This window comes from Chaetodon auriga, chromosome 21, assembly GCF_051107435.1.
Source record: "Chaetodon auriga isolate fChaAug3 chromosome 21, fChaAug3.hap1, whole genome shotgun sequence".
NCBI classification, from domain to species: Eukaryota; Metazoa; Chordata; class Actinopteri; order Chaetodontiformes; family Chaetodontidae; genus Chaetodon; species Chaetodon auriga.
In genome coordinates, this window is record NC_135094.1 from 12,621,490 (window position 1) to 12,765,668 (window position 144,179).

The 144,179-nt window shown below is 43.8% G+C and overlaps 1 protein-coding gene across 1 annotated transcript; it reads right to left on the bottom strand.

Moving 5' to 3' along the window:
* Window positions 1-497: 497 nt before the first annotated feature.
* On the bottom strand, window positions 498-82,322 carry zfhx4 (zinc finger homeobox 4). Its single transcript, XM_076761082.1, has 12 exons — window positions 82,188-82,322; window positions 58,935-61,476; window positions 58,193-58,405; window positions 57,485-57,779; window positions 55,263-55,804; window positions 39,473-39,707; window positions 19,443-19,541; window positions 12,992-13,125; window positions 11,538-11,738; window positions 10,923-11,043; window positions 5,332-10,713; window positions 498-4,823 (listed from the first exon to the last, which is right to left on the bottom strand). The coding sequence occupies exons 2-12, from the start codon at window positions 61,428-61,430 to the stop codon at window positions 3,280-3,282; spliced, it is 11,262 nt and encodes a 3,753-aa protein (XP_076617197.1). The 5' UTR covers window positions 61,431-61,476; window positions 82,188-82,322; the 3' UTR covers window positions 498-3,279.
* Between the last annotated feature and the right edge of the window lie 61,857 nt (window positions 82,323-144,179).

Here is a 144,179-nt window from a genome sequence, read left to right on the forward strand (position 1 = left end):
GAAAGTGTACTATGGAAACTACATAGAAAAACAAACAAAAATAAAAAACTGCTAAATGTATGCATGGGATATTACCCACTTCAGTCTAAAATGCTCATTTAAAGCTGCACTGGCAATTTCAGTGACACCACTAAAGCTGTCACAGTGTTACAGTAAAATGATTAAAACACCCATACATTCTACATTACTGTCAAAATATTTAAACATTTGCCAATCAAACCACAAGATGACTCTGAAATATAATATGGCAATATATAAACACTATGATGATCACATTGTAATATAATGACATAAAGAGAACATCTATGGGCATAAAGACTGTGAGCATTACATTAAAAATGCTTGATCACAACATGAGATTATATTTTGTGCATGGCTTAAATGCAAAAAGCTATGAATCAGATGTGTGAAAGACAAACCAATGAAACTTCATGATGCGATAATTAGCAGAACATGACAGAATGAACATGAAATAAAAAATATTTGATGAGACCAAACTGGTTTGCAGATACAGTTTTTAATGTATCACAACAATGAGCAACAAACATACTTGATGAACTATTTCCAGAAGTTGTTCAAATACCATCTACAATAAACGTCATTTCAACTATGACAACAGGTCTGTGACAAAATAAAAAAAAGGTTTCAAAACCATGTTATTACCGTGATACGGTACAGTTGAGACCTCAAACAGTACAGTAACAAAAACTAATGCGACTACTCTCTATATATAAAACATCAATAACATTTTTGGTTTAGTTTATTTAAAGTTTTAGCCATAGGGGCTTCTTCTTATTAAAACCTCAGGGTGCATTTCCTATGTAACCCAGATGTTGAAGAGTACATATTGTGTAGGATATGATTGCGCCATGAAAATCCCTTTGACATCCAGAAGAACAATTCCAATTTCAACCTTTTGAAGGCTGTCCCCATAAACATGACACAATCCATCCATTTTTTTTAAAAAGTTCTTTTTTTTTCTTTTTGGCTGCTGTGCAGTTGCAATATCTATGTACAGTTATATTGTTGGACCATCCTTTTTGTTGGTTTGTTAGCTTTTACCAGTCCTTGGTGTGGAAAGCGTCCTGTCTGATGCTAACATCTTAGCACATGATGCTAGCTGACAGTTCAGTCTTATAATGCTGAGCCACAGAGTGGGGAAAGGCAAAAAGCCAGAGTTGTGAAAGCCTTTGGAATCAGGACAGTCGCTCATGTTTGTACAATGGCAGAATTGCACCTTGGGAGGCCAGGATGTCTCTTATGAAACACAATCGAAAAGTGTCTTCAGGATTAAAGTAAATGTTAAAATACTAAAAATCCAAATAATGACATTTAAAAAGCTCACGCAGAAAATTAAAAACTGACATTTTGCTTTAAAACTTTGAAAAAAAAAAAACACCTTTACAAGAATAAAACATAAGAGGAAATGTTACTTGATTTCATTGTTTGAAACAATAACTAAGCATGATTTGATTTAACCTGTCAAACAGTTGCATTACATGCTACTTGCTCATCTCAGAATAGGAAATACCAAAAGCAATACATTTTTGCATTTCTTCATATTAATAAATTTGTACCATGCACAGCCAACTACGAATATGTACAACAGCTTAGCTTTCTTTGTTCACAAGCCTTTTTCTTTCATACAAATAGCCTTCTGTTACTTTGGAATGAATCACACTGGTTTCAATTACCAAACTAGAAAGTGATTCGTAAAAAATTGAACACCCTTTGACAGCTTTCACATTCTTAGTTCCACAGCAAAATAACAAAATAATATAAAATAAAAAATAGCAAAGCAAAGCAATTAATGGATCAGTATTATGTCTGGTAGAAAGATGAGAGAATTTATGGCAAGCAAAATAACATTACACAGTAGCAGCAAAACTTTGTAAGGTAATACTTTGCAATGTTGAAATCACTAAATGTGGAAAAATTAAAATGTTGACTTTAACTGTAGATCATCAGAAGTGCCCAGAGAATTGATGGGAGGACGTCAACCTATGCACTAAATGGCTGCGTATAGGTGTAACACTGTTTTAAGTCCTACAAGTACATGAAAATGTTTTTAATATACAACAAAAATGCTGTTGTCCCCCTTTTAAAGCAGCATATTTGCAAATGTATAGCAAATGATCATACCTTTTTTAACATTGTGACCAACTTGTACCTTAACAGTTTCAAGTATACAGTACTGCTTTCATGGATGCACCAATTGTTAAATAGGTCTCTAGATTGTTAGGCATCAATCCTGTAACAAATATGGACCAATATGCTGCTGCAATAGACACAAATAATAATTAAAACACAAACATACATACATACAAACAGAAAAATTCTATTAAATTAACAAATGGCCTAATCAAATAATAAAAAGACAAATAAAAACAAAATAAGTGCACTATAGTCCAGACACAAGCAGGTACCGTAACAGTACAGCAATTCACAAATGAAAAATGTTATATTCACATAATCCGAGAGAGTCTATCAAAACTAGAGTTATTACCTCTTCAGAAAAGGGTGTGAGCAGAGGTAAAAGTGAGAGGGTAAGAGTTGGCACAGATTAGTATATACTACAAGAAAAAAGGGGGTGGGAAATAGATACAGCTTGTTGTAATACAAACTGGCAAACACAGGGGCATCATACACATTTACTTCACCATTCTAAATTCCCTCAGTGGCAAAACCATACTGTCTTTGTAGGGCAAAACTAAAAGGATATGCACATCGTCCACTGTAACAGTAATATTGTCTCTTGGTACTCTATACACATCAAGGAAATGCGTCCGATAAAGCTTGACATGTTTTGGTTATAAGCCAAGTGTACCCAGGCTTGTTGCTGCTTTAACAAATGAGAAATGTTATGTTCTGACCTGAGAATTTAAAGCTACTGAATTACACCTATCTAAACTAAGAGAGATTCTCTTTGAGGGTTCTGGATCGTCATCCCATACAGTACATGCTAGCATTTGGAAAACAATCCAGCTGAGGTGCAATTTGCTATCGTGAGAGTTTTTGGCTTGAAACAAGCCCCCCCAAGGGAGCCTGTGGGATTTTTTCCTACTCCATGTTTTTGTATACAATATAAGCTCAGTCAAGCATCTGCAACAGTTCTGTCCATAACAAAAATCAATCAATATCTTGCCAGCATATCAATATGGGAAAAACAATCCTGAGTCAATCATTTGGTACTGTAATTTTTTGGGTTAAGAGAAACTTTGGAACTGCAGTTTAAAAAGTCTTATTTTTTTCTTTAAGCAAGGGATCCTTTTGTCACTCCTACACACTGAACATATCCATTCTGATACTACTGAAGCTCGCGTCTAGGCCAGAGGCCGACTTAGCCTTGACTTCCAACGCATTATCTAAGTCATCCAGCTTCTGGCTTAGCTCATTGTCAGACTCATCTGAACAACTCTCGGTGGGTAGTGAGGTTGGAACCCCTGAGGTGCTGCAGGAAGTTGAGGTAACCGTTGAAGGTGAGGACAGGGGGGGAGGAGGAGAGGCAGACGGGGAGGAGGAAGCAGCTTTCCGGGCTGTGGTGGCCTGGAACAGGACATTTGGCCAGGACTTCATGGACAAGTGAGAGAGATGAGGAAAGGTGTTATTAGAAGAAGCTGCAGACTGCGAGGTAGATGTGGTGTTAGGAGTAGGGGAGCAGACAGAGTGAGGTAATAATCTAGTATGCTCTTTGGCATTTCTCATTGCTTGTTTGATTGTTTTCTCTTTGTGCAAGCTCGACTGAAGGTGTTGGCCAAGTGCTTCATTCCCATTAACAACCACATTGCAGGCAACACAAGTGTAGTTGCTCACTGCCTTTCGAAGCACTGTCTCTTGCGGGTCAGTAAAAGGATGTCCGAAGTAACAGAAGGACTTCTGATGACGCACCACTGAATCTTCGTCAGTAAAAATCATCTGGCACTTCCTGCATATAAACTCATGCTTGACGGACGGTACAATAAAAGCATCTGGAAAATCCATGGTACTTTTGGTATCTGTTTTCGGTTCTTCTTTTGTGCTTTCTGTTGAAGAGCCTTTGTTGGTGTCATCCTTAGCATCTATAGCTTCTTTTGGTTTGAAGGAGTTGGTGGTGGTGCTCTGTACGCTCTGGGGTGTCTTCATAGGGGTTGGTTTCTGCTGCTGCTGTTTCTGCTGTTGCTCAAGTTGTTTCTGCTGCTGCTGTTGCTTCTGCAGTGAATCCTGGAGGGACTGCTGGTACTGCTGCAGGAGAGCGGTCGAGGAGAGACCAGCGGCCATGGCAGCTTGTGGGACTGCTGCTGGGCCATATGGAAACAGGCTCTCCATTCCACACAGTGGTGGGAAGTAGCCCCCTGTTTGGACCCCTCTAGGAAGCTGGGGAGAGAAGCAGTTGGGAAATCCAGGTAGAAAGTAGGGCAGGAACTGCCCCCCCAAGAAAGAAGTGGGATCACCTCCGGCAAGAGCATTCTGAAGTGCCTGAAGCTGTGCCGCGTCAAGTGCAGTCTCACTTCCTGTTTTCCCTGGAACTGGTTTCTCCCTTTTCTTGGCCATGCTGGGGGTCTCAGGGCGTGAGCTGCTCTCATTCTCTCTGTCCTTCAACTTCATCTGTGGTGGCTTGTCTCCTGGTTTCTTGCTGCTGTCTCTCTCTCTCTCTTTACCTTGCTGCTCTGTATGATTTACTGCTGCCAAAGGTGTGGAGGGAACAGGAGGAGGAGGAGGAGGTGGAGGAGGAGGAGGAGGAGTCTGCAGAAGAGTCTTGGTTGGGGTAGTGCTGAGAGACATGGCAGGAGAGGGGGTGGCTGGTGTAGGGAACCCAAGCATGCCAGCACCGGGAGACGCTAAAGCTGAAATACAGTGGTATATAAATATGGAAATATTCAATATTTAGATATTCAATCCCAAATCACTATGGAAATTAGTTTGTATGACAGGATACAGATGCTTAATTTGTCACTGGCTGAGTCATTATCTCTCTTGTTAAGATTTTGTTATGGATCAAAACTGTCACATGCGCTTTATGATAATTTCAATCTGCCAATATATTATAAATATACCAAACCTACAATAAGGGGAAAAACAAACACAAAGAAAAGTCATGATATAGACACATTTGTTGTAAAAAATCTCTGAATTATAAATTAGCAGTTCAACTCTGATGACAACATTGTGCATGCACTAACTCCCATCATTTTTCGTTTTAAAATAGTTTTAAAAAATAAGACTTTTTGACAAACACCACTGTGATACAGAATAAACAGTAGTATAGTAGAATAAAATAGTGCATGATAAAGCTCAGTTCATAAAGCTTCTAGTCTATTTAACTTTTTTTCACTGTTTGTCATACTAACTCACCAGGTGTGTTGGGTGGGAAAACAGGAAGTGATGATGGCCCATTGACCCCAGGAAGTAGCACTGGCGGAAGGCCAGATAACCCTGGGTAGCCTGAGGGTAGGCTGAGGCCATGAAGTGCATTATTGTTGTCCACTGCAGCTTGTTGCTGCTGGCTAGGCAGGCTGAGTCCTTCACCAGCTTTCTTCATGCGGTCCAGCTCTTGCTGGGCCATGAGCTGACGGACAGTGGTTGGTGCTAGGTAGTCCTTTTCTCTATCTACCTGGTTTCCCAGGGTTTCTTGCACTTTGGTGATGTGCTGTTTGGAGAAGATGTGGTCCCGGACGGACATCCGGGCAGTGTACTTTACACCACACAAAGTACACTCTGGCCTGGGCCCCTCTGGTGAGCCTTGACTTATCATGAATGGCTTTCCAATGTTAATCTTGAATTTCTTTTCTTTAGCACGGGCATTCTGAAACCACACCTGGACAACACGCTTGGGTAGTCCAATCTCATTGCCCAGCATCTCACACTCTTGCATTGTAGGAGTGCGGTAGTCACTAAAACAGGCTTTGAGAACTTTAAGTTGCAGGTTACTCATCTGTGTCCTGAATCGTTTGTGGCCTGGCCTATCCCCAGAATTGCTGCCTTTCCCGGACTTGAAAGGGTTTCCTGTTCCAAAGGGACTAGGGGAACTGGGATCAGCTAGGCTTGATGATTCACTCCTGTCATTGTTGTCATCCATTTCATCGTCTCTGGAGTTAAAGTAAGAGTCATGGTCTTTTCCAGAGAAGCTGAGGGCAGGGCTCACCATGCTGAATTGGACCCTTTCGTTGCCACCATCAGAATTTGACATCAGGCCACTCTTATCACTCAGCTTGTCCCCTCCATTGGTTGTGAAGCTCTCAACCTCATTGTTATTACCCTCATCTCCAGTTGTAGCATCGCTAATAGCTGTATTAATTGATGATGTCTCATCAAAGTCCATCTTACTGAGATCATAAGATGAGGCTTCTGCTGAATTAATATTAGGCCCTTCAGTTTCATCACAGTTTTCAGCTTTTAAGGATGAAGGGCTTAAGAAGTTTTTTACTTGTGCCTCAGATGGTCTGACTGGAGTTGAGGATGCAGCAGGCAGCTCATACTCATTTGGCTCAGTCTTAGTAGGCAGCTGTGGGTAGTCAAAGAAATTATACTTATTTGGGCTTTCACCTCTTTCATTGTCTTGATTCATCATTGGGCTTGGTGGTAAGCTAAACCCTGCCTGCTTAGCCTCATGCCAGTGTCTAGATCGTATGTGGCTATCTAGAGCAGATTTAGCCTTGAACAGTGCTCTGCAAAAGGGGCATTTCTTGTGGGACTGGGAGGGCCCTATAGCCCTAAACTGCCCCTTTCTCTCTCTTGCACGAGTGTTTTGGAACCAAACTTGCACAACTCTCTTTTTCAAGCCAACCTCTCGTGCAATGTGGTCCAACATCTTCCTTGTAGGGTTAGAGTCCAGTAGGTATTTGTCATAGAGAATCTCCAGTTGTTCTGGTGTTATGGTGGTTCTCAAACGTTTATCTCTGTGTTGCTCTTCACTACTGTTTCCGCCATCTTTATCATTAACATTTTCATCCTTGTCATCCAGTTTTCTCTTCATTGCTCCAGAGCCTGCAGCAGAAGACAAACCAGAGCTACCCTGAGAGGGGATTTGGGAGAGGCCTCCAGATAATAACTGGCTAGCCATTAGGGGGTTGTTGGGGTCAAATATCATATATGGCATATCAATGGGTCTTTCAAGGAATTGAGAGTGAAGGAATTGGTTTTGGGCAGCCAAGAAATGCATGTGCTGGTGCTCCTGCCATAGCTCCACAGTGGGGAATGCAATCTTACACTGGTCACATTGGTACTGAAGCATCTGGTGGGGCAGGCTGTTAGTGAGAGAGGAAAGGGCCAGGGAGAGTGGACTTGATGGCACTGTGGCTGCCTGTGGCTGGGAATGGGGTCTTGATATTTGCGGCTGGGGAGCTTTCTGAGGAGGTGGCTGAGGTGTGCAAGCCTTAGATGGTCTGGGTTCTGGTAGTGACTTGATCACTGGTGAGGAGGCAGTCTCAGGTTTAGGTTCAGCGTCAGGGGCAATATCTGGCTTTGGGGAAGACTTCCCCATGCTTGCTCGAGGAGAGGCCATCACAGGGGAGCTTGAGCCAGAACTGGTGGCAGTTCCGTGGGACTGCTTGAGTATCTCTGAAGGTATTGGGAAATTCTTTGCTGTACCAGGCTCAATATAATCTGTGTATTCCTCATTGCTGTCCTCAATACCTTCCTCATCTTCATCCTTATAACACAGCTTTTTCTGGTGAGTGATAAGGTCAAAGATACGTGGGAACACAATGTTGCACTTTTTACACTGGTACTGCATGTTGCTGGTTCTGACATATCGCTCATTGGTCAGCTCTTTTTTCTCATTGTCTTTGGAATCTGCCTGGTTTTCATAGCTCTTGCGAGCTTTCTGGCGGGCATTCTGGAACCACACCACAATGACTCGGGTTGGTAGGGTGAGCACAGTGGAGAGCTGCTCAATCTCATCATCCTTTGGATAGGCATTAGTGTCAAAGAAATCTTGAAGTATCCTCAGCTGGTAATCAGTGAATCTGGTCCTAGAAGACCTCTTGTTCATGGATGAGTCAGTTCTGTAGTATTCATGTGCGTTGAGCTGAGGCTCAACTCGAATATCTTCCAATGTAGTGATGGGGGGAATATTAAAATTATAGGGAGAGTCTTTACTCCGCTGCCTCTCTTTGAAGAGAGTGTTACGGAACCAGTGCTTTATGACTTTTTGGGGCAACCCAGACTTCTCTGACATCTCCTGAATTTGCTCTTCATTGGGGGAGTTGTTGATGTCAAAGTTGGCACGGAGGATCTTAAGCTGGTCATCTGTGATACGGGTGCGTGGTCGCTTAAACTGGGACTGGCGGAGGAAGTTTGGATCAAGACCTAATTGTTGCTGGCAGAGCTGTGTAAGGTCTGTGGAAAGTGAGTCCATAGTGGGCAGCTGGAGGGCAAGCTGAGGGGGCAGGCCTGGGTGCTGTACAGACTGCATCATTAGAGGTGGAAAAAGGGGCAAATCCAAAGGAACAGGGAGCTGCACTTGGGGAGGTGCAGGAGGGGCACTCGGTGGTGGAGGAGGGGGTGGTGGCTGGGTTGGTGGTGCCTGATGAGAGGGTTGATGTGTGGTCTGATGGGAAACAGGAACTGGTGAAGGTACTGGGGTTTGGGGCTTGGCCATTGATGTCGAAGAAGGTTGAGCAGCTGTAACTGGGGCTGGAGCAGGAGGTGGTGGTGGAGGAGGAGGAGGAGGTGGTGGTGGTGGTGGTGGAGTCTCAGGTGAAGCAGGGTTTATTGGGTAGAGTTTGTCATAGGCCTCTCTGTACTGCTGGGCAAACTTTTCCAGCTCCACATATGGGAAAAAGTGGCTGTGTACATGTTCCTGGTGGCTTTTGAGAATAAGCATATTGGAGAAAAGTTTTCCACACATCCCACACTCAAGCTTGTCAGTGTTCATTTCTGCTTGTTCAACTCCATCTTTGCTTTTCTTTTGGTTTTTTTGTCTGTTTTCATTGTATTGGATGACCAGTTCAAATCCAAAGTTTTCTAGCAGTGCTTTGGCTGCATTGCCCCTTGCTCCTGACACAATACGTGGAGGAGGAATCAATGGCTCTGGGAACTTTGACTTTTTAGGGTCTTTGTTGTCTTTTCCTCCATCACTTAATGCATCACCTGCACTTTCCATCTTTGCTTTGTTTTCTTGCTTTTCTAGGTGGTCCTCAGCCTCTCGTGACATCTGAATTTCTGAAACTGACACAGTGCTGCACTCCATTTTGTTTTTTTGGTTCTGCAGTTGCTGGTTTTTCTGTTGCTGAATTTGTGACTGTGTCTGGGAGGCTTGTTGCTGTTGCTGAGCCTGTTGCTGGGCCTGAGCCTGCTGCAGCTGATGCTGTTGTTGCATCTGCTGCTTCAGGTCCTCTAGGAATGATCCAGTAAGGCCAGGCATTCCAAAAGCTGCTGCTGAGTGTAGCGCAAGTTCTGGGCTAAGGTTGAACTCTGCTCCTGGGATGTAGAAGGGGAAGAGGAACTGTGGCTGTTGAAATTGCAGCAGTGTTTCTGGGGTCATTGGAAAATGGGGGAAGAAAGCTGGATTAAGGAACTGAGGCTGGAAGAAGGCAGCCTGTTGTTGGAGTTCATGTTGAAGCTGCAGTTGCAGTTGGGCTGAGGACTGCGCTGACTGGTGGCTGCTTGCCTGTGCTGAAGCATGGTCAGTAGTTGTTGTCTGTTTTGTGTTGTTGCTGCTGATAGCTTCTTTGGGTTCCACAGTATTTTCTTTGTTAGCAGAGGGTGTTCCACTTCTAGTAGTGTCTGAGTTGCTGTTGTTCCCTTGTGTGCTTGGGGCTGGACTTTTTGCAGGCACTGGACCACTAGAGCCAGTGCTACTGCTGCTCATTTCAGTTTTGGCTGTCCTGGCTTTGGTCTGGTGGAGTACCGACCTCATGTGAATTTCAAGTGTTGAGCTTTGGCTGTATGCAACATTGCAAATATTGCATTTAAATGGTTTGTTGTCAATGCTGTTGCTTGTCTCTTGTGGAACTGGGCTTGACGCCTCTTGAAGAACTTTCTTCAACTTATGCAGGTGGGAAACTGAATTATAGTGGACTAGTAGGATGTTCTTCTGGGTGAAGGACTCCTTACATACTGTGCACTTGTAAGGCCGAGAAGGGTCCAAAAATTTCTCCATTGTAAAGTTGGGCCCTTTTCTAAATGGTAGGGTCCGTTTTGGTTCTGCCCCCATTTCATCAAGCAGAGAGCTACTGTCACTTCCTGTAGGACTGGGCTTCTCTTCCTGGTCCATTTCATCATCTTTGTCCAAGTCATGTTCAAAGGCCTGAGCTTCCTCCAAGGCCCTGGCCTCACTCTCAGTGATATCTCCATTCAAAGGCAGATTTCCGATGAGTTGTTGTACCTCAGCTTCACTAAGTTCAGGGTGTCCATTCTCCAAATGCTTCCTGAGGGCCAGGAATGTCCTGAAGCTGCGCTGGCAAAGGCTGCACATTGTGGCTGCTCTGATGGCATGGTACTGGGAATGTATCTGAAGCTTCTGCATTGTCTTGAAGGCCAGGCTGCAGTGGTTGCAACGATATTTGTAGACATGACGATCAGATACTGAGAGCTGCTGTTGTTGCTGCTGGAGTCTTTGGAGCTCACTGAGATGGTCTTGTAGGTTATCAGGGGACTTGCTATCATGTCCTAACCCACTGGCTCTCTTCCAGCCTGGGGCCTCTGAGGCCTCCTTTGGGGGCTTGAGTTCCTCACTCTGCAGGTCCAATTCATGTTTGTCTTGAGTGGTCATCTCATCCTTTGAGATGTTTCCTAAAAGTAGAAAATACAATTTGAAGTCCAATACATTATTAACTTGTCATTCTTATTTTTCTGTCAAATGACAACCAACTAAATAAACAAACAACTAAAGGATTATACATGCACAGTATACATTCATATATTAAAATTTGACTTCATCATCACATGGACAACAAATTAAAGACAGAAAGAAAATAATCTAAGTACTAAATTCCGCTTACCTTGAGACTTTCCAGACCCATCAGTGAGAGAGGTAGAGGAATCCATTAAAGACAGACCTTTGTCTTGTCCAGTTTGGGGATGCAGTATATTATTTGGTGTTGCTGTGTCAGGTCCAACAACCTATCAAGACGAAATAAATTTATACGTTAGCATATCAATTTAAATAATGATATGAGATAGTAGATTGTATGCACAATATTTGTAAATGTTGAGGAACTGTTAATTTGCTCATGTCCGTGGACAACAACAAAGTTATAGCAGTACCGCAGGGGAGTACAATAAATAAATGGAAGATGTTTTGATTTCCTTTTTTTTTTTTTCAAAATGAGTGTTTAAACACAAAAAATTTTCCAGGTATCTAAAAACACTTCACAATCATTCAAGTCAGTCAGTCAAATCACTCAATTAAGTTTGTATGTATCAAGCAACACTAACTGCGGGTTATCATATTCAGCAATCACAATTAACCTTCCTTTATTGATTGAAACTGCCAAGTGTCACTATTTACTTTAACATTTGGAAACTTTTTTCTTTTTAAAAGAATTTGCAAAAAACACATTTTTGCTGATACAAACACACACAGACACAGACACAAAAATCTTAGTCATACATACAGTCAGAATCAACTTTTCCACGCAGTCTGGAGCCACACTGTGAAGGTGGGTGAGATGCAGCTGCAGGTGAATCTTGTTGCTCAGGACATCCTGGCACAGTGGGCAGCGGATCACTGGCTGCATGGAATGCTGGGACATCACATGGAGCTGCATACGGTTGGCATCTTTGCTGCTGTAGTTGCAATATGGACACTGCTGAACCTAAAGAAAAAAAAGGTGGGATATTAAGTATCTGGTTGGGAGTGGAGAAATCATGAAATGATATCCAAGAATAAGGATTGTCCTGAGCAATGTAAATGAATCCAAAAGCAGGAATTACTTTTTACATGTACTCTTTAGTGGGTGTCATTCTAGCAAAACAAACCATTAGCATAGTCTGCTTGGCCTGACATCACTTTCTAAAAACAAACAAGGGTTTGATCAAGACATGCAATACCCATGTCCCCTCCATCGTTATGGTTGAAAATAACTGTACATCTGAAAAATCAAATTTAATTTTCATAGGGCTTTCCCATTCTTTACTGCCCACTCTCCTCATCCCACCACATTCACATCTCCCCACCAACCCCCACGCCCACCTTAACACAGAAAATGTAGATCAGCCATGTTTCATGTAATTCACTTAACTCTCTCAACTCATGCAATTTTATTAGCAGAAAACACGATTGGCCAGAATTTCTAATCAGGGTATTACAGATGACAAAGGTGTGTACTCTCCCAAGCTACGCCTTGCCCTCATTACAGGGAGTACTCTGAACATAGCTGCCTCCCCACCACCTGTCTTAATAGAATCCATTTCTGAAATGACTAAGTCCTCCCTCCTTGCAGGGCCCAGAACCAGACGAGCTAATACTTCATAATCTAATTTAAAAACACATATAATTTAAAGAGATGCAAAAAGGGGGGAAGAAGCAGGGTGGGGGCCTAAGGCTAGTGCAGGTATTCCACTTAAGAACACAAAGACTGGCCTACTGTGCTTGATGCTAAAAAGCTCTGTCAGGGAGGGAATGGTGGGCTGCGTTTAACCCTTTGATAGAAAGCTGGCGCCAGCAATTGCTAAATGCTTAGCTTAGCATTTCTGCTTCTTACAGTTCATAAGTATCTTACCATTAACTCATCCCACAGTGACAGGGAAGGTTAGATTTCATTAGTGCTTATGAAGGAGAACCTGCCTCATTAGCTATTAGCTTTCTGCACATAACATGTAACAATTTATTTGGAATATGAATTTTCAGTCTAAGCAGATGCACACAACGTTCCATAACCTACAGATGCAGTTTCTTTGGAAAGGTGAAAACAGTTAAAGGGCACTGCACTGGTTGCCCTCAGTGCATCTCAAACACTTTGCTGATCAGCTACAGCACATCCCTTTTGAGTTGCTAGGAACTACAGCAGAAACACTTTCAAAATTGCACAGTTGGCAGTTTCCTTTTTGATATCCTACAAACCTTTACCTGCTCATTGGCAGAGGTCTTCCCCTCAGCAGACTTTGGCCTTTTAGGTGGACTTTCAATTTGTCGATCTGGCAGGAGGGAATGTTTAACCATAGCATTCGGTCCGGTAACCTCTTTGGATGTGGCAGTCACTCCTGGCCGGTGATAGAGAGAGAGAGGGAGACAGAGACAGGATGTAAAGCATTAAAAATGGATGTTTTTCATTGACTAATCGGTTATTATTTATGTTTACAGCTTGAATGTCTGCATTTGTGTCAAGCTTAGATGTATTTAGAATACATCTAAGCTTAGAACAAAAGGCTTCAAATTTAACTGAATTTAAAAATTCAACAAAGCTACAAAATCACAAAATGATTAATGGCTAAATAATAGATTTATTTTTCAAATGGAGGTTCATGGAATGAGCACTGGAGCAGATTGACATATTAAACAGCTGAAAGAGAGTAAAAGGGCCCCCTTGTCACATTGATATATAGTATCCCATACATCACACATACATACTGCATGTGAAATGGGAATAGTAATCTAGAACATATCAGGTATATAAACTTGACACAATTGAGGAATAAATTGAAATGTCTGACGTTTTGCGGCAGTGTTAGATCACAACATGGTCAAATGACTATTGATACATATATAGTGGAGTGAATAACACACACAAGTCAACCAAACTAATATTCATGGGAAAAAAAAAGGTGCTGATTTAAAAAATGATTTGACACCAAGACAACATAAGCATGGATACAGGAATGGACTGTTATTCACATTCATATACAGTGACGTGTTCCTGCCCCGAGGACATGTGAAATGGAGAAAACTCAGGCAGGCTCATTATCACAGCACGACATGCATTAAATGTTATGGTAATATTATACACTTCATTAGTTCATATAGGTTTCTCTAGCTGCCTCAACAACTTCTCTGTCTGTACAAGATGCTAAATTTTCGGGGCTTGGTCACGGCTGGTGGTACAGTAGCTGCACTGCTTGTGTGTGTCTATTTGTATGTGTGCATGTAAGCGTGTGTGACGTTAACAGCGGGGCTCAATGTGGAGAGATCAGCCTCTGGTTGTATTTAGTAAATGCTGCAGCCGCTGATAAATCTTTCATTAGCCTCATCCTGAGATACAGGCCATGCAGGCCCTGCTATACTCTGCCACTGCAATTTACCCACTCTGCACAACACAAAGACACAGCAACTCTCCCTCCCTCCTTCACTCCCTCTCTCCCTAAGCCATCAGCCCCCCTCCAACCCCCGTCTTGCCTCCCCTCCCGCGTCTGGTCACTCAAGGCAATATGTGAGCCTCACTCTTGCGAATCAACGCTTCACGCTAGATGCACAAATGGAAAAAAAAGGGAAATCAAAGCACTGATACATGGAGAGGGGGTTGAAAAAAAACATTTTGTATTTCATATTATTCTGTGGCTCGTGTTTGTATTGGGCGCATATCAATTCCTCCGGCCCGTTCATGCATTTTAATTCTGTTGCATTAAGTAGGCGTTCCACTTATTTTATTTGTAATCCCCTATATCTCGAGCCTGAAATATTGGCCTGTCAAGGAAAGTGACAAGAGAGAGAGGGAGGGAGGAAGAAAGGAAGAAAGAGAGAGAGAGGAGAAAAAAAAACAAAAAACACAAGGGCACAATGTGAATTTCCAAGAACATCCGAGAATTGCTCTGCAGCTCAGAATAGCGAGGTAATCTCGTCTTCCACTGCTTGTGATGGCCCCTGCAGGGCTTGTGTGTGTGTCTATGTGCATGCATGTGTGTGTATTATGTGCTTCATGACAGGCTTTCTTGGTCAGACCGGTCCAGCCTGAAGAACCCGTCATATCACCTGACCTTTCCGCAGCCTCTGTCCCGCCTCCCATATTTATTATGACCATTTCTAATTTCAACTTTCAATTTTTGCCTCCGTCTTCCAGTCAATTTGCAACTAAATTACATCCCCGCGAACGGAGATGAGGCGATTGTCGGACAAGGGGCTGCAAAAACATTTACAATCCAGTGGGGGGAAAGAACCCACAGATCACCATTGATTACTGTCATATTGAATGTAAATGCAGGTTTGTGTGGGGTGTCCACGTTTTTGTGTGTGAGTGTGCGAGCGCGTGCGACGTGAAGATCTGTCCTTCTGGTTTAGATTCATCTTCAACCTAGCGCTTTCATCAACACTTATGACACTCGTGCAAAGAAAAACAGTTGGTTAACCTTGAATGTTGAGAGAGCAGTTCTCTTTATGGCCACTTAGGAGCTTTAAATGGCAAGCCCTGCCAGTGAATAATAAAGTTGTTTTGAAGCATAGATTGCATTCAAAATTGTAGAGTGTCCTCCAAGGATATAATCACCTGTAATACAAATAAGTACAATGGCTAGCACAAGCCACACTGTCTATAAATTCATGAGAGAAAATCAAAATATCCCTCTGCCTGTAGATTTTAGCTCCACAGTCTTGCCCTCAGTGTGCATGGACAGCTAAAATAATTAGAGAGAAATAATGGAAGAAAGCAGGATTGAGAACAAGACAGGAGCAGGAGACTCTCCTCTCATTTTCCTTTGTCTCGCAGTCTGCACCCCACACTTAATGACTGTGTCTTTTTTCCTCCTCCTCCTCCTCCTCCCAGTTCTTTCCCCTCCCTTCCCACCTTCCCTCCATCCCTTCATCCTTAGGTGGGCTCCACCAGCTGCAGCTCAGTGAAGCGGAGGGGCAGAATAAACCAGACCCCCCCAACCCCCTCCACCACCACCAATGACAAATGTCTGCATGCAGCAGGACCTTGCTTGATTAGATAAATCAAAAGGTGATTTATGACACTCAACCCCTTTTGCATTGCAGGGGGAGAGAGCGGCACACTCACCACCCATCTTTATTTGCAACTGTCAATGGTGTTTAGGGAGCTGCGTATACACACACTTATATACACGCAAGTGGGCGCTCAAATGGAGAGAAGTAGAGAGCAATGGTGGGGGAGACAGAGAAATGTAGAAAAACAGAGGGAAGAACAAGAAAAATGATGGAGGGGGAGAGAGGAGCCCATAGCCCTAAATACCTCAGGATATTTCTGTCCCAAATTGTTCCTCAAAAGGCAGGAGGCCCGACTATACCATCATAGCTAATGCTTTTCCTGTTGATCTATTTTAAAATCTGTCCTTTTGTGTCAGAAAGGGTGAGACATTTTGTGCAAACTGAACAAAGCAAATGAGATTTTCACACAAACAAGCATATCATTGAATCCTTATATCAGTCCAACTATGACTTTATATGAAATCAAGTACATCTTGGAGCGGGCTTTCAAAACAATCGCACCGTACCTTTTGCAATCTTTTTTCTTTCTTTTACAAGCTGCAAAACAATTAGATTCCATTCCTGACATTTCATTTCAAGAAAAAAAAAAAGCCCACAAACATAGAGCAGAGTGTGCAGTGGTGGGGGGGTTGTCAATTAAGAGGGAGCAGGCTGGGTGGCGGCAGCTTGGATTTAGTATTCAATTTAGCTGTCCTGAACCCTGGCAGACTGGCTAAGGTTACGGAGCAGTAAATCTAGGAGGGAGAGCTGGCCAAAACGGGCCAGGGAGGGCCGGCCAGCATGATTTACTGGCCTACTGCTCTGAGGTTACGCATTAGGCTGACCCCCGGTCACCTGATAACATTACAGCAACACACTCTGAACCCCAAACTCCCACTGAAGCACTCAGCAGGCCCAGATCTAGCCGGAGGGATGAAAAGAGAGAGAGAGAGAGAGAGAGAGACTGGGAAGGAGTGAGATGGCGAGAGGCATAGTCAGATGGAGAGGGAGAGTGGAGGAGAAAGGCTGTTAAGCAGCAGCTGTCTTGTAGTTTGTGTTTTTTAATGACTAGCCCTCCTTTCTCTCCCATCTCCAGCTTGTGTTCTAATGAGAGATAAATATGAGCATGGCCCCTGTCACATTTGACAAATCGTCTGAGACATTCAACAAGCTGTCATTACACAGAAAACACACATACATGCACAAAGGAATTGCTGCAGGCTTGTAATTAAACATGCTAATGTCTTTGATATATTTTAATCTCATTTTAGAGACAGAAAACAAGCACAGCTCCCAACACAAGTTGGACATATTTGCAGGATGTATGCAAATAAAAAAAAAGAAAGAAAAAAATACTCTGGATGTGAGGAAACTAATATGGAATATTTAGTATCTGATCCTTATCTGCAGAATTCAAAATTGTACACGAAATTAATACATAACATTTGACTGTAGGAACAATGGGTAATTTCTTTGCTAATTTGAAGCAGGTAGAGATCTGTAATTTCCTTAGGCTGCCTGACAGACTCATTTCCATGCTGGGGCCTTTGTTTAGTTGGTTATTTATAAGAAGTGGGCCCCTGAGCCATGGTGGCGACATGCACCATCTACACACACGGCACAAAGCTATCTGGAAGTAATCCACATTGGGGACATTTGCATGGAAAATGTAACATGGATTATAATTAATCTAAAGTGACATGGGATTATAAAAGACAATGTAAATGAAGCAAGGGAAAAAGCTTTCTGTCTTTCCTTGCCCCTCCCCCCTCTATCTCTCTCTTCCCCTCTCTATCTATCTGCCCCTCTTTGTTTAAAGGATCTTGGTCTTGGAGATGAAGTGCGCAAACACACTGCTCACTTGGTCACACTGTAATCCCTTCCCTGGAGATCTCCATACGGTCACACACACACACACACATACACACACGTGCATGCACACATGCACAGATCTGAACATTTCAAGCTTGCCAGAGATTTGGGGCTGAGGATGGAGATGCTAAATCTTACTACTTTAAGCTGGAAAAAGAGAAAAACAAGGCCCTGTCTCTGATGATAACCCTAGCATAACAACACGCTGACACATGAGGCTCCCTTTTGCATTTTCTGGCATTTGACTTTCTGAAACCCCCTTTAATCCAAATGCAAAGTAAAACACCAAAACCCTACTAGCAATATTATATCTGGCTTCCTGGGCCATCCAAGGCGATTCCTAGAACAAATTATTCCCCCAAAATAAAAAAGGAATACATTTCTGCTCTATTAAATAGATTTCTGACATCTGATACACCACACTCGGGAGCACACACATACGTAAGCACGCTTTAAAGTAGGAGGGACCTGGACACTTTTTTTTTTTTTTTGCATGTGTGCGGTGGTGTTAAATGACGCTGGCGGTAATATGCGGCGGTAAATGCATGGATGGTGGTTCCCCGCCAGTCCGTCAGACAGGCCTGTCAGAGAGATAGAGCTGAAAGATAGATGACTAGCTAAACTAATAGGCCCCAGCCTCACTCAGCTCTCCTTCTGCCTCATTGAGCCTCACATTATGGAGCTAGGTATGGCATGTTAGGAAGAGGAGGTGGGGAGGGAGCTTGAGATGGATAGAGGTTGGGAGTTGGGAAGGTGTGTTCGTGTGTGAGTTGGGGGGGGGGGGGGGGGAAGAGAAGGAGGGACATTAGTAGAGGGAGAAAGAATGAGAGAGAGAACCCCGTGCAATGACAGAGGAAAAAAAAGGAGAGAGAGAGACCCCATGCAATATTCATCCCCAGCCATGGATTTCCATCTCATACATAAAAAGACCATATGAATTCTTATTTGGGTAAATCAAATCTAACAAAGCCAGGGCTATCCCGACCACAGCCTTGCAGCAGAGGCATTATGTGCTCCCTACCTCGCCCCAAAATAACAAAAACACCAAGCCGTCTTGTACAGACTGTCGCCCCTCCCTGCTTACAGCATTGCCATTCTTACAACCGAATAAACAGCTCTTTCTGTCTTGTGCTCTTTTTCTATCTGAGGTAATGCCGGGTGATAGGGTCACAGATTGGACAACAATTAAGGGATGGATTGAGCCAGGGAAAAAAAATTGGAGAGAAAGAAAAATGAAGGGAGGGAGCAGGGGGAAAAAAAACTAATTTAAGGGTTGCAGGGATGCGATGCAATATTAGAAAAACATATACACAGGCCCCCCCATCTAATCCTGCGCTTATGAAAAATTAATATGTCATCGGAGAGGGCACAAGAACGAGAAAAGATTAATGCAAGGCGCTTATAAATTACAAGCACGCAAACTGATTTGATTAAAAAATAATCTGGGGCCTGGACATTGCCTGGTAATATCCACAACACTCAACTTATCCCTCTCCCTTTCTCTCCTTTTTTTCTCTCTCCTTCTTTCCCACTCCCTCTCTCTCTCCCCCCGTCTCTCTCTTTCTCTTTTTCTCTTTCTGTCAGATGGAAACGATTAAAGCAGGTCACATGGAGGCTAGTCAGCAGCATTCACATGTTACACACACATGTTAGAACCTTATCTGAGGCAGGGAGAGAGATGAGCGATAACTTAGAAAAGAAGGGAAGCTTACAGTTCATATGTGTTTTGAGTGTGTGTGTGTGTGTGTGTGTGTGTGTGTGTGTGTGTGTGTGCGGTATATGTGTGTGGACTTACGGTCAGTTCTCCTGCTGTCAGTCAAGTCTCGGTCAGTAAGGTTGTGTCCGGGCCTGGAGGAAGAGCGAGGAGGTCTCTCACCGTCCTCAGCAGCCTCTTCTGAAAATGCACAGAGAAAAGGACTACATTACCCATGATGCTCTCCCTCTCAAAAAAAAAACAACCTCTTTCTGCTGTCTGGGGCACAAGCACAGAAAGAGAAACCTCCCGCGGTTTATCAGATATCAGATATTGCTAGATCATATTAGAGTCAATTTGAAAATATTCCTGCTTGTACATGTTCAGTTAATCCTCATAAAACCCTTTTGCCCTACTGTATAGTATATCTCACAGTATATCTCATCTCCAGTGACTTGAACATATGTCCTGTTCAAAATAGCCCTGCCATGCCACTTCTAGTAGGTGAAACAAAATACATAGCCTGAGGGCAGGGAAGTTGTGTGACAATAAAATACGTCCTACAGGGAAACTATTAAAGTCATTTTTTGTTCCCTGACTACCAAAGGCACCTTTCAAAATAACGTATTTAAAGACAAAGCATAAAAATGTTTAGTTGTCCATATATTTCCTTTTAAGTGAAAGTTAAATCTTTTTTTCTGTCTTCAGTGTATTTTATTTACATGTTTTATCATTGCAGGTTAGACAGATGATATTTTATAGCAGAGATGAAAACACACATTATATGTTGTTAATGTAAAAAGCTATCATCATATAGCCTCCAACACACATTCTACTCTACAAGGTCAAAGTGAAAAAGAAAAACTAAACGTAGAAGATGTGTCGATTTTCACTACCGTACTGTATATAGATATTATGTCTATGTATTTCTGTATACCTCTGTAAAAAATGTGTGTGCGTGCACACACACACACGCACGGACACACACACCAACACACACATGCAGCTCTGTACTATTAGCAGATTAGCCTGCCCATCTCTGAGAGTTCAGCCCCTTGTTTGATAATTCTGTGTATCTGCAGTGTTCTGCCAGTGGATTAAAGTGTGTGTATGTGCGCGTGTGTGCTTTGTGTGTGTGTGTGTGTGTACGAGTGTGTATGTGTGTATATGTGTCGCCAGCACAAGCTAACACTAATCCTAGCCAAGCCCCAGCGCTCCCTTTCATCCAGCCATCATTTGTCTCCGGCTGGGCTGATGTCACTTTGTAATGAATTTTGAGCAGTCTGAGAGAGGCCAGATAACCAGGCATGCACATGCACACACAGCACACACACACACACACACATAAAATATATATATACACACACACACACACACACACACACACACACACACATATATATACACACACAGAGCACCCTCCTCCATCTCAGGGTAGCACACACAAATGCAAAATCAAACAGAAACACTTGCACACAGGCGTCAAATCATACACACACACAGTATCATATTCACACACACATGGAGCAAAACCGTTAAAAATTTCATGTCTTCTAAATGGGGGGGGGGGGGTCTCTTTCACCACAAACCCCTCACTCTGCTATGGAATGAAACTGGTGTATGTGTCTGCGTGCATCTGTGTTTGTGCGAGTGTGTGTAAAAGAGCTGCGCTCATCAATCCTGCACTGCCTTAATAACCATATTTTACAACACACACACACACACACACACACACACACACTCACAGAGAGAGAGATATTCATAGAAATCAGGCAAAGGGTGCATTGAGGTCAGCTTGCATTTGCATACAATCACTTTGGCCATTGTATGACGAGCATAAGGGGTCTGCAAAACCCCCCTCGGAAACATGATATGATTAACCCTTTCACATACAGCGGGGTGGCGCACATGCACACACACACACACACACACAAAGACACACACATACAAAAAGACACAGACAGACACATAGACTAAGTGCTGGCGCCGTTGCTTTAAGCGCCAACACATTAAGTGGACATTATATACAGCATGAAATTTTCATGGCAGATGCTGGCATGTGATTGAGGAAGAAAATTCTGGTTGTGTGCATGTGTGTGCATGTGTGTGCGTGTGTGTGTGTGTGTGTGTGTGTGTGTGTGTGTATTCAACACTGTTGTATTTTTGAATTTGCACATGCGTATGAGAGCTGTACACAATTTGCACATGTGTATACACAGTCTATTTTAAGGTTGATGTGTACATCCTTGTACGTGTGTGTGAGTGTGTGTGTGTGTGTGTGTGTGAAGGAGAGAGAGAAGACTGGGACTGCACTCTGCTCCTGATGTTTTATTAATACGCTGGTGACAACGGGGATGAAATATCTCCTGTCAGCCACGAGAGCCCGGGCTGCAGAAATTGCAATTTTCACTGCTGGTGCTGCAGCGTCCATCTTTGTATTTTAATTCACCCCACCTTCATATAGAGGGAAACAGGAAGGATAGCCTGTGTATGTGTGTGTGTGTGTGTGTGTGTGTGTGTGTGTGTGTGTATGTGTTGGTGTAAATGTTGCGTGTGCAGTGGGTTTGAAAGTCCTTCTTCACTGGTTTATCTTTTCTCTATACTTGACTTTTGTTCGATGCCAAGGAAAAGCAAATGGCACAAATCGAACAGCATGTTTCACAGAAGAGTGGGAAAAAGAGGGGGAGGGAGGAGGGTCAAAACAGAAATACAGACAGAAAAAAAAACAAGCTCTCGAAGAACTCACATACTGCAAGGTCAGGACAATGTCTTAGAAGAAGGAATAAAAAAAAGGAGGAGGATAAAAATCCCTTCTCATCTCCTTTGTCATTGTCTGCCTTCATTCCTTCACTGCTCCCCACTGTATATATAAACATATGTATGGAAAAAATGATATATACCTTCACTTTGATTGAACAACCTTTTTACATGACTGCTTACAACGGGTTAATTGTACATGAGTATTACTACTATATATTTTCACTATAATAATGTCGCTTTTAATTTACATTACAAATACATTCAACTCCATATTAAACAAACCTGTAAACTTCACAAAGCTATATTTCATTGTCATGCACAATGTCTGACAGCATACCCACAGACTAATCAGTGCTAGCTTATGTACTTTTGTATAACTTAGCTTTGAGTTTCACGTTAATTCATTTGTTACTCCTTGATATGATGTTTGCACGTTTTACATGTTAGCCAACTAAGGCAAATTCAATCCTACCGTTTTGTTAAAGAAAAGACAACAAGTTAAGGAGGATATGGGTCTGGTGAAAGCGATCATAGCTGGAGCCTGTGCTTGATCATGACGCTACTAAACCACCATTTTAACTAACCTCTAGGGGGCAGTCTACCTGTAGCAAGATAGGACACAAGAGACATGAGAGACAATGAACAGAGGGGAGGAAAGAGAGGAAGGAATGAGGGTGAAGAGTGGGTGAAGAAAGAGAAAAAGAGAGAGGAAAGGAGGGGGTGATCATCTGGGCCTCATCAGTGTTCTTTTTTTTTTTTTCTTTTCACTCCTTTCCCCTTCTAGTCGGTTAGATCTGTGGCGAGTGTGTGTGTGTGTGTGTGCGTGCGTGCATACGGGGAATGTGTTTCCACACTGAGGACATTCCCAGACGAGCTCTCTCAATACATCAGCACAGCGTCTGCCCTCTGACTGACCCTGACAGTTACACACCACATGAGTGTGTACGTGAGCGCGCGTGCGATCGCGTGTGTGCGCACATGTTTGAGTGTGTTTGTGTGGATGTGCGCCATTGATCAAGTGAGTGAGACAGTGACTGCATGTGTTTGCATGTGAGTTGTCATGTGCAAGTGTGTGTGAGTGTGTGTGTGTGTGTGTGTGTGTGTGTGTGTGTGTGTGTGAAATAAAGAGAAAGAGACAGAGGGTTCTGTGGCAGGGACTCTTAACCATCAACTTAATCGCTACCAGAGGACGCACAGAGCAAAACTTTCGCAGTCACCTTCCACTGCCTGTGTGCATGCTCTCTCTCTCTCTCACACACACACACACACACACACACACACACACACACACACACACACACACTGGGAGTAGGTCAGGCTGTGGAGGCTGTGTGATTTTGGCAGCCTGGTGGGACTCTCTTTGATGTGGGTCGGTCGGAACATTAAAGCCGGCCGGTGAGCTTGAGCTAACCACAGACCCTGGGTCCGATTACCCTGCAACCAACACCAGCCTATATTTAACCGTTACACAGGAAGAATAATTAAGTGACTCCTGATCAGGGATACAGCCAAATCAGCCTGGTTTTAGATTTAACTATTAATTGGAAGCCAGTGTAACCAATTCAATCCCTGGATGAATAACTCTCTCGTTTGTCCAATAAATAACTCCTGAAATCCCTTAACACAACATATTTGGTGCATATAATCTCAGAATGAAAGAAGACTTTTAGTACTTTTTTGTAATGATTGCTCCTGTTACTTTGAGACAAATAAAGAAAAAACAAATTTTGGACAGATACATGCAGGAGGACAGAGAGAAAGACAAATAGAAAGAGATGTTTGCGAAGAAAAAATGGAGGGATAGACATATGGGAGATGGAGGCAATGGAGGATGTATTGAAAGTGTCAGCGCAATGGGTTTGTGTGTGTGTGTGTGTGTGTGTGTGTGTGTGTGTGTGTGTGTGTGTGTGTGTGTGTGTGTGTGCCCTCTAGCTGTATAATGACCTGCTCTGAGACCACTCGCTCCCCTTCCCGTCTCCCCCTAAGGGCCCATAACCGCCATGCCGGGTCATTATGTGCCCGGTGGAGGACTTAGCCGTACAGCACACAACCGTAGAGCGCTGCCACGCAGAGAAACTGGACACGGAGGCTCCAAAATGGCTGAATTCATTAGCCGGGCTGAGTTGCCTCTAATTTGCTTCCTTAGGGCTAGGATGGTGCTCATTAAAGGGGTAAAGGAGTAAAAAAAAAAAAAAAAAAAGCTGTTTTTTACATTATTGTTTATCTTAAATCATAAGACACTGTGAACGCGGAGCATCAAGTGAAACGGTAATTGCTGCCAAAGAAAATATCATGAGGAATATACAAGAAATGCTATAACAACTAGACTGAGGAACGAATACTGTATAGCTTTTCGGCCTCTATATGCTACAATATTATCAGCGCTGATGTGTTATATGTCTAAAAATGATCATAAAGGCTAGATATGGTGTGTGTCCGCTGTATCTGTGGTAGTAATGCAGCCTTAATGTTTTGCGTAACACCCATGACTGCCATGTCTCCCCCACTTATCCATGATGTTGACGCTGATTTCTTCTTACAACTCTGGTCATGTCCCCTGTGAGACACACGTGTGCATGTGCGTGTGTGTGTGCAGGAGCAATAGGGGCCCTGTGATGTCACATTCCTGCGCCGCGCGCGTGGCTCTAGTTTGGCCCCTAGGTTTTAAAGGGGAAAGCTTTGAAACATTACACCATCCCACACAGTCACAGCCGTGCGTACACGCACACACACACACACACAGTCAAGGGCCAGTGGTAATACTGCCAGGGTAATAACCTTACAGACTTACTGATCTCCCTCCCTCCCGTTCTCTCACCCTCAAATCTTTATTTACCCTACTCTCCCTCTTTATCCCCCCTCTCTCCCCTCGTTCTCCCTGTACCTTTCCCCCCCGAATTTCAGCGCGTTTAACAAGCATTTAGATCTTAACCAGATGTTGTTAATGTAGCATGTCTAAAATACTAAACATCAACCCAGTGGAGAGGGGCTACAGCTCCTGCACAGGGCCTGGGAATAACTGACACACACACACACACACACACCTGTACACGCTCATACACACCCACACATGAACCCCCTCTGCACATAACACACATTTACTTCCACACGGCGTTCAACGTATTTCATGCACAGAGGTCCACAGCCCACATGCTAACATGTAAACAGACACACACCAGCACAAGCAAACACACGTGTTTCCATCCACACGCTCCGTTCCACCCACACCCACCCACTTATTGCTTAAAACACATGAGAACTTATTACACCAGCAAAAAATATCCATTGTTTCAGGTCGACTCTGAGAGCCAGACAATAGGATTGTCACTTAATACGCTCCTGGTGTGAATGTCAATAAGTTGAACTGACAGAATAAGCTGAAAAAATGACTTTTGTGTAAAAAAAAAACGCTTGTATCAGCAGCTCCAAATTTGCTTTGTTGTTGTCAATTACAACTTCCTGAGACACTTCATTGTATTTTCTTTCCCTCAAATTGCCCGCTCTGCTGTCTTGCAGGCGGCTAACAAAACACCTATTACTCTCTGAAAAAAAAAGAGAAAAAAATCATATGAATAAACATAGCCAAGATTAAAGGCTTGCATGTCTTGCTTGCTGCGCAGACAGAAACTGTTGTTTCGTGTTAAGAGGGGTTTCATTTTCAGTGCTGTGGGCACTGAGGGGGGATGATGTTAATGATTCTTTAATAGCAAATACAAAAGGTTTTCACAGGACAAAAATATGGCTTCAAAAGGTTCAGTGGTGGAAAAAAAATCGCTGCAACACCTGGCCTTATACAATAGGCTAGCACACCTACTGTACACCTCCACACGTGTGCATACACACACACACACACAGACACACACACACACACACACAAACACCTGCATCTTACACAACAGCCATATTGCATTTCGGCTGTTTGAATCACCTTAGGCTGAGTAGGTGAATTGAGGAGGCGGCACGGCAAGCTTACTGAGGGATTTAGGAATAATTTGAAAAGAAGATTCCTCTCCTCTGTTTCATCTCCCCCCATCTCTTTCTTTATTTTCTGTTTTTCCTGGTCTTTTATGATTCCACGGTCCAATATTTATCTAGCCCCTGATTATAAACATCTGGCCGATGGGGCAGTCTGCACAGCAGCAGCCGCAAAACACACACACACACACAGACACACACACACACACACACACACTCTCTCTCTCTCTCTCTCTGAGAGTCGCACACATAGTGGAAATATCACACACGCTCGCCAACGTGACCCTGTCAGGTTCAGACCAGAGGACGAAGGGACGGAGAGACAGAGGGAAAGAGAGAGAGTGGGACCAGACAGAGACAGAAAGAGAGAACTAGGAGCTGAGGGTTAATGGCCTTCCCATCTCTGTGATAAGAATTCATTCTGTTCTATTACCAGCACTTATCTACAGAGGCTGCTGTCTTTCCCCTCTCTCTCCCTCAAAAACACACACACACACACACACACACACACACACACACACACGCACACACACAGTGAGGGTCCGAGATCGATAGATGAACCTAATGAAGAAAGCAGCTGTTTCTCGGCATACCTGCTCAACTCTATCAGCCCAACAAGACCTCCCTGCCGCATTCATCTGTCTATCTATCCATCCATTTATCTATCCGCCTATCTATCCATCTGTCCATCTATTTTTATATCTTTTCACACAGCTATCCATCCATATACCTATCCTATCTGTTCCTCGGTGCCTCCATTTATCCCTATATCTGTCCATCCATCACTACACTGGTAAACAAAGATACCAGCAGGATAGATATAGTTTCCAATTGACCAGACTGGTCCTTGTCATGTATTCAAGGTTTATTTATTTTCCGGGAAATAATACAAGGCAGAGAATCAGGGAATCTAATAAAATGGCTGCCATGGTTTAAGAGAGTGGCTGCGACTCTGTGTGTGTGTGTGTGTGTGTGTGTGTGTGTGTGTGTGTGTGTGTATGTGTGTATGTGTCTATGCTTAAAATAGGCCTGTGACGGGCAGTGGCCAAATGGATAATGCTTAAACAGATCTTTATCCTATTGGGCTACTGTCCCGTTTTTAGCAGCATAAAAACCATCTGCTTTCAGAGCCACCAAAAACAAGACTGTAATCCTGGATGGAAATCAAAGAAAAGATTTAAGTGGATAGAAAGGACAGATAAAAATACAGTTATAGGATCATGGAAAGTTGCATTGTTTATCAGTGTGCAGTTTTCATCACTTCATTTCTTAAAAACAGACGCTAGAGACAGAAATATGAATTATCCTCATTTTGAAGAATTACACATTTATCATATTTCTTAATATGACACGCTTTGTGTGCATGCTGCATGCACAGCCAGGATAACAGCGTGTTTCGGTGAATTACACATAAAGAAATGTGACGAAAAAATGACTTCAGGTTTCCATTCATTCTATTCATTTCCAATGCTTTTCTGTGACTACATTCCTTGTTGATGGGCGCTTCATAAGAGTCTGGAGCACCACATAGCTGCCATTAGTACATAACAATTTCATGTGCTGACAATAAGTCAACGTGACATCTCTTTTGGCATAGAGGAGTGTGAAAAACAAAAATGTGTGCATCATCAGGGCCTTATTATGTGTTGAGGTTAGGCAGGATGGCGGGACTCTTCAACATAAGAAGAATAGAGTCATGGAAGAAAAAGAAAAATATCTTCAAGCCCAAATATTCATTAGGTTGCTCAGAATCATCTCCAAAATGACCACATGGAACCTGTAATACATGGGCACACATGCTCACATGCAACACACACACCCACACGAATGCGCAGACCTGGGGCAACTGCCCCGGAGATGGTATTTGCAGACAGTTACAAATAAGGAGTGTTGGCTTTCCTCTGACTTTCTCAAAAACATGCAAAAAATGTCCATTTCATTACTGGCTAAACAATGTCATATGGGCCCCCACTGGCCCTAATAGAAGCAGACAAAGACAGAGCAGCACACATATGCTTCGAATAAATCAGATTACTGAGAGAGTGGGGGAGAGAAGGAGTGGGAGAAAGAGGAAAAGAAAGAGAGACACCGCCAGACACTTAGAGGATTGACAATATTCCCTTTTCTTGCTACCTCCACCCCTCCCTTTCTCCTTTCCTTCACTTTCTTAACTCCCCCAACCCCCCCAGCGGGATCTGTTTTAGATTTGAGCCAGTGCTAGAGCCATATCTCTACCTTATCTCTGCTAGCCGTCAGAAAACAGAAAGCTCCATGTTTCCATGCATTAGACTCCCGGCCCCTGACACGCCACTTGAAAATCTCACAGCCCCTCAAAATGGTTGAGCAGGAAAATAAAACAGCAAAAGATATCATTTAATCAAATGAAATGCAGGTTACCGGGTTGCATTGATGTCATTTTTTTTGGAGATACAGTCTTACGCTCAGCGTCATATCAAAGAAAATGTCAACCGTGAAAATTATGGAAATGCATTTTGGGATTGTGACAACAAATGTCACCAAAAATCCCCCAAAATGAGATCACTCTTTGAGAGCCATAAAGCATCATTAACTATCTTTGAAAGGCCATCAGAATTTGAGGGGCTGTGACATTTTTTACCCCCTGACCACCACTGGGCATCAACCCCCATGAAGATATCCCGTTGTGTTTTTGGCTCCAATTATACCAAAGCTCTTCTCTGATCAGGATAAAGGGAAGTATTGATTCTCCTTAAAGCTGTAACAAAAAGAAGAAAGCGTAGACAGGGTGGGGAATATGTTAACAATTTGAGGAAAAAGGAAAAATCAATATTCAAATGACTCGTTATATTGATTTATAATTAAGTCTTAATTGCGGCTAGGCTTGGACTTTCAAACTGCCCTGTGACGTTAGCCGGGAAAGAAGATAGGGAACATTATTGATACACTTTAACAGTGGTGGTCATCCAGACATTGATTCAGCTGCTTTGCGGTGCCTTTGGCGTGCTCTGAGGATCTAAATGCACATGCATTTGAGGAAACTCACATACACATACATTTCTGAGAAAAGAGGCACACACACCTGCATGCACAAACAAATACACACACCTAAGTGAACTAACACAGCATAATTAACCTTCATCCGGGAAAAGTCAGGGCTGCCTTATCTGCAAACTTGACTGCGTGTGTGTGTGTGTGTGTGTGTGTGTGTGTGTGTGTGTGTGTGTGTGTGTGTGTGTGTGTGTGTGTGTGCATGTGTGCGCCTGTGTGTATGTGCTGTAATTACACCATTAGGTGTGGAACTGATTGACTTCAGATGGGGTTGGTGGAGGTATTATTGTGGACAAAATAAGTGAGTGAAAAGAGTGTGTGAAGTGTGTGAAGTAAGTGTGTGTGTGTGTGTGTGTGTGAAATGTGTGATTATTTAAACTCACATGCAGATTCTTATATCCCACAGCATTTACTTGTGATATGAGTGTGTATGTTTCCCTCTTCATGTGCTTCAACCCATGTGGAAATGTGTGAGTGCGTCTCCATGCTCAAATCTGTGTGTGTATTTGTCCCCACGGGCCTCATCAGGTATCAGATACCTTTTGTTTTGGGAGCTCATTGATGGATGAAATCTTTATCTGTGCTATTGATCAGGAGGGCGCGGGTCCTAAACTGTCTGTCTAGCTGCCTGCCTGCTCCAGCTCTAACAAGATTGCCAGGGCCGAGTATATCAGTTAACATTTAATCAATGGCAGCTTAAGACACTGGGGCTAAGGGAAAGAAGCCCACCGCTTCAGCCCCCTGCCCCAAACCATTACCCGGGATTGAAGGGGAACTATACTTGTGTGTGTGTGTGAGTTCCACATGATTACAAGGGATTGGGTCTGGTTGATCACATGTCTTCAGGGGACAGAGGTGTGTGTGTGTGTGTGTGTGTGTTTGCACGTTAGTGTTTACAGGCATGCAAGTGCTGGCTTGTCGATACATGTTAATACGTAAGAAACGCCAGAGGGGGCTGGTGTGTGCTACACTGGCCGTGTTGCTCTGAAGAAAATAGGAAAACTGAATGAAATGACTGATGTGTAGGAGAAAAATGGCCATTCAAATCAAGTGAAGGCTTCAGATTGAACACGCCTGTGTGAAAACACACGCACACACACACACACACACACTGCAGTGGAGAGATATGACATATCAGGCAATGCGTGATTTTTTTTTTTGCCTTGCTTGCAAAAAGCCCCCGATGCTAAAAAGGAGAGTCAGCAAAAAAGAAATATGATCTCTATGACTTTTTTTTCCTTGCTTTTTATTTTACCATCAGCTCATCTTACTGTAAATGAAACCCCATCAGATCTAAGAAGCTGATCCTTCGTCTCCCATCTCCAGCTTTTTCTTCCATTTTCTTATTCATGCTATCGCTGGACCTCATCATCATCAAATCTCATTTTGAGAGAATTAAAGATGTACTTACGGTATTTGCCTATGCACTCAGGGTGTGTGTGTGTGTGTGTGTATGTGTGTGTGTGTATGTAAGGCTCAGAATGAGTGTGTAGGTGTGTATGTGCGCGTCTGTCATGGGGTTGCTCTGACGGGGGAAGCCCCTCTCACGTCCCTGCCTTTCGTCCAAAGCCTGGGAGATTCCCACCACCAAAAATCAATGTGTGTGAGAGCATATGTGCGCCTGTGTGTGTGTCAAGGTTTTGTAAGACAAATCTCTCCAGCGTGCGCCGCTTTAGTGCTATTGAACCAGGCTTCGATCACTCGGCCACTGTGAATAATGCAAGGGAGGCTACTGCTCACTTACAGCACAGGATGCTTGTGCGTGTGTGTGTGTGTGTACGTATGTGTGTGACAGGATGGTCCTTTTTCCTTCTTGCAAATGCAACAGGGCAGTTCTTCGACGTTCCTCCACTTGGCCCTCTTAATCTCGTGTCAGATACAGGAACTCCCACATTGATACTGTCTCTTCGAGTGTGTGCGCCACATGTGTGTGTGTGTTCGCGCAAGTGTGTGTACGCTGGAGGCTTCTGCAGTAGACGGGAAGAGCTTAACTCAAGCAGACAGCTCAGGCCTGCACTTTGACACACCCTGACTCATTACATACAGCCGGCACACAGTGGAATATTGTCATTAAAAAAGACAATTAGATATGAAGTCAAGGGAGCATCGCTTACACACACATGGACACACACGCCTGCAAACACACAGCGCAGGAAATATAGGTGAACACACTCTCGTCTTCATATCCCCAGGTATGTGAAGCGGAGATATTAATAATCACGATGTTACAGAGTAATTAAAATGATTCCAAATGATGAGTGCGAGTGCGTTTGGCGTGTGTGTGTGTGTGTGTGTGTGTGCGTTTCTGTTAATTAAGCTGAATGATTTGATATGACACAAACCATAATGCTTTAATGGTGTCCTATACTTGATGCGGCTGGAGGGGACGACAGTTGATGGGGCTGTAGGGAGACACAGGGCGACACACACGCATAAAAACAGATACAGCTGCTCATTGGCGCTGCCTAAGAGGAGCATCTCTTTTTTCGACATAATTATCTGTGTCATCACTTACGAGGCAATTAAACAAACATCAGTTCCTATTTCCTCTCCCTCCGTCTCTCCTCTCTTCTTCCTCCGCTTCCTCATCCTCTTCCCTCCTGCCATCTGCCCTCCCATCGCCTCTCCTCTGCTCTTTTTATTTAATCTTCTCCTCTCCTCTCTCCTCTCCTCCCCTCTCCCTCTGCTCCTCTTCCTCCCCTCCTGTGTGACTCCAGACAAGGTTTCAATTTCAGCATGCTGATTGTCTCATTGCCGACTCTATGCATGTCTAACACTTACTGGCACTCTGGGGACCGGCAATACACACCATAGAATGCCTATTACACTCCCACACGTTTCTGGTGAGCGTGTGTTCGTGTTTGAATGTGTGTGTGTGTTTGTGTGTAAGGGGTGATGAGGGTGTAAAATGCCTATTACGCTGAGAGTCTGGTCTCTCTTACACTGGAGAGAATTCTCTGGCGCCTAAAGAGCAGAAAATTGCAATGCTCCTCTTCCTCACTCCCCATTAACCTGCTTTTGAAACAAAGGCCTGGCCAAGGTGTGTGTGTTTGTGTGTGTGTGTGTGTGTGTGTGTGTGCGTTTCCTTGCCCATTAGCTTCATGTGCCATCATGGGTAAAGCACCTTGTGGGCTCAACCAAGCAGAAACAGCAGTGTCTTTTCTGCATATACCTTACGTTCTCTTTGTTTGCAGTTTATTTACCCGCCTTGTGCAGGTTACTTTTTGCACACTGTAGCTTTACATAACAAAACCTTCTGTTCACCATCTTTTCGTCCCTCCGTTCAGTCACCGAAAATTTTGAGAAATGTATATTTTTATGACCTTAAATGATCTTGTCAGTAGTTTTTTTTTCCATCCTTCCTTCCATCCTTCATAAAAAAAAAACAGCAAAAAGAGATGGCATCTTACGAAGAGCTTTGAGATGAGTAAAGCAGCAGGCATATTTGTCTAATTTGCACAAAGACATCCACATCAAAGCACAAATCAAGACCCAGGCTCATTCAATGGATTTTTATCAGTCTATCCATTTCTTGTTCTTTTTTTCCCCAGCATCCCTTTTCCTTTCTCTCTGTCACATTCCTCTTTCTCTCTCTATTTTCAGAGCGTTATTAGAACATGATAAAAGCGAAAGGGATGTCATGACACGGGACCCCCTGTTAGCATTAGGAGGTGGGAGAGAAAACGAACGAAAGAACGAAGCGGGTCGGGGGGAGAGGGAGAGAAAAGATGAAAGAGATTTGTCTGGAAATTATTGCTCACAAGGCATTGATTCTCTGCTTTAATCTCACACAGTGTGCTCAAATTTCCTATTAGGGAGATGAAGAAAAGGAGAGAGAGGGAGATGGGTCTTATTCACATAGGTGAGGAGGTGAAACTTGGCATGTCTCTCAGTGTTTCTTTGGGCAGACAAGACACCATTTCCCTTTTTCTGGAAAGAGCAGCAGAATCTTTCAGAATCTTTATTTTATTTTATTTTTTTTTACATGTGCTGTGCTGCTTTTAGCCCATTAGTCTGCTGTAAGTAAACATTGGACGGCTATTGCTACTGAACAGCTGGAGGGTCACACACAAACACACACACACACACACACACATACGACAAGCCACTGACAGCTGCTATAGCTGCAAAGCTTCCTTCGGTTAGCGACGATTAGCCTTGGCTATAGGTAATCAATAGCTCCTATCAATTCCATACCTCCTACTGATGGATGAGGTAAAAGAAACAGAGAGGAGAGTGAGGAAGAGGGAGAATTGGTAGTTGCTGCAAGGAATGGCAGAAATTCTACCTGACAATGCTTCCTTCAAAAATAACGCTCCTTCCTTCCTTCTTTGTGTGAGTGTGTGTGCATATCGGCTGCCTTAAATGTCCATCTGTGAATTGAATCATCGCGGTCTGAGATTAGTGGCTGCTTGGACCCAGTAAGCGTAATGCCTGGTTACCGCGGCTCCAGCTCCACACAGCCCTCCTCCCATCACCGGATTGTTTGTCTTAATGCTGTGTGACATGGCCCATTGTTTTGTCCATCTGTGGTTAAGAGTCAATGGACAGAGGGTGTATGAGGGGACTGGGGAGAGAAAAGAATGGAGGTGAGGGAGAAGAACATAAAGAAGAGCAGGACTGAAAAGAAGAGGGGGGCGAAGGCAGAAAAAAAGGAGAGAAACAAGATGGGGATAAGAGCTGAGAGGTGAAAAAAGTATTTAAAGAGAAAGGTCAGAAAGAGACGGAGAGTAAGGGAAAACATGCAATAACCCTGTGATTTCAATACGGTCCTCAGACTTTACATTCACCACTTCCTTTTCCAGGACCTTCCAGAGGCTTTCAGTTCCATATGGAGCGGGGCCTTCAGCGCTTTGTGATATCACCGTCGTGAAAGACGTCCTGGCCCTGTGACGCCAGTCCCCTCTTCAAAGGGTTAAGTCATATTTAGTATGCGTCCTCATAGCCCTACGGCTTTGTATTGTAAATAAGACTAATGTGGCATTGGTCAGGTATGCTAATTCAGATAATCAGCGCAATTTCTGCAAATTATAACTGTCAGTGTGGTGGGCACAGAACCTTGGCGGAAAACATGAGGGAACAATTTAGCCCGGGTATTACCCCTCCACCAAAGCGCTGCTCAACTCAAAGAAAAACAATCGGCCTGAGCCCATACCGCCCCGACACACCATTTCAAAAATAGTTTATGGTGAACGAGCCTCATTTTTTTCTGAGGCACAAGTCAGCCTGCTGCCCTTTTTTTTTTCCTATGTGCACACACAGACCGCAAAGTAATTATAATTCGCTTGGATGGAATTATTCAAAAAATGACCACATCTTTTACTCCCTCAGCCATAGAGAATATGGTTTTGGGAAATTTGGGGTAAATTGCTACTTGCCGAAAATATAATAATATACATATATGAATATGTCTTATTTTGATTTGACAAATGATTTAAAATGCAGTACATTGTCTCCAACTAATTGCACAGCAATAAAAAGCTACATACTTCACGAAAGTCCTCTTGGGCAAAATCACATCACTCTCATCAGAATAGTTCTCCCCAGGAACTGCATTTTACTCATGTTGGGCACATAAAATAACATTCCATGTTTTTATTATGCGAGGAATGGATCCCGCCTGTCTCAAATCTGTGGACTTTACCTTTTATGAAAGTAACTTCCTGTTTCACAGTAAATGAGAAAGAAAAGGTCACGAATAATTTATTAACTGCAGGTAATCAGCTGTTTGGAGGCAAATCAATAAGCAATATAATTAGCTGCCTTAAACTATTAAACGTCTAATCTAAACACAGATATCTAATGGATAAATACATCAGAGAGGTGGCAATAGAGGCACAGTACGGTAACTAAAAAGGACAATACTGTCCGCTGGTCTCACCTACTGCATTTTGACTTGGAAAAAGAAAATGGCCACCAATGCGCTAACTCGCAGCGGTTAGCTAGATCTGGGTGTGTGTCGCATCCTTTCTCTCACTCCTCCGGCCATCCGTGACTGTTTATGTAATGGCCACAAATTACTGAGACAAACCCTGGAAATAGACTTCTGTCTGAGGAGAGACCTTCTTGAAAAAATAAAAAAAGAAGAGAACCGCTGGAATGGCGAAACCACCCCCACCACCCGCAGGAAAAAAAGGAGAAGATGAAGGAGTGAAAGTGAGGGAGGAGGGAAAACCTAATACCTCAAAAGATGCCTCAGTGTCATCACACTGAAATGCTCTATGGGAGACAACAATGCCCTTTCCCACACTGAAAATTGAATGGTCATTTTTGGAGCTTTGACTCAGTTCAGACACATACAGTTTGGGTCGGGTATATTTGGAAACATGGAATGTCGGCGCACTTGGAAACAAGCAAGATGGCACACTTGCTCTCTGCCGATGTTCCATCACTTCCTGCTAGACGCATGCACGTACACATGCACACACATCTACATCCACACGCAAGTACGTATAGCAATAATAAGTGTCCATTAGGCTCAGTTTTTAGCCTACAGCTGCTATGTAAATGGTTAGCACAGCTACGCTAATTTAAGTAGAACTGAAATGTCCCCGAGCCTTATCACTCAGAGAAAACAAAAGGCTCTGGATACACACACACAGACATGCACACACTCACATATACACATACATACACCCACACACACACACACATACACACGATAAAAGTGTTGTTGGTCTCTCTAAGTCAGAAGAGGTCTTTTGTTTAAAAGGGGGACTCAGACAAAGAGGGTCCTCTCCCTCCCTCTTTAATGCATGTTGGGTGGTGGCGGGGGGAGTATAGAGGGATGGAGATGTGTGGGTGGTGGGGTGGTGGAGGGATGGATGACAGGCCAGGCTCTCAGAAATAATTACCTCCATAAGATCCCATCTCCCTTTCCTTTTTGTGAGGGACAGAGGCAACGAAAGGGGAAAAAATGACAGAAAGTAAAGTATGCAGAAAAGGCCCTAGTGTTTCTGCTTGGTCTGGCTTATGAGGAGCTTTACACATGATGGAGCACAGGGCTAATGGGTGAGGATACACACATAGAAAAACACACTCATACACGCATACACAAACCTCCTAACAGTGTTCTTTATGGCTAAACAAATGGTCAAATGGTTGAGACAGAGGCGGCAACAGAGAAACAGTCAGAGGAAGAAAAATCACTGGAACAACTGAACTTCAGAGACTGTTAATGTCTGCAAAAATCCAGCTAAACAAATTGTTCAAATCATAAAGTCGATGATGGAATACCCATGACTCGCAATCTGTCATATTTTTCTTTTCCTGCTTGCATTTTACTAAACAGCTCTATTCAGGGCGTAACTTCATTATGGAGTGGAGAAGGGCAAAAAAAATCTAATTTCTCTAACAACTTTTGGACGACCCTCAAAGCAAAATGGCCTCCAAGTCCTCCATGTTGAGAGGCAATTCATTTATGCTTGCTCTTCTGATGCAAACTGGCATTTTTTTATAAACTCAATTTTCTTTCACACTTCTAATTGTACACAGAGCGGGACAATTTATCTCAGCAATGCGGGCACAGTGGGCTTTTTGTCTCTGAAGGACACCGCTCAAAGATCATGGCAGAAAGTTTTTTGCCGTACAGTCAGTAAGAGTCAACAAGCGCACCGACACACACACTTCACTCGCACTTCACAGTGGTGTTTACCGAGCGTAAAGGATGAGACGACTGGGCCCAGGTTCGGGGAATTACAGACTCAAAAGGATAACAAAGAGTGAAAGGTTCTCAAATAAACATGCACCAGCAAACACATGCATTGACATGCACACAATGCAGTCCAGCAGCAGGGTTGCTTGTACACTCCTGTCTTTGTTCAAAACACCTATACCCTTGTGGTGTGTCTCTGCAGCAGTGTACCTTAATTAGGCCATAAAATCAGCATCAAAATTGTTTAATGAAAGCCATTCACATGTACATAAAGTCCAGAGCATTAGAACTCTTATTCCCAAATGGGCCTATAATTATCTGGCTCAGTGCCAGGTCCCAGGCTTTAAGAGAAAGATACCGGTCAGCACTTAAATTAATCTTTTTCATACCAGTCTCTAATGAACAGAAAGTGCTCGAGTCAGGAGTTGTAGCCCCAGAAAACTAACAGCACGCATACACATGCACGTACACACAAATAGAGGAGTCCTTAAACTGAACACTGGCTGGAAATGTTGCCTACTATGGAGTCTTTTCCATCAGTGAAAACATTCACATCATCTATCACTATAGGAGCCTCAAGCAGCTTTAATATACCTTTTCTTCCATATAACATAACCTACTGTAGCATGTAATATCCACACGCGCACAAAGGGCTCAGCTACAAAAACAGCTAAAAATATACCATACAGAAGAAAAAAAAACATGCTCTATTTGACTGCAGAACGACAGAACAAGAATATGACCCCAATCTCTTACATTAACTTTCAATGTTTGATCTCTGATTGGAACACTGCTACTGTGTACACCTGCCAAACGTGTACGGTTTGCTAGGAAATACCTTTGAAACATTTACCATGTACCTTGTGAAAGAATACTGTTGTTCACTAAAAATTATATAGAGTGGGCAAAAGGAGGGCATCCAAAAAAGTGGCTTAGCATTTTGGACGCTGCCAACGTCCGCTTAAGCTTTGCACTAGCTTCCTCATGGAAATTCACCATGCGGCATCAAAGCCAAGGTACAAAACGAGGGCCCGAGCAACAAATATGGTGTGTTTTAAGAGTGGAACATTTGAAATAGGTGCAGCGGGCGAATATTGCTTTTGACAGGTTTAAAACCTGGTTGTGCTCACTGGTTTGAGATGTAAAAAGGAGAGGAAAAAAAGGCTTGAAGTCGGGCTTGTGTTCTGGATGAAAAAACGGACAGGAGCGGGAGAGACTGGGAGATGGAATTAGCAGGACAAAAAAGGAGAGAGAGAGATACAAAAAGAGAGCAGGAGAGAGAGAGAGGGGTGGGGGTGGGGGTGGGGGGCTATGTTAAAATGTACGGTAATGATTTATCTAAGCATGCTTTTCTGCTGCACCCCAAATCTCACCGAAACTTTGATCCACGTGTAATTAAAACCAAACGTACACCGGCAACAGTCTCCATTTCAGGATTGGGAGCTCTTCTCCTGTTCGTGTGTGCGTGAGTGCGTCTGCATGTGCGTGTGTATGTGTGTGTGTTGGGATTCACATATGTTTCTAAGCGCTGGGCCCCCGTCTGTTTTGGGAGTACATGTACAGTATAAACAGGACACTTCGGGGAGCACAGATTCATGTGGAAACACACACACACCCACACACACACACACACACACTCACACACACACACAGATGGATGTATGGACTAATGCTATGCTGGAATGCTATTCAAAATGTGTTACCCCCACCCACCCCAACCCATCCCACCCGCTCCTTCAGGTCAAGCAAAGCAAAAACAAGTTAAGCGCTCATTTTCTCCCAGCAGCATTAACATAGGGATGACTAAATAATGGACCCTGACTCTTGGTCTTCTGGTTTAAATTACAGCACAGCCCCCTCCCCTTACACCCTGCAACCCCTCACCAACCATCCAACCCCCACTCAAAGAAAAACGATTAATCTTTTTTTTTTTTTTTTTTTTTTTTTTTTTTGTCTCTCTGAATGTTTTACAGTTCTGTTACACTTATTAGCTGCTGGCAGGACGGAGAGTCTTAAATGAAAGCCAAATTGCTTTGGTCATGAGAAAGGAAATGAAAGCTCACTCCAGGGAGAGACTGTGTAGCCGTAGCATACGTGTGTGTGTGTGCGTGTGTGAGTGTGTGAGGAACGTATGTGTATGACTAACGTATGTGTGTACAGGCCCTTTCACTACGAGATACTCCCAAGGTGAAATTTCATAAGCTGACTGCTTGCCTGCCTGGGATGTCCCTGTGCACAGGACGGGTGCACGGGTGTACGTGTATGTGTGTGTGTGTGCGTGTGTACGTGTGTGTGTTGCAGATATAAGCGCGGCAGCCTAATAGGAACAGTATGCTCATTTTGGAGAGATTAGGAGGAATGGACGGGTCTGTATCGAGAGACGTGATCTGGATATGAAGGCCAAAGGAAGGAGGGAGGGAGAGAGGTTTGACAGAATAAAGAGGGAGTGGTGCAAGAAAAGAGAAAAAGAGATGGGAGGAGTGCAAGGAGTAAAGAAAAAGACGGATCTGACTTCAAACGGAGAAAACTGACCACCACAAATAGAATCAGCACTTATCTAAAGTCAAAAGTTTGAAAACAAACTAGGAAATGAAAAAAAAAAAAAGTCAGGGAAGAGAAAAAGAGACAGGTAACCCAAATCCCCCAAAATGGCCTTAAAATAACAAAAAAAAAAAAAAAAACTTCTGCAGACAAAGCAAGTTAAAGAAGCACAGACCTTGGCTGGAGGGGCACTCCTTGACGTGGAAGAGCTCGTTGAGGCTCAGTCCATCCTCGTCCCCTCCCAGGCCTTGCTGGTGCAGCTGGAGCTTCCTCAGTCCTTCGTTCTGCTGGTGGCGAGCTGAGCGGGCGTGCTGCACCAGGTTGAGGCGGGCCTTGGTGGAGTAGTCGCACAGCGTGCAGTAGTAGACACACGACTCCGGGCTGTACGCACTGTCCTGCTTCTGCAAATGCTGTGGAACAGAGGAGAGCGCAGATGTTAGCTGCTGTACATGTTACGTTAGTTCAACAAGTTACTGCTCTCACAGCTACACTGGTTTACTCTGAGCACGTCCATGACAGCAGCGTGTTCAACATTGTGACATTACAAAGATATTAGGGGGAATTTTAATGCAACAAGTGACGCTTGTCTGCAAAATCATGTTCTGAATCTTTACTGCTTCGTGGCTATAAAAGCCTTCCCTTCTATTTCCAGTTTGGTTCCAAAATTCCAACGCCCTGAAATCCCACTTCCCTGGGCTTCAAACAAGCCAGCAGGAAAATGGGTAACACTTCAGTCACTTGGCCCCTTATTTTCTGCAGTATATGTTCTTCACTCTTTGTAGCATGCGATTTAAACTGATGAAGCAAAAAAAAAAAAAGCCACAACTAATCCTCATTAGACCACTGTTAATTTCATTTGGCATTTTACTGCAGCGTCACTGTAGTGCTAGCAGTGCATCAGTGAGCGGTGCTACAAAAACCTACGATGGAGGGCAATGACTAAATGTAGGAGCAAAGGGAAAAAACTATCAACACAGTAACAGATGGAGTTTTGCTTAAGTGTGTCCATGTTCAGGCGCTACACGTTCCAAATTAACTGGATATGTTTTAGGTGACATAAAGATCACAAACACACAAAACGTCAGATAAGGGGTTGAGTTCAGAACACTATTTTTGTCTTTAATACGCACATTGTCCAGCTCTACTCATTGTTTGCAGCCGCAGGGGATTCTCATTCAACGTGTGCTGTCAGTTGCAAGCCCTTAATTTCCAGTTGCCTCTTTAATGGCATTGCAGCCATGCAAAGCTACCCCCTACCTCGACGTGTGCGTGCGCGCAAACACACACACACGCGCACACGTACACACAGCCCCCATCCCACCTTGCCCTACTCCCATACACCCAGTCAAGCCAAGCATATCAAGTGTGCCTCTGTTGTTGCTGCCGGGCTAATGAACAATGCACAAAAACAAAAGACCAGGCCAAGCTTTTATTATCTGATCCTCTGTGGAGGGAGGGGAGGGAGTGAGAGAAAGACGCAGAGAGGAAAAGAGAGCAAGGGAAAGAGACAGAGACACAGAGGTGGCTCATGAAGGTTAGTTTATGCTTTGTTAAGATTTATTCATACAGCCATGTGAGAAACAGGTGCAGGGTTCTATGCATGAATTAATACACATAATAGCGTGTGTGTGTGTGTGTTTGTGTGTGTGTTAACTCCACTCTGTCTCTCATGGCTCCGATACGAAGATGTTAAATTCTTGAGGCACATGAAAAGTTAGAAAGGTAATATTTTGTCCTGAGCATTGTTGCATCATGTTATATGGAGCGAGAAGAAGAAAATGTATTTGAGGGAGGAGTGTGTGTGTGTGTGTGTGTGTGTGTCTGTGGTGGGGTGAGGAGTGGGGGTGGGTTGAGGAGTGGGGGTGGGGTGCACAGTTAGCTGCAGGTGTGTGAGTTCTAACCCCCCCTCTTTCCCTCTTCCTCCTTTGACAAACAGGGATTAGCAACATAGCTACAGCCGCTAACACATCTTTTCTCTCTGTCTCTCCCTCTTTCTTTCTTTTGTAGGAAATCTTACGAGGTTTTTCTCACGAGACGGTGGGACGTCCCCTCACAGTCAGAGGCCCTTTCAGAAGTCTTAAGTTTTAATTAAGTCGGAGTTGTCAGAAGAAAGCTCCCCTAGTCCAGAGCTCAGGGCCATTAATTACAGCTATCTTTGTTTCTCTGTGAAAAGAGGCCTCCCTCGCTCCTTCTCTCTCTCTCTCTCTCTCTCTCTCTCTCTCTCTCTCTCTCTCTCCCTCTTTCTTTGCTTCTTTTCTTTCTTCCCCTCCCTCCCTCACAGGAGAACTGGGCTGCTGAGCCTGACCGTGGACACCACACACACAGTGCGCTCACGGAAGCAAACACACATATGTCACATGCTTGCTGCACAAAGACGAGCATACACAAGAAGCTATGAGTTCATGTCCTTTCATTGAAAAGTAAACTCTTCAAACTGCCTCCTGTGTTTTTTGGGCACACCCAGCTGATAGGACTCTGGGATAGACCCAGAACTCAGATCTCATCTGGCTTGGGAGCACCTCAGGATCCCCCAGGAGGAGCTGGAAAATGTTGTTGGGAGAGGGATATCTGAACTACTTCGTATAGCCTGCTGCCACTGCAACCCGGCCCTGGATAGGTGGCAGAAAATGGATGCATGGATGTACAGACCAATCGTCTGGTTCTGGCCCTTCATAAAGGACTTCCTTATCCATGCATATGCTACACATTAAACACAAAGGCCTTACACTTAGATATATCCCCACTGTCATTCATTCTGTCATCAATCGTTAGTACTTCATCATAAAAACCACACAAGGATGCTGCCTGTTATTTGTTCATTCAATTTTCTGGACCCTACTCCAATATGCTTTAATTTTGTGACCATTGTATGAAAAATGGGAGCCACTTAGAACTGAATGAAGAACTAGTAATCAAACAAGGTCTGCTTCTCTCCAGTGACAACCCTCAGTTTTACTTTAACAACCACCACAGAAGAAAAGCTCCCCAGAAATGTGGCAAAGCGTTTTGTAAGCGAAAATATTCATTTTCACGGCATGGAAGAAACGCACAACAGTTGAGTGTTATCAGGACAGACAGGGTTTCATCGGAATCATCCTTGATAGGTTCCAGTGGTTCCTAATCGCACGGCTATTAAGGTAATTGTGCTGGTTTGAAATTCAAATTCTCATATAAATCAGAAGTGGCCTAAAATTTTTCACATTCTTCAATGTCCTAACTTGTATTCTATTTGTTTTTAGGAAATGAGGCTTGAGCTGAGACGAGCTGGATGATATACAGTACTTGGGGTTGAACTGGGCTGCCAGATAGGTTTAGGCCTAATATTAATTCTCTCCCCATCAGCACATTCCAGAGGGTTTGTTTAAGACCTAAACTAGAGGGCTGTCTGTCGCTCTCTGGCACTCTGCAGGCCTGAAATGCAGGCGGTCTGGTGATCACAGGCCAGAACATCCATGATTTATGAACTTTTAAAGGAGCACTTTGACTCCTGCCAGGCGTGGGCTGTGTAATGCATATTCAAACACACAAACACACTGTTCCTGCTCCTGGGTTTGCGCCCGAGTGTGTCTGCTTGAAATGTGTATGTAATTTATGCCGCAGCTGATTTGTGTCTGTGTATATATGTGTTGTACACATTTGTGTCATATGAGCGTCTGTGTTTGTGTGTGTGTGTGTTATGAGTGGAGAATGGTAAAAAAGGCCCATCCCTGTCAATATGGCACCTCTCCAGAGTGCCTGGTGGTTAATTGTTGGGGATTAGTGTTTGGCAAACAACCAAATAAGCTAACACTCCCTGTGGGCCAATCAGAATCAGCTAAACAGCACTCCCTGGGTGGACCTAAACATGGCACAGACATCTCCGGATGGTGGAGGAGGTGCACATACACACCCCCATACACACAGAATGCAAATTATGACACTTGGGACTTCCTGTTTACCTGTCAAAAACACAACATTGTCAGCCCTGCCGATGACACACACACACACACACACACACACACACTGGGACTTGTATGAGGAGAGGGGAGGAGAGTCAATCTGACAGGTAAGGGAAGCTCCCTTGTGTAGCGGTTTGCTGCTGCTGTGTGTGTGTGTGTGTGTGTGTGTGTGTCTGCGCGTGTGGATGTGTGTGTGGGTAAGGATGACAGAGGACTGCATTCATTATGCAGAATGAGATGTTTACAAAACACCTTCCTCACACACACAAACCCGAGCGCACACACCTCCCCGTCGCTCGCTCCCTGGGTTTGTGGGGAGGATAGCAGCACTGCTATCTCATATTCATTTGTTCTATCTGTGGTGACAAAGCTGCCTCATTAACTGAATTCTTAATAAGCCAAGGCAAAAGACATCTCCTCACAACTTCTTTTATCTCTCTGTGCATGTACATGTGAAAGTGTGTGTGTAGGTGTGTGCATGTGGGTGTGGGTATAATTTCAATGCTTCATGTTCGTTTCTTCTTCCCGTATATGTGTGTGCGGTTTTTATGCATCAGTAATTTTGACTTTTTTTTTTTTTTATTTCACCTCACAAGTGTGTTTTGGCGTCTGTTTATAATTCAATGCATTCTTTTTTGTCTTGCTCTCTGATTGTGCGTGCGCACTGGTTACATGACAAAAATATTTTGAAAGCAGCCCAAAGCAGCCGAGTTGTGTTTTCCTCCATAAACCAAATGAAAAATTAGGGTATTCAGTACAAACATGACATTTCCTGTCATTAAGTGTAGAGCCAGGCAGCTAATGAACACATACTGAAAATAAGAACCCTCCACTGCAGCAGCTAAGTCTTAATAACCAGTGTGTGTGTTAGAGCATGTGTGTACATGTTTTATATGTAAAGAATCAGTGTATACATTCTGTTTTCCGTTTTGTGTCCACTGAGAGTACGTGCATGCATGCAAATGGGCATCCCACACATTGTGGAAATGAAAACCCTCTTTATCTCCTTTCTTCTGTGTTTTTTTTTTTTTTTTTTTTTTTTTAGGGGAAGCAGGGACCTTGTTGTATACCTTCTTTTTGGAACGTCACCAGCTTCCGGTGCTATCCCCTGGGCCCCCGGGGGCCATCGGAGACAAAAACAGCCCCACTTGGCCCAGCAAATAACAAAAGCGTGTTTTGTTCCTTGAAAGTATTTTAAACACATACCAGCACTGCCTGGAAGGCTGCCAAGTGTAGAATTCCATCAGTGCTACCACCTCCCTAACACATGTTACTGCTAACCGCCGCTCAGCCCCCAAGACATAGATGTAACGCAAGATCACTGCCAATGGATTCGCTGGCAGACTGCACTGCTAAAAAGAGATGCTGAGGGCCCAGGTATGTGCCACCTTGCTTCCACAGATAAAGAGAGCAGCAAATATAGTGTATAGAGAGACAGATTCAGTGCTGCACACGCAAAAACAAATATGCAAATAAAAGCCACATACAAAAACTGCTGAGTGCACATTGCATATGCACATATATACAAACACAAAGCTCATCTCCTGCTTGTCTCTCTCTCTCTTTCACTCCTACAAGGCCACTGTGTGTGATCTAAAGATGCTGGAGACACAAAACCCAGAAAAAAAAAAAAGAAAAATCCCCCTTCCCGACGCACTCGACCTTCTTTTCTTTCCTGTCGGTCATCCTCCTTGTCTTTACTACCAAGGCTCTCACTTTCATAAACGCTAAGAAAAATATTTCCTAGAGCTAAGTTGCCTCTCCCGTCTCTCTCGGCTCTGCCTGCTGGCAGTCACATATGATCACAGCTCTGGGGCCTGTCCAAGAGGTGCAGGGCCCGTGAGTGAGCTTAGCTGAGGTCGCCCAATAATAATAAGCATCCATCGCATTATAGCCGACAAGCCAAATAAATGAATTATCACTTGAGTCTTTCACACTAGCTTTGTGCCATTCCTCTCCACTTCGGTGCTGCCTCTCTCTCTCTTTCTCTCGCTCCCTTCAACTTATTCCTTCCTTCTCTTTTCACTTCATTTTTCCCTCTTCCTTTGTTCCTCTTTGCTTCTTGTCAGCAGAAAAAAATGAGGAAGCAATAGTGATAGGGCTTCACGAGGGCTTGGAAAATAATGTAACTCTAAAGTTCAGTTAATAGTCTTGCCTTCCATTTTTCTGACTCCCACACATGGACACATAGTCTCTCTCTCTCTCTCTCTCTCTCACACACACACACACACACACACACACACTTGTAGCAGTGACGTAAGTGCATCTGACGTATGGGGCAAAGGTCAATCAGAAGTTCACAGCTTCCTGACCTTTGGCCCCTCTCTTGGAAAAATCCCTTCTGACTCTCCATCTCTTACTCTCTCTTTGGCCTAGACACACACACACACACACACGCACACACACGTTATGCATACCAGAGCGAAGGAAACAAGGATAAAAACAATCATCCTGATTTACAGCATGATCCACTTCTTCTGGCCTTTGTTGATGAATGTGTAGGAAATACTTTTTTGTGTCTCTGAGCGTTGTCACATATTTTAGATCGTCTTGCAGTTGGGAATAAAAAATTCTGGGAGACAGAGAGATCAACACAAATCTCTCTTCCTCATCGGCGCATGTCTGCATGTGTGTTAGGTGTCTTGAAAGCCAGCTCACCTCCACCCCCATGAAAATGGATCAGTATTTACATTAGCATTAGATTTAGACAGTGCAGCTCAGCCACTTACTCCATATTAGCCATCCTGACCTTAGCCCATTAGGGTCTAAAAGCCCCCGCTTGTCTCCATTGCCGCCAGGTGAGACTGACCAGACCTCCCCATTTCCCTAAACCATATTGCAACTGAGATTATCTTTTCCATTGACTCATAATGGGACAGAGATCATAAAATGCTGAGATCAAGATCATCGAAATGCGAACATGCTTGTGGGATTTTCTTTTTCCAATACTGTGCAAGGGGAGGGGATCTTGCAGAAATACTAACATGCATTTGGGTAGGGTTCATCATTTTCCATTTTTTTCCTACATGCAAAGACGCTTTTGGGAAATCAAGGCAAGGGCTAATTGACAGGATCTATGAAAGACGGGGAAAAAAAACAAAAATAAAGAGTTTGAAAATCTGGGGCTTCATCTTATTGGCCGGTACCATCAAAGAGGTTTGTACTACACTGATGTTGTTATATTTAACTAAAACTGAAAGGGAAGAGAAGGGAAAATAATTTTGTTGCCGAGAGGAGTAGAGATTTTTGCCAAGTTTGTTTTTCTTTGCTCTGTTCGTAATGGAGACTCGCTGAAAAATGTCTATTAGAGAGAGTTAGACAAAAGGAATGACAGAAACATACAGTGAGAGAAACTAACCGATAGATTGAGAGGCGAAGAGAGTGAGAATCTATGACAGAGAGAACAAAAGAACAAGAGACGCTGAGAGAGAGAGAGAGAGGGAGAATGATAGAGAAGAATCTAGACGAGCGTAGTCGGGTTCAAATCACTAATTACACATTCCTGAGCCTGTGAAGGGGAGTATTGTTTTCCAGTTAGCCCCTACCCTGTCGCATGGTTTCACTTAGCACAAAACAAAAGGTACAGGGAACAAAACACAAGGCTAATACCAGGCCCTCTTAATGACAGAGAAATGGGAGAAATTATCCCTGGGGTGGATCCTCGTGAGAAAATGGCTAGTGATTACTGGACAAAGGGAGTTCATTTTGAAACTGTCACAAAATGGCAGACTGTCTGCTTCTTTCTTTTAAGAACTGTATTTATTAAATGAGTGCACTATTATGCTGCTTTTTCCTTGACAGATAAATCACTGCACACATGACCTGCTTAAGCTACATCTAACTTCAAATACCGCATATAATGTTACAGAATCCACTTCCTAACACCAACACGGAATATTTCAACACACTTCACGGCACAAAAGGTGACGTTGGGGCCTTTTTCCTCAGAAGCAACGTGACAATGTGGCTTGTTGTGTGTACAAGCTGTGTATAAGTGTGCGTGTGTGTGTGTCGAGCGCATGTTGGAGTGGTACCTCTGCTAGGGAGAGCACAATGAAAGCACCTCTTCAGCGGCGCCGTTTTGCATATTGCCACAGGAAATCAAATGCCTTGCAGTTGACCTACAAGATGGCACACTTGATCCCTCCCTGCTTTCTTTACAGAACGCTGCTGATTTCAGTCTGCGCCTCTCTCTTTTTGTCCACTTCACCCCTCTGTATCAAAACTCAAACATTTAAATAGTGACTGCGTGTCGCGGCGCGCAGTACAGATAACAGTTTCTGACACGTCACATAAACCCAGTCAGCCAAACGTTCGACAACCTGGGCTGTTCCGTCTACCCCCATAAACCCATAATGATGAGCTCTGGGCTGTTCCGGCAACACAGAGGACCCTACCATTTTCTGCATGAGCCGGGGTGGGGTGGGGTGGGGGGTAAGCTGATAGCGGTGGCAGCACTGGGCAGAGTCGCCTGGCTGGTAGTGTTTGCCCAGGCCCCGGCTGTCTAAAGGAAGGATATTGTTTTCCCCTGAAAAAGCCTCAGCCGCAGTCCGCATACCAGCGTCCACTCAACATACCAATGGGCTCTTTGAAGATTACTCAAATGTTTGCCTTTGTTCCCCCACCACCCCCCCTCCCATCCGCCCCTACCCATAGTCCTAACCTACACTCCTGCTAGAACGAGGAAAAGAGGAGAAAGGACAGAGTGAAAAAAAAAACAAAAACATCAGACTTATATCTTCAGAAAACAGTGGGAAAGCAATACCACCCTCAGCTGCACTCAGATTCAAAATGGCCTCTGTAGGGGATGGGCAACCACTGAAAGGAATAATAGCGCTCTGGCCACCAGCATAGTAAATCTAAACATAAACAATAGAGAAGGGTGGCGTATTAATGCATGGCAGCCGATATTATACCAGGATGTTAAATGCAAGTCTCCCATCTGTCTACTGATAGAGTGCAACATGCTTTTAAAGACTCAGTCCACTCCTCATCCCACTGCAAGTAAGTCCACAATTAGAGTGGAATATGACAATTCCAGTGGGTTAATTTAACTAAATGTGCTGAAAACTCAGGACCCCCCCTCAACCCCTCCCACCTCCCACCCAACCCACATTAATCCCGAACAAGTAAGTGGGCTTTCTATCAGGTCTATTTCAAAGCATTAGGGATTACCTCGCAGAAACTAAGCTGCTTGAACTCACAGGAGGTCAGCGGTATTGTGCTGCTGCAAGGATGGAAGACCAGTGGTAGAGATGGATAGACAGCAGGACAGGTCGGTTCCTCTTTCTCCAGCTCTACGACAACATCCCTCAATCCTTCTCCCTCCCTCTCTCTCTTTTCATCCCCGTCTCTCTCTTTCACCGTATAATCGAATATCTCCCACTACTTATCTATTCACTGAGCACCTAATGGTTAAAATCAATTACAGCTGGAATGCTGAAATGCCGAATACTGGGCCACATGCTGATAATGACAGAGAGAGTGTGAGAGGGAGAGAGAGAGAGAGAGAGACTTGGGACCGTTCCAAGGGAGGCACAATTACCTCCAATCGATTGATTATTGATTTGGAAGGGCGTTGAGGAGTATTTCAGTTCAACTTTGTCCATATCAATATCCTGATAGCTTCATGAGAGGGGAAAAGCGTGATCGTGCTATCTAAATATCATTCCAGAGCCGCAACATTTCAAGACTAAGTCAAGTGCATGTCTCTAATTGGCACATACAGTATTAAGAGATTTTTAAGACAACTTTTAAACAAATTAGGTCCACATTTTCAAAAGTGAATGAACTTACATAACAATAGTTCAAAATAGTGATGTGTCGGAAGAGGCTCTGATCAAATCAAGGAATCAAAAAGTGAAGGCAACATGCCCGGAGAGATCACAGCTGAGATCACGCGCCCGCTACGATTAGGACTTTTTTGTTTTTTCCAAACACTCTTGTTATCTTTGTCCCAGCAGGGTGATCAAGACCCAAGAGAAAAGAAGGGATGGGGAGGATGGAAAAAAGGGAGGAGGAGGAAGACAAGTGTGTGAAAGGGGGGCGTAAGGATGGGAGGAGGAGGAGGAGGAGGAGGAGGAGGAGGGAAGTGTGTGTTTGGGTGGGTGCTGGGGATACAGCAAGGGTGGGAGGGTTCAGATGAGTCAAGGGGAAAAAAAGACAAAAAAAGACAAACTCCTGCTAGCTCCTTTGTTCCTGCATCCCAGCGACGTTCCCTTCCCTCTGGTGGTCTGGAAGACACTGACCCCTCCCCTACACACTCCATAACCCCCCTCCTTCTGCTATCGTTCCCATACCTGTCAGCCCCGATCTGCTTCACAGTCCCCTGCACATGGACAAATGGCTTGGCCCTGGCCCGGCCCGGCCCAAATGACCCACAGCTCAGAGAGGAGCGGGGATGATTATGAAGAGGATCACATCTGGCTGTTAATATGAGAAAAACAGCCCTTTCTGTTTCTTTGTCCTCCCAAAAAAACACACCTTGCTGAAGGAAGAAAAAAGGCCTCGACCATCATAGTCTGCAGGACTTAACTAATTCACCGGAGGGTCCAGAAGTAGAGGGGACAGGAGGGGGAAGCTGGCTAGGGTAATTAGACATTACATATGAGTGCCAATCAGGAGCTGGACCAAAGCTGGACATTGCACACACACACACATACACATACACACACACACACACACACAAATGCTTTGCCGACCATCTGGTTAAGGCGAGGAGGGAGAATGGGCGAAACTCTTATTAATATCTATGAGGATTATTAGGAAGAAGGGGGAGGGTGGGGAAGTCCGTCCATTCAAACCTTTCTGTCAAACACACAAAGCGGCAGTGTACACACAAACACACACACACACACACATGCACACACCTGCTTTTGTGCTTTAATTAGCCACCACCCTTCGTCCCCCACTTCACCACCCCCGGACCTCTGAAAGATTTCCATTGTAATCTCCACGCAGGTGAAAGAGGAGACGATTTGAATAATCTACTAACCGGCGTCTCTTTACCTCGCACAGAGAGCGAGAGAGGGAGAGAAAGGGGGTGAGACAGAGAGAGAGAGAGAGTAAACGAACAACTAGTAGAAGAGAGAAATGAAGACAGAGAGACAGACAGACAGACAGAGAGGCAACCTTTCTGGCAAAAAACACTAAAGTGAATTCATTCGTCTGTTCGGGTTTATAGCACTGAACTCTCGGCAGCAGGCTGCATCATCCGTCTCCATGACAGAACATGAAAATCTATATCTTGCAGTCAAGTAGCATCTAGTGTGAAGTGTCTGTGAACATTCCTTTTTGAAGAGAACAGCAACTCTTTAAATCTGTCTGCGATTGTGAGGCAAGGACGCAGTGATCAAGAGCCTGTGTCTGGAACAAGCGGACACGGGCTCAAGTGGAAAATGGTAACTTGATAACCAAGACTACAGTTGTGTGTGGGTGTCTATCTATGTATGTATGTAATGCCATATCTATGTCCGCACATATGCATTTAATGTGAGCGTGTGTGTGCACGCGCGTGTGTGTGTGTGTGTGCGCGTCATAAATGGTGCCATGCATTTGAAATAGATCCAGCCTCTTTTCTATTCCGGAGACCGGTACAATGGCTTTTTATGCAAATCTATGAGAGTCAATCTCCTGTCCATTTCCCCATCACACAAGTCCAAATGACAGTCCAATAATTTGGGCTGCATATATATAGGGCCATTTGATTTTCAAATGAGAGTGGGCAGGGTTGACCCTTGCTAATAGCTAAGGCACAGCGGTAGACTTAATATCACAGATGCATAAGCACAGCCATCTCCTTCTGAGGGAGATGGAGGAGAATAAAGTGTGAGTGAGGGGGCAGAGAAAGGAAAAAAATGTCCTTTGGTTGATGGAAATAAGCAAAAAATTAAAAATATAAAAAAAAAATACAAAGCAGAGGATGAAAATGGGGGGGGGACTTGTGCAGTGAAAAATCCAGTCCCCTTTCCCCCTCTTCTTCTTTTCCTTCCATCCCTCCCTCGTCCCATCACTCCCCTCGTTTAATTCCCCCCGCCCCTTGATTCCCGGCCATGGTGTTGGCAAGAGGATCATGGGTAATGAGATGGCCTATCTGCGGCTCCCCAGGGGAGAGATAGAAAGAGAGAGAGAGTGAAAGAGTCAGAGACAAAACAAAGACAGTGGGTAAGACAGAGAGGGTGAAAGAGTGAGAGACCGCGTCAGAGAGAGACACTTTCTATCTCTGCTCTTATTCCCTGTATGTCCCACTAACAAAGCCCTCCCTCTAAATGTCCTCTCCCCTCCCGCTCTCCCTCCATCTCTATCATAAAAAGTTGTGCATTTTATGAGCCTAAGACTTTGAGTTCAAAGGAGAGTGTGAAGGAACTGAAGGAAGGGGGAAAAAAATAATGAAAAGAAAAACAGAGATATGGAAATGTGCAGTGGACCCCGGACGTCCATTTCCGCTTGAATTATGACGGAAAGCTGGACAGACAGACAGGGGCGGGGTGCCGGTGGCTGAGGACAGTTTAAGATTCATTCGGACAGCCATCTGAGAAACAGGTGCCATGGCCTGTGTGAGCGTGTCTGTACGTGTGTGTGTGCGTGCGTGCGTATGTGTGTGTGTGTGTGTGGTCCTTGAACATGCCACATTGACCATGAACATTCTCAACTCCTAATGACCCAGGGTCCAGCACAGCCCAGATCTTAACCTCAAAGCTCTGCGGACACACACACACACACACACACACAAACACACATGCTCACTGCAAACTAAACCCCCTACTTAGTCCTGCAGCACTTGTGAATGGCACTGACAGATTTACTCCTGTCTCCATGTGTATTAAGGCCAGTGTTTGTTATTAAAAATCATAACGAAGCCATACATCATCATATTCAATGCTAAGCCAAACACGGGCCAGGCCAGCTATGGACATGCTATGCTACGGCAACATTTGTATGCAAGCTTACCTCACAGGCTGCTAGCATACAAACGCTATGTTAAAACATCTTCCATTTTGTCATTTACGGTGAAGATTTGCACTTAACAGCTGTGATAATACTGAAGTGAGGTTCTAGAAGCACTTTTAATTTCCAACTGAATTCTGTATGACAGAGATAATGTGGAAAAACACCCCGTGCTGGAGCGCTCTCATTAAAAACGAACAGGGGCCAATCAGATTTCCTACATTTCCTCTCCAATAAGCAGCGAGGCGTAGACCTCCGCTTTTTCCTTATAAGGCCTATGACTTCCTGCGCCACCTGCTGTGCCCTGGACACCAGATGACTTGATGTCCATGTGCTGTTAATGTCATTTCCCTATTGCTTTTTAAAAGTCTGGAAAAAAACACTTTCAAACTCTCAATTCCCCTCAGAAGTACTCCATTGCTGCTACAAAGCAGCCATAAAATCTCCTGAATATGCTTTTTGTTTGTATCTTCAAATGGTTTCCCATGCCATAAAGATATTCTGTGTTTCCAAAAAACCAGATGGTAAAGTCGTCAACACTCGGATCTTTTATGCGCCCGGCCAAGCTACCTCCATCCCCATGTGCTTTTCACCTCTGCCAATACATAAAAGGAGAGGTGTTTTTCTGGTCAAATAAAGAAATGATTTTTTTTCCTCTGCTTTTGCTCTGCCGCTCTATGCTTTCTCTCCCCCTCTCTCTGCTTTACTACCACATGTCCAAGGGTAAAATAGTGGGATTTCTGCCAGAGGCATTAAAAGCGTCATCTGTGGAACAGATTTGTTGAGGCCTGTGTGGTAGGTGGGTGGGTAGATGAGGAACAGGGGTATATGGGTGCACAGAGGGGGCATTGGGATGACCCTCACTTGCCTTGCCTAAACTGATGTTTGTGTGTGCCTAAAATGATACTCCCTCGCTTTACGTAACTTTCTTGGAAAGCAAAATGAGAGCTAAATCAGGAATATGTTCAGACAAGCATCTTCATTGCATTTTTGTGCTGTTTTTACTGTTAGTGCTGTGATTGTGCTTCTTGGGATTGTACATTTAATCACAACTGATATAAATAGCATTCTTTGCATGATTAAATGGCTGTTAATATTCAGTGTAGCTGGCTATTGTCTCCCATTAAATCTTATCTTAGCTTATCAAAAGTCGCTCAATAACCTATAATACATGAACACATGCATACACACACACACACACGTATAGCGTCTGGTTCTGACATTAAAGAGATCCTGATTAGTGCGGACTCATCAAGCTGATCCCACAGGTTTGGATCTCAGCTAATATGGGCCAATGTGCAAGCAGCACTTCTGTTAAGAATGCAATTCAGTGCAGTAAGTTAGCAGTCCCTGTGGATTAACATCCGTAACTCATCCCATGGCAAGCTCAGCCATTGCCAAACTGTAAGCCAATCCTGTGTCAATATGTACATCCTGTCTAAGTCAACTGTTTTAAATAACCCGAAGAATGCCAGCGTGCTTAATCCACTCAAGCCTTGGAACTGTAAGCAAGAACTGGTCGCAGATTTATGAATAAATGCAATTCCTAAAAGGTTACTGTGCAATGCAGGAACCACTTTCACAAAAATGATTCAAGGGAGTGACTTCAGTCTGGAGGGTCAGTGGAGCAGGACTCCTTTGGTAAATCTTAAACTGCAGATTCAAATCTTAATCAAAATCTGTTGTATGTCAATGTATCTAGTATCAAGATTAAGAATACAGGATTGTGACGAGGTGTTATTATTTTAATATAAAAATAGGTAATCAAATATATAAGTAAATTAGTAGTTGTATATTCCACTTTTAAAAAAAACATCAATACAACCTTTTTTCTTCAATCCTCTTACAACATACACACACAGACGCAAACACCTCCCACTGCCAAATGTTGCGTACAGTAGTAAAGGAATCCTCATTAATGTAATGCACTTGATCCTGTCCTGTAGGTCAAAGCCTCGGAAATGTAACAGCATCCTATTAAGTTGAAGGAGACGTCTGACAAACTAAATCACCTTAAATATATTGGAGCGGAGGCAGAAGCCAAATATCAGCCATGTTGGAACTTCTTTGCTGAAACTGTTCATTGCTCAGGGTGTGAAGAGTTTAATTAGTTAAGTAAGTGACTCCTGTGTGAGTTCACCGTTCTGATGGGCAACTAGTGTGCTAACCCTTTGACAAGTCATGACCAAGTAATCCCACGCCTGGATAACAGTGTTTGTATGCAGGAGGGCTGTGCGGATGTGTACTTAAAGACACTTTCAACAGTGTGTGTTTGTGGAAATGCATAACATAAAATACAGTTACACATATGGTGCTTTCATTTAAAAATCCAAAGCAATTTTTATAATAATTAATGAAATACACACATTATGTAAAACATGTTAATGTTTTTTTAAGTTCTTAATGTGTGTATCCGTGCATCACATTAGGATCATAAATTAAGAGTCACATGATTAGCGTGTGGTCTACTTCCATTGTGTCATTTTTCTAAACTAAGTTGTTAATGTGGCTCTAAGTCCTTATCAGGAAAACAAATTCTTGAATTGTTCCAGAATTATTTACAGCTGGAAAAAACAAGCTGAAAAGACAGCTGAAAATAATCAAAACTTTGAAACATTTGAAACTCGTTGATACTACGTGACTTGTGAATAATTATCAGCAACGCTAGTGCCAGCTGGCCACAAGCGGGACATGTACCCATATCGGGGGAAATCATCCTGGGTACTCTAACAGTGGCCTTTTTCATCTCTGTCATTCCATTCTCATGGGAACTTTATATCCATGTGACGCTGCTGTTGAGAGGATGGAGCAAATTCTTTCTAAACAAAAACATGTGTGCTTTTTCTGAATCTGAACTTAAAATGAATGAATGGTGTTCCCCTCAGATGTGCACCACTAAGAATACGATTATATCTGCATTGTGCTGTATGTTACACAAGATAAAGTCAGTGTCAAGGAAAAAAATAATGAATCTCCAAATAAATTTGTATCTTGATTGTTTTTCTTAACTGGGTTGAAAACATGAGATCAGAGCTCTGATGTTTCTGTAGGACACTCAACATGGGAAAAGAGCGTTTTTACCTTGTAGAGGCGGATGACGGCCTCGTGCCTCTGGTTGGTGGCATGTAGCCTCAGTTTATCCACGCTGTTGCTGTAGTAGTCACAGGCGTTGCACTTGAGGTGCACGGGGTTGCCAATGGCCACACACTTTAATCTCCACTGGTTGGCCTTGCCTCCCTCCTTGATGTGGGCCACCAGCTGGTGCTTCTGCATGTGCTTGTCTGTCTTGCAGTGCAGCTGAAAGTTGGCCTTGAGCTGCGTGTTGTAGTTGCAGAGCTTGCACTGGTAGACGTCGCCCACCACGCAACGCCACTCCTCTTCGGGCAAAGAGCGCTCGGCATTAACGTGGGCGTTGAGAGCCTCCAGGCTGTCCGTGGAGTAGCAGTTGCACACGGCGCACTGGTAGAGGCGCAGCGAGGGGTCGTTGATGGGTGGCGACAAGGAGGAGAGGGAGGGGTCCGACGACGACATACCACCCATTCCACCCGAGGACACCAGGGATAGGTCGTCTGCCATCAGTTGACCACTGGCAAGACGCAACTCCGCTGACAGGTCACTAGTCACTATGGAGAAAATATGAGAGGACGCAGGTTAGACGGCAAAGAAAAAAGACAGACAGGTTTTTTAAAAAGGTAGGGCATTCATAAGGATTACATACATGGAAGCGTAGACGGCAGGCAGTATGCACAGCAAGAAGAATGGTGCATAAAAACAAAGAGGTACGACAGAGAGACAAAGCTCAGATAAAATGAAAGGCTGGCATATATAGGGAGGGATAAAGAATAGAGAGAAAGAGAAAAGGCTCTTTTAATGAAATTAAGTGTGAAGAGAGAAGTGAGTCCTCTGTGCAGGCCTCTCGCGCACAAAAGGATTTGATAAAATAAAGCCTAACAGAGGACTAGGGCTCCTTACAAAGTCTTGTCTATAAAAAACCCTAATAGGATTGAATCAGGATCAATTACAATCATCCTTTTCAACTTGCTAACTCGCTCATCAGGTAGCTTTAATTACTGCTCTCAGCAATGGTGGGACAACGGTTTCAGGCCTCCAGGCTTTTCTCACATCCACACACAGATTTGAAAAGCAGATCAATGCATTACTCTTGTTTTCTCTTTCTTCTGTCCGCCCACCCTAAGACAAAAATCTGCCATTCATACAAATGTAATTAACTCTTTCGTTTGATCCCTCCATTGTCTCTTTACGCGCGTTACCAAAGCTCATCATGCCCTTTTTCAGATAACGTCTCAACATGGTGCTACACATCATCTGAATCTTTTTTTTTTTTTTCTACAGTTTAAGTAGAATTGCCCCCATTAGTGGATACTAAATGTGTGTATGTGTGTGCTGGTATTAAAAAAAGGCACACTTTTATCTGAGGATGCAACATGTGTGCAGAATGTGTAAATCTACTATTGTGTATATACATGTCGGCGTGCAAATTCATCTTTTAACCATGCATGCATTTGTGTATATATGTGTGACTATTTGAATATATAAATATCCCACTCACACCATCTAAACCTATGTACATCTGCGCTCACTATGGGGAGCTGTGTGTTATCAGTGTAATTCACTGAGAGTACATCTGCTGGCTGGGCTGTGACCTCCACACTAGAGGAGGGAGTGGGTGTGTAACACTGCAGGGTCATTGTTAAATCTCTCTCACTCCTACGGGAATCCGCTTCCTGCTGTGTGAGAGTGTGTCTATGTGTATATGTGTGCACATGTGTGTATGTGTTCTCTGTGGGGTGAGCAAAGGTGGGGTGGTGTGTGTATGGGGGGGGATTAAGCTGACTTAAGAAAATTACAAATGAAAGATTAAGAATAATTCTCATGTGGCGTCTCATAATCATTTTTTAATCAGTGAGAGGGGTCAAAGAAAGGAGACAATGACAGAGGGACAATATGAGAGCAGAGATAAGAGGGAAAGGGAAAGAGAAGAGGGTGCGGCAAGGGGGGCAAGGTAAAAAGGATGGGAGCAGAAAAAGAGAAGGTGAGAGGGCAGGGAGAAAATGAAGAGCAACAAAGGAAAAGCACAGAGATAAAAACAATACCCAGATGGCATCAGACATGTGAGACAAAACAGATAAAACTGGCGAAATGAAAGATGAACACAAGAAAATCAAAGGCAAAAAATATAAAGGTTTTGCTCCACAGAAATGCATTTTTCTGCATTTTAATTGACTAAAAACTCATCAAACAGGTGCATCCCGGTGTTTCGTTTCAATTATAGTATCACTAACCTAGACCAGATCCAAGAGCAGCCGCCGTTGCAGGATCGAGCTGGAACGGGTTAATCATCATCTGGGTGTCGGGGCCACTGCTGCCAGCTGGGTTCTCCAGTTTCACACCTGCCAGACCCATGTTTTGAGCCAGGTAGTACTGGTAAAGCTCTGCCTCAGCTGGGGCCAGGCCCAGATGGAGGCTGTGTTGGATCTGCTTCATGTTCTGCTGCAGCAGCATCATGTTGTGCATGTGTTTCTCGCTGGTCATATGGATTCGCAAGTTCCGCGCCACGTTGGTCTCATAGTCACACACCTGTTGGAAACAAGGTGGGATGAATTAAATATTTTAGGGCATCCAACTGCTTTAATAATTTACTTGCAGAAAAACATGCTCAATTTATCATTTAGATTTATCTCATGTTTAAAATGATCACTGACAACGGAAGCAGTGACAAAATCTTAATACCTTATCCATAGAATAAAATTAAAGGCAAGCATTTTAGTCATAATAATGAATTTCTTAGGGCTTCTATAATACTTGGAGATAATGCAAGAATGTGTGAGAAATTCTGTTTTATAATGACCTTAGGTCAGATGATGGGCCAAGAAAAATAATAGACTTAGTGACGCAGAGAGAAATAACTGGCTCATTGTGTAGACACTGAAACAAGCAAATTGGTATGTTGCTACCACAGCACTACAATGACACTCTGTTTGTTTCATTACCTCACAGCGCCAAGTAGGCTTCTGTTTGGGCTTGGATGGTGAGGGTGCACCGCAGCCTCCACCAAGGCTGGCACTAGGCACAGGGTTGGCATGGTTGTGGTTGTACTGTGCCTCACTGCCACCGTTCTGGAGTGTTTGTACGTTGTTCAGATGCTTGTCTGACTGCATGTGGATGCTAAGGTTGCCTTTGGTGGTGGTTGAGTAGTTGCATACCTAAAAGGGAAGAATTATTATAGTGATGCATGATATACACTATTTACATTTATAACAAAAACTACCTGATATCTGACAAATGATTTAATGTTAAATTTCATTTTTTTAGTCAGTCATTTGAGATAATTACCTTAACCTTTATAGTTGTGATAGGTGTTGTTGAATACAAAGAAGAAGACAAACACATTTAACTCCCTCTCTCCTCCGTTCTGAATTTTCAATCGAGTAAAAGTCCTGCTCTAGGGTTTGCCATAACTTGCCAGGTAGCTGTCTATGTCTCAAAACTGGCCTCAAAAGCAAATTACATTATCTATATTGCCAAGACTATAGCATATATTTTCTATTCAGATATGTCCGCTGAACCCAGTGATTAGTTTTGGTTAATTCAAGGATTTAAAAAATGGCTTAATAACCCAACCCAATAAATGTAATAAATACAAGATAATTATTTCAGTTTGAAAATTCCAGCAAATAAAAAAGCCAGAAAAAAAATAGAAATCCATAGAGATGAAAAATTAGCTGGACAGACCTCACAGCGGAAAGGCTTGTATCCACACGTATAGCTTTCGCCTCTGGCTAAACGAGGATGAGGCTGTCCTGTGCGGCAGTACACACATGATCCACCAGACTCTGGATGTTTCTCCTTCATGTGGGCGTCCAGCGTCTGCTGGTACTTGTAGTGCCAGTTACACTTGGGACACTTCAGCGTCTTGCAGGAGTTACGTGAGTGCATCATCGTCATATGCCCTCCCAATGACCGTGACGATCCCAAGACCGTGTCACACTTGGGGCACTCCACACCACTACCTGGGGACCCTTCACCTGGACCAGGGGTACCAGGTGTCCCTGGAGTTCCAGGTGTACCGGGATTTCCTGTGAGTTGATGCAGTGGTCCAGGGCTCTCATCATCTCTGCGCACCATTATCATGTCAAGGGGGTGGGAGGATGGTGACGACTCATCCCGTCCTGCCAGGGCTTCACTGGTTGAGTCGTTGCTGCTCTCCCGCTCTCTGGCAGCTGCCAGGGCAGTGGACAGGCGGCTCTTCTCCATCTCCAGCTTCTCACACCCAGGCAGGGAGGAAGAGGAGGTGGATGCAGGGCCTTTGCTGTCACTGTTAAACTTTAGCACACTGTTGGAAAGGGGGGAAATACTTTGGTTTAAGAGAGGGAAATCTTTGCTACTGGTGCTGTCGGCCCGCTGGCCTGTCATCGCCATGGTCATGGCCTGTTCCTCCTCCTCATCTGCCTCCATTTCTACTCCACCACCATTGGAGTAAGCATCCTCATCCTGCTCTGGACTTTCTCCTCCCACTGTACCGGGCTCCCGCTTGATGGGTGGGTACTGGCTCAGGTCTGGCCCATTGGGTTGCAAAGTGCATGTGTCCCTAACGTGGCCCTTGCAGTCACTATCAGAGTTCCGACCTTCCAGGTTGCCACCTGTGGCAGCAGCAGCCGAACTCCCGCTGGGGGTTCTGCGGGCACCAGCCCCTCCCCCGAGGTTTGGGTTGGTCTCAGCCTTTGGCATGGTTTGGGTTCTGGGTGTTTGGTCATTGGAGGAGCTGCTAGCACTGCCCTTCAGGAAGGCAAAACCTGCCTGAAGGGAATCTGCATTCTCCCCACTACTGTGGAAAGCATTCCACAAACCGCGGAGCCCCGTGTCTGGCCCTAGGAAGTTGGCAGGTGTGGGAAAGTGGGGTAGCCCAGAGTTGGGGGATTTTTTTGGTTCCAGAAAGCTTATAAGAGGTTCTTTGTCCTTGCCGATGCCCTGAATGATGGCGGAGATGTGCTTGTTGCTCAGCAGCTTTTGCTCCGGATCATTCAGGGTCATACGGTGGTCATGGACAGCATGTGTCACGAAGGAACGGCTGTAGCCAAAAGACAGCTTGCACAGGAAACACATCAGCACAGGCTTCCGCCGCCCATCGGCCACACAGCCCTCAAACTTGGACAAGTCCACATTGTTGGGGACATCTTTGGACACACAGGAGTTTTTGGCTGCACCATCCGCCGTCAGATAGTCTTTGTCTTTGTTGTGGCGGAGGTCATAGACACGGAAACTGTGCAACACGGGACCAGCGCCCGCCAGCCCTCCAGCTGAGGTATTTGGGAAGGAGGGGTGGTCGGTCGCTAGGGATTTACTCCCCAAGGATGAGGCGATGTGGAAGGTGTTGATGATCTGGGGGTAGAAGGACATGGGTGCAGCGGGCTGCTCCAACCGCTCCCCCCCTGGGCTCAGGCCACTCTGGCCACTGCTGACCTGGGCATTGGGGAAGGTCTGGGGGGACAGCAGGCCCCTGAATTGGAGAGACCCAGAGAGCCCCCCCTGGTTGCCACGCTGCTCTTTGGAGTCCTCCAGGATGAAGGCAGAGCCATCGGGCTGGTAGATGATCTCGCTGCACAGGTTCTCCACATCACTATCTTCTTCCATCTCCATCTCACTGTTCATTTCCCCCACTTCTGCAGCACCCACCTCATGCTCTCCTTCATCTTCACTCTCCTCCCCTACCATCCCTTCAATGTCCTCACCCTCCTCGTGACCTCCAGCAGTAGGCAGGCGGGCGTTGGGGCAGTGGTGCTCCATGTATTTTTGTAAACTGGAGAAGGAACTAGAACATTCGTTGCAGGGGATCTCCTTTGCCGGTGCCACGGGAGATGTGGCAGGGGCAGAACAGTCCGAACCCAAAGCTGCTCCTCCTCCTCCTCCTGGTAAAGTCCCGGCAACACTCCCTTTGTTACCGGTAGTAAAGCTTTCTCTCCGACTCTGTTCAGTTACAGGGTCGGTGGTTGCACTGACAGTGGTGGGGGTAGCAGTGGACCTCAGTGGGCTCACAGTGGGCTCTCCAAGGCCATTCTCCGGCTCTCCAATGGCGGCAGGTGACGACTGGTTGTTGTTGGCGTTGTTGCTGTTGGCGACACTGGTCTCCATGGCAATGACGGAGTTGTCCTCAGCAGCAGTGTCCAGCCTCTGGCCACCATGTTCCTGCTGCCGTGATGACACCATAGGGGGAGAGTCACAAGTTGCCATGACGACCACTACATAGGGATCTCATCTCATCCAGCCTAACAGGGACCTGAGTTGGGGGAAAAAAACAGATGACAGATTTAGTAAATGGTGGTTAACAGCAGAAAATGTTGTCTAATTCTAAACCACCTTTAACTTTATTCTAATTAATTCCAGGTTACTCTGACCCCACATTCAACCCTAATATTGTGTTGCTGTAACCCTCATTCGGATGAGATCGATTGCTGTAGGAGAGAGTGGCGATTTTAATATCACATATGCTGATAGCAACAAAAAACATGAAAATTATCTAGCCCTGTTTTGCCTACCACCTACCAGAAATATGAACAGTGTAAGGTAGCTAGAACCATGATAACTTTTGAAAATTGTAGAAATCCAATATTAACTGCTCCCACTTGTGTGTCTCTTATAACTGGCAGACTGAGATTGCTTGGCACAACCACAGAAAAAAAAAAACCTTCCCTGAACAAAAGTTTTGTCTCTTATCGGCCCCAGGGACCAGAGCTTAGAAACAGGGGAAATTAGGTATAAATGAATGAACCAGCTACCATGGCAGCTGGCAGTAGGGAAGTTTATAGGAATAACCCAATTGTCTAGTAAACAGACTCTTTGATCGACATACCACTGTGCAACACTGGAGGCTGGAAACAGTTCCGCCTCTGTTGTGTCCTGTGTGTGTTAATGCTGCATTAAATGACATCAGGCGAGTACCAGCTTGCTTTGGATACTCTCAAAAAGTGTAAAAGGTAACATGTATCAATCAAGTTTTTCAAATAACTTGTATGTAGAAAAATGAATTATCTTTCTTGAAGAGGAAAAGTGGACTGGAGTTAGAACAGTCTTCAATCAATGGCTAAATCAGTCTTGGCATGTTGTTACCAGTCAGGAGTTGCTAATTAGGCAGCACCAATTAACCTATTAGTGCCCTGAAGGAATGACTTAGACTGTGTGTGGACAGGGAGAGTAAGAGACTGTGTATTGTCGTGCAGCTGTGTGTGACTGTACTTGAATATGTGGAAAGATCGAACACTGTAGGCAAATTTTCTAGATGAGATGCAGGAATAAATCAGGACATTGAAGATTTTTTTTTTTTACATTCATAGTAGTTCAAATGTCTTTTCACACAGGAGCAATGTAGAAAAGAAAGAGAGAAAGAAAGAGAGAACAAGCTTCCATGAGGAATGATGTTTGGAATACCAGTGAGATGCTATCAATCCTGGGCGGCTGCCCATCTCTCAACCCTTCGCTACTTCAATCTCTTGGCTTTTCACAACAAGGTACAAATGCAAAGGCACACACAAACTCACGCACACAACGTTAAAAGCCTCCTAAGCCCACAAACACACACAGCATCCCACAGTCATTTCATTTTGTAATCATAGGCATAATTTCCCATCACCTGAGGAGAACAAGAAAAAACAACTGAGTAAAAGCCATAAGGGGTGAAAAAGAAAAACAGACTAAAAGCTTGAGAACTGAAGCTTCATTGCTACTTAAAAGAAACTGCTTTCTTGCTCAGCTAAATGCAACAAATGAGAGTTAGTTGTGCATGCCAGTGTTTTTTCACTTGATACAGTACCAGCGCCTTTCAGATGCTTGCGTGTAAATGAGCTGGCATTAAAAGAAAGCTTTAAAGAGCCATGTTAACCTTTAACCCAATCCACCTGCTGCTTAATTCTCCCTCTCTTTTTCTACACTCCCTCTCTCTCACAACAAAGCTACAAAGCAATTAGAGGATTAATCCGCAACAATCCAGGGCTAAACAAAGCCAGTGGGAGGGACAGTAAAAGCGTGAGGAATGAAATCAAACATGTGTGTGAGTATGTTTGTGGGTGCATGTGTGTGCACGCGCTATAATCAGGTCTAATCTGACATATCCCAGAGATGATTCCATGGGGACTAGTGATAGATTAAAAGAGAAATTATGTTTTCTCTCTCTGTGTGTTTCACTCAGTTTCTGCCTCTCTATTTGGGAGATTAAAGAAAAATTCGCAAGGAGCAGAAAATGAATTTTAGTGCTTATCTGTTCAGCATGGATGAGACAAAAGGCGAGAGGTAGATGTGTGACATGTATATGGCAGAATCACCTCCTAAGTATATATGTAGATATGTACACACAGGGGTAAAGCATGGTTCTTGAGCAAAAAGAAGTATATTAATGTAGAGCTAAAAAGGTTTCCGTTACTTTAAACTGTGTGTCATGTACTCTGTACATTTATACCTATATTTACTGTCCTGACGCAGTAAACTCCACCCAACTGTTACATCAAGAAGACTCAAACGTTACAGTCTACCTGATACTTTTTAAGCGATTTTTAGCCTAAGGTAAAGATCCCGAAGATTACAACTATGGCTTTCTACATGCACACACCGTGATACACGAACAGCGATAACACCCCTGTCTACATGTTAACTCATACTTGTAATTGCAAAGACATTAGCAGCAATTAGCTCTGGATTCTAAACAAGCAAGGAGTTGAAACAAGTCAAATATTTGTCATGCCACAAGAACGCATGGCATTAACAGACAGACACGGAGCCTGTTCCACCACATGCTCGTATCTTAATTTTAAATATAGCCGAGCTGCCTGTACGACAGAAGGAGAAAAGTCGGGCAAAAATTTAGAAAAAATAAAGGCTTTTCCGCATTCACTTAAACTGCAGTTCATTCACCTTTTTTTTTTTTTTTTTTACCATAAATCATCAATTACACTCACCTAGTGCCAAAACAAAATGCTGGGCTTGTTCCTGCAGTCAAACATTTACATATTTCATTTTTCCACCAGGGTCCCTTTTACCAAGGCTTTTGTTAAATGTGATTGAGGGTAAAGCTGTTCAGAAGCAGTGGGTTTGAGAGCTAATGCGACACATACGACAGGATTTACTACTTGTCAGTGGTGTCATTTCATTGCTTCTTTCATTGGGGAGCAACCCCTTTGAATTGTAGCTCGGACATAAAACACTGCGGTTTATGAATTATGCATCTCCTAACACTTTAAGTATGGAATTATGTCTCATGGATAAGCCAATGTGTTAAGCACTTGGCACTGACATATCACCCCTTATGCTTACAGGTTAGCAGCTGTTTACATGTGTGCTGCCTGCCAACAATAATGTTAACTGTCCATTATTTTGTTATCTCTGGTTCTTATTGAACCCATTAATTGTGCTATCAATGGAGCACTGACAAGCAAAGTAACTCCATGTAACAATGCTTGATGTTTGATATTGATGTAGTTATTTTTTCCTCTTTTTTTTTTGCTTTTCTTTTCAGAACTACTAGTGGAAAATACGCACACCATGGGGGGAAAGGGCTTGGAAAGCCAGATAAACACAAAGTCCAAGTACAGTGACCATAAGTGCAAATTGGTTGTTTTGTCCTAGTATGGTGGGATAAAAATATACACATACAATGCATTGTATGAGAACAGAGTGTCTGCAAGTGCACTGAAAATAAGTGTCTCTATATAATTGACCCTTATGTGCCGACTCAAAAGCAGAGCTGTCTTCTGCTTTAGGAAGACCGGATGCCAGATCTGAAGTAAAATAAGTCTTAGCTCTTAACTTAGCCCGTCCTCTCTTATGAAAGAGCAATGTGGTGCAATGCAGCCTGGTGTAAGTGTTTGAAGTCCTCCGGATCCATTCAGCATGTGTTAATTTAACATAGTTGAACAGAGAGGTAATGAGATGTCTGGTCTCGCTATCAAATGAGCATATTTTCCTGTTCTACCTTTCTGAGCTCAAAGTAACATTTTGGACACTGGAATCATGCAAAGATCAATATGAAAGGATATAAAAAAACATAAAAGCCTGATAAAAGCTGATTCTTGGACATTTTGCGTCCAGAATAAATAGATGGAAAAGTTATCTGCCTTGCTTTCTTTTTGTTTTGCTCCATTCTTTGCACCTTTCACAGCAGTAGTGCCCACTGCTGCTTCTTTTAAAGCAGATCATGTTACTGCGAGCTAAGAAACCGTCCTCGCTCTCTCCCCCACTGGCTTCCTTCGCTCTGCTAACCAACCAGACTACTTTCATTTGAGAGAGAGCGATAGATAGACAGATACATAGAGAGAGAGAGAGAGAGAGAAACTGACAATGAAGCCCAGGTTTTTCCACACTGCAGAAACAGTTCCCCTCTTTTAACAGAAGAACAAAAGCGATGGCCTGAGCTGCTCCTACCTCTGTTTTTTAATTAAGCATGTCCCCTTGCTTTCACACGCATGCACACGGACACAGGCTCTCTCTCAGACACACACACAAACACACACACATACACTAAGGTAATTAAAGTGGCAGATCAGATCCAGTGAGAGGCAAATAATAGCCAAGGAATGCCTGGTTTGGACACCGCTAGGTCTGATGGGAGAAGGGGGCTAAGAGACTCCTTGGCCTATTGTTTTTCTCCCCCCTCCTCTCCCTCTCTCTCCCCTCTATCCCTTCGTCTGCTTTTCAGTTGCTCCCTGAGAGACAGAGAGGCAGCCTAAAGAGGGGATTTCTCCACTTTTTTTTTTCCATTTTTCCCCAACTTTTCTGCTTTCTTTCTGACTTGGGTTATTCTTACAGCGCTTCAGACAGAAGTTGGATCTTACAGAAGTCAGGGAGTGGACATGATCATCATCGGAGACTATTCTTCAAATGCTGCATGGAAGCTACCACATAGCCAAAACTGTATTTGTCTGAGCCTGTGCCATTTATAAGCAGTTGTAATAAAGGTGCTGATAATACATGATGTGCTACAACAACATGTCCACAGTGCAGGCCTGTAGCACTGAGCTCCAGGTGATCTCAGAGTCTCCTCCTGCTTTTGTCCTCCTGTCAGACTATCACGCATTAGCCGGAGACGCAGCCTGTTAAATGCCAAACCTGTAATTGCAGTGTCGCCACACTATCGTCTTTGTTTACACTGGGACCTGTTGGGTTCAAATTCTTCATCGCTAACTGTCCGATATCATAATGCAAGGGCGGACAGTGCTGTTAATAGTGCTGTGGATATTTAGAAGTTCTGTAAACACTGGAATTAGACCGATCTGTGCTTTAGGATGTGGTCATCTGAGTTGCAAAATGGTTATTTTCCCTCCACTTGTCAAATTGTTTGGGTTCATATGTGAGCACAGCTAATAACTGCTGAGATTACGTCCAGACTGATTCTTTAAGGTGACCCAGCAAAGTCAAACAACAAAGTCAGAAGACGGCGTGAGACTATGTGTCCATTCCTTGAGGTTCTCCTCGAAGGTCATCCCTCTCTCGGCATGTGGCCCCTCAGTCTAACACCAAATCTTCTATCAAAATGTCACCAAGCATTAGCCAAAGACAAAGGCGAAGGGCTCTGTGAAAGCCCCTGCATCCATCTCCCACTGTCAGTGCCATGAATAGGCCTACTCTGGTCTAATTAGACCTGTTTATTTGTTGCCATGCAGAAACGGAGGGATGAAAAACGAAGTGGATGAAGGAGGAGGGGAATTATCTCCTTCCTCACAATGCGAGAGGAGCTCCGGCTGCCATCAAAGAGCACTGATGCATGCGTGCACAAACGCATATGCACACATGCACACAATCACAGAAGAGGGCCTAATGCTCTCTGTTTAAAGTCTTAAAAGAAAGGACAGCGGGAGAAAATTGCAAAAGGATGAGAGGGGGAGGGCTTTTTGCGTGACCAAGTGTTTTTTGTCTTCTTTACTTCTTAGCCTCACAAAGGGTTTTCATGCTGCCCTTGTTTGTTGCCTGGAGGTGTAATATTAGACACTAGATGCAGCAGATCTCCCCAATGCCCCCCCACACCCTTCTCTGTCCGCCTGTCCTCTTCCCTGTGTCTCCCTCGCGAGCAAAGGCCTTCATTACCAAAAGACACCTTATCATTATTGAAAGGCGCGGCCCAGACACCTAAAGCAAGCGCCACTCCATTTAGCAAAGGAATCTTGTTCGACAAATGACCTACTCCACAAAAATGCCTTTCAGCAAATCAAAATCAAAATTACGCCTACACGAGCAATGATCTCAGATTGAAGAAGGAGGCAACAGAATGGAGAGAAAGGTTTAGAAGAGGAGGGGGAACGAGGATAATGAGGATAAATGTAGAGGGCGGAAGTGGCCCTTTTTTTTTTCTTTTGCAAGAGTAGGTATGCAGGTTCTATCCCTCGGGTTGATGACAAGTAAATTGGTCTCAATGGTTACTCAGGTAACATAAACCCAACTGCCCTCAGGTCCTTACCTGATATTTCATTGTTTAGAAGAAAAAAATATCTGGTTAACATTGGAAATAATAAGCGAGACGTGAGCTTCATAGGAAACAAACATGCTCAAGTATGCAAAAACAAACTTGTTGACCAGGTGAGAGCAAACAGTGAACCCAGGGGCCATGTTTGTCTTTTTTTTTCTGTCCCAGAGCAACAAAGGAATCAGTTCACTCAAGCCACAGATGGGTCCTAAAATCTGATTTGGGATCAGATTACACCAGCCCCTATCCTAACTTCAATCAGGAAGAGGTGAAAACATCCATCATGGCCTCCAGTCACTGCTGAGAGGCAACCACACAGATTCTGGGATATCCTACTGAGTTTAGAGGCCAGTTAAATGTATTTCTGTGAAGCAGTTTTCATTATGATACTTTGGATGTGTATCTTAGGTCAATGTCAGTGCTGCTTGTACAGTTTCACAGAGACAAAGTTTAATGTATTAAAGACAACTTTTACTGGATTCAACATTTTTACAAATGGACTTTGGGCTTACACAGTCCAGTCTAAACATATGCACAAGTCTCAGGCCTTTGAAGAGGCAATATTTCAAACTAAACTCAAACTGAAACATGAAAATAAACAGTCAGACACTGCTGGGTCGCAGTCACCATTTACTGCCCTTGCTAAAGATTTTTCCAGCATCAAAGGCAAAGCCAATCTACATAGCTAATGCTTCCATTTTTTTTACTCCCCTTCCTTGAACCTCCAAAACAGCAAAGACCAAGGGGAGTGAAAAAAAAGTGGGGGATTTTTCTTTTGCCGGCAATCTGGAAACACTCTCTAGTTAATTAGGGTTGATTGGAAATGAACCACACAAACAAAGGGCAGCCTATGCCCTGACTATTATGAACGTGCACGCGTGCGTACACGTGCACTGGGGGATACTATAACCACCTTCGAAGCGCATGCTGGTAGGAGCTCCACTCTAGCCTCTTCCCCCTCCACCTCCACCCCCCAGATTAAGGGAATGCACCGCCAAAGAATGTGTGACGACCTCCACTGCCACAGAGCAAAACTTCCAGCCCCCGACGCCACAAAAGGCAAGAAGGTAATTAAGTTTGAAAGAATAGAAGCACTGCCACAAACAATGCACCAGTGTCCATGGGGAGGGATTGGAGAGCGGGGGGTGAGGGTGTTGGTGTGCGTGGGTATATGTGTGTGTGTGTGTCGGGGGGGTGAGGCAGAAAAGCCATTAACATTCAGTAGCCGGGTGAGAGAGAGGAAGGAGGGCAAAGGGGAACTGAGGATGGCATTCTCTCACTGTGTGCTTCTCCCTGTCTTTCTCTATCGCAGCACGACTTGTCTGTTCATTCTTTTTATTTATCTCTCTTCTTTTCATTTTCTCTCAATCGCCCTCACATCTGGTTCGCCCCCCCCGACTCCTGCCCCCCGCCCTCAAAATCACCCCTCACTACACTGCAACAGCTCTCCAATGCTCTTTTTGGCCTTTTTGCTGTTCCTGGTTGCGGCTCTCTATGTGCCGGGTGCCCTCCGACAGACAAGACACACACGCTTGATTATCTGTTTTGCAAGGCTAAGTTTGACACTTTGCATACGCTGACGCTTGAGGACAGAACTAACAAACAGTGATACGCACACAATATCCCCGCTGGCTACCACCTGAGAGTGCTAAGAGCTAACTAGATTACCATCCTACACACTCGAATTCACGCACACACAACATAGAAATGCAAAACATACACAGGGGGCTTTCATCTTTTTTTTTTTTTTTTTTGCCACATCTCCAGCAAAGCAGTTTAACTCAATTAGTAAAGAATGTAATTTTATTTACAGACTCCCAAGTACACTCGTAACACACACACCCAAAGACTCGCACAGTATAAGCAAACTGTCCCTCTCCCACGTGGTCAGGGCTAAGAAAGAAGTATTCATCGCTCTTGCATGTGTGTCAGTCTGTGTGTGCGTGCGTCTCTGCGTGTGTGTGTGTGTGTGTGTGCATGCGTTCGGACAGTGGAAAGATCATGAGATGCATTTACGTCAGATGAGTGAATCAGACAAACCACTGCTAATTTCAATGAGGGGTTGCTTTGAAGACCGAAGGAGGGTGAGAATGAGAAGCTGAGAGACAGGGAGAGGCAGACAAACAGTGACAACAATAGGTAAGCAAGCAAAGGACGGTTAAGCAAAAGAAAATCTATGTGTGTGTGTGTGTGTGTGTATCCACATCTGCTCTTCATGTCTTTTTCTACACAGCTGAGGAAAGCAAGTCACCAACTAATTGTGGTTTTGCGGTGTTATGTGTTTAGTAATCTGCCTCTCTTTGTCTCTGCATCTCACCAGAGACATGGATTAGTGCTAAAATGATGACTGCTTAATCCTTGATTTGCCTGTGCTAAATAAATATTAATCTAGCCTGCTCATCATGCTCTTGTAAGGTACAACATACACAATATGAAAGGGCTTAGATGTTACATAAATCACAGCCTTATCCTTTGGATGAGGCGAAAGCATGGGACCATACAGATACACACGCACACACACACACCTCCTTTTTGCAATAACATAGCAAGTTGAAGGGGGTGGCAGGGTGGGATTATTTGCCAAGTGAAATTAATAATCCTGCTAAATATTAAGCCTGAAAAAACAAAAATCCGGCCTCTAAAATGTGCATTTTCTTTGGGGTGTGTAGATGCACACAATTATATACCACCCCAGGAAAAAAATAACAAATATCACTCATTTGTGTTGATTCAGACCCCTCTCTCTTTCTCTCACTCTGCCTCTCAGCAGGTTTGTTTTAAAAAAATACTGCTGGGAACATGAAAAATGAAAGCTACCATTGCTGGACTCTCTCTCTCTCTCTCTCTTTCACACACACACACACACACACACACACACACACACACACACTTAAATTGACAAGGCCGTGGTAGTGCAGCGCAGAAGAGGTTAAGCAAACACTGTCCACGTCAGTCAAGGATAGCACACACTCACAGACAGACACAGAGAGCAGTCTCTGACGCAGGCATTTCACATCCACCTGGCAAATATAAACGGCCGGTTATACTGTATCAACTACCATGAGCCTCAGATTCTCCACGTATTTTAAGCTCTGATAGCTGTGACGCTTGTGAAACAAGTTGTATGTGTAACTTTTTTCTTTTACGGTGTAAAAATAGCATGATGCATTCTTAAAATGCTTGTCTCATCGCAGGCACAGCAGTCTGAAATTAAAAACATGAAGTACTTTTCCAGCGCTGCAATCGGTTTTGCAAGAGCAGTAAGTCCTGCTGATATTCTGGGACCTATTATTAAGCACCTCAAACTAATGTAGCAACTCCCGCTACTTGTTGCCTAAAGTTTATTCCTTTTTAGGAAAGGGGAAAAAAATTCACAAATGTTTCCCTATTTGGTGAAAGATCAGCAACAAGTGACCAAAAAACATGCCGGCTAGCGATAGGATGGTACATATCAGTCCATTGTACCACAGCAGTGCGGTTGCTGGCTGACATGTTACTTCTTCATGGTCTGAATAGGTAGGAACATCTTGTCTCTTCATTGTGTTAAAGTCAGCTGATTTGTGTTTGCTTAACCTGTGCTTATCTGGCCAATTACACTGTCCAACACAGGAGAAGAGGTCAGAAGAGAAGAGAAGAGAAGAGAAGAGAAGAGAAGAGAAGAGAAGAGAAGAGAAGAGAAGAGAAGAGAAGAACATCTGTTTTTACAGTTAACAGTCAGGATACAGAGACACCTTGCTAATTGTACAGACATTTCTTGGACATGGCGACCAAATCTTCCAGTTCTTTTCCAGGGGTAACAATAAAGTTTAAAGTTCAAACCCCCACTGTTTTCTAAAGACGGTACTCGGCGGGACCCTAGCCCTGTTATTATCTTCATAAACATAATCATAGGGCAGGTATCCTGACTGACGCCACGAGCTATGTGCCCCTCGCTTAAACATCTCCCAAGCACTTCTCTGACACGCCACAAAAATACCATTAATGTCTCGAGCATTTCAACAAGAAAAATGTGCGCAAGAAAAAGCACACTTTCACGCACACTTGTGTACGGAGATGGGAGCAGGCATAAGGGCTGGAAAAACACACAAAAACACAAGTGCACACATACCTTTCGGCTTTCCAAGAGCTCGAATGCTCGTGACAGGTCTAATTTCTGGACCCAGGGAATTACTAATTAACTTAAGCTTTTGGCTCTCTATTTAATTAGAGAAGTCTCCAAATGAACTTTAGACCAAGGCCATTTGCTTTTTAAACAAACCCCCTTTTTCTGACAGCTGTTGTGAGTTTGCCCTCTTCTCACAAAAACCACAAGGAAAGCACAGTTGTTATTTATGCCATCATAGGCTCTTTTTCTGGTTACCGTGGGAGGGAAGAAAGAGAACGGGGGGATGAGCAATGGAGTTGAAAAGTGTACATTTTAATTGGATTTCACTACAAACAAACAACTGTCAGATGTAATTAGTGTGGTTTTAGATTAGCACCACAATATTCCTTTATCAAATAAACACCATGTCACGCAAATCCAGGGCCAGCCCGCTGAGAGGGAACCGAGATGAAATGGACCCATTACCGTACCGTTCGCTGCAGGAAATAACCGCCATTAGATATAAGTGACACAGTTACATATTAAAATCTAACATGCAAGATAAAAAAAAAAATCTCACTCTGTACCTGCTGTTAAATGATCAGAATGAAATGGTGTATGTCTTATGCGCCTTTCTCTTTTCTTTTTTTTTTTCCTCTGAACGTGCGTGCATGTGTGTTGCACTGCCCTTAATGTGACAACCAGGGGACCGTAGAGGTCAATGACAAGGCAGCTGAAGACCAGAGTCAGCAATATCTCGCTCCCTCTTTTTTTTCCCCTCTGTCAAACACACACATGCGCTCGCAGATCCTGCGCACGGCAAAGCAAAAGCCGCATTCAAACAGATGTAGGACGCATCTTACTTTTTAAACGATAGGCAACATATATCCTGAGGAAGGGTAAGCAATCGCTCTATGCTCTGGTGTTTTAGTTAAAGCTCTGCTGTCACTTTTACAGTATTAGAAAAAGGTATAAGGAGTGTCTGACAAGCCAAAAAGAACACCGGACCATCCATCACCACATCTCGACATTTGTTTAGGTATTGCGTTGAGGAAGAGGTCCATTCTTTGGCCATACTTTGCTTTTTTAACAGTTCCTCCAAAGTCCTCCTGTATCTGCTCATCTCAGCTGGGATGAAACACGGCAAAACTCCCCTCTTTATTTAGTCTAGGGGCAGAGAGCTGATACATCAGTGAAACCGCTGACAAAACCGGCCGTGTTAATACCTACAATTTCATATACAAGAACATTCCAACGCCTGCTCTGCTCTTCTTCTTTACTGTCACAGAAAAAAAGGAGTCTTATGTTTTTTTCCTCTTAAAAGCAAATAATTAAAGATTATTCCGGAGCTGGTGCCAGGCCAGAAAAAAGAGGCAGGGTTTGAGAGGGATAGTGTTGGCTGGAGTCTCCTCAGGGGAGTCGTGGAGACACATGCTTGCTTGCCTGTATTAGATCAGCCTGAGACCTACATTGGAAATGGAAAGATTCTGCTCTTTTAATGCTGTTCATATGTCCCTGTAGTTAGAAAATGGTCCAAAGAAATATTCATATTTAGTGGGACCAGGTGGGTGGGTGTTTTTAAAATGTTTGAAATTGTGTAGAAGTTCTCAAGCAGTTAACAAAGAATTGTGAGTTTTAATAATAATAAGGAGGAAAATAATAATTGAGGAGGTCTCCATGCAACTCGGGCTTAATTCTTCAGTAAATTCGTCTCATCTCTCATTACACTGTTTGTTTAAGCCCACAAGTCATGCATAATTGATTAGCCACTTATTCCCTGACGAGCTCTGCCAATGGCCTTGATATCCACATGTTATTGCCTTCAGGAATACCGAATGCCAATCATGTCGCATGTGAGATATACATGCATACAAATAAATAACATACACGAGCCAAAGAGAGCGCAAGGGTGATGAAGCTCAAAAAGGTTTTTTTTTTTTTTTTTTTTTTTCTCCCCGGTTTAATTTTCACACATGCACAGCATCACCCTCCCTTATTTCCACATTCTTCCTTAAGGTCTATTAATGAGCTTATGTCCTGTGACTGGGCTCTCTGCCTTTTCAATCCCCGCCTTTGTATTTGGCCAACGAGGAAGAGAATGTATCATTTGTCACGAGACGTCTTGTGCTATTGTGGTGTATCTTTTCTCAAACCTGGAGAAACTTAGTCACTCATCAACTTTTTCCCCTCTTAACTCACAGCTTGTCTTTTCAACTTCTCTTCGGATGAGGTGGTCGTGCATATTTTTTTCTTCCTGGTTTTGATTTTACCGTGCCAGCTTTTGCAGCTATGAAAATACTTCTGAGAGCAATCGATAAAATGTGGCATATGACCTTTTGTGCTGCGCATTATTTTGTTGGTAAGTACAAGAGGGACAAACCTTTCTAAAACAAAAGCCTGCTGAATGCTTTGAATATATAAGATGAGGACTTTGAGGCACTCACATGGACCTGAAGGGCTGAGCAAGTGTCCTTCATAGTGACTGCATCAAGGAGTGTAGAGGACAAGCAATGTCACAGTCTGAAAGGTAACTGCAGCTGCAAGTGTACACCGGCGTGCAGAAATAAAATGAGTACAGTTACATGTGTACAGCAGTAAAGTAAAAGTTTAAGTACGGGGGGGGGAGTTTCTCTTTGCATTGGAATTGCCCAATCACCGCTCTCCCCTCCCTACCTGACTACCATGCCACAGAAAAAAAAAAAGAACATCCACAGATGCAAATGAAAGACGAGACAGAAAGCAACAGAGAACATGAGACAGAGACACACAACAGAGATCCACGGAGAAAGCAAATCAGTGAGACAATATGAGGCAAAGAGAGAGCCCTCGTTCTTTTTCAGCAGCCCATTTTATTTCACCTAAACCCGAGAATCTTAGCCACCCCCAGGGCCCACAGGACCTCAGATCAAACAGAGAGAGCCCTCGAACACACGGCCCCGATTGTTCTTTCCCCACCCTGCGAAATCCCCCCACTTCCACTTTGAAATGAAAAGAATAAACATATTATTCTAAATGAAATACCCAGACCCATGTTTTTCCACGGCTAATATCCTGTACGAGATGGCTGATGCAAAATAGGCAGGAGAGCCTGAGAACGGGACGCAGCACAGAGGGAAGAGAAAAATCCCCCTCTTTCTATTTTCCCTTAAGAGACTGATGAAGGCCTGGCGAGATGAGAGAGAGAGAGAGATAGACAGAGAGAAATGAGAGAGAGAGAGAGAGAGGGAGAGAGAGAGAGAGAGCAAGAGAGAGAGGGGGTAACGCAATCCTGACTGGCGCAGGACCAACAGCAACAAAAACATTTAGATAACCGCGCTCAATAATGAACGATTTCAATGAGGACAAAAATTACATTTCCTACAGATAACATGCCCCCTTCCCATAACAGAGCCAAAAGAGCCCCGAAACCACGTCATGCTCGACAGTGGTGCACTGGAGTATTATGTTAGGGGAGGGTTGTAGTAACTATATTAGTATCCTTTTACCCCGCCAGAGACAGTACTTTTCTGGTTGTAAGAAGATAGAGTTGGCAGAGCTGAGAGAGACGGGGAGAAACACAGAGCCTGTATGACAACTCGACTAGCTTCACTGGAACAGCAACAAATCACTCCTCAACCAACTCGGCCTGAGCTACAACACCACCGGTAGCACGGCTCAAACGATTACCGATGTGCAATACACACTACAAGGGCCACTCAAAATAACACTCCACATACACATAACCAAGGATCGCTGCAGCGCACTTGATCCTCACAGGTGGTGCAGGTCACAGCGAGAACACCATCCCCACCTTTCCCATCCGCTAAGCACTCACTTCCTTTCATGCCAAAGTCTGTCAAGTTGTTGAGAGGGGAAGAGGCAAGAAAAGAGGAGATATAGCGTGGAAAGGAGGCAGAAAAAGAGAGAGGGAGTCTTTGTCCTCCTCCGCTCAGCTCCAGCACGTTTCCTCCTCGGGTCTGGCCAGCATTAGCATATGAAAGGCGAGGGAAGGCGTGCAAAAGGTCAAAGAAAGAGGATCCTGTCCAATGACAGACAACAAAAACAGGCCACACCGGCCTTTGTGGCGTTCGTGTTCTTCGCTACCCAACCTCACGCCCCTCCCTCGACCCTGGATCATTTCCATACGCCAGATGCAATGGCAATGATGACGGTTGATCATAAATTACTCACAAAGTCGAGTCGGGTCATATGGAAGTCACGGTGGCAATTTTAAGCTGCGTCACCACCCTGGTGCCCCCCTCCTACCGCGAGCAGCAGGGCTCACGCTCACACACACACACACACACACACACACACACACACACACACACACACACACACACACACACACACACACACGCAGGCAGGCATTCACATAAAACACACCTGCCTTGCAATTCCACAGTTCCCTCTACCCAGACGATATCCGACCAAATCCTCAGCAAACATCTCAATAAAGGAAAATGTAAGAACAGTGTAGCTTGATTTGATCCATGAAAGCCGCTCCCTTCCTTCCATGTAAATGCTACCTGAGCCACATCCATCCAGTACATAATTGCACACTCCAGTGCTTTAGGGATGCAGTTTAGTATATACATGGAGGCTTAGGGTGCCTGGAGTTACCAGTCTCCAAAGTTACTCTATTATCATACATATTGCCTCACATGACAGCTTCCATCTGCTGGCATCCGAACAAACAGCCAAAAACACCAGGCTTGTGTTTCCGGGGTCCTCTCCAGGAAACACAGTCCTCTACCGGCAACAGCGGCCAGAGACAGAGGGACTGGAGGGGAGAGAGGGACAAGAGGGAGGGAGCGAGAGAGAGAAGAGGGGTAGAGCATTTCATCTCTCTTTCATCTCTGTCACCCAGTCAAGCGTTCAATGCCCCATTCAGCGCCTGCCCAGCATTATGCAAAATAATGCTAATCCCCTTTCCCGTGCTTTCACACTTGTATAAACCGCCGTTCCTGCCTCTGAAAAGCAATTATATCAGTTTACGTTCCTGTCAAAAAACAGGATTAGCATGCAAGTACTAGTAGCACCAACTAGGCCCAATCTCTATCCACCTTTGGCTAGCGGAAAGCACAGAAAATTAAATGTTTGTCCACCCTCCCCCTTAAAAAAAGAAAGTCCTGCTGCTTGGTTGGGGGTAGCTATAAAGATGTGTTGTAATTAGATATTTGGATGGAATGAAAAGAAGGGCTGAAACTTTCAAAGGCAGAACTCCTCATCCCTGTTATTTAGGCCCAAGCTTTTCTTTGCCAGAATCTCAGCCTTGTACAATAATCAAAAACAAATTCAGCTATGTCGCTACACAGGACCATAGCGGTCTCACAGTCCCGGTCTCGCTTCACAGACAGCAGTGTGTTACACATGTGACGCACGCCGGCTGACACACAACTGCACTGTTGTCGTCCCCTCTGACACATTGCCGCCACATGCGCACAGCCTTGCCAGCGCACGAGCGCACATGCAAACGCACACACTGAGCAGACAAGGAAAGATGGCAGAGTATTTTTGAATATGCAAATGCTGGTACAAGCGGAACGTGTGTAAATAGGAGTCATTGTGCGCTGGTTTAATCTGGACAGTCGGGCCTCTCTCTCGCTCTCTCTACCCCTCTCATGTTTTGGGGGGGAGAAGGATGTGCACCCATCCCGACTTACGACAGATCAGGGGACATTAGTCAGCACAATTAGCCAGGTCGTCATGGCGACTAACGAAATTTGGCAAAGCCGCCAGCCAGAGACTTAAATGAGCTAGCTGGTTATGTGCTAGCACGGGGGGCTGGCTGGCTGGCTGGCTGGCTGGCTGCTGGCTGGTTGCCTTACACACACCCATTATTCTCTTTTCTGCCGTGGTGGTACAATGGAGTCACTTGTATCTCAGCCGATACCCACCGGCGGTACAAGCTCTCCGCCTGACAATTTGCATATGTTAATATAATTAAGTGCTAATTACACTAAAACTCGCATATTCACAAGCACCCTCCCCGGGAGCTACGGAGGGGCTTGATCTCGTTCCAAGTCTTTAACCCTCCTCCGCCTCTCGCTCAGTGTGTGTGATAGAGAGAAAGTGTGTGTTAGCGGTGGTGCCCCAGGGCTGACAAAGGAAGCCCCCCTCTCTGAGACATAATGCTGAGCTGCTGTGGACTTCTTAGCTTCTCCCCCTACAGGCCTCGCTGAGCCAGGAGACCCTGACACTATGACTGCAGACCGTCACCCCTCTCTCTCTCTCTCTCTCTCTCTCACACACACACACACACGCACACACACTACATAACCTCAGAGAATATCACACCTTGATCTATCTAAAACATTTAGCTGTAGCTCTTTGCATCAAAAACTACTCGTTTGAACAGTTGCATAATACATGTTGCGTAAAACACTATCTGAAAAACCTAAGGAAGAAGTGTGTGAGCGAGAATCGGAAAAAGACAACTTGACCCGTCAGAGTCAAATACGATTGGTGCAAAACATTGCTTTTGTGTGGATGTCTCTGGCTGGGATTGTAGCTGCACTGCTCCAGCTTTCCAACCTTAAAATGAAGGGGCTTTTTTTGACTTTGTAAATTCAACCACCCATCATTTGTGTGAGGAGAACGCTGGATATGTTCAATATTGAATCTCCTCAAAGCTGGCGACCAGAATGATAGCAGTTATTCAAGCCGTAGATAAGAGACAAAAAATCTACATGATTCCCCCCAGTGAGTATGCGTGTATGGATGTGAGAGTGTGTGTAGGCCTGCCGTTTTGATAATGGAGGACAGGCGGTTGTGCTTTTCACATCGTAATGGCCGTGAATCAGGGAGGAAGCCAAGCGGTCGTGCTACAATTAGAGCTCTTTTGTGCCTCTTCCTCTGTCTCTTTCTCCCTCTCTTTTCGTGTTTTCACTCGCTGACACTCTCCCTATCAAGGGTATGTTAAAACAGTCTACTCTGCTCTGCTGCTAAAGCTGAATGGTGGGGGGGAACTGGGGGTTGAGTTGGGGAGGGGGGGGGGGATTCACACTGGGCTGCTGCTGCTGGACACGCACGTACACACGCACCAGATGGTACAGGAAGGAGGATTAAATAAACACACATGCACAGACACACACCTATTGGCAGACAGACGCCTCTGTGTGCACTGTCCCTTAATGAATGTCTATGGGGAGTCAAAGGGTCCAAGCTCATTTAGTTGACTCTCAATGAGATGCAGCATTATGACTATGGTAATACGCTCCTCCCTTGCCCAATAATCATACACAGGTCATTGTGTCAGAGTGATTCATTTCTATCACACACATACGCCAGATGTTATTACGCAGGAGCGTAAATCTCTCCAATGGATGTCGATGTGCTCCTATGCAAAAAAAAAAGGGGGCGAAAAAGTGGAGGAGAAAGAGAAGAGGAAAAAAATATATTGTTATAGCAGTCCGGCGTGTAGTAAGCTATACTGTTCACTCAAGCATGACGGCTGGTAATGCAGGTTTGGATGTAGCTCTGTGTGCGTGTGTGTGTGTGTGTGTCTTTGAGGCGGGGGGAGCTCCCCTTCGCTAATACCTGCTACTCGGATTACCACAGCGTCTTAAGTATTCAACCGGACTCATATTTTCCCTTTCTGCCTTTTTAGCCAAATTGGCTGTCTTTACACTGTAAAGCAGCGATATAGCCGTCCTTACTAAGGGCCTATGGGGGATCCACGAAGAAGAACATTAAAATGCAGCGATAGCCTTGTTGCAAAGCTCCTCTCTATTTCTTTCTCTCTCTCTCTCTCTCTTTCTGCAGCAAAGGCTTCTAAATCATCCAGCCTCCTCTATTAGACGGGAGACTTATTGAGGTAGAAACCATAAAAAATGAAGAAGGGAAATTTAATCCCTGAAATATTGATTTGCACATTAATATCAGATAGGCAGAGGGCAATCTAGCCGGGTGGAAATGACACATTGTCGACCCCTAGGAGAGGCCCGAGCCAATCTTCTAGCTGCATGTGTCTTGGGCCCAGGAGTTATAGGACAGACTCAGCCCCTGTCTCTCTCTCCCTCTCCCATCCTCTCCTCCTCCCAGTACCCTCTCATCCCTCTCTCACCCCCCCCCCCCCCCATCCGCACCCTTAATGAAGGCTGCAATGCTGAAAATGCATTAGATTTTAATAATCAAGAAGCATTTCCAAGCCAACAGCTATTGTCCTCCCAGGGCTGTCTGCCCATCTCTCACACTATATGTTTTTTTTATCCCTCCCCTCTTCTGCTACGGGTAAAATGAACATTGCAAGCTGCTTAACTAACACGCAGAGATATACACACCCAGCCTTTGATAGCACTAAGACACCCCGCACTGAAAAACAAAAACAAGTGGCCCGGGTTTCTACAAACAGAAATCTTAAAAATTCTCTCATTTGCAAAACAAGAAAAATAAGACAGCGATTCTGTTATTATAGAGTGAGACAATACCATCATTAACTGATGAAATTCACTGCAATTAGACAGGAGCATCTCCTCTCATAATTTCACGTTTTTTTGATTTTTTTTATTATCAGGCCTGGGCTGTATTTGCGTAATGAAATGTAGGATTTTGTGCACTTGCAATTAAATCGTCTGACTGGAGAGAAGCCCCATCCTGTCCAAAAAACATCGGTGTTCACTGTTTAGCAATCTATAAAATTGATCTGATTTAGGTTAACATTTAATTGCCAGAAAACACAAATCTTTTTCTTAAATTTAGTTTTTAAATTTAAATGTCAGCCTACATCTTCACATATTGTAATAATAATAATAATTGTAATAATAATAACAAAACAATCATAATAATAATTCATTAAATTCTTATTATTAAAGCAGAGATAACGAGCCTTATTTTGCTGTGTAAGATTCTGCAGAAAATCTCGTATTTTGATTAAAAAAATGGGATTAAAACTTGCACGCATTCACTAATCCAAACAAAAATGAAAGTATAACACGTTTGGAAAAACTGCTTTAAAAGCCTCTGTGTTCGGGGATAAATACGGTCTGAAATCCATATGAAAAAGCCAGAAAAGCCGTGTATAAATAGAGACAGTCCTGTAAAAAGGTCGCCTACCCTACACACTGTTGGAGCGTATACAGTCTCTCCACGCACGCACACACACTCACACACACTCACTACACCGTTACATACCCGGGTTGGAGACTGACTGGCCCCTTGGCCCTGCTGTTTTTTTTTTCTCCCCTCCCGTGCGATCGATGTCCCCCCTGTCACTGTCGCGTCCCAATCCGAGCCAAGTCTATCTACCTACCTCAAAAAAACAGCGTTCAGGGCGCAAAAACACCTGAGAAGCCCTGCCTCTGCGCTGTGCCTCCTCTAAATTAACACACAACAGCACTAATCGACAACTTAAAGAAGATGTTGCAACCCGCATCCCTGGGAATTAAGAGAGGGGCAATTTATATGAGGAAATTATGAACCCACCGACGCGGATGGGGACGGAAAGTGGAAATGAATCTTATGGATGGAAGGCAGAATTTTAAAATGTGTTCATACATATATGTATATATAACAATAGAGGATGAGTTTTGGATACATTCGGGTCTTTCAAATGCCGGTGCTAAAGAAAAAAAGGGGACCCAGGAGTTGGCTGGCTCTAGAGGGACTCGCCGTGTTATCAGTAGCCCAACGATCGGTCTCTCTCCTGGGCAGCGCAGCCACCCACGCCTCGGTAAAGTGAGACTACTTAAAAAGCGCAGCAGGTAAAGATGTGTGGACCGTGAACCAGCAAATGCACGATTTGTGATGAGTATTGTAACAAGCAAGTGTTATTTCGACTATTTCGAACACATACACTTGTGCACACGAAAGGGGATCGTGTCGGGAGACCGATCGTGTCACTTCGGCCGCGAGTGCCTGGAAGGTGCATGAAACCCGATGTGTTAAAAACTGGCTTTGAGCGCTGCGGCGCCTCTAAATGATCTCTTCAGATGAAATATCTGATGGCTGGAGACTGAAACGAGGAGTCGGGAAGTGGGAGAAAGCACCAAGCCGGACCCCTCGACTAGAAACAAGCTGAGAGCGGACATGTCCGAGGGATCGGACTCCTGGAAAGGCAACACCACATCCGCACTGCAAAGCCACAAAAGCGGAGAAACGCTCGGCTCGCCTCGTTCTGTCTTACGTGGGGTGTTCAGTGAATCTGTCCACCGCACAATCTCAGTAACAATCGCATAAACTTTGCAAAAAGGCAGGTCTGGACGTGATATCCTACTGTAATAGCACGGACACATGCGTAAGAACGCCTCCGACCCTGTCAGTCGCTCGCTTTATTGAAGCCAAAGCGCCGGAGTTGCTCTAACATCACGATATCCGCCTTTATTCTGGACTAAAAACACCCAGCACCTGTTATCCAAACAGCCCCGATGTCAAAGATCCACCAGCGAGATAGATAATCGATACCCGACCCCTAAATTTAACACACACCCCAAACTACTCAATAAAAGTTAAAGGGAGAGGTGGAAAAGAAAAAAAAACTTACTTTCTTCCCCCTCCAAAGCCGTCACCTCCGCTTCTCTCTCTGCTCTTGGGTTTAGAAAACAGTCACATCCAGCGGCTTGCGTAATTGGGACAATCAAAACGTGGAAAAACAGGGAAAATTACAATAATCCTCCAACTTTATATTGGGAAAAGGGGGTAAAACCACAAATGTCAAGCGTTTAGAGAGCTATCCCTTATTTTGGTTCCGGTGGCGGCGAAACGACGTGTCGACGGGCTGCCTCGCAGTTTCTCTTGTGGACGGGGGTCGGGAAACGGAGGAAAGGAAATGAAAATCCGATATGTCTTTATTCTGCTAATTATTATCGTTTTAGCCCTGTTTAAAAAAATGGCTGATTAAGTTGAGTGCGCATGTCTTTGTGTGTCTATTTCCCGATATGCACTCTGGGAATGGGTAGAGAGACAGAGAGAGAGAGAGGGCGAATGGGAGAGAGAGAGAGAGAGAGAGAGAGAGAGAGAGAGAGAGAGAGAGAGAGAGAGAGGGAGGGAGCAAAAGAGAGACGGAGAGGGAGGGAGAGAGAGGAGAGAAGTGTAATTAGTGAGTTGATCAACAGTCTCCACATTGCAAATGACGCGCACACGGAGCCCTGGCGGCCGCACAGGTCCATGCGCGCAGAAAAATCCTTTTGTATGGTTTCTCTCCAAGGGCCAAATCACATGTAGAACAATGGACAACCGCTTCCTACACACCAAACAGCCTAGACACAGAATTACTTACAAGTACTTAGAAGTCATCTTTGTCTACAAAAACAAGTTTTGCAGATGAATATTCCCGTGCTGAAGCGCAGAATGCTCCGCCACACGCTTTTTTCCCTTTATTTTGGACCGAACTAATCTAAGATTATGGTGTTCTGCCCGTGATGCTGATTTCTATCATGATCAATCAAATCGTGACACTACAGGTGAATTAGTTTTTCCAAGATGCGCAGATTTAACAGTCTTTGCGGATTCCGGGAAATGTCAAAATACTTGTGTGAGTTTCTATGAGGTTTGGAATAATTAATGCAAATGAATGAAAGAGCTGAACTTTGTGATTTTTTAAAAATATCAATAATGTGCATAAAAAATGAAAAAAAAAAACACCTGAGGGGAAGAGTCAAACCACACAGCCGTCTTGTGCCGCGCATCAAAACGGGCCTGCACATAGTGAAGAATGCATTTTTGCAGGCAACATCATTTAAGCACAAAACGGAGTCACACACATGTGAGTAATTTACGCTACACATGGATGCACCGTTTTTGGCTTCCTATATCGTATCCTCTAATAATATTCTTCTTCTTTTTTTGTTTTGTTTTGATTTTTTTCTTGGAGTGAGGAGACCGTGTCTGATCTGTTGCAAATATGGTACATATAAACATTCAGGCTTTAAAATCAAAGCCACGATGCACCACAGTAATCCACCACATGTTGGAAAGTCATCACTGCCCTTTCGGGACCGCTGAGGCCCCGTGTGGGTTCAATAGAGCCAAACTGCAAAATCCAATACTGGGTCACACAAAAATCCCCCTCTCTATTCAAAGCTCCATTCACTGGCGTTTATATTTAGTGTCCTTACTAAGTGCATCGGTCTGTTGGCCCTATATCCTCTCAATGCAAACCGTTTACTGTGTGTTTTCCCCCCGGTTTCTTAATAGTGGCTTTTGGGCAGAGGGAAGACTTTACACAGTCTCAATCGGGGAGAAAATCAAGAGATCTTGTTCGCCTTCATGGAAAAAATCGAAGCTGGGGGTGAATTGAACTGCATGAGCCGGGGCTTGGGATGTGATGATAAGGCTGCTGCTGGCAAGTGAACTACTTGGTCTACTTTGCAGCCACATTGACTGGACTGCACCCATACCAACTGGATCCTTAAGAAGCCAAGAGATCCGAGCCCGACCCGACCCGAGGCTGTTTATTCTGGGTTTAGAGAGGTCTCTGACAAAGGGGGTGGGTGGGTCGAGGTGAGGAACAGAGGCGTCACTTTTCACCCGGATCCACGGCTCCTGCTGCTGCCGCTACTGCTGCAGCTGCCTGCCTGTCCTCCAGGGGGGTTTTCTAGCCCGTCAGCCTTGGGAGGCGTCGCTCACAGACGGCTGGGAGAATCGAGTCTACCCGCTGCTGCAGCGGACGCGCAAAAAGTCCACCGGCGCCGTGCGTCGAGCTTCCCAAAGCTGCATGGAGAGGACCTATTTCTCATTTGCGACTTTGCACACCTAAACGGAGGACTTTTGTAGACATAAACCACCGTGATTTTTCTTTTTTCACACGAGCGTCTTCTTTTCTGAGAAAGGATGTACTTATTGTCCACTTTCTAGAGATTAAATTTGTGCGCGCTGCTGACATTTTCAGCGGAGTTGCGCTCGTTATTTTATTTGTTTTGAATGAGGAAAAGACGAAAGTAGGCTACAAAGCGGATTTAGAGATGTGATACAGGCTACCGCTTATCTTAACCTCCTGCGTTTTGTAAATCCCCCCGGTCTCCACCCTCCCTCACTCCCCGCAGACGATGCTCTTTCTCCGGAGGACCGCTTGACAATAGACCGCGTTAACTAATATTTCGTCCCATTTCCATATCAGCAGCATCCTCAATTAATTATAGATTTTTATCTGTAAACTCCGGTCTGGTGTCTCTGTGTGCCTGCATGTCTCCCTCTGTGTGTGTGTGTGTGTGTGTGTGTGTGTGTGTGTGTGTTTGTGTGTGTGTAGGGGGGTGTCTGTGTGTGCGTGTGCGCGAGAGTGTGCGAGTATTTGTGTGTTCTAAAGCAAATAAATTACTAAGAAATATCTGTGTGGCATCACCAGATTCATAGAGCAGGATGACTGAAATTAAACTCTTTTAATTATACTGTAATTATCAAACACTCAAGGCATTGTGTTTTATTTCCTAATGCTGCCACTTGACGTGTGACAGGTAGTATTGAACACTCAAAGTGATCTTTAGTAGATCAATAACTTTGAATCGTCCGGAGATATTACCATAAAGGCTTGACACACCGGGAGATGCCATGGGATGGGAGCACTGCTGGTCCATCAATATATTCTCTGAAGTCAAACTGAAAACCGGATTGATGTTATCTGTTAGAATTCTTTTGGAAATAATTTTGCTACCTCTGTAGCCCGTCCTGATGTTTTCTCCGAGCGGTCACCTGGTCAGTGTTTTCTGGATGTGCATACAGACTTGCACCTTGTTTGTCCTATGCGTCGGCGCCCTCATGGGGTTGCATGGCTGACCCCTCTGCCTCGTCAGGACACACGCAAAAACACGCAAAAGCCCACAGCTCTGACCCGCAGCCTGCCACAGTGACCCACTGGCCAACTCTCGTGCAGCAAACACACGCACAAACAAGCTCCATAAAGGCCCATAAAACAGACAATCAGAAGTTAAGTGCAACTCTTCCAACGCATGACACCAATACAAGACTCCAGAATAATTAAGGCAAATTTAAACGCACTTAAAATCTCTCTTTCAAAATATGTGCAATTATTAAAAAAATGTATTTTGACCACAAATCTGACACATGGAAATCGTCTAAATGTAACAGTCACTTGCAAGTTGTCACCTGTGTTAAATTAAGGTGCAGAGTTGCAAAAATCAGTTCACTGCAAAGACATGAAAAAGACAAATATTTCTGTGATTTCAGCGAAATGAACGTCTGAGAAAAATAAATGTTTCTTCAACTTGTTTGCTGGCAAAATACTCCACGGAGAAAGTGGGCAAAAACAATTTAGTCTTTAGCAATGAAGGAGGAAAACGTAGTAAAAGCAGTGACACAAAAAGAAGTTTTTACCTATATATGATCAACATAAACCACCTCGACGTTTTCACACTCAGCCCTAAAGCCATCCAACAACGGTCCATAAATATGCAATCGTTATAAAAACTTCAAATTTACCTCCTCTTACCTCTTTTAAATCCCCAAAAGGCATAAAGTATAATAAGCCATTGAAAGAGAAGATAAATAAAAATGTAGACTCTCGGTACCTTTGGTATAAAACATTCCGTTTTTCTTCTTTTCTGTCTTTCTCTTGCTCAGTAGCGATCCGATAATAGCATATGGAAAGTGTTTTCAAAATGCCCAGATTTGGCACATTGTCATTGAAAAGAGAGGAGCGCAGTGATGCGGTGCTACAACAGGGGAAATGAGTTGCGGATTGGACGCAGCCCGCCTCGGTGCGGACTTATCCCACTTTAATTTAATATTCCGCAATCACACACACTAGTGATGGCATATAATTCAAGGAGAAATTCAGAGGGAAGGAAATGCTTTTGTGTGTGTGTGTGTGTGTGTGTGTGTGTGTGTGTATGTGTGTGTGTGTGTGTTTTTTTACATCACTTTATTTGATTAAGGAGAGAGGCAGCACAATATTGTGTCTTTTTCACCCCGTTTCCCTTCTTCCTTGCTTTCCCCCATCCCGACTCAGTTTTTATGTAATTTTTTATGCATGAAACAATAGATATTTATTTGTTTGTATTTGGATCGTTTATTTAAAAATCAACAACTCCGACTTCTTTGCGCATCTGTGTCACACTGGAATCATCTCTAACATAAAATCGAGACCCATAAATGCTTGTTTGTAAAACACTGAACCCAAAATCAATGTATTGGGACATTTCAATCGATTATATAAACGAAAATCCATGCGCAACATGAGACCGGTATCAGCCCACTCTTCCGCTCCCTTTTAAAGAGAGAGAGAGAGAGACAGTAAGAGAGAGAGAGAGAGGGGGGGGTGGGGGGGGGGGTGGGGGGGGTAGAGGGGTAGGGAAGATAAAAAAGAAACAAAGACTGTCAATGCAGCCCTTTGCCTCAGTCACTTAGATCAGGGTTTCTTCAACATTTTCATGTCAAGGACCCCCAAATGGACACACCTTATGCCACGGGTCCCCATTTAATTGGATTTCGTCCCTGGGACCCCCAGTATGGGCTTTTTGTTGTTACTGATTTCGAACTGCAATGTAAACCTGCTGGAAGTGTGACACCAATGGCGATACAAGTGAAACCTTTGTTCAGACATCCGTCCTCTAATTGGAATAATTTCAGGTTAATGAAATCAGGTAAAATTAAACAAGTCTTTGTTTTGCGGGATGTGGGGGGGGGGGGGGGCACGGCCTTCGCGGACCTTTGGGCATTCTTGAACCCCACGTTTGAGACTTAGATGTCAAAGTGCTTCCAGATGCACGATGATAGTGCAAGTCCTGATGACAACAATTAGACAGGAAAATGCCCTAATCAAACGGGGCCACGCGGGATTACGTTGCATTTCAAGGGTCAAGGGGAACAGAGTCAGCACCCCCAACCCAACCCCCTCCTCCGTCTCTACGTACAATATCATATTTCAGCATCACATAACCTACCAGAGCAACAATCAGGCACTTGGGCACTTTCATCAGGTATGCAAATTCCCAGGGAAAAGCATGGACATGATAGCCGGTGCGCACTGTCAGATGAGCTATTGCATAAACTGTGCATTAATATGCAACATGATATCAAGGGGGGTAAGAAACAGGGGAAGGAGGGCAGGTGGGGGTAAAATAAGGAGGTGCCAATCATGTAAAATTTACATGGGACCACAGCTGCTAGGGCTCTCGGGCAGGGGAAGAGGTGGGGTGGAATTAGGGGGGTGGGAGGCTTGAGATTAGGAGACAGGGGAAGGAGGATGGGGTGGAGGTGCAGGGTGGTGGGTCCGTGCAGCCGCTGGTGCCACTCTGTTTATTTGATAAGAGCAATCGATGGCCCCTGACTGTAAAGTCTTTACCCAGATGCAGGCGGGGCAGGGACCGCCGTGATATTGCTCCCGAGGAAGAACAAGTGTTGTGGCAAGCAAGAAGGAGGAGCAGGCGCAGGACAGGAGGAGAAGGAGGAGAAGGGTGACTTGGCAGGCGTCGTCGCCCGCATTTCGGTCGCTGGCGAGAGGAAATCAACACTATAAAAGCGCGCTCGCACGCACGCACGCACGCACTCTCCCCACTCCCCATGTGCATCGCTCTCGCACAACACCACCAAACCACTGCTGTTTCCTTTCAGCCTCACCTCGCCCTGCTGCCCTCCTCCCACTTGGCCCTTTGCTCCTCCGATCTTTTTCATTGTTGATCCCTCTTTAATAGACACGCGTCCAGTGAGTGTCCTCCATATATGGACAGAGGGATAAAAAAGCCCCCAGAGCGGCCTCCTCGTGATGCCCCAGCACACAACACGCACCTACCCGCCTCCAGCCCCGTTCAACGCCAAATTCTATTGATTATCACTCAGATCCACACACACTTATAGACTTGTAAAGCTGCTATGGATGGGAACAATGGTACCTGTATGCTCTGTAAAGAAAAGGACGTGAAGTGACAGCATCAAAATGACAGATCGAAATAACTTGAATGACTCTTACGTGTAAATTTAGCCTAAAATTTGCATATTTAGTGCAGGAATAAATGGAAACTAAATTAAATATGCTGCACTGATAAAATCTTCTATAATACTATTAATATATATTGTAAAAAAAAAAAAAAAAAAGGCAAATGGTGAGGAATAAATAACAATAATAATTACAATAATAATAACAGTAAACAGTGAGAAAAATAAATTCTCATAAAATGTAAGTTCAATTAAAGCAATAAAAAAGGAATTGGAAATCTAACAGGAGGCCTGCTATTTAATGGCCTCATGAAAGTAAGACTGCTACACTGTATGTTGTCACATGTCTTATTAAAGTGCTTTCTTCATGACAACCCAGGGGCTTGAACATGTCAATTTAGTGGTCCGAGAGGTCCTCCCCAGGAGCCCCCACTCTCAATCTCTCTTGGGGACTGTCACCCCTCCACCTTCCCAGCCCATCATCCATCCATGCTGCCCCCTGGCCCCCCAGCCCCCCCCCTCCCCTTTTCTCTGACACTCAGTGGGCCATCCCAACACGGCAAATAACCCGGTCAGTACCGAGAAGTCAGTTCTATGGCAACAGATTGACACCTCGAAATCCAGGGGAAAAAGGAGAAACACAGGGGCGTCTCATAGCCACTGCTGGGTGTGTTACTCAAAGAGTAACGTTACCCTTGGCTTAAAAGTAATATTACCAGAGCCTTCTACTCCTCAGCAGCACCTTTATTTGTGATTAGAATATTTGAATTCCTCTTAATTTGATGTTTCATTTAAAATGAGGCTATGTCATTATGTTCAATGAAATAATCACACCATTTGGCATAGCAAAAAAATTACTGATTTATTGTTTTAATTATTAATTGTCATAGTTGGACAAAAAAAAGACATATATATTCTTTTCATCACTCATATGTGTTGCAGCACGCTTCAAAGCTGAGCTACCACCCGACACTGTTGTCAGCTGTAAGCTTGTACAGTCAGTCAGTCAGTCTCCTGCCTGGACGCCATCATCTATCAAGCCAACCAAGTCAACCGGAGGAGCAATGACCAATGCGTAAATGCGCACGGATTAGCGGATGCGGCTGAGACAAATTGGCAACGCTTGGAGCGAAAGGGAGAATAAAGAAAGAAAGAGAGGGAGGGTGGGAGGGAAAGAGAGAGAGGCGTCATTTTTTCTGAGGTGTGCAGTGACCCTGAAAGATGCTTGTTGGCTTCTTCACTGCATTAGAGGAGTCCTTATGAGGGCTCTTCAGCCTCCTTTCCTAGTGACCATCATTAAACCGGCTGACCGGGGTTCAAGCAGCCATTTCTGCAAGCAACTACCATGCCGAAGTGTCATTGAGCAAAACACAGAGTCCCTTCCAGCTCCAGATGCCTGTTCTGAGGGTGAGTCTGACCTCTGACCTTACTCTGTTGGGGGCGAAAGACGGAAGATTTTCCCTGCGGGGATCAACATGGTTTCACGATATAATTTTATTATTACAGGAAAATAAACCAGCAGAGGTCAATAATTATTTTGAAAGCTTGCAGAACTTCAGTTAATAAGAGTAAAAGAGCCTAATTTTTTTCTGTTCTTGCATATTAAAAAATCTAATGAATTTATCTTTAATTTCCATTATTAACTGCTCATTATGTTTCATAAAAAAATAATTAGTACAAAAGGAAATATATGCAAATGTGAGAGCTTTGCACTTCCTCGCTCAATTTCATACCTGCAAATTTAGCACAAACACCATAAACAGATAAATAGATTTTAGAGAGAGAGAGAGAGAGAGAGAGAGAGAGAGAGAGAGAGAGAGAGAGAGAGAGAGAGATTACTCTGTACTATAATGCAAAGTCAATATTGTTCTTATGGAATAAACCTCATAACTTGAACTAATTCATAATCAAATAAGCAAGCAAACAGAGGATAACAGTGAAATGGTGCAAGCAGCCCCTCAACACACACACATAGACACAAAGGCACACACAAACACAAACTCTGTTATGTTTTCAATTTGGGTTGAAATGTAGACATTTTCCCTTGGTTGCATAACTGCCATCCGTATCGCCCCTCCCTTCAATTAAATGCTATTTCTCCCAAACAAAATGTCAGAATCATTCCACACAGGGTAGTTCAACAGTGATTTGTTCTGAAAGCTATGTGTCTTTCTCTGAGATGGTGTGTGCATTTGTGTGTGTTTGTGTGTGTGTGTGTGTGTGTGTGTGTGTGTGTGTGTGTGTGTGTGTGTGTGTATGTCTGTTTGTGTGTCCTGACCTCAATTCTAACTGGGTTCACAAAGGGACGGAAAAAAGGTGCCTAAAAATACATTTAATTCACAATCAGCCCAACTGAGCTGAGAATGACAAATCCTTTTAGAACGCCCCACAGTGAGATGTGAGATTAGGAAACATAAACACACAAACACACACACACACACACACACACACACACACACTCATGCATGAAGTTGTGCAAACAACACATGTGCATGGACACACAAAAGAGGAGGTAAAACACAATCAGCTGTGGAAATTCCAAAATGAATTTGACTGCAAAATCATGTGCTTTAAAAAAAAAACAAAAAAACATATTTTGAAGACTTGACTGGCCTGAAAAGTAAAAATACCAGATGCATTTTTACTTCACTGTGAAAGTGGGTAAATATGGAGAGAATGATTTAAGGGACACTAAAATATTCTGTCCAGTTTGTTCTGATGAATACGCAGTTTTTGTGCTCCACCAAAGGTGATACTGAATTCTTATTTTCAGAGACTTAAATGAATTATGCAGGTAAATATTTTAAGCATATGTCATTATCTTGGTGCATGTGTCCTGTAGCAGCTCAGTGCAAAAATCTAATTAAATCAAAATACCAGACACTTTTGATTATGAAAAAATATATAGTGTAAAATAGAGACATTTTTTTTATCAATTCATTTCGAACCGTAACAGGGCTGCGCTGTAGTCGCTCATCTTTTTTTGTATTTGCACCAGCGTACGGACACTGTGCTCAAGTCCACTGGCTCACAGAGATTCCAAGATGGCCGCACACCTGTCATGGAGGTGGATTGCCCTGATTATGTATGGAGATCACCTCAAGGCCTCTGTGAGCTACGAAGAGCATGCACACCTCAAGTTGCTGGTTCAACGCCGGTCCAAAAGCCTGCCGTTTTAAAACCACTGACTGCCCCTTCGAAAGAAAGGATAAACCCTGGCATTGCCTTCTTTCTCTCTCTCTCTCTCTCTCTCTCTCTCATGCTTCCTTTCTCTTTCTCTCCATTGCCCTCTCTCTGTCTCTCTGTCTCTCTCTCTCTCTCTCTCGCCCCCTCTCTCACATCAGAAGCGCTGAAATGCACCCCAGGGCCAAATCGCACAGAACAACCCCTCTGAGCCAGAGAAAAAAGCTGGAATCCGTTTGCCCTGATATTTCACCAGCACCAGCCAGGAGTGAGGGGAGAGGGAAAGACAGAGGGAGAGAGAGAAAGGGAGAGAGAGGGAGAGAGAGAGGGGAAAGAGACTGGGGCAGAGAAAAAGGGATAGATGGGAAAACGGCAGACCAGGGCTGTATTTATTGGGGGTGTGAGTGCCGCGCTGTAGGCTGTGGGATGGCCGGGAGAGTGCAAGGTGTTGCTGTTAGGTGTGGTTGGGTTTCAAGAAAGGGAAGAGCATGCATAGATAGGATGGTGGAGGAAAAAAAAAGAGGGAGAGATGGAAGGATTGGTCATGCGCAAGGTAAGAGAGAGGCTTTGTTTGATTGTATGTGGGGGGGGTGGAGGGGGTGAGGGGATGGGAGGGAGGGGGCTGACGCTGTCGTCTGTGGGGTTATTATTATTGCAGGCAATCTTTGTGTGTGTGTGTGTGTGTTTGTGTGTGTGTCTAAGAGAGAGAAGGAGAGATGAGGAGATATGAGATTCAGCTGCCAGGTCATTATTTTTTCTGACGCATGTCACGAGGCTAAAAGAAGGCTTGGAGTCGCACACTTCCTGACACCACTCATTACGTAGCCTCATTTGCATACTTAACGAGAATTCCTGACAGCAGGCAAAGGCCAAGGCTGTGACTAGTTCTGTGTTTCGGCCACCTATTGATCTATTGATTTGAGTGCAAGGACTGCACTCAAGTACAGTATGTGACATCCGGTGCCAACGTGAACAAGTATACACACGCAAAACACGAGCAGGCCTCGCCGATTAGCATCTCTCCCACTATCTCAATAATAACTGTGAGAAGAACAGACCACCTTAACAGTGCAGAGAGGGCTGATAAGAAAAAAAAGGGGGGGGGGGGGCAGAAAATATAAAAGGATATAGGGTTTAAATGAAAGAGAGATTAGAGGAGCAGAGTGGGAGAGAGGAGCATTTTTTTGCCATTTCACCCAGTTTAATAGGAGGACAGTTAATGGGCCTTTTTTATCGGGCGCAGGCATCAATCAAGAGGTGTCAGGCGGCCGCTGAATCTGGGCTGTGGTCCTCTTCACAGATGACTGATTAGCAAGCCAAAATCACCAGATCCATCTTCCGACGGTCACTTTTATTACAGTCATTTTTAAAGTGACAGCAACCTGCCTTGTCTCACAACACTGGCCACCGCATATATATTCTCATCTTCTCTCCCCCCCTCTCTCCTTCCCTCTCTGCGTCCGTCTCCCTCTCTCGCTCTGTCGCTGGGTATATTTGGTCAGTCACTCTCCTGTTGTTTCTTCGCACCCCCCATCCCCTCCTCCTCCTCCTCCTCCTCCTCCTTCTTTTAACTACTTTTATCTGACTTTCTTTCTGTCTCTCTCCTTTCCCCCCCCACCCCCTGTTGGTGCTACACGTACTCTCTCACTCTGCTGGGCAGGTTGAGGGGAAGCAGGGTCAGGGAGGTGTGGAGAGAGACAGGGGAAAGAGGGGAGAGAGAAGAAAATAAGGCCCCCTCCTCTTCCATTGTCTGAAGGGTGTGTTCTGAATCCCTATATCGTTCGCTCTCCAGAGATGGCGAGAAATTCGTTTTGCACAGTTCCCCCGCTGTCTTACATTGGAGGAGGAATTCTCCATTCCCAAGCACAAGATGAATGTAAATGAAACAGTTTCGGCGTGGAGTGTGTTGGTCACAGCTGCATTTACATGGCTGCACTCTGCAGACAGAATTTTAAGAAACAGACAGGGTGACATTAAAGTTGGAGGCCAGGGAGTGTTAAAATGCGTTTTTTGGGGCCAGGATGTAATAATATGTTGCTGGGAAAGGGGTGTCAGGAGACTGTCTTGGGGTAGAATTTTGTTTTGGAGCTTGTCAGTCAGATTTCTCATCCTTTCCTGCCTCAGTTTACTTACAGGCTGCGTTCAAAATAAATCACTGCATCAAATAATCATCGTGCAATCATTCAAAATGGCAGCTGAGCTATGTTTACCCAACGGTTTGCGCACATGTGTGTGTATGTGTGTGTGTGTGAGCGTGTGTGTGTATGAGGCCAGGCTCTAAAGAGCACTCCTGTGTCTTGGCAGGAGATATGCTAATCGCAACTGACATCAATCTGAAAAACATCAGCCGAAGTAACATGTGTCTAAGATTACATTTACAACCTTCTGAGCAAAGAGGGACAGCGCGCGCACACACACATATACACACACACATACACACACACACACACACACATACACACGCATAAACACACAGTGAAGGAAAAGTGGGTCAGGTAAAACAAGCAAACGTATTTCAGAGGCAGCCTGCCATTTGCGATGTCCTCAAAAAACAACTGATTGAACAGCTTGTCGAAACATTAAGGCTCAAATTTGAAAGCTTTGGAGTCATCTTAAACACAGGAAGGATTATTCTATTAAACAAATGTGTGCTTTGTTTTTCACTGCCCGCTTAAATACTGAAAGCTTGTAATAAAGAGACACAAAAAAGCTATTACTCAGACGTTTAAAGTTAAGGTTACGAGTTCCTTCCTTTGTTTTTTAGAAGGGGTGGAGGGAGAGTGTCTTTTTTTTATTTTTCAGGCTGCGATATGCATTAGAAGACAACCTGGGTCACATTTTACAGTGAAGCACCTGAACATCAGAGCGACTCAAGCGGGTGTAAAATATGTGTCCTGTTAAAACCCATTTGGATAGGACCCTTAGATGTGTGTGTGTTGAGGGGGCAGATAGACATACACACACAGGAAATCATAGTAATGGTGCTAGCAGCTGTGGCTTGCTAAGTGAACACATACGACTGTAGATACACTGGATCGGTCTTCCCCTAAGCTTGGGATCGGATCGTGTGTGTGTGTGTGTGTGTGTGTGTGTGTGTGTGTGTGTGTGTGTGTGTGTGTGTGTGTGTGTGTGTGTGTGTGCAGAAAAGAGGCTTTCATGTCTCATTACGAAGTTTGAATTTGCACTTTAAACTCTCACAAACACATGTAAACTCTCAAGATTCTGATTTATTTGTCTGGACTGAAAAGCATCAAAATCGTCTTGTGTCTTCTTCTTTCTTCCTCTCCCTGTCTCTGTCTCACACACACACACTTATACACACACTTTCAGTCTATCTGGAGGGCAGCGGGGCACTCAGGGGTCTGACAGTGAATTCGTCCCGAACATCCGCCAATAAAAGATCGCTGCAGTATTTTACGCTAGAAACGTTTGATGACAAGCAGTAACTAGCGTGAAATTCTCCCTAGATTAAATGTCCTAGGAGTTGTATTCCCATCCGGCAAATACACACATCTGTGAACATGTAAGACTGCGTACACACACACACACATGCGCGCACACACGAGCTGTAAACCTCAGTCAGGGTATACCCCTCAGCGGGGGGACGGCACAGGAAACAAATATAAATCCTGAGATGCACAAACACATATGGACATACCGTACACTCACACATAGTCCCATGCACACACACTGACAGGAGCAGACATATATACTGTATATATACTACATAAATACATGCACACATCGGCATAGAGAAACACTAACTTACTCACAGGCGTTCAGACTGGAGGCACACCGGGGGGCAAATCATAGCAGGAGACTTGTAGCGTGTTTGGCTGATTACCAGTCGAGCAAATAGCAGAGAGAGCATGCTCACACTGCCACCTCCATCCTCCTACACACACGAACGCACGCACACACACCTGTTTCTTTGTTGGTTAGTCAATGTGCTGATTATTATAATCATTAGAAGTTTTGCTTTTCTTTTGCCTTTATTTTTGTCTTGGCTGGAGAAGAAATCACAGCCGACCTCAGCACGCAGAAAAGACCAGAACGGGATCTCAAGACGTGAAATTACTCAGACACTTGACACTGAAGTCAAGAGGTGGAAAAATAAAGGGGTGTTTATATAAAATGCTTCTGTGTGTTTTGATGAAAGACATTACCTGATTGTAAATGAAGTCAAATTTGTCACATTTCTGAAGAGGCTGCGATGCCGCGGTTGTCAGCTGAACGGGGTGACGGGTGAGGGTAGAAGTGCAGGGGGAACGCTGAGGGAAAGAGAAAGAAGAGCAAAGAGCCCGAGTTAACTTCCAGCAGATACATGGCATGGTTTTCTGGGAGGTCTGTCAGTCTTGCCGACACCGTCGAGCTCTTCTCCACGAGCAGAGCCTCGCACTGTTGATGGACCGCTACGACCTGCAAGGCAAGGGTCACATGACGACAGAGCTAGCTGAAGGTATCTGCAGGCCGGTTTATGGAAGCCTGGCTAGCCTGTCTGCACTGCAAAAGAAAGTGATGGACAACTGCTGCAGAAAAATCAGTAAAACTCCACTGGGAAAGGGGAAAAAAAAAACCCTTCAAGTTTAGCTTTTCATCCCTGTTTAGTTGTGACAAATTATTATTCAAATGATTAAAAAAAAAAGAGACACAAACTGAAGAAACTTCCATTCAAAATATTCATGAATATTCATGCAAACAAATGAACCTTTAGTTAATTGGGTTATGAAAAATACATCTGAGGCGCCCTTCAATAAAAATGAATTCCCAGTTTCTGTATTCCAGTTTGGTTATCACTGAATTTCCCTTCAGATTCCAAATTCTGTGGGTCCGTCGCCCGGAAAAACACAAATCCACTGCAATGTTTTTCAGATAAAAACTCATAAAATCACTCACACCTTATATAATCATTGTGTGAGAATATCTTGGATGGTCAATAAGGGTCAGCTGGTAGTAAACATGCTGGCACATTAGCTTTCTGGTAATCCTAGCTCGGCCATTGAGATTCCATCAAGAGTCTCCCGCAGAGAGGCAGAGAAGCAGAGTTGGCTCTGATTCAGGCCATGTGAAATGCATAAGCTATATTTGAAAATAATTTAATTCTGTAGGGTGAGAACCTTATCCCGCAACCTACTGTGGGCTCTCGCTTTCACTTTACCGTCCGTCTTTATTCTGCATTTATCTTTTTCTAACTTTCTTTACTTTCACCCTCAGTTCGCCCCACTTTCCTATTTCCTTAAGAATGTTTTAATAGGCTTTGCAACATAAGACCACAAACTGCCTAACAACCTCCTCAGATTATTTCTAATGAAACTTTTTGTGTGCAAAATTAATTTTAATCAGTTTTATATTATTTTCCGTTTAACATTTAGTAAATCTCAAATGCCTGACTTGCTTTTAATATTTTAAATGACACATCACATACACTTTGAATAGCTTTTTCAAATGCGAAAGTGGAAAAGAGAAACCATTTAGCCGAGTCTGGAGCATAATCACATCAAGAAACAGTATATACATCACGATAAATTTAATAAATGTCCATTTGAAAATCCACCCCATTGGGGCAATTTCATATGTACAGTACGTAATGCGTCCTGGTTCTTATGCAAGGTTTCCTGCTGTTCTCATGCAGGGAAAGTCAAGGCGGAGTTTGAGGAGGTCAGGCAGAGGTAAGCCTAAATAAAGTCTCTAACTGGGCTGCTTTACAAGCCTTAGTTAAAGATATTGATTCAGTCATAAAAAAGCAACATTCTGCTTAGCGAAAAGAAAGTTGCAGTTTACAGCTTGTATGTTCATATCATCCCCTGGCATGTGTTTCCCTTACCGCAGTTATGTGCTATAATTACATTAGACTTATGACCTTTCAGAAGAGCGGGAAGGAGCAAAAAAAAAAAAATCCTTGAACATCTTAATTCGATCCGTTTCAAACAAGAGAGGCCGATTTTGGGAGAGGAGGAGGAGGCTGCACACATAACATATTACAAGGAGAGCGGTGCCAGCTAAAGCAGTGCCCTGTTTTTTATTTTCACTTCATATTCTTCAATGAAAGGTTCTTTTGTTGTCTACTGGCTGATTGACTTTAATGAGAAACATTCCATTGTACCAAGCGTCGCTTTTATAAACTGAACTTTGTGTTCCTCTTACTTGTTTTCAAATTAGATTCAAAAAGGGACACGGCGGCGGAGGCAGGGCCCCGGCCGTTTGGGATCACAACAAACATGACATGCACATGCACACGAGCACGCCCAAGCCATTCATACATGCACACAATGCTTTAATCCCTTATCCTTTACACTCCAAACTGTGTTATCGGCTGTAAAGAGAATTCAAAAAGCATGACTATGACAGAGAAGGAGGAAAAGCAATATTTAGAGGAGGAAGGGGAGGGATGAGAGGACAGGATAAAGGATTTTGTTCTAACTATGCAACAGTATTCAACTTTATACTCTCATGGTATTAAACATGGTTCAGTTATAAGGCTGCAAGCGTGTGTGTGTGTGTTTGTGTGTGTGTGTGTGTGTGTGTGTGTGTGTGTGTGTGTGTGTGTGCGTGTGCGTGTGCGGTATTGACAAACTCAGCCCTTGATCTGTGAAGAGGAGGTGATGGTGTCTTAAGAGTTGGTTGTGCACAAATTGTGTAGATTTAACCACTGGAAACAATCATGTAGTGTTTGTGTACGTGTGTGTGTGTGTGTGCGTACGTGTGCGTGCATGCATGCGTGTGCGTGTGTGTGTGGATAGAGTTACTGAGAGCAATTCCTCAGAATAACCGGTGAGTTGGACTACCTGCTGGCATGAGCTAAGCTGTAGATCGATAACAAGTGTTAGTGCGTGTGCGTCTGTATATGTGAAAGTGTTTGTCGTATGTTTATGTGTGTGCATGGGTGGGCGGGTGTGGGTGTGGGTGTGCATATGTGTGTGCTGAGGCATCATACGGTTACTGGAACACTTACTATATTTGGCTCCCTCAATGCAACATCAGATTTTATGAAAGCAATCCATCTGAATCGCGGCAATAAATTCCCATCAGCCGACAATTTCTTAAGCGAAACTAACAAGTGTCTCTAAATTCCTCATAAAATTACACCTCGGCTAGAACAGATTAGATGATAGAAGCAACATTTAGGTCAATAATACAGTTTAGAAAACACGTCGGATCAATACGCGCACACACATGCGCGCACACATAGACGGATCCCGTTGCCATGGTGTCTGTATGCTTTTTGCATGTTCCTGTCACATCGCTGACGTGTGTGTCATGTGCTGAAGGGCATGGTGACCCAAGCAGCCAGCAGCCTTTCCTCACGGGTGACACGTCCATTACGCTCTAACAACAGGGACAGCTGGCGTCAGAGGCCCGGCTCAGCCTAAAACAGACTCCGACAGCCTCTCTGGCACTCGTCCGCGTGCCGCCGCTGCTCCTGCATCACCGGGAATCGTTTTGAAAAAAGATTTTCGACACATGCTCGGATTTCCACGGCGTAATTTCAATAGGCGTCATGTGTGCAGCATTCATGAAACATGCAGAAGGCCCTGGAAACCTTCAACCTTTTGACCTTTACTTTTCGGCTCGTTGCTGCCAAGCTTAGCCGCAGGCAAATAAAATGCACAGTCATGTGATATTATAGAATATATTATAGAGCGTATAGGCCGTGATCAGATAGGACAGCTGCTGCTAGCGTGGCCAAGCTGTATGAGGTCCGGCTCTGATCCATCTCTGCTGGTCAGATCTGATAGGTGCTGGGGCTAATCAATGCATCTGGCAGCGCGTTTACATCTGTGGTGGAGGAGGAGGAGTTGGACCAGAATGGCTCATACATAAAAAGACTGTTATTGCTGCTGGACTACACATATCACTACAAAGCTCTGCATTTTAAACATACTGAATGTCTATGATCAACAATTGATGGGATTATACTGAGTGCATTTTATTTCAAAAAAAAGATGGAGCACAAATGTAGTTCCAACACATTTTTAATCCAGTAAACAATACATTTACACACTTCTCCACTGTTTATATTCCACCATGTAATGGGGGCAAAAAACAACTAAGTGAAAAGAAAAGGCAGCCGGTGTAGCTGTTAAAGATGCCCTGCTGCAGCACAGGCCACAGGCACAAGGTTCCAAGCACAGTGTAGCTCAGTGCTAACACAGACAGCAAGAGGTCAAAGGGCACAGAAAACACTACATAATTGCTATTGTTACTCAGCCATGTAAGCACAGTTTGCCAAGTAACACAAACTGTAATGCTAATCAATGCTGTCGCCAGTAAAAATGGACAATGGAGAAGTAATTATTGCTCTGGTTGTTTTTGAAGATGAGGACAGAGAATCTGATTTAAACGGGAGGATGTGACTGGGGTTAATGTTACTCACATGGAAAGTGCTTGCTGATTACTCCAACTACTGCTCCCCTCTGTCTAACACAGTGACGGCTAAGGCGGGATCATGTTTTCGTGTTAGCCATCCAAAAATGCCCAAAACCTCCACCAGAGGAGGTGCAGCAAAGCGACTGACAAACAGCTGATGAAAAGAGCGCAGGCGTGCTCAGATAAAAAAAACAAAACAAAACATTTTGAACCCAGTGATAAATTGCGCGGGCATGCTCATGAGCATGGAGGCAAAACATGTCAGAGCTGTTAGAAAATACTGCATTATGTGTTTCCAGTTTCACATCTCATACCATGAAACAATTACTACACATTTTAATTGGTATAGTTTTACTCACTGCAAAATGAAAAAAAAAAAAAAAAAAAAAGGATTTCAACTTATTTCAACTTTGGTAAGATGTTGCCACGTTATTACAGCGCTACATAAAATAAACAACCGAAATATGAAACAGATTAAAATATCTCTAACTTTATCCCCCTGATAGGTTGTTAGCATTCTGGTGAGCATGTCTCCGTGCAAAAAAAAAAAAAAAAAAAAGTTGACGTGTCTGGCCTGACACTAAACATAATCACTTGCCGAAAACAAGGGGAAAGAGTTTTGAAGCCCTTTTTGATGTCGGCAGCAGCTTGGAGTCAGTAATGAGGATGTTGATTTTGTTCTGATTATAGAATTGCTGGCCTGTTTGTTGATATTGCTCAGCTGTGTCCCTCCCTCCCGCTGAGCTACATGGACACCAACTGCCAACATGTGAATTAAAATTACTTACCATCCAATTAGTCACACTGCTCACACTCAGATCAGAAAATATTCGGCGCAACAAGAGATCAAATTTAGACTTCCTGGACTAAGACCTTGCAGTATCTTATGAGGTGGGCCCGACTCTGCACCGCTGAAAGATGCAGCCGTACCTCCATTTACTATATGAAAGGAATTCTTTGGATATATTTCTATTTAACCTTTCATCCATCACACACGAACACACACTGACTAAACTCTGCTCTGACCTAGTGACAACTTTCGCTGATCATACACATCTGCATTACTCCATTCCCAATGTACAAACTCAAAAGAAGCAAATACAACATCCCCGGTCTCTTGCACACGCTGTGGATTTCAAGATGCACTCAAAAAGCAGCAGAAACAACTCATACTCCCTCAAACCCTCTTAGTAAAAATGCTAAAATCTGAGCACTCCCATTATACATAATTTAGGGGAATCTATATTCATAGAAGTGCGGGGCGTGTTGTGCTCAATGAGGTAAAACGCCCCTGTGTGGCTAATGGAATGGCCTGAGTTGCGTGATTGAGTGAAATGTGCTGGAAAGATTGGGAGGAATTTTAGTGCAGATAAATAAAGAGAAGATTCTGCTTTTTGCTGGGCGTCAGCATTAATGCAGCATCTCCCCAGGTGATCAACACATTCAAATGGAGAGATGGAAAGATGGAGAGAGAAAGTGATGTGGGAGACAAAAGAGGGGAAGCGAGGGAGAGACAGATCAGAGAGTGACGGAGAGAGAGGACACTTTAAGAAATAGCCTGCCTCAATCCTACTCCACATGCACAAGGGCCATAGTATAGCATCTCATATATCATCATAATGTTACCATTGGAAGGTTCAAAGGAAGAGGAAAAAAAAGGGAGTGAAAAAATTGGTCGTCGCAAATTCAAAGTCAAAATAACCAAGGGACATTACGAAGCTTCTACAGTAGATGACTTGAGAAGGCCAAGCCTGTCATGAGCATTTTTTCCTCCTTTTTTCTCTTCTTACCTTCCATAATTTTACGTCAAATGCGAGCGGGCAGCCCTTTCTTTTCACCTCCCACTCTCCACATCCATTACCTTTGGAGAGATGCAAAGTGAACATTTCAATTGGATTGCAATGGCCAGTTAGCACTGCTTTGATCCCCACTCTGCTCTTTGAGGGCTCCATTGTTCCTGATTTGCTGGCTTGATTTGCCTGCCTGTGGATAATGGCCAAGGAGCCACAGTCTGGACTTCTCCCATCAACTCATTTCTCCTTATCACAGGTCTGAAGCTCAACACATATATGAATTACTGTGATATACCCTTATGGTATGGAGTCCCTCATCCTCAGCCATACACTATGTGGACTGGGATGCATTGTACGTGTAGATAGTGTCATACAAACCATACCTCAGCCAATGGTACAGCACTGCAGGTATTCAATCCCAGTTTACACCAAAGCCATAGGTGTAAAATTCCCCAGATACCCTGCACTGGTGCTTGAATAGAGGCCGGTAATACTAAGAAGTGGCAGTTACAATTTTGTCGGACCACATGGTCCTTCATCTCATCAATCAAACACTGACACCATAAATTGGTGCAGAGGGTGACTTTAAGTGTGCAGCAGTTTCTTCTATATCTTCTAGATTGGCTGAATTTGGGGTTAGCGTCGCCTCTGAGAGCAGAGCAAAGTGATATGCATGTTGTCTGAATGCTTCTCTTCGTACAACACATCTATTTAACCACAGATGGTCTCTTTCAGTGAAGTCAAGCATCAGAAAAAAAAGCCTCTTCATTTTGTCAATGAAAGGGCATAATTTTATTCTTCATGATCAAAGCTGCACAGCCTTTTTGCATGGTACAATATATGGAGATGAATCTCTTACAAGAGTTAAAAAAGCGAGTGTGCTTTGTTGTTTTATGCATTAATAGGTAAGCCTAATAAGCTATGGCCTCCTCCTACACCTTGATCATTAATCTCTTTTGACATTGATTCATCATTTTGTAGCTGTGTAAGCACTTGGGTCTGTTTTCAGTTCATTACTATTTATATTTTACTTAATTAGACTCATATATATATATAAAAAAAACCCTATATAAAAAGTAAATATTGCAGTAACTTTTCTGATATCTTACCTACTTGCAGAGTAAATAACACGATTCCTCTACAGAGCAGCACACACTCTCTGTCAGTTGCATGTGTTTAATATCTGCGCAGATTCATCCTGAAGGTGATCATTGACCAGCTTCGCTCTCATTTACACATTTGATTGCCTGTCGGAGGCTTTAAAACAGCAATTGCTCGGGCCTCGCCTCTTTCTGGCTCTGCCGCACCCCAACTTAAGATAACTTTACCGCAGCGCTTGTAAAGAGAGAATGCAGAGAGAATTTGCTCAAGTGTCTGGTCTCCTCCCAGATACAAATGAACAATTTGTTTTCCATTTCTTTCCAAACCTTCATCTAAGCCTTTCTGCTTTGAAGTAGGGAATGGAAAGGGAGGAGAAGGGTAGGAAAGGGGGGGCACAGATTGTACGATACTGTGTTTGTCTTCAAAGAGTTCCGACTTGCTTACAAATGCACTGGCGACTACAACACCTTCAAGGTGAAATTGATAAATCTGGTGGTAAGCTCTTTCATGGCAATAATAAGCAGAATTTGTAGAAAGGGTGCATGAATTTTTTTTCGATGCAAATGCTGTTGAACACCACCAGGCGAAAAACTAAATTGAACTGCGCCAAGTAGATAAGAATATTTTGAAAAAGCCAAGACGCGCATAATTACATTGATGAACAATATCAAATGAGCCCGGCGCAGCTTAACCAGGGCTGATGTAGTGTTTTATACGTTATACTGGATTGGAAAAACATCCAGTGTTTGCCCTTTGATCATCAGCAAAGTTGGCCGTCTTCAATGAATTTCACATTTTCGGAAATATCCACAACGTTTTTTTTTTTTTTTCCCTTTACATATCAAACACATGATCTTATTGTAGTTATTCAGACAGAAACTTTCCAGAGGCGCAGACTGAGCACAAACAAACAAGCCACGAGGAAAAAAAAATACACAGAAAGACAAAGAGAAAAGGGAGAAAACTCATCAGTTGTCCATCTGGTGGATGACATCCTTTGTACCCTCTCTGTCATTTCTTTCTCATCTGCTCGGATGGACAGACTCTCCCCTCTCTCTCTCTCTCTCTCTTTCTCTCTGGGATGACTGCTTCACTGAAGTCCCTGGAGACACCTTTTTCCTCTGTCTCTCTCACTTCTCCTCTCTCTCTTCCTCTCAGTGGCTGCTATTTTCCTGAAACTTTATGAATTAGTTACAACCCTTTTTTCTTTCCTCACCTCCTCTCGCTTTACTTTCTCATCTCAGCCTGGACGCGAATTCAACACCTGCCTCTAGACAAACTGTCCGTCTCTCTGTCCATCTGTCTGTCTACCTCTACCCACCCCCCACCGTTTTTTTTTTTTTTTTCCTCAATGCCTGTCTGGACCAAAAGCTCCCTGGGAAAAAGACAAGATGAAATTGAACAAAAAAAAAAAATTATATAGATATATTTTTGAAGAAAAAAGTTAGTGCTCTCGCATTCGTAAATGAAATGCAGCTGTGGATCGAATGGCCTCACAACTCCCCATCGTCCGCGCCCCCTTCTCCCTCCTACTCCCTCTAAGATTGGGCAGACACAGGGGGTGGTGTGTATGTATGTGTGTGTGTGTGTGTGTGTGTCTGTCTGTGTGCATATTTGTGTGTCCAACTCCTTTGTGACCGCTTTCCTGAACCCGAACCCTCCCTGCACAGAGGGAAATGGCGGACTGTGGCAACGACGGGGCAGTTTTACAGTGCACCGGGCTGAATGTTAAACTTATATTTAATGTATGACATTTCACACAAATCATCCGGCCACAGACATGACCCTGGGGTATTCCGCAGATTGCTTTTTCAGTGCCTCAGCAACTGTGGAATTATTCGTCCCAGAGAGAGAGAGGGAGAGAGACAGAGAGAGAGAGAGAGAGGGGGAAAAAAAGCCTTTGAGTTTGGCGAAATGATCACCCTCTCACTGCTCTGGCCGTCCCGGACTGGAAGCTCTCTCTCTCTCTCTGTCTCTCTCTCTCTCTCTCTTTTCTCTGTGATATCATGATCGCAGGGCTGTGCCAAATTGAAAACATCTTGGCAGTCTGGAGGCTGTATGAAATAACCATATATTATGTGTAGTATAACACCCGATTGGATAGCAAAACAATTATGCTGTTTTGCAGTCTCAAAAGATTCCCTGTGCCCCCCCCTTCCTCAACCCTCCACTCCCTTCATTTCTATGTAAAAAATCTTCAGAGAGGAGTGTGAAAATTATCTCAGATTTGTAAATTGGAGTTGGATTTTAACCATGCCCCCTCCCAGAATCTCGTCTGATATGAATAAGTCTACAACAGTTTACTGCCATGTGTACGTACACACCCCAGCATGTCCGTCTGCACGGATTAAGAAAAACGCTGTAAATATCTCGCATTCAGTTCCCCTCTGTGAGGCGTTTCTTGCACCGACACAAAATGGAAATAGTGGCAACCACAATAAGAGTTCATGAATACACAGTGAGGAGGGCCCTAGCATCCCCAAAACACTGCATCGCTGAAAATAAACACAGGGCTGCTTTTTTTGCCGCTATGGCAAGCTTTCCAAATTGCAGAAAACCATACAGAGAAAACTCAACATTTTCTTGGCTTTCTTGTCGGCTCAGCCTTGCAAAACAATGTATTTATACCGCCGGCTTCCACGGTTGGGTCATCCATTTTATGTGAGGGAACATTTTTCAGCATTTAGGTTTAGATGTGAGAGGTGCGCTGTCCACTACATCAGCGTCACTCTCCCTTTTCAAGGGTAGACAGCGGGCGGGGAGTTTCAGAGCACGAGGGCACGGCTACCTGTCACACTCGCAAACGCACACACCTGCAAGATTCATCGTGCACACGTGTTAATCGACAAAGCTCAGATATTGCACATCTATATTTATGTAGCTGGCGTTCCTTCATGCTCACATTTTCTACCTAAAGCAGTGTGTAAACAACTGAGATAAGAGGATTTGAATCTCTGCATCATGCCCAATTATGAGGAATCATTTGGTACAGCTAGCACCATCAGCAGTGTAAACATTACAGAAAGATGAAAAAGAATAAGCTACCACCCACTGTACTGTCCCTCTAAACCACACACACACACACGCACCCAGGCACTTGAACATATGTTTAATAGACAAGGCCCAAAAATGTTTAGACACAACTACACTCAACTGTATTCGCCCGTTGTGCCTTCAAGCTTAGTTTCTGTGCACAACATGATGTACAAGTGTGTGCGTTAGGCTCAGCACTCATGATAAACAACTGAGATAAGAGGATTTGAATCTCTGTATCGTGTCTAATTATGAGGAATCATTTGATACAGCTAACAACGTCAGCATTGTAAACATTACAGAAAGATAAAAAAGAATATCATACACTGCGTTAGTCCCCCTGAAAACACACACACACACGCACACACAAATAGACAAACACTCTCAGTCACAACCACAGTCGACAGCATAATTATCAGTTTCCCCTCAGGGCGTTAGGAAACCTGTTCCTAATTGGAACCCAGTTGGGACTTTACATGGATTAAAATACATGAGGCTTCTGCAACAGGGAAACACACACGCGCGCACACAGAAACACACTAGGCCAATGAGCTGCCAGCATTTCCCCCCAAATTTTTATTTACGCTAAATCTGGCATGATCCCCGTTGTCTCGCTACACACGGGTCAAGCGCAACAACACGAGTCTCCAAAGCACAATTACGCCACTATTTTCCCCCTGTTTTGTATTCTGTTTTTCTTTATTTTTGTTCCATTTCCCTGACTTAAGCTGTTGTCTAATGGACAGCATCGTGACAGAAAGGAGTTTGGTATCAGATTGAAGCCGGTTGCCCTTTTTGCCAATTTGCGAGCAGCCTCCTCTGTACTTGTAAGATGGCCAATTAGCTGACCGTCTGACAGAGGCTCTCTGACTGTGGCTATTAAAACACACACTCGTAGGAGCACGCACGCACGCACACACACGCAGCGCGAGTCCGCAGACGCACATGCATGCACGTGCTCCCGTACACACACGCACACACACAGTACAGTGCTGCCTCTGACTGTCCATCTCTATCTGCTGTTTTTGCGAGGAGCGTGCCTAGACCTCACCCCTCACCTTCTACTCACAATTAGGGAGACACACACACACACACACACACACACGTGCACACACACACATACACACATGCATCTTCATTTTCCTCGCTATGCTCCCTGACCTCTTTCAACCCCCTCCCACCCCCACCTGTTCTCCCTCCAACCTCATCCTCCACTCTTTCTCTTCTTCACATCCTCCTATCTTCTTCCTCTCCATGTCAACCCTCCTCCTCCTCTGTGATCCCCATCTAATTTTCTCTCTTCCCTCTTTCCAACCTCTACCTCCCTTCAAACTTTCTCCTCTCTTCCTCCTCTCCATCTTCCTCCATCCCATTTGTCTGACTCCTTTCATCTTCTCCTGCAGCTTCTTATTTAAACTCGTCTTTACCACATCTATTTGGACCACTGGTGTCACACACACGCATATGTACGCTCTCTCTCTCTCTCTCACACACACACACACACACACACACACACACACACACACACACACACACACTTTTTCTTCACTTCTGCAGAACTAAAGTGTGTTTTTCACACCGTGCTCACACATTTTTGGAGGTTGTAATTGTTGAGTTTAGTTGTGTTTAGCACATATTTTAGTAGTTTATAAAAGCAGAGATTTCCCACCTTTGGGGTTTCCACTATGCTTTGTTTTCAAATCTGTGTCACCAAATGATGCAAATGAAGATCCAAAAACATGGAGGACCATGCAGGGATGCATGCAGAAATGATATTAATACAACATTCAAACACCTCCTATTATGTACGGTCACACAGCACATACAGTATGCATATCTTAGCATGCGCATATTGCTGATTGCTGTTTGCCATACTGTTTTATTTGTGGTAGCATTTGACCCAGTGTTAAACAAAAACAAACAAACAAACAAACAAAAAATGCACAAAATGAAGTCAAATAAAAGTAGAGATTCCAAAAAGTCATAAAGGAATTAGCGAATGGATGACTGAGCGAAGGAGTCCAGATAAAACTCTATACGGCTACATACACACACACGCACCCTGGGGACCTTTTCCCTTGAATCTCAACCTTTATACACCCCCAACCCAAGCCAAACCCCATACCCCGCTACCCCCCCCAAACCCCCTCCGCCCCTTGTCTTTGTTGTCCATCAGAGCGGATTGTTTTAAGCCTCAGCTCCAGCCCCGTCACCCCTCTCCCTCCACGGTCAAGTTCAAGGGTCCTCTAGAAACACACAGTGTGGCTGTGCAGGAGGCGGTGGGTGAGGTCAACACTTCTCTGGGACTATAAATGCACAAGGCATGGACACCTGCAGGCATACACGCTTGTGCACCAGCCGCACACATGGACACACTCGCCCGCATTCAACCGCGAGACGAGACGTGTATCCTGTTTGTGAATGTAGCACAAACACACACAGAAAGATTCCTCATTTCTGGAGCAGGAGACACTCGCAGAGGCATGCATTTTGATCCGCGAGAATCACTCAAAGAAAATGAACAAATAAAATGTAGTGACACCTACACACTCATCCTGGTGCACCTGCTTCCTCAAGGTCTGTCGGCTGCAGTCAAAATGGTGGACACAATAACACCAGGCTTAGCTTTGATTCCTAATATGGAGGAGACAATTCTATTTTTTCTGTGGGGCCACTGATACTTGTAGATAGAACCCCCCCCCCCCCACACACACACACACACACACCACACCCTATCTCACTCCCTCTTTCTATTTCCCTTTCTTGATATATTTGGACATTAGTGTGTGTGTCAGCTTCAGCAGAAACATGGGGAGAGGAGGGAAGAGAGCGGTTGTGACACACACATCCAAAAAAAGAAAAGAAAAAAAAAAATCCTTTCCAAGAAAAAAGAAAGAGAAATACTGTCATGTTGTGCCTTGGAATTAAAGGTGGAGGAATAAATTGTTTAAATTAAACAGACCCCCAGTTAACATAGATTCCTATTAGAATCCATGTTTAAATACTAGAAATAACTTTCAAATGTCATGTAAAGTGGATGCATTTGAATAAAAATAGTCTTAATCTATTTTTCTGTTTTTACAGAATAATACTGGCAAAAGGGAAACTTAAGTTCTGCTCTGCTCAGATTTATTTGCATTGTAAATGCAATCTGCATGTCTATCTGCAATTATTTCTAATTAATTTTCATCTAATTCTTAGGAGACTATTTCAGGCCCAGAATTAACACAAAAGAACTTCCTGCCTCAGTTCTCACACCAAAGATAATTATAAAGTTAAGAGGGTTTGCTAATTTAAAAATGCTATCTGCATGACATCAAATATACATCTTTGATCTCACTCTGTCCCTGATGGTTAAATGCCTTTAATTATATTCAGAAAAATTAACTTTCTCTGAATAATTAACAGTGACTCCTCTTTTTGTTTGTATGGAGAGTGTGTTGCATACTTTTTGCTTAATTAATTCCAGCGACAAACAAACTCCTAGCTCCCAGTATACACATACTATTATACAAACGTGCAGAAAATCCATCAATTGCATATCAAAACAGTGCACTCGATTGTGCATTCCCAATGCAATTGCTTTTATGCAATACGTGCAAATAGTGCCATTCCGCACACACGTATGACTTGCACTTGGAGCAATTTCCTTAAATCTCTGCACGCCGTGAACCATAATCCTTATACATTGTGAAAATTGCACAAAGCACACATATGACCCACATGTGTTCTTCACGATCAGGAGGGACCTTCTCCATATCTCATTATATTCCCCTATAGCATATCAGCATCTCCCTAGGTGAATGTGTATACATACACAGAGAAAGAGAAAGAGTCAGATGATTCATATTATCTTTATCACCCGGCTACAGGAGCCGGCTCGCCTCCCCTCTTTCCTCCTCCCCATTATGTAAAACTATGGATTACGTTTGGTATGCGCATGAATCCTGCATTCATAGGTGTGTGTTTGCATGTGTGTGTATGTGTGTGTGTGACTTTATAGCATGTGTTTGAGAGGACAGGGGGAGTGGGGTGTATATACATCCATGCATGCAAGTATGCATCCATGCAGAGACCCCTCCATCTCTCTCTCTCTCTCCCTCTCTCTCCATCTATCATGCATCCATAGGTCTATCAGCTTCGGGAATGAGGTGTGGAGAGAGAAAGGAACGGGCGAAGGGTGCACGAGGGGAAGAGAAATAAATTTAGCCCCCCTACTTTAAAAATGCACATACATTTCCATACATTGAAAAGGCAGTGAGGTGCACACACCCTTGCTGCTGTATCCCCAATATGCGCGCCCCCCCCCCCATCACTGATACACACAGTGGCGCACACACACACACACACACCCCAAAACACCAAATACAGCTAAGATGAATGTGTGTGTCCCGTTCAGTGGGTGCGGGTGAAAATCTACCCCTTGCCATATTTATCTTCATAAGAGCAGAAGGTGCATGTGTATGTTTGTCTGTATACATACTGGTTGTGTGCCTGGAGTCTGTGTGTGTTTGTTTTTGTGTGTACATAAGTTCATTTACCTCAACTGAAGAAAAAAGACCCTCGCTGCTCTCAAGCCATATATATATATATATATATATATATATATATATATATATATATATATATATATATATATATAAAAAGACAACAACATAGATTTTCTTGATTTCTCAAAGTAATGCACATCGAAATATTGCAGCATGTGCCGCAGGTCCAAAATAAGCAATTCAGTCGATCAAACATCTCAGGAGTTTGCAAGTCACACTACCTTCACGCTACGTCCGCAATTCCCAAACTCCTTCCGTTCGTCATTTCCATACCAAAATGTATTTGTTGATGCATAGATGCCAAATAGTTTGTAGTCTATTTGCCATCCGTCATGTAGCAAGGCTTTCAGACACCAAAACAACAACCACGACCTTTCCCTAAAAAGCAGCCGAAACACCCACCCCTTGTAGATAATGACGGCCTGTCGTGAGAGAGGAGAGAGAAACACGGGTGTGGTATTATTAAGCAGACTAGTTTGTTCGGGAGAAGTGTTTTTTGGCTTTTAAAAAGTTCCATTTTGCACTCCCCAGGCGCTGCATATGGGGTACCCCAGGGAGGCGTGTATGTGTGTGTGTGTGTGCGCGCGTGTGTGTGTGTGTGTGTACTCTAAAATATTCTGACTGAGCTGTCTAGCGGCTCACAGAGCAGGAAGATGTGTCCTGTCTCCTGCATTCAAATGTGAGTGGGTTTTGGAGAGCAAAAGTAAACAGATATGCTTGCTTGAACACACACGAGAACGCGTGTGTGTGTGCACACCTGCTGTCTCGACATGTATGCATGCGTGTACGCACAGCCACACACAAATACTGTATGAATATGAGCATGCACATGTGAACACGAGACACACGTGTGCAAGTGTCCACATTTCCGCCGATCTGCCCATCAAGCTCATCACTAGAACGTCTGCTCGGCTCTGCCGCGCTGACAAACACAGCGGCGTCAGTCAAGCGGTATTATATCATAAATAAATTATAAATATTTCTCAAAAAAGAACGCTTCATACGGGACCTACGTCAAGAGGCCGGTCGTCACGGACTTGCCCTTTCGTAGGCTGCGGAGCTACAGTTTTATATGGCAACGTAAACCTCTGCAGGTCGACATTCTCTATTCCCTCCTTAAGCTCTTTAATGCTTTTCCATATCACACCTGCAGTATATGGGCTGTAATATAAGATAGCCCAAGACAATGAGCTGTCCAGTTGCCGAGGGGGTTGGCTGACAGCATGTTATGAGGGAGGAGGCAGGAGGGATAGAGAGAGGTCGAGTGAAGGGTAGGATGGGGCCCTTCAAACAAAATATGACCCTTAAAATGCCTCGCCGATTGTGCGATTCGAATCCTCCTTGCTACCATATTTCCTCCTGCTCTTCTCTCTCTCTGTCGCCCCCCCCACTCCCTGCTCACACTGCTGTCCCTCCTTCACTTCCCTCTTTCCTCACTCAATCCATTCACACACAGATGTGTTGTCTGTCATGACCATGATGATAAATTAGCGCGGGTGCTGCTGGTGAAATAGGAGCTGGTGTCTGAGTGCAGAGGGTGATCCAGTGGACAATGCCAGGGACGAACCACTGATAGTTCAGCTGTGGCTCGATCTGGAGAAGCGCTTTGGATGGGACCGTGTCGGAGTCATGTTTGCTTCCAGCACAGTTACGGTGTCACTGGATGTTACTTTATGTGAAAGGCTGAAAGGCCAAAAAAAAAAAAATGTATATATATATATATATATTTTCTTTTCAGTCACAGGGTTTGTACTCTTTTTTTTTAATTTGTCATTTCCCTGAAATATGGTCTAAATTTAAAAAAAGGGGGATACTGAAAAAAAGGAAACATTTCACACCATTAGTGTAGCTTCTAAGGTTAATACCAAGCACAAGCTACAAATGCAGTGAAGAAAAAAAGAAATGTGCAACTTTGCGGGTTTTATTTTTTTTTGTCAGGCAGCGGGAGGATGTTTGAGATGTCTGAGTGTGTGTTTACGGCCGTGCCAGCGAGTACGATCACAATCTTTGGTTACAACAGAATGGCCTTGTCTTGTCACCTGGAGCATCTGCAAAAATTGGTCTCATGCAGTATGTGTGTGTGTGTGTGTGTGTGTGTGTGTGTGTGTGTGTGTGTGTGTGTGTGTTTTTTTTTGGGGGGGGGGTGTGGGCTGAAGGGGTCTGCATGCATGTGTAGCTGTTTTTTTCTCTGTTTTTTTTTTCAGTGTGATTCTTTTACCTGCAGGCTTTGGTTTTTTTTTGTGCGCCGGTTTGTGTCTATGCTTGCGTTCCTGTGTGTGTGTACGGACATGTGTTTCTCATGAAGGCCCATGCCGGGCAAATTAATTCTCAGAAGTTGCGTGGCGGGGGCTCTCCTTCCCTTTGAAATGGGGCATACTGCTCCCTGTAATCAATAAGTCAAGCCATCTCAGCCGCATGTTGCAACCCCCCCCGGCACACAGATGAAGAAGCCCAATTTACTCATCATAAATTCTGATTCCCACAATAAATATGAGAGGAGGTCCCACGGTATTAGAATATCTGGAATCTCAGGGGCGTTTGAAATGCCGGCTGGCCCTCGCCTCGGCCTGGAGTTGCTTTGTTGGTTAGAATATGTGTTTTGTGTTGAATAACAATGATGTGGGGTCAGGAATATCCATTTCTGATCTGAGAGGAAAATTAAAAAAGGCATTTCTATTGCTAAAAAAAAAAAGGAACTCATACCAGCATCCATACAACACACAACATCAAATCAAAAATAGGTCCATGAAAACAAACTACGTGCAACTCAGAGATTTTTGTCTACCTTTTGACAAAATTTCTCTGTTCCTTAAATCTTGGCATTTTCTGATGAGCCTCGACAGGCACCTCCAGACAAGTGGTGACGTGTGCAGGCGAAGGCATGTGACGTCGGGGACACGCTAATCTAACGGACAAGTGCTGTCTCTCCTGTTTAAAGCCTCTGTGCTCAGTAGGTCCGGGCACATGACAGTGACCTGGGGAGGGGAACGTGTGGCAAATATGTGACACACCTACAGAGGGCAGGGTGGGGGCTGCTGAATGGGCTCTCTGAACATTATAAAAGGGGAGGGCAAGAATAAAGGGTGGAGGAGGAAGAGTCTGTTCACACATCTGTATCACTGGTCTGTTTCTTATTGGTGATCGCTGCATGCATGCCTACCTGTTTACAAGCAGAAATGTTGGCAAGTGTCTTCGCATTTGTATGCACGCTTGCATGCACATCTGTACAAGTGCGCATGTGTATGTCTGCATTAGTGTGCGCAAACATGATTTAATGCTACATGGCATCCCCAACACCAGTGGCGCTCTATCTATCTTCTTTTTGGCAAGGACTTCCTGCTCTCCCGAGCGGTTCCGTCGATACATGACATTTATGAGGCTCCCATGAGCCCCGGCACATGTTGCCCAGACAACTGAGACAGCTTCAGCGCCATGACAACAAAACGCCAAATACTGTCACGGCCAAATCTGAGTGGCCCGCTGCCAACAAGGCGGTTGAAATCGTCCAGGAAGAGAGCAAAATTTAAACAAAAGCTTGCTTCAGTTGATAAGAAGAGAAAACACATGACGTGAGATGATAAGGAGAGAGGACAGGAGTACGACTCGAGGAGGGGACTGAGTCTCGCAAAAGCAAACTGGAGGAGAAAGTAGTTTTCCATGCTAGTCAATACAGCTGTCTTCATTTGTAAGGCAGTGTTAAGAGCACTAATTCCTGACCTGTTAGTTACATCTGAGAAGAGAGCGCTGCGCCGGGTGCTAATCCATAAGTCTGCTGCTAAGTGGTTCATCAGCGAGTGCCTGAGATCGAATGTCACCAATTAAGATGCCTAAATGCCTGGCTAATTGTGCTCAAAGTGTAGTGCTCTGTCTCTCACATGATCACACATGATTAGAGGCAGCACCCACACCCACACACATTCAAAGATGAACAGAGACACAACATAAAAGCAGCTGTAAGCATCGGAGAGAAGACAAGATCTGATTGGCAAAACAATTTAGCCGCATAGTCACATCATTAGCAGTTAAGATCAAACACATTTCAGCTTTATTGGCCAATAGCGCTGATGGAAGTTTTTAATGGGCGAGTATTTAAAGATAACTGAACAGTATCTGAACAGCAAAATTAAAGCAAGCCTTAACAAGCTGATGTAAGACTACAATTAAAACTACACGCAATTAAATTCAATGTAAATCACCTCCATTGGGTTACTAATGAAACCAACTGCAAATATTCTATAACTGATATCTTGTCTTGTTATGCTGCTTTATTTGTAGTTTTTTTTTTTAAGAGATCCCGTCACTTCCCCTTCGTATCGCTTCCCCTGCACCAAATGTAACACTCATAAGCGTGCGTGTTGAGGAGGAGAGATCTGGTGAAGAATGAGAACAGATAGCATCTGCTCCGGGCCTCTCCCTGCCTTGGCCCACAGGTCTGAAGAGCAGAGCGAATTGTGTCTGAAAGGGGATGATACCCATCGGAATGTTAATGGCGCTGAATATTTCAGAGGTGGAATCATCACATGGCAGAAGGAGGACGGGTGGGTTTCCCGAAAGCATTTAGCGGTCGAAGTTCCTCTCTGTTATTGTAAACCCGGAGTCAAAGATGATTTCAATGCACGGCTAACAAGGCCCAGTTGCTGTCGGGGAGGTTTGAGATGGTTGTCTCTCTTCCCCTCTCTCACATAACACACTGAAAAGTTAAAGCTTGTTGGAATTTCAAATGGCTTTGAATAACAATTCGGATTATTCTCTCTCTAACTTTTTTTCGCTCCATTCTTCTTCATTTAGCCTCGAATTAATGGAGCAACCAAACAGAACCGAGACGAAGCAGAAATATCTTCTTTTTTTTTTTTTTTTTCCTGTCTCCTTAGTCTGAAGTGGATGTGCGTAAATCTCAGGATGTGCTGCTTTTTGTAAAATAAGCAGCCGTCAGACTGAAATCCATTCAAAAGCAATAAACACAGGTAACTCATATTCCTTGTGGCTCTTTTACAGTATTTGTCATGATGAAATATCAACTAGCATTACACATATGGTAAATCCAGTTACCATGGCTATATGACATAAGTGGTTCTTAAGGCTTTTTTAAGCAAGAAAGAAAAATCATGGGAGCCATAAAAAAACAAGGGGATTGCCCCAACAGTCCTTATAAACATCTGGCAACCACTACGGTACCTTTATTTCAGCCAAAATGACTGGTTGTGTTAGCCTTGAGAGAGTGAGAGAGAAAGAGGAGGGACAGGCTGAGAAGAGGCTCTTTTTTTTTTTTTTGACAAAGTGAAATTGAAGTTCTTTGAAAAAAGAAAAAAAAAAAAAAGAGGATAGAAAAAGTGGGAGCAGAGGGAAAGAGACAGGGTCTAAAATTAAGAGAATTATTGCGTGCTCCCAGATGTGTGTGAGGAGGATGACCTGGGAAAGTCAAAGTTGTCCCCCATCAATCATTGCCATATGCTTCCAGAGAAATGGATCCTGCAGGACACTTCATATTCCTCTTTTCTGATTAGTTCATTTGAGAGATGAAGACGAGGTTGGCGGCGGGAAGGGGGGGGGGTGCGCTGAATGGCGGAGCTCTCTGAAAAACGGACGGCCCCGCTGTAACCCAAGAACAGAGAGGGTTCAATGTCAAAATTAAGGCCTGCTATTTAAGACTTCAGGGATCATTTTTTTGTCGGCCTGTTCCTCGCTCACCTTTTCTTCCCCTCCCTCCCGTGCTCCATCTTTTCTTTTCAGAGGTTGGTGTCAGGGAGCGATAGAGCGAAGGCAATGTGTTCTTAACTCTGATCAAAGGAGGGAGAGAGGAAAGCTTTTCTAATGACTGGCATTCACTCTCCTTTCTTAATCCATCTCTCCTCTTCCCCTCTCCTGTCTCCCATCGCTCCCCTCTCTCTTTCACTCGCCTTTCTCTCTCAGGGCATTGGTAATTATCGGTGAGGTCTTAGTGACTGCAAATGAAATTACCATTTAAGAGAGAGGGAGAAAGAGACATCCCCTTTGCCATAGGAGAGGGCTTAAGTGAGGCGGCTAGGGTTTCAGCTATTGATTTTTAAACTGCTACATCAGAGAGTGTAATGCTTTCATAATTTCAAATAAACTGTCTGGTTACGAAGTACTAATGAGAGAAAGAGTGAGAGCAGACCAAACGAAGCAAGAGAACGATGGGGGTTGAATTTTAAGTGTTGACGTGCGCGCGGGGGAGCTAATGCGCTGGTCAGACAAAATGATCAAAGTGTCAATAATCCTGCAGCAACTGGTAGTTTTTAAGAAACGCACGATACTTTCTGACAATCAGTGTGATCATTACTGATGAGCGCGCGAGCGAAAACGCCGCCATGGCAGCAGCGCATCACATGTGGGATTTTCCAACGCCACCAGGTGATAAATAAAAAGGGGGGAATTGTAGCATGTGTCATGATTTCACCTCGCACCAACGCCACCGTTCAGCTGGGAGAAAAAAAAAAGATTTCCAGCCCTGTTTTTTAAAAAATACGAGCATGCTAGGTAGTAACTCTTTCTTCCAGAGGTAAGTCACATATTCATCAGAAATTTCCAATGTGTGATGAGTGAAGTGGTATTTGTGTCCGAAGGTAACTGGAAGTAATGACTTTTTCTACTGATAGAACACAGACAGATAATAAAGATGAGGGACAGAGAGAGGAAGACAGATTTTTTGGATGACACTGCATAAACCCAAATCTCTCTCTCTCTCTCTCTCTCTCTCTCTTTCTCTTTCTCTTTCTTTCTGTTTTCCTGTCTCTCTCTCTCTCTCTCTCTCACCACAGACCGCAGGCCGTTGGAGGCAGCTTAGAAATCTCTTACATCTGGAAGAGCCATAATTCATGGGATTTGGCCTAACAGCCATGACAGGCATTGGGGCGGCCAGCAACAACTGTCTCCTGTGTTAGCAGCAGTGTGTGTGTGTGTGTGTGTGTGTGTGTGTGTGTGTGTGTTAGCTCATTGTGTGTGAGAGAGAGACAGAGAGTGAGAGACAAAGGACGACAACATAGAGAACGTGTCAACTCGCAACCTGAACAAGGTTTGCTGAACTTCTTCGTTGTGGAACTGAGTATGGACGCTGGCTGGAGCCTCTGTATGATTTACCTTCATCGAGCAGTGGTGGACAGAGTACATTTACTCAAGTACTTTACTTTTACTACCGCACCGTTTTATGCGACTTCCTACACTTGAAGTCCCACAGCTATCGTCACTTTGCAGGTTGACATTTTCATGCAAACAGCATGACGCACTGACATGGATTCAAAAATTCTAAATCAGCCTCATCTCAAGCATTAGAATGTTTCAATTCATGTATCAATAATAACTTTATAATAGCTAACACAGCACGCTAATCTGCATAATTAGTACTTTTTCTTTTGATATTTTTAGTACATTTTCAGTTAAGGAAAATTGTGAACACAGGATGTTACTTCACTTTACTTGTGGAGTATTTTTACATTGCGGCATTGCTACTTTTACTTAAAGTAAAAGTTCTGGATATTTCTTCCACCGCATGCCATACGAACTATCATTAAACTGACAGAAATAATACATAATACTTTCGAGACAATCCGGCGAAAAAAGAAAAATACACTAATGTTTTTCTCAAACATATAAATTATCTACAATCCTGCACACACACGCGCGCACAAATGTTCCTGCACTTTTTTTTTTTTTTTTGCACGTACGTACATATGCACACGGATGCGAGAGACATGAGCCGACTCGCAGCAGAGAAAGCAGTGCCGTCCATGTGTTTCATGGCGTGCCAGAGGCTCCCTGTGTCGGCCCTAAATATTACACACAGACAGTAGCTATCACTTCCAAGCCTGAAATCCCACATTCCACATTCCTGATTCCAGCGGCTCGCCTGCTAAGCTGGGCACCACATGAAGAGCCATTGTTAGAGAGAGAGGGGTCATGTATCTCTCTGTCTGTCTGTCTCTGTCTGTCTGTCTGTCTCTGGCTCTCCCTCAGCCCTCCTTCTCTCCCTCGCTTAGTCTCTCCGCCCAAATATCTCTCACTGTCATACTCGCCGTCTGTGACTCTCTTGCTCCGTCTATCTTTCTATTCCTCCCTCTGCCGGTTTATCTTTATCTCTCTTACTTATTCCTTCTCTCCTCCACTGTGCTTGGTCGCCCACTCTCCCATTCACTCTTTCTACCGTCTTGCATTTGTTTGTTTATTTCCTTCTATACCTCGCTCAGCTTCCCGTCTCCTACTGATGCTGTTTGTCTGTGGCTCTCCCTCTCTCAACAAGACTCTTACTTTGCCTCCTTTTCCTTTGTCTCTCCGTCTGTATCCTGCTGTCTGTCTCTCTGTCTCTCTCTCCCTCTGTGTCTCCAGATATTCATGTAGAGATTTTCTCACATGTTAGATATAGATTTACGACCCCAGCCAGATCCCCGTGGCCACTAAATTTGATACCATCCACTAAGCCACATTGTTTTTTTGTGTGTTTGGGCTTGTCTGTTGTGTGTGACTGTGGGTAAGTATGTGTGTGTGTGTGTGTGTGTGTGTGTGTGTGTGTGTGTGTGTATGTGTGTGTTCATGCATTACAAGGTGGAGGCGGGTGACTTTTAAAGGGTTAGCTTGGGTACGGTGGGCGCAGAGGAGGAATTTACAGTTTATTGAAGCACAGCAGCAAGGTGTGTGTATGTGTGCGCCTGTGTGTGTGTGTGTGTGTGTGTGTGTGTGTGTGTGATAGAGAGAGAGAGAGGGAGAGAGAGTGCCTGTGGGTGCCAGGTGACCAGGCTAACCTCTTGGCTGGTGTTTTGGATTTAGCCTTTGGATAGCGGTGAAAAATAAAAATGGAATGCTTTTTCAATTACAGATCAGAAAGAGAGTGAACAAAGGCAGGAGTAAAAGAAAGGATGAGTTACCGAGATCTAACATATCAAGGTTTTTCTGACGGGCACATTCTTAAAATCCGAGTGCATTAATTTCCAGAACATTTTGTGCTCGAACGTTTGGAGAAATCCGCGGAGTGGCCATAATTCTGCTCAGCGGTTGAAATGATTTACGTCAGGTTAAGCAGCTGTTGTATTTTAAGATATTATGCACGCTTGTCAAGATTTGCATAAGACAAAGAAGTGAGAAAAAAAGTGGGGGGAAAAAAAAGACTTTTTTTTTTCTTCTTCCAACTCGTCTAATAATCCGAGCCTCCCGTGCATTTTGACATTACATTACTGAACGGTGTTATATCTGAGAGCACAAACATGCACACACACGTAAGAGCAAAAATAGAACTTGGGTGGAATAGAATATGAAGACATGCAGACAAACACCTGTGGAAGACAGCCATTTTTGTGTTTTTGTGCATGTTATTAATTCTGACAGTAGTCGGTTTAAAGGTAGTCGTCCTCTGCCATGCATATTTTATTGGCTGTAGGTGGTATTTGTTGTTTATTCATGTCTGTTTGTTTGAATCCTCCTTTCCTTCAACCCATTCCACAAGTTGTCAAGGGTGGGGCATCTGAAAATGGCATTGTCGAGCACCGAGGATTGTAATATTGTTGTTTGCCTGTGTGATGTGAGATGGTATTCGCGTTTTGATGTTTGGCGAGGAGGAAATACACAAAATAAAAGCCTTGCGAGATAAAGGTGTGTTTTTGCACATGTTTGAGTGTGCATGTACGAGCGTTTCCTCAAACTGTTTATCTGTCAGTCAGGCAGAGGGTGTGCAAATTGTTTGCGCTGGTGCACGTGTTTGTGTGCACATATTCCGCGTGTGTGCGCGCGTGTGTAGGTGTGTGTGTGTCCACATCCACATCTAAAAGCCATATCTGGCTTCAGATCAAATGGTGTATGAAGGAGGGGAATGACAGAGAGAGAAAGTGATAGCTCTTTAATGTTACCTATCCACTCTCAAACCCAAATATAAGACCAAGAACACACGGAATAGGCAAGTGTGTTTTAGGGGAAAAGGAGTGACATGAAACACTTATGTAGAAAAGCTCTGAACATGACGTGGGCTTTGTAGCAGAGGGGAAAATGTCTCACCAAACAGGAAGAAAGAGGGTAAATTGGATGGAAGCAAGAGAGAAGGCAGGGGCGCAGAATGAAACGGCGACATGCACTTTATTGTTTGTTTGTGCGCGTCAAGGTACAGTGAGATTTTGTTTTTGACTGAACACCAGCTCACCTTTTGCTCGTTTTTTTGCTCTGAGGCGTCTAAACTTTCACTGTCATCGCCGCGTGGTGAAACTCGTCTGACGAGGACGCTATCGTGACAATGGCGTTCACGCAGGCAGTTTTGTGCGGTCACGATTTCACTGAAATGACTGCATTACTCACGTGTCAACACAATATTTCATCTGCACTTGACTGGAATTACCTTGTTGGTGAAAACGCACTTGTATTACATTGTTTTAATCCCGGTAGAATATGAGCCTTTTGTAAATACACCTTTGCCTTCTCTGTTTCTCCTCTTTTTCTAGCAAGTGTGTAGCCTGAGCTGAGGCGGATGGACGTATTTACAGTGTACACTCCGGCAACACATCCTTTTCCTGTCCTCATCCTGTGTCTTTCACTCTGTCTTTTCTCTCTCTTGCTGTCTTTCTACTCCTAAACTGCTTGTTATGGCACAGATATGTGAATAATAAAGGTATTTCCATCGTCCTACCTTGACTGCTGTCCTTCTCTCTTGTGTGGTTGTTTAACACAGATGTGCACCCACCGAGTGACACACACACACACACACACACACACACACACACACACACACACGCTCAAATCCTCCACATTCCTCTCCTCGTTCCAGGCCTTGCCCCCTTGTCTCACTCTCTCTATCCTTACCAGGAAATTAATCTTGACATTTCCGAGACGTAATTCCTTCTAATAAAAAAGTGTGCGTGTAAATAGATATAAACAAACATGTGAGATATTCATAGAGGGAGCCATACATGAGGAGGGCCTGCATATCAAAGATGAAGGCACCGCTGGGGAGGATTTCTCTCCCTATCTGCCATCTTAACACAGCCATCATCCAAGGATCAAGTTCCTGCTATGAACATTACTTTTGCGTAGGCTCGTTGTTACATTCAGTGGAAACCTTCAGCTTGGATAAATGAACAGTCTGCCTCAGATGTGCTGCCTATTCAAAGGCAGAATAAGAATGTTGGATGTTCAGTGAGACATATTGATGGCTTACAAACTAATAAAAGGCATTCTGGCATATTTCAAGGACAACAGGACCAATGATCCTCCATGCAAAAGGGAGAGAGCATCACATAATTTGGATGGTGAACACTGGTTCAATTATGTATTTATTCCGGCTTTTGGTGCAAGCAGTCTCGTCAAAGGATGTATTTATAGTGCACCCATATGTATTTGCTTAATGTGGAGTATCAGTTCAATTACAGAAACAGGTCTGTGGAGTCACAACATACCCTGATCCCTTCCTGCTGTGCTGTATGCTGACATTTCAAACTGCTATAACCCCAAATACCCGTACGCATATAGTAGCTACAATATCTTTCTATCACAAACTGATTTCACAATGTTAGATTTTTTTTTTTTTTTTTTTGGTGGGGGGATTTTACCATTGTGAAACAATGTCAGTGTGTGGCCATGTGTGCATTACTCCATGCACATTTGTGATCTTTGCACATGTGCGCGCACGCTTCCATGCTCCCATCATAATGGAATGACAGTGATGCGGATCCAAAATGGTTGGTTTTAGTATTTGGACACCGAGGTGAGGCTAAAATGAGGCAGGAGGGATACAGCAGAATGAGAGAGGCAGCGCGGGAGAGGGGGAAGGAAACGTGCGGGTACGTAGCGACGGTATAATACCATCATGGAACACCATCACTCCCCGTCTGACCGGCCTCATTTTAGGGCAATGGAACTCCAGAGGAAAAGGCGCCAATGGCACATTATTCTGCCTTGGAAAATCACCCTCATGTTTTTATTCATGCCTGCACCACAAACAACAACAGAATTTGATTTCCAGTGTAAATATCCCGGACCAATGCAGAGACGGAATGATTTATTTGTGAAAATGTGTGCATCAGTGAGGAAATACTATTTTTCGATAGATAGATAGATAGATAGATAGATAGATAGATAGATAGATAGATAGATAGATAGCATTGCTTTGCTTTGCTTTGCTTTAATTAGTGCCATCAGCTTGTATGGAAGCATAAGGATTTGCCATAGGAAGAGGAGTGTTATTGTAATGTTACTGCAGTTTGTGTGCTGACGCTAGAAAAACAATCATCATGTGTTTGGGGCTCCTAATGAAACCTCTCTGATCATTTCCCAGTGTAATGGCTTCTCCATAACACTGTCCTGCTCTAATCACTACCCCTTCCTGCTGGGCCCGTGTCACATCCTGCTGAGCCCGACGACGGTAACTAGGATGAGGTACATGTACCTCCCATGGATTACACCGCTGATGTCTCCACGGTGACAGTGGCCCTCACCGTGACAACCGCATCTGAGGTTATAGGTTCTTAACGTGATGGTGAGATAGATGGACTGGCAGATGGAGATGAGCAGCAGAGCGCAGTAGCAACACGCAGAGAAAGATTAAAAAATAAAGCGGAGGGTTAATTCAGCATGGACAGAGGAAAGGCACACTGTGGAAGGAGAAAAAAAAAAAATATATATATATATAAAAAAACTAAATAAATATCATATAGGCATTTGTGGATTCATAACCAAAAAGCAGTGGGCTGTGGTTCAAGGTAGAGGATGTTATTAAAAATGTATTCTTTGCTCTGGGATCATCCATAGGTAGTTTGAATTCAAACAGTGGCGTTTGGTGTTCAAATGGGCTGACACAGCACGCCACTGCATGTTATGGTAGCTGTGGAACGGGACGCATCTCACAACTGTTTACATTTACTGTTGGGTGTTTCACCTTAATCAATGATTTATCCCAAACTTTTACTATGATAAATAGCTCATGGTACCTTATGATGTTGAAAAGCTACATGAATCAATCCTCCGTGTCCCACAGATCGCAATTTAACAAACAGGCCGGTCCACATGTGTGTAAAATACATAAACGTATATATGCGCATTCCATCACTCCCACATTAAAACCCAGTGCGCTCATTTCAACAGCGGTGAACCTTTCAACTTCAGAGTTCACAACATGTGGTGTGGAGTCGCTCCTAAACATTGAGCAGATTTACTACCAGGCTTAAAAACAAATCTGTAACATTTTCCTACATTTGTGTAATATTTATGCTGCGGCTATTCCAGTCAAAGATGCGATGCTCCAGGAAAAATCAGGAGAAACACAAAGCTCTGTTCCCTCCTTTTGTCAGTGCGTTAAAGTGGCTTTTGCTTCCTTTCTCAGGTGACCAGATCATGTGAGTAAGTACTATTTCTTTTGTCAAAACCACTGTTAATGTCAGCAATTAGCTGCTTATAACTTTGCAAGCTATGCAGAAGCACAAACCTCCTGACTTCTCTCAGGTGATTCTCAGGGACCTCACAACACTGGACACATTCAACACTGCTGCACTTGTCGCACAAGCATGGATCCTCAAAGACGCTCACAAAGCTAAAGAAACCGCATCGTTGTGGAATTTCGCTTTTCAGCTTCAGTGCTATTCACCTTCCCAGCCACCAATCATTGTTTCTCTAAACATTCTTACCAGATCAATTAATCCTGCAGAAGAGGAGGCCAAAGTCCCTTGTTAACGATTTGTATTGAGGTGCCACTTGAAGGTAATCAATGGTAAGATCTTGCCAGATTCTGAAAGGCAACCTTGAGATTTGTGCACTGTGGACTAAAGCTTGTAAAATATTGCACTTGTGTCTAACCACTGTATGTAAGTACTTATATTTCTTTATAGTTCCCATTGCGATTGCTTCAGAAAGGTATAAAAGCAATATTAATGGAGGGCTTACAATTTTTGTAAAATATATTGGACTAAACATCTGAGTGTGTAGGCTGCTGGCAAGAAAGAATTTCTCATATACCAGAAAAGGTGATTTCCTTTTTCTATCAGAATACCAGGGTGATTTATTGCTTTCAGGTAGATTTGATCTGCTTGGACAAAAAGGATCAAAAGATCTGTACGTGTTCACATACCAACACATGCACTGCAAAGAAAGTGTGTTTAAGATTTGAACTAAACCAGCTCTGGCAACACAGGCCTTTTGAGGCCCTAACCCAAGCCTTTGTTTCTTTCATTTCCTCGACTGTAGCTCTGCATGTTTTTTTTTAAATACGTCAAAATCCCACTGCAAGGCTGAATATCTCATCTACGTCCCGCTCTCTAGAATATAACTCCTGCTCTACACCGCTGCTATATGATATTGTGAAATAAAATATTGACTTCATAAACACAACAGCAGTAAAAATAAACTCGTACCAGCCTGTTACGCCTTGCTGCGAGCATCTTTGCTTTACAAAAAAAAAAGAAAATGTAAGGTTGAGTGTGCAAGAAATGTGAAATTCACACAGAAAAAAAAAAAAAGAATTCCCAGCATGTTGCAGAATACCAATATCCTTAAGCAGGCGGGGTTTTTGATGTATAGACTCCTGCCAGTGAATTGTACAGATGAGACACTTAAGGCAAGACAATAGTGTTATAGATTGTGGCAAGAGTTAAATCAATAGACCTTCTGAGGAGTAACAAGACACCCGGTAGCAAGTGCTACTGCTACACACACATAGGAGGGGCTGGGAAACAAATGAGGACTGGCAGACAGAGGCTAAGACCTCAGTGTCACTGACTAGCCATTAGATGCTGGTGTGTATGTAGGTGTGTGTCTGTGTGTGTGCAACCTAGGCCTACTCGGAACATGTGTTATGGATGCGTGTAAGTGTACGTGTGAATGTGTTTGTAAGGCATAAGCAAGAGCAGATACCTGTGTTTCGGTTGTACTTTTATCTCTGCTTCTTGGCCCTGTAATCTCCCACTGGGCATCAAAGCAGAGCCCCATCACTAGCTCTACCACACCCCTATATATCCCCCAGATCCCTGAGTGTGAGTGTGTGTGTGTGTGAGTGAGTGAGTGAGTGTGTGAGAGAGAGGGAAAACAAAAACAGAAGAGAAAGAGAGAGAGAGAGTCTACAAGAATACGAAAGAGAGAAGGGAAGATAGGATGGGAGAATTAAAAACAGGAAAGGTGAAACAGAAAGGTGTGTGTGTGTGTGTGTGTGTGTGTGTGAATGACGGAGGATGAGTCCCCCTTCTCTCCCACAGACAGAAGAGGGGGGCTTTGCATGGAGCTTTGGACCGTCACCCAGCCATGGCTGTCATCCAAGCCCAGCCTGGGAGCACCTCTCCAGGGCAGCTTCCACTAACCCCCCTCGGGTCTTACTCCCTCTTACTCCACCTCCTCAGTCTCTTCCACCTCTGATCCAGGATCAGTGGTTCCCGGGGCCCTGATAGGTGTCAAGGTCCATTAACCTGGAGCAGGTCTTATCATATTCATCAGGAAGATCAGAGATCAGATTTATCTCTGTTTTTATCAGATTTGAGGCTTCAGAAGGCTGCCAGAGATGTCATGGCTGTATGGTAATGTGATGGAGGCTAGTGACAGACACCCCAGAGTGGCAGGCACACTCTAGCAGGTACAGATCCACACACAGCACAGAAGTAAATCCGCACACTCACACACAAACAGTGATTTTTTTTTAAAGAATCTGTCAGCAGTTGCTTGGACCTTTTTGATGGGGTTGTCAGGTTTGATTAGTTTATGAAACAGGAGTATCTCACCCACTGACCTTTCTAGGCTTTCAATCTACAGCTAAATCTAATCTAATGTAAAAACAGTTGTCGCCTGTGAGCTAACCTTGTGAGGCACGATGAGCTTTTTTTTTTTTTTGGTGGGCAAAATGTAAAATTGTTAAAAGTGAGAAAAAGTCAAATGAAGTCTGGTTTGCTCAAATATGTGGGTCACTCAGTGAAGTCAATCTTGGTAAAAATCTATGTTTCATTACTGATTTCCAGAATTAAGTGCACACAAACTGAGAAAGGGGACAATATATAAAAGCAGCTACAACGTATATACACGAAAAGGTATTCTAATAGTTTGTAAATTGAGTGTATCTTCTTTAAAAAGATGATTTAAGTATATAAAATTTATTAACCATTGGTGGCTCATTGCTGGTGTTCAGCCACATCACTCAGAAAATTCAAACCATTCTGGGATGAACAATAACAACATTTAGATGCACTGTTTCCCCCTTTTTCCCCTCTTATCTACATGTTTTGAATAAATATTTCCAGTCTCTTTGACATTTGGCATTTCGTGTCCCCACTGAATTCCGCCAAATGTCAAATATCTTGATAGCACACGTTCCAAGGCTTGCCACTTATTTTAATTCAGTGAGCAGTACCTCCCACATGACCTCCAACCCTAACCCTGACCCCCAGCTGCTCACCCAGCCCTGTTCCCGGTGCCGCTAATGAATTATTGCTGACTCATCATGGTCAGCGGTGAGTAATCAACCTGACACTTTGGGCTCAAGACACATGGTGCTCAAATAGTCATTTAGGTGCTGCGTTCTGTCATGGGGGCTCGTGGAAAATTAAAAATAAGTTAAACAAAACGTATAATATTTCTATGAAAGCTGCTTCATTACAGCTCACATTAAGAGAAACGATGCACTGAACAAATGTTCCTTTTTGCTTAAAACAAAGGAGATCATGAAGTTAAAAGGATTGTGGATTTCCAAAGGAGATTTGGAGACATGACAACTGAGATCAGTTTTTTATTCACCGAGAGACAAAACAGACACGCAGGAACCAAAGCACCCACATGCACACGCACACACATATACACATCTCCTGCAATCCGGCCCTCATCAACATCCTTCTTGGAAAATCACTGCGGCTCTGAAAAGTCATTTCAGCCACAGTAGCAGCAGGCCCTTAAAGATTCATATTCCTATTTACTGTCTGCCTTGCCTCTCGTGCACACACACACACAAATGCACACGCAAGGCTACAGACACACACACACACACACACACACACACACACACACACACACACACACACACACACACACACAGACACACCAATCCAACTAACCCAGCAGGGTTAGGTTCATGAATAAAGGAGGGAATTAGCACAAACCTGCAGAAGTCAGATAGACAGATAGAGAGAGGTGGAGGAAGAGAAGAGAGGGAGCTATTAAATTGCATGAAAAGCATCGGAAGGAAGGGGGAAATCTACAGAAGGGAGGCATAATCAGCAGAGATCAACAGAAAAGGGGAAATTTAGAACAAGAGAGGAAGAAGGGAGAGAGGAATACAGAACTGAGAGAGGAAGATACAGAGGAGGAGAGGAAGATAAGAACATAAATAGAAAGAAGAAGACATATAGAGTGAGAGACAGAGGGGGGAGAGAGGGGTGGCCGGTGGCTATACTCCTAATTTAAATTGCTTGTGTCAATCCTATGCTGCATGTGGAGATAGCACAAAATGTCCATTTGTCCATGTGTGCATTTGTAAAAAGAGCTAGATCATTGTGGTGGTGAATATCTACACACAGCTCAAGGTATAATCTGTGAAACCTCTGTATAATCCCTATACGCTACGCACACACACGCGCGCACACACGCACGCACACAAACAACACAAAGATATCGACTCAAATAACAAATTCATTACCAAAGTAATAATATGTTTTAAAGCAAGCAGACCATAAGTGAATAATGCTCACTGATACGAAGCTGCCGTCTACATGACTGAAATCGGAAACATCATTGCACCATAAAATGACATTACGTGTACTGGCAGAGCAGAGGCAGAGAGGAGAAGTGAGGGAAGGCGGACGCTAATTTTAAATAAAAGAAGCCAGGAAATAATCGCAAAAACAATGACACACGAGGAAAACAGGAAAACAGCTTCAATGGGGGAAATAAACATCTCTCAATCACCAGAAGGGCTACAATCATCACAGTAAGCTACACCACCAAGATACTGCACACAGGTTTTATAATATGTGTGCAGGCTACGCATGCTCACGCCTGTGCATGTGTGTTTATCTGTGTGTGTGTGTCTGTGTGTCATAGGGGAGAGAGCCAAGAGGCCGTTACCCTGCACCCAGATAATAACCTGGTTTTATAATGTTGCATATCTATATTCAGGCCAATTCCCCCTGGGGGGGAGCCAGAATAATAACGCTGGCCATTTTACCCCTCCTAGCGGGCGGCCATTTTCTGCCCTGATTCTCAGCATGGACCTCTCCTCATTCCCAAGGTAGCACGTAATGGATGCCGCAATGAGATGGAGTGACATTGTGGTGTCTGAAATGTGAAAAGCCTATTTGCCGACCTGCTCTTCCTCAACGGGGTGGCTGCTGGAGATATGGCCGATGTTTATGCCTAATCCTCTTTGCAATTCCATATGTTGTCATTTCTGATGATTGTCTGTATTTACGGTAAATTGGCAAATTTAAAAAATGGGTGCAAAACAGCCGTGAAAAACTGATATCTCTTTGCCCGAAACAAGTGTAATCCCATAAGTGTTCTGAGAACCTATGGCCGTGTGTGATATTTGAATAAGTTGATTGTGTGGAGTTCGCAGACATCATTAGAAAGCAAAAGTGTTGTATTATCTAAAAATTGAATAAGAGCGCTGGCTTGTGAGCACTTGCACATGCACATGTATTATCAGGAGTGGGAGTTTCTACCAACCACAAGAGTCAAAAAGGAAAAAAAAAAAAGAGCTGGATAGGAGTTCCAGACAGAATTGGGAAGCAGTATCTCGCATATTACAAGATTTCATCATCCGCATACAGTGCAAACACAGTTTGTAAGTTGAGGAGTGAAGGAGGTCGGGAATCAGGAGGGACTGAATCCACTGCATACCATCCTGGTGAAATACCGTCCCTCTGACCAGTCAGTTTCAATAAAACTACAGACAAAGAAAGGTTAGTGTCTATAGATTTCCCATCGTAGTCATGCACACAGAACTGCACTGTGAGCCCGCCGTCTCTCTCTCTCACTCTTCTGAACTCTAAATGCTACTCACTCATATTCTCCATCCTATCCCTTACCTCTTCAATAATTCACCGACGGTAGCTTTCTCTGGCCTTTCAAACCTTTGAAATGTAACCTACATCCCACAAACACACCATTCTTGTTATCCAACTGATGACATGTGTTTATTCCGGCCCTCTGCTTGTTGAGCGGTGGGAGAAAAGGAAGGGGAAGGCTTCGCACTTCAAAGATTATTGATCGTTATTGACAAGTTGATAGCAGATAAAACAAAAGCGCATTTCAGATATAGCCACTTAAATATGTCTTGATATGCCACCTTTATTTGATTTTGCTATTGACTTTTCAGTGGCTGACATACAAGAAAAATCCCTCTCAACCTCAGAGACCACTTGAATGATGGTGGTGAACTTTTTGGACATTTGTGACCAAAAGAGTCACGGGAGAAATAAAAAGTTTCAAGTGACGCCCGATGACGCCGCCGCTATTAAATTCTGCTATTTTTAAATCAAAGTTTATGTCCTTATTTGCTTATTTTCCGCTGGACGCCGCTGGGATTGGGAAAATATGCAAGGTGAAAACAAAATGATAACACATTCTGGGAATATCCCCCTGGGAAAAAGTTTGGAAACTTATGGGCAGCAACACCAAATCTAGTCTATAGCAGTTTTGTTGAGTGTAATAAATCAGTCCACCAGGGCTTGTGAAATGGAGGACAGTTGGAGAGTGCAGTATAGGCAGTCAGAGAGAACAGCTCTGTCCAAGACAATCATATGATGTATCATTCATACTGTCAGTATGGTGTCTCTCCTCCTCCCTCCTTCTCTCTCTCAGTCTCTGCGTCTCTGTCTGTCTCTCTCGCTCTGGACTCATCCAGTCTCCTGTGGAGGCTATGATGAAGCCCAGCTCTCTCCATCACACACAGCTCCCCAGCTGCTCGGGGATTACACATTTCAATGATGCATTCTCACATGGTGCCATTCAAATGGGCTCTTGTGCTGCATATTCGCTGCCGCAAACAGACAGACAGTCTCGCGAAGGCGCAACTAGTTCTTGTTGATGATGAGCGCTGATACTCCTTAAAAAAGATGTTTTTTGGTGCTCACTTATTTTACTTAATGCTGCAGAGGGATCAAGGACATAATGACGGCGTGTCCTTTTTCGTCTGTAGAACTAGTTTCCTGGTAGGTCTATTAATTCGCGGTCTCGTTTTTTTTCATCTTGGACTGTGCAAGGCGGTTTTTAAAAGAGCGAGTGCTGCCTCTGAATCATTTGACCTCTGCGATTTGCTAATGAATGCTGTGAGCAATCACCGTTTCCCAGAAAATGGACAAAAATGATCCCTCATCTGTGAACGTAATCACTTACTGCCATTACCGCGTGTGTGTGTGCGAGTGTGCGTCTGATTACCATCCCTGAATGAAATAGTTGTTTGGAATGATCCCATGGAGGGGGAGGGAGGGGGATGGTTGTTCTTCAAGGTGAAGCAGCAGAGATGAGGTGGGATTCAGACCTTTTCTATTTCTCGTATTAGCGGCTGAAGATGGAGACAGACAGAGAGGGAAGGGGACCAAAAGGAAACAATGTGAAACGGAGGCAAAAGGGTGGGTGACCATAGAAGCGAGCCAAGTTTAATATCAACTTTCCCCCCCTGCTGCAGCCCTGCGCCGAGCTGAGTTTATCATTTCAAAAAGAAGCCACAAGGATGTAGCTCTTCCCTTAGAGCACTTTATTTAACAATATGTGTAAGCATGTTAGGGAATCAGAGTTCGTACCTGCTCTTTAGATCAGACCTAACACCCACACTTCCACCTCAAAGACCAAGTCAAGACCCAAAGGCCCCAGACTTGCAAGAGCAAACACCCAGTTTACACTATGTTGCCTGTTTCATCCACATTCTGTCATCTTTGGTTCTTTTATTGTTCTGTTCCCACATTGTTTCCTCTCCTAATAAAGTGTGTTGAGAGTTTGTGTCAAATGCACTTCAAAGGTATGTGTGTGTGTGTGTGTGTGTGTGTGTGTGTGTGTGTGCAGATCTGATGCCTGCACCTGTGCATGCATACTGTAGAAATGTTGCAAGGCAGACAGAGAGACAGGGAGACGATGCAAAGGTCACACTCGGCATTGTGTGATGAACCGAATCCCTGGGAGTCTCATTTCCAGGGGCTAAATCTGATCAGCGCCTCAGATGCGGACGCAGAGATGGGAAACGACGAGGAGAGGAGAGCGAGGGCGGCGGAAGAGGAGGAGAGGAAACGCGGAAGTCGCGGAGGAGGAGGTGACGATGGAGGAGGAGGAGGATTTGAATGAGAAAATTCCATTTGCTTGTCCGCCGCTTATCTCGGGCTCTAATGGCTGAGAACAAAGAGAAATCCCGCCACAATCGGTTCTCCATCAAACGCCACTGTCACTTGTACAGAAAATGAAAAGATGAAATGACAGAGGGCACCTCCACCCCTTCTGTTTCCTCTCTTATTCTTTTATTTCTCTTGCTCACCTGCTCCTTTTCTCTTTAATGTCCTGACGCCGGCCTGATGTTCGATCAGGAACACCCGAGTCTTTCTCTGAACATGAGGGGTAAAGAAGGCCAGAGGAAATCATACTACTGGAAGACCTCTCAATTAATTGAGCTCCCATGTTTGTTGTCCGTTCTCTACCTTGAGCGGCACAACTTAAATAAATACATAAAAGTCAGAGGTGCAAATAGGAAAAAAGAAGGATAAAAAGGAAGTAGAAGTTATTGAAGGTGTGATTCTGTCCACTGTCAATACTGTTAGTGTTATCGGCGTGACAATGAGGAGGAAGCTTTGGCAGAGCAGCCTTTTCTTTCTTTTACTTCTAACATCAGCACTATATAATCCTTATTTGTGGATCACGACACACCTGAATGCGTGTGTGTGTGTATGTGTGTGTGTATGTGTGTGAGTGATTGCAAGTTTCTTCTCGAGTCTTTCTTCTGTCCTTATCCTTGTGGGTCTGTGTTTATACTGTATGTGTTTATGCATGTGTGTGTGTGTGTGTGTGTGTGTGTGTGTGTGTGTTAATAGGGGGGTGCGTGATGATTGCATGTTTCTTTTAGAGTCCATCTGAATGTGTGTGTGTGTGTGTGTGTGTGTGTGTGTGTGTGTGTGTGCATGTGTGCCCAGATAGGGTCACCTTGCATCCATCTCTTAGCGTTTAGAGACCCCCTACAAGGATAAAAATCATCCTCTGAACTTAATCCAGGCTTATATCCTCTTCTTCCTCCTAACTCGCAAAACCACACACACACACACACACACACACACACACACACACACACACACACACACACACACACAAGCACAGAACACCTGAGCAGAGGGACCAACAAACACCAGCTAGGGTAAAACCCATCAAACAGCTGAGTTTGCAGCTTCATGCACATACAGAAAGTAATCTGTGTGTTCTTACTCCAAAACATTCCTTAAATGCTTTCACCAAAGCTTGAACTGACTGAGTGTAGAACTTTATTATGCTAATATGAAGAATTGTTTGGATTTGACTTCATGTTTCCTGGATTACAAATGCAGCAACCTCCTCCACAGAGGAGGTCGTGGGTCATCATTAAAGCTCTCCCCAGAGGACAGTTGTATCTTTCGCTGTACACCAAGCAAGCAGTAACATCTCAGCTGCTCAGATTTAGAAGAATTTGTGTTAACAAATTCCAAAAATCCAGTCAGTCGATTGAAACCGAGGGTAGCAGCAGCCTGAAGGTTAAAGACGCAGGTTTGAGACAGGGACAGTTTCAATCCCCAAACATCTTCCACCTGCCCCTGCTCACAGTAGAAGACTGTGACAGTGCACTGTGTTTTTTTTTTTTTTTAAGCCAGCTCTTAAAAAGACAACTTATGGCTTGTGAGTGTTCTGAATGGAAACGTAAAAGAGAGACAGATTCCTCCACCCTGATTGAATGTGAAAAAATAAATGAATCAGGCAGCGGTAAAAAACACAAGAGTAATCAGACAATGAGCTCAGTGCCAGACACACCATTGATTTCAAACTATCTCTCTAAGCAGCCTCAGAGGCACTAAATATGCCCACCTTATGATATTGACCCTGCCTCTAACAAATATGCTTATATTCATATTGCCTTTCTGACTGAGACAATGTGCAGGCTCTCTGGATGGATATTGGATCATACACACATGCTTACCTCCAAATTCAATATTCATTCTCTCGCACTTGTGCTTTATCTTTGGAGTAAATATTTATGTGCTGTTTGGCAAGCAGCAAAAAACAAACCCCCCAAAAAAAAGCCAAAAAAAAAAAAAACCTAAAATCTCTCAAAGACTAAATCGCCTTGCGTCAAAAATCAATGATAAAATGGGGGCGCGAGCTCTGTTTTCTAGGTCACATTTGAATATTTCTTTTAGAGATATTGATTTGTTTTGTGTGACCTACCCAGGCCCATTCTTTGTAATTAAAAGAGAGCGAGTGGGACTGTGGCGAGGGGGCTACCTCGGTCGTGTGGCTATCCCAGTTGGTGTATATGTGGCTGTGTGTGTGGACACATTTTTGTGTGTATTTATTGGTGTGTTTCTGCACAGCTAATGAATGAGAGGCAGTTATGATGAAGAGGGGGTGGAGCTGGACCTTAAGGAAGATTTATACTGTGTTGGGCATCTCTGTGTGTACGTGTGCATTTGTGTGTGTGTGTGTTGCAGTGGGGTAGATTAATTTTGCTATATTAAATTCAGCCTATAATCCAGACTTTGTCTCCCTACCCAGAAGCCTTTACATCAGACGGGCCAAAGCAGACAAAGGACTCCAAATCACCGAGGCAACAGGACGGTCTGCATGATTCCATGTTTATGAGTGTGTGCGTGTGTGTGCGGGAAGAGATGAGAGGTAAAATGTATCCTAAGCCTACGCATCCTAATCCTCAAAGTTATGAAGTCTGTTTGTGTGTGTACGGGCACGTGCGAACACATCCATGTGTATGTCTTTTACTAGATCCTGAGGCAAACTTGTGCCTGGTCTTAGATACCACATTATCCTCCTAAACTCGTCTGTGCACCTTGTTTCTCCGGGTACATGTGACTGCATGCTGCCACACAAGATGTACCTACTATATGTATAAGAGTCTTCTTCTATAACATGCAAACCAATCACAAGAGACCACTGAATGAATCTTTAAATGTCCCCACTCAGGTGGCTGTGATCTGCATGGCTGAGAGTCAATCTACTCTCAGCCTGGTCCAATCAGAGCAGAGCTGGATAAAAAGCCAATTCACAAGGACATTTGATCATATAAAGGGTGATTTATGTGTCACAAGTAATGATACCATTAATGTTGGATGTTATTCTGGAATGCGGCTGTGTGACATTTATAAGTAAAGCTGCACTGCACCAGCCGGCCTTCCTCACACTGCCCAGGCCTACGTTTTTTGACCATGTCAACATTATGTTTATAATACGCTACAAGTGCAGCATATTCTATTCAACTGACTGCCTGGAAGACTTTTTTTGAGAGAGAGGGTGTTCTTGTCTGTCAGTTTCCTACAGTTTGTCTGTTTCTTTCATGATCAAAACGTCCAGAAAATTGATTTGCAGGTAATCATGACTGACTGTCAATTGGAAATGACGACTGCTTGCACACAAAGTGTGTAAAATCGGACAATTCTTCTATGCCACCCGACAACAGGAGGATGTCATTAATCTAACTTCGCCAAAGACCAGTGTGATAAAGAAAACAAGTATTATGAGAAGAATTCAGGACAAAAACATGCAACACGCAGGTATAAGGAAGCACAGTTTGAGGCTATGGTTGTGCATTTGTACTGCAAATAAAGAACATCTTTGTCCATGAAGTGTGTCTGAATGCCAACTACTTTAATGTTTCTCCCAGGAATTATGTGGGAGAGATCAGGACTTTCCAGTAGTTGATGTATGCCCTTCCTTATCTTATTTATTTATTTTTAAATTATTTTCCACTTTTCCGACATATTTTTCTATATAGTAGTATCTCTGACAATTGCTTCCTCTGGATGATTTGTGTGCTTCATGCTTTACATTTGCATTCATTTTGATTTATTACATTTAATATGTTCTTATTTAATATATATATATTTTTTTATGTCTGCCCTTTCCATAGAAGCAAGCTTTGTCCCCTATATAGGAGTATCAGAGCATCAGTGATGAATGCATCTGTGTCTATATGTTGCATGTTCTGCTTTCCCTGATGAAGATCTCTGTTCGATTGCAACTTTGCTCTGTTAAATTGAATTTGCTGGGAGCTATCAGTACAGTGTGCAGATCTCTCCTCTGACATGTATGTGTTTTTACATGCGCCATATGTGATTGGTTGTTGTGTGTTGTCCAGTTGAACTTGCAGCTCTGGAGATGAATGTCAGCTATGCTGTGCGTCCCGTGTCCCTCTGTCCTTTAGCCCTGGTGTCACCTTCCTCCCCTGTCTCCGGGCCGTCCAAGCCTGTTTGAAGTGGCTATTAGCCAGAAATCAAAGCCTGCCATCAAGCCCATCTCAGCCCTGTGCCCTTTTAGAATATTCACCAACGGCCTTTTGTGAGCCCCCTGGAATAAAAATAATCAAAATCAGAATGGACCTTCATGTGCAATAACACTCTGTCTACTCTTATGGCCTCCACAGTCAATGCCATTTATAATTCATGCACCCACACTGATGGGTCCGGGGTGCGTTCAAGAGGTCCGCTCCTCACTGTTCCACCACTGTTCATCAATAGCTGCCAGCCAGGTAGGGGACTTTATTATCGAACAGTGGCCATGCTAGTTTGACGCAAACACTGTTCTATAATTATTAGAACTTCAAAAACTTTACACTCTCTCTCCCTCTCTCCAACTCCCTCTTTCGCTGTTTGAAACGGCCTCCCTCTCCCTCTCTTCTCTCTGTTGTTAATTTAAACACTGGCGGTTTCATCCCTCCCCGTAGGTGTCTGTTTTACAATAAAAGGTCATCCTCATTTGTCCGCAGACACAAAAGAGACCACCGTCGGGGCTGAGGTCAGACAATCAGACAGACAGATAAATAGACAGACGGACAGAGGGATGGCTGGCGCTACAGGCCGGCGCTCAGGATGCAGGGGAGAGTGGAAGGGAGAGAGAGATAAGAAAGGACGATAGATGGAGAGACGGCGAGGGAGAGAGATGGAGAAAGGCAGAAGGAGTGAGTGAGTGAGTGAGTGAGTGAGTGAGAGATGGGAGAGATGGAGGGAGTGGTAGTCGCCGGCGATGGGGCGGGTGGGCGAGAGCGAGGACAGATAACTAATCACGCCATCACCTCCAGTCTTCTTCCTCCTCTTTACTCCTTCTTCACCTCCTCTCTGCTCCTCTGCGGGGATGATTGACGAGGGCACGGTGGACTGAGGTTGTCCCAGTCCCCAGATTAGAAAGCCCTCAAACAAATGAAGCCTGGAAATGCTGCCCTAGGGAGCTAGGAGCCACGGGTAGACAGACAGGACACACACTCGGGCTTAAAGAGACTTGAAGATAAGGGAAGGGAGAACCAGAGAGGAAGAGGCAGGGAGAGATGGGAAATGACACATTTCTTGGGTTTTAAGGGTGTACAGTATGAGGAGAGATGGGAGGAAAAGGAAGGGGATGAGTTTAAGACAAGTTTAAGATTCTAACAAAGAGTGTGAGAAACAGAGAGGCAGAACGAGTGGAAGAGACGGAGACAATTATAAGTGTAAGGTGAGGGAGAAAGCGTGAAGTCACTTTAATTAGGTTACCTGCAGAGAGGGACGAGATGAGAAGCTGAGCATGACAAACAGAGGGACAGAGTGATGGAGGAGAGGGAAGGAGAGACAGATGAAGAAAGGAAAAAAAAAAAAACTGCGCCGCCATGCCTCTACACACCTGTTCTCGTCTTTCCAAGATTACCAACTGCAGTTTGTTCCCCTTATGCTCCTCTGCTGATCTGATACGGCACATTTATCAAAAACTGCGCATCACCATGTTCCCCTTACAACCCCTTGCACATACACACAAACACCGACTCCCCCCCCCCCCTCGCAGTCTCCCCACCACCTCTTGAAAAACGATCATCCTCGACCCTGGACCTATTGTTTAAGATTCAAGCATTAGTGAAAAAAAGGCAAAAAAAAAAAAAAAAAAAACAGGTGATATATGACCAGATATTAAGAAAAAGTTTGATTTTATAGATGTCACATGACCCTAGCATGAGTGACCTCCATTTTCCCAAATGGCGCAGGTCCAGGGTTTTAATGGAGTCTCCGTGAGCCATATATCAGCGCAGCTTGTCTCGTAAAGCTCTCCTCGGGCCGACCTCACAAACCACCTCCACCTTTATCGTGACACTTAGGGAGGCTTTCACGAGCAGAAAATAGATGTATTAACAGGGAATGATTTTAATGTAGTCAGTGGGTGAAAAAAAAAAAAAGCGAGAACGAGGAAGGTGTTGGAGGACTCTGCTGTATATATTTGGATTTTTTTTTTTTGTCAACAGTTCTCTCTCCATCCCTCGCTCTCCATCCCTCCTGCTCTGTCTCAATCTCTGCTTCCTCCCTCCCTCCCACCTCTCCTTCCTATGTCTGTAGAGTGTCACAGTGTTACAGCTAGTCAACATGACACTTTTTAAAGTTTTGCGAGGAGGCTGACAGTGCACAGAGGAGATTAACCTTGCTGCCTGCCATAGCACCTGTCCCTATACTCTCTTTTTCTTTTTACCTTAAAAATAACAGAGGCCCAGCTGTACGGGCCGCATTGTGTTAAATATAGGGCAGTGAAAGCTTTTGAAACACAGATATTGTGGAAAAAAGACATGTAAAGTATACAAAAACAAGAATAGGAGTGTATGCATGGGATTTGTGAGCATGCGGCACATATTTACGCAGTTATTCTGAGAAAATTTCCAGGATAAAAATGGAGGCAATATAAAAAATGGAGTTTAGGAATTTATCTCTTCCCAGTGATTTTGCTTTCCTTGGGATGCAAAAGGTTGTTCAGTCATAAACTGTTAGCTACTTCAATAAGGTAATGTCCAACTCAACATAACATTTTAGTGCTTTCATTTGCTGTTAGCCATCTCAACAGCCTCTAAAATGTTCAGAATTAATAACCATAATGGTGATAAGCTTTAGAGACTGGATACATTTTTAGGTGAGTGCTGGAAGCAACGATTGTAGGTATTGTATGCATCTGCTCTGCTCAGTATCAGAGCGCAGCCCCCTCCCCGCCAAAGACTCTGTTCCCTGCGGTGTATTTTTGTAGCTTTGAACACTTCTTTAAAAAAACATGATATGTAATCTCATTTTTCTTTGCATTGCACCATAACAGAGCCCAGTGCAGGGAAACTATACATTTGATAAGAGAACATGAGAATGAATACAAATCAAGAAAGTTGGAGTGGAAAGAGCGGTGCAGAAGCAGGAGCGGCTGCAGCAGTGTATTGTATCTGAAGTAAATAGCGAATGACTAGTGAGGCGGTGTTTAAAACACACAGTGCCCCCAGTCAGAGCCTGCTCTTCATCAGTCAGAAAGGCAGAAATGAGAAATGCATCTGAGCGACGCTTTAAAAGGCAAAGTTCAGTAATTGGGAATGACAGACACACACAAAGCATCCATCACTCATGACCTTTCCATTTCTCCCTCTCTTTCTCTCTTTCCCTTCTCCTGTCTCTCCATTCAGGACAAGGACGAGAAAAGCAAGGGAAGAACCGGAAAGCACGTCTTTTAGACGACTGCATTTAATGGGTCTTTGAAAGCGGCATTGTGATGCCATTAACCTGGAATCAGCTTGAAGCCAACATTAAATAACAGGAAGGAACATTTTGTGTATGCAATACGTACACGGACACGCAAATATATGTTTAAGAATGCCACTGTGACTGAAGCGGCTTCATTTAAAATGTCAGAATTTCATGTGGATATGTTAAGAAGGCTAACTGTATTTTTAAAATACATGAAAAGAGAGAGGAACAAAGCAGACGCAGTTCATGTCTGTGTGCTCGGCTTGCATTTTAGGAATAATAGGTTCAGGGAAAGTTAACTTGTTCAAATCATGGGATTGCATTTGTCACTATTTTTTTTTTTTTTTTCATGGCCACACTCTTTATTACCCTCTCTCCTCTTCTGTCTGGCTTGCTTTATTTCTTTTCATTCCTTCCTCTTTCAGCTGTGGTAAAAATGAGCAGGCCGTGCACAAGAGACACGCTTCTCCCTCTGTCCGCTTTAGACATGCACACACACGTGCGCACACACACACGCGGACACACACGCTTCACATCTGGACTTGTGTTTAATTTTACGTCAAAGTCCGGACAGGAAGCACCTGTCTAGATGAAATCCTGCAAGAGAGAGAAAAAGGGAGAGCGGAGGGGAATGAAAAAAAAAAAGAGAGAGGAAAAAAATACACGGAGAAAAGAAAAACATTAATCCATCTGTTGTGGAAATGCGTGTCACAGTCGTCACATTAAAAGCAACGTCAACAAACAGAGCGAAAAGCAAATTGGTTTGGAAAAGGCAAGTCATCTGAAATTAACACAAATTTCATCCCCTCGAAATGTTATCGTGTCTGTCTGTGTTTGGAGCTGAATGCAGGGCATTCTTTTTCTCCAAGGCTGGGGGGGGGGGGGGGGCAGCTCACAAGCAGCTCCGCAATTACGGAGGGGTAAAACTTCCAGATGTGGGATTATTCTTCCCTTCACATTAGCAGATTAAAAGATCACTGTCTGGACAGTCACACACCTGTTGCAAAGGCGGCCTTCAGGATATTCTTAACATCCCGTTCGAGCGGAGCACATGTGGCACGGGATGTTGTTCGCCTAAGACAAGGGTCACGACTCGATGTCCATCATCCTCATACGGCTGGATGGAAAAGACTGAACAGTGGTGTCGTAATAAGACAACTATGAACAAGCACAATGGCTGAATTAATCAATAAATCTGTTAATAATTTCTATGAGATAAAGCTGAGAACTTTATGTCTATATACAGTATAATGCCCAACTGTATATAAGTTCAAAAGAACTTCCACATGTCAGTTCTGAATATGTCCAAAGGTAAAGCAGAATATCAGCATGTAGAGGGGCTTTAAACGGATTAAGGACCTTCCTTAAGATGTTAACGCAACAGCACGTTTGATCCAGATCCCGGAAAAGGCGAAATTTAACTCCAAGTTTACTTTTTGGCAGAAAAAGATGCCACTCTGCATTCTTTGCTCATCAAAAGAACGTTAGGGATGCAAGAAGGAAGCAGGAAAAAAAAAAAAAAAGTTGACATTTTTCAGCTGCAGTGAGAGCTTGGGAAGTACATACCACCCAAAAGGTGACATTTTCACAGTGAACACATGTGTGGCTCCGAGCCTCCCTGCAGTATGTTTTTCCCCAGTGGAGGGCCTGGCAACATAACTGGCTTCCATGAAATATAAGGGAGCTGATGCTGCTTTAGTTTGGGTTTGTAGAGGCAGCGCTGAGATGAGCTCAGGGGTGATCTCATATAAAAAAAAGAATCAGAGAAGGGCTGAGTCAAGAGTCAACTTCATATTACTTATACATATGAGTAACAAGCCATCAAAAATGGGTGAATTTGTGCATTCTACACCTCAAATGTTCTGTTAACTATAACAATTGTTTCTTTATTCTTTAACTGACAATACTGCCATATTCGAACAATGATCCGCACTCCGCCTGATGCATGTGGCTGAAGTTTTCTCCAATTTCTTTGTTAACTCTCAGGGATATTTCTTTCTTATTTGGAGGTATCACTCACCTCAGAGTCGATGCAAAAAGTAATGCAAACAAATGGTCTTTCTTTTATTTCCATTGTTAGTAAATCCTTGGTCTTTTTCATGCCCTGAGCTTTTGAAGTAAGACTTTTTAAAGAAACCTGTCCTCAACCTGCATGTCCACTCGTGTATTCTTTTTTTTAAAAAAAAAAGTTATCTTTTACTGTCACGTCCTTGGAAAGCTAGTTGCTGAGTAACACCTTTAAGTGGCTGAAATGACATCTTTCATCAATTTCAGCCTGGCTTCTGTCAAAGGGACGGCAATGAAGCTACAATTCTGAAGGTTACAATTGTTATAAATTCAGACAACTGTTTAGTATGATTTCTACTTTACTCGAGTACTAGCTATTTCATTGTTCACCCAAAATAAAGTCTGGAAAACAGAATTTCTAGATATTGTCCAAAGCATACATATTCATGTGTCTCATTTTCTACAAACTCCTGAGGTTTACCCTTAAAATATTCATATCTGCAGTATCTCTGTCGTTTTATAATGCATCTTTAGTGATTTTTGTTTTACCGTGAATGTTTCCTCCAATCTCAGAGGTCGTCTTGCCTTATTTTCCATATTGTCATTGAAATAATATTTGATCTGTAGCCCGATTAGTGAAATTACTCCTTTCCTGTTTCAGATTGAGCTCAGTGACACGCAGAATTACTGACATTTAAAATTACTAACATGCAGTTCGGGAAAGTTCGCTCATGCAATGTTCTCAGCATGTCTTTTAGATCATATCTGAGACAGAACCTGATGCTTATGTCAGAACGCATCTGTTAATTGATGTGGTCAGAACTCAAGTCTGCGCTGCGGGTAATGTCCCATCACAAGTGAAGACGCCAGCTGTGGGCCACATATAACCCTGTTCCACTTCAATGTGCAGCCGTAGACTACAAAGTTTAGGTGTGCCAAAGTGTGTTAAGATCAACACATGCACTCCAGGTGACATCACGCAGCTGCTACCTTGGGTCAAAAGTCCTCAAAGGTTGTAAAGGTTGATGCCGCATGCATTCAGTTATGGACACAATGCTCGCGAAACAGTGAACGCGCCATCATCTGTCTACAATCTGCTGCGTTTCACGGTGTTCTTGAAACAGGATGTTGCCAATAAATCTTTTTCCTATGCAGAAAGTATATAACCAACCTCACAACCAAGAACAAAGGAAGAAATGTACATATGTATATATGAACAGTGATTTCTTAAAGTAACAAAACGTACGCAACTAACATGTACTGTTCTCAAGAGCTTTATTTCGGAAGCCAAACTGAACGTTACATATTTATTAATGCTAAGTTGACCGCAGCGCTCTGCACATGCAAATCTGAGGTTGTCATAGTTTGAAACATAAGGCCATCGATGGAGAACCCCTACGTGACGAGTAGGGAGTGAGAACCTGTTGTATTAACGAGGGCACTGTTTATATCTTGCACTGAATCTGCATGTGACAATGGTTAATGTCTGGTAGTGGAGCCAAAGAGCCATTAATCAGCTAATTAATTAGTACATGCTGGCAGTAGATACTTGTAGTGTATCTATGAGAGATGGAGGTGGAAAGAAATGCCATCAATTACACACAATTATAGAGTACAATCAGCAGCAGGAAGGCTTGCATTAGACAAAATGAAGCTCTATTAACTCTGCTGGTGTCTCCTTACTGTTTCACTATTTATTTCAAAAAAGATAAATCAATACTTCTTCACAAGGATCTGATTGAATTGGCGAATGAAGTGAAAATCACATAAATATTTCTCCCACTTTGACGACAGAGGTAAAAGGTGAGAGAAAAATCCACACGTATCAATTTGTGTTCTTCACTAAATTCCAGGTTTTATTTTGAGATCAAATGTTGTAATGAACTTCTTGATGCGCCTGTCATCCAATAACCCCGTTCGCCTAACTCGACATCAAATAGTGACTTCCAGCGTTTTGCAGGATGACTTTCAGCAGCCTCCAGAGAACACGCCTGAACTTGTTGCATCCAGTTGTTGGTTTAACGTGTAGGTGGAGAAAGCATTAGTGCCAGCGATAAGGATAATAAGAGCAAGAGAGCAAACGTTCTTTCAAGTCAAGAGAAGTGAGTCGTGCCTCAAACCCACAATGCAACATGTCTTGATGTCTCTGTTCCATTATGGACAGTTAAGGCTGCTGTTGGCGGAAAAAAAATCTACTCCTCTACAATCTTCTGGTATGATGTTAGATATTGAGTGTAGAAAGACGCCCTTTCCTTTCACTTCTGCCGGACTGTGTTAGACTGCAGAAAATGTGCCGTCACACTCTGCTGTAGCTTTGACATCAGGCCGGTCTGACCAGTTACTCATGCAGCAATGAGAAAAATACAGAAGCAAATTGCAAAATGGAACCCAACTTGCAAAGTTTTACCATTCTTTTATTTAACTGATTTAAGGTCCATTAAGGCACCGTAAGTACGCCAGTGTCCTGAATTCACCACTGAAGTCCTATTAGTAATGAAAAGCTGTCATTTTAAATCAGAAAAGAACTAAACTTTAATGCTTTTCAGTATTTTTATACGCAATCTATATACTATCATACATATTCAACTGCTCCTCAGCCAGTGTAAAAATGTCTGCACAAACACGAGTGCATTTTATTACCATTTCTGGGAGGACAACATTAAGATGGCTCAGAGAGTTGTAACAAACAGACAGAAGCAGTAATGACCACGGCCATTTCCCTCTTTCTTCCTTCCCTCCTCCCTTTTTTCCTTCCTTCCTTTCGTCTCCTTCAAGGTCAGTCGTCAGAGTGAGGCTGCATGTCACCGCTCCTTTGTCTATTCAGATAAAATTGCTGCATTCATCGTATGTCAGATAAACCTCAAAAAGGGAGTGAGAAGGGTATAGTGAGAGAGAGAGAGGGAGGCAGGGAGGGAAGAAAGGAAGAGGGAAGAGAGGAGAAAAAAACAACAACACCCCTATCACGCCGTCCACAAGCCTGGCCCTAGCCTGT

What these genes read in the sequence shown, in the direction of transcription:
- zfhx4 (XM_076761082.1), bottom strand. Translation starts at nt 61,430, where the DNA reads ATGGCAACTTGTGACTCTCCCCCTATGGTGTCATCACGGCAGCAGGAA. An exon ending in TGCTCTTGGATCTGGTCTAG is followed by an intron (nt 55,805 to 57,484) that starts GTTAGTGATACT and finishes TTTTCTCCATAG; the next exon opens with TGACTAGTGACCTGTCAGCG. An exon ending in TGGGTCTGGAAAGTCTCAAG is followed by an intron (nt 10,714 to 10,922) that starts GTAAGCGGAATT and finishes TTCTACTTTTAG; the next exon opens with GAAACATCTCAAAGGATGAG.